This window comes from Mobula birostris, chromosome 22 (genome assembly GCF_030028105.1).
Source record: "Mobula birostris isolate sMobBir1 chromosome 22, sMobBir1.hap1, whole genome shotgun sequence".
Taxonomy (NCBI): Eukaryota; Metazoa; Chordata; class Chondrichthyes; order Myliobatiformes; family Myliobatidae; genus Mobula; species Mobula birostris.
In genome coordinates, this window is record NC_092391.1 from 18375016 (window position 1) to 18519194 (window position 144179).

At 42.4% G+C, this 144179-nt stretch overlaps 1 protein-coding gene across 6 annotated transcripts; it reads right to left on the minus strand.

The window, feature by feature from the left end:
- Positions 1–3961: 3961 nt before the first annotated feature.
- On the minus strand, positions 3962–98658 carry fubp3 (far upstream element (FUSE) binding protein 3). Of its 6 annotated transcripts, XM_072240193.1 has the most exons (21): positions 98508–98586; positions 82213–82385; positions 63049–63154; positions 57424–57454; positions 56517–56566; positions 51686–51757; positions 50431–50488; positions 48990–49155; positions 47390–47488; positions 45225–45323; positions 43706–43808; positions 42965–43065; positions 40248–40392; positions 30281–30444; positions 29218–29291; positions 28301–28380; positions 26048–26164; positions 24795–24911; positions 20787–20855; positions 6554–6693; positions 3962–5622 (listed from the first exon to the last, which is right to left on the minus strand). In XM_072240193.1, exons 2-21 carry the CDS (start codon positions 82240–82242, stop codon positions 5614–5616), a joined length of 1830 nt encoding a protein of 609 aa, XP_072096294.1. In that variant the 5' UTR covers positions 82243–82385; positions 98508–98586; the 3' UTR covers positions 3962–5613. The 6 variants fall into 6 exon arrangements, with proteins under 6 accessions (XP_072096294.1, XP_072096292.1, XP_072096296.1 ...); XM_072240191.1 differs by lacking the exon at positions 82213–82385 and having other exon boundaries at positions 98508–98658; XM_072240195.1 differs by lacking the exons at positions 82213–82385; positions 98508–98586 and adding an exon at positions 78541–78635.
- Positions 98659–144179: the final 45521 nt, after the last annotated feature.

Sequence of the window (144179 nt, forward strand, 5' to 3'; positions counted from 1 at the left end):
AAATGGAAAATACCTCATTGCTTCCTTGGAGAGTAGTTCACTCCTGTAAGCAGATACCCAGAATTGTCTTAAATTCAAATAAATATCCAGTTCCAGCCAAGAATTCCACAACATCCCACAACTCCACTAGGGAAAATAACTGAACGATGCAAGTAATCCAAGCATCTTACACTTATAAATAAGTGGTTTCTGGAGGAGTCACTGGTGACTTATTACCTAGCAATGATAGCAAAAAAAAAATCACAGTAATCCAATATCTTCCCTTCTTCCCTGAAAATGCTGAAAACAAGTGGACTAAAAGGCTCCCTAGACTTTCCCCGAGAACCAGTCTGTTGGCTGGGTACCTACAGACATCATGGACAATCTCCATCACAAACAAGATTCAAGATAAGTCACTGACAGTAATTAAAAGTGAGCAGGCTAGCACATTTCAGGCTTTCCCATTAGACCATTCCATTTTGAAGGTAAGCGGGCTTATTTTTACTGCTGTGTGTCAGCAACACTTGGGTCATTATTTCAGCTACTAAACTTTTGTGGAGTTTATACGCATTTAAAAAAAAACTTTCCTATAGCTAGCTCCCATCACTTTCACTTGAGTTATCTCTTGGAATGGAGATAAACTCAGTAGACCAGCCCCCTTCTCTCCAATACATTGCATACATTTACTTACATAAACTACATGCAACTCACATACAAGTAGTCAAACTCCACTGAATTCAATCAAAACGTCCCCATCTCATCCCTCTTCACTAAAGAGGTCATTCTCAGGTTCCTGTGTACAATTTGACTGTCTCCCTTCCTCAAGTATATAAATGCAAGTATTCCTTTTCTCATTACTGACAAAATTGCACTTTTAGGGTGGGTTTCTGCATAATTAAGTCCATCAGATGTCCAGAAAAATATTGCAGTGTATTGCTGCTTCTTGAGATCGGAACTGGGAAGAATCCACTGAGACACAACTGCCTTGGAACTTCCCCTCTAGCTGGCATCACATCCAAGAAATAAACTAGATTAATAAATGAGATTTTTTCATTATTGAACACCAAACTGAAGTACATGGCCTTGAAAATTCAAATAGAGCATAGCATGTATTGGATCACAGTTGTGCTCCTCATGACAAACCAGAGTCCTTTTCTGGTAAGGAAATGACAGAGTGTATGTGACTATCCTCAGATGGAAAAATGTTTTAACAAGGGCAAAGTGAGAATTCAAGTTTTAAAGATTTGAAATACACAAATGCTTATTTTAAGAAATATCTTCAATATCATATCCCCATTGAGATTACTATCAACTGCTGCTTAAATAACCAACAGACATTCTGATTACTAGAAATAAACAAATTTGAGTAATTATTCCTCAATATCCAGCAGTTTCCACCAATATTGCAATATTTTGCAGTGAGGCTATTGCTCAAGGAATACTATAACATTGGGGTAAATACTAGAACATAGGGGTAAATACTAGAACATAGGACAGCACAGAAACGGGCCCTTCAGCCCACAATGCTGTGCTGAACCAAATAATAATCAAATGGCCAACTGGAACTAATCCCTTATGCCTACACAATGTCCATATCCTTCCATTTTTCTCACATTCATGTGCTTATCTAAACTTGCCCTCAAATTTCTTCTCACCTTCAATGCAAGCCTTCTAAGTATTTGACATTTTGACCACGGAAAAACGATATTGCCTGTCTATCTATTCTTCTCAAACTTGTGGATCTCCCTCAGATCCCCCTCAACCTCTGCCACTCCAGAGAAAACAACCCAAGTTTGTCCAACCTCTTGTTATAGCATCTGCACTCTAACCCAGGCAGAGGTTTCCTGGTAAACCTCTTCTGCACCCTCTCCAAAATTTCAACATCCTTCCTATAAAGGGTTGACCAGAACTGCATGCAGCAATCCAGATGTGGTGTAACTAGAGTTTTATAAAGTGGCCACATAACTTTGACTTTTGAACTCAAAATTGTTTAAGCTGTGCCATTACATTACTTATGCAAATTTATGCTCAACTCTACATACAGTCCAACTCTTTCCCCGCCTATTCTCTGCCTGCTCACAATCTCCCGCCCCATTAGATCCCTTCCCCTCCACCACAGCTGCATACTGACCCTTCCCACAATTTTGAAATAATCGTTTATTTTTGGACTTGCAATAGTGTGAGGAGCAACTCAACTGGGACTAGATCAAAAGTCAGACTATGCATCTTTCTGGAAGACACTAGTTGAGAACATTCAAGTTTTTAAAGCATTCCTTTGCAGAGGGCTCTCCAACATACAGTAGTGCTAAAATGTTTGTGACCCCTGTAGAATTTTCTCTATTTCTACATAACTTAAAATGTGATCAGATCTTCACACAACTCCTAAAACTAGATAAACTAGAACCCAATTAAATAAGCAGCATACATTATATTTGTTCATTTATTTGTTGAGAAAAATTATCTAGTATTATATGTATTTGCTGGAAAAAGTATGTGAACCTCTGGTGTAATGCCTTTTACAAAAGCTATTTGGAGTCAGCTGTTCCAAACAATGAGATGAGATTGGAGGTGTGGGTTGTAGGGGTGCCCTGCCCTATAAGAAAGACACAAAAGTCAGGTTACTGACAAAACCAGCTCTTCAAGAAAGATCTGCTTATGTGCACCATGCCTCGATCAAAACAACTGTGAGGACCTTCGAAGAATTGTAGAGATGCATGAAGCTGGAAAAGGCTACAAAAGCATTTCTAAAGACCCGAGTGTTCATCAGTGCAAAGAGAAATTGTCTACAAATGGAGGAAATTCAGTACTGTTGTAACTCTGCCCAAAAGTGGGCATCCTGCAAAGATCACACCAAGAGTACAACATGCAATGCTGAAGAAGGTGAAAAAGAACCCAGGGGTAACAGCAAAAACCTGCAGAAATCCTTAGAGCTTGCTAAAGTCTTATAGTGGACACATGAACAACAAAAAACAATGAACAAGAATGGTATTCATGGAAGGACACCAGAGAGGAAACCACTGCTCCTCCCCCCCCCAAACAAAAACTGCTGCACATATTAAGTTTGCAAAAGACCACCAGGATGTTCTACAACATTTCTGGGACAACGTTCTGTGTATAGATGAGACAAGTTGAAATTTCTGGCAGAAATGCACATTGCTATGCTTGGAGGAAGAAGGGCACTGCACACCAACACCTCATCATAACTATGAAGCACAGTGGAGGGAGCATCATGGTTTGGGGCTGCTTTGCTGCTTCAGGGGCTGGATAGCTTGCAATCATTGAGGGAACAGTGAATTCAAAATTGCATCAATACATTTTACAGGAGACTATCAGGATAGGAGTCCGTCACCTGAAGCTTAATGGAAGTTGGATAATGCAACAAGACAATGATCTGAAACACATGAGTAAATCAACAGAATGATTTAAAAAGAAGAAATTAGTGTTTTGGAATGGCCAAGTCAATGTCCTGACCTTAATCTTATAGAAATGTTGTGGAAGGACCTGAAGCAAGCAGTTCGTGCAAGGAAGCCCACCATATCCCAAAGTTGAAGCAGTTTTGTAAGGAGGAATGCATAAAATTCCTTCAAGCTGATGTGCAGGACTGATCAAAGTTACCAGAAACATTTGGTTGAAGTTATTGCTGGACAAGGGGGTTATACCAGTTACTGAAAGCAAAGGTTCACATACTTTTTCCAACAAATGCATGCAATAGTGGATCATTTTTCTGAATAAGTAAATGAAGTATAATGCTTTTTGTGTTAATTTATTTAATTGGGTTCTCTTTATCTAGTTTTAGGACTTGCATGAAGATCCGATCACATTTTAAGTCATATTTATACAGAAATAGAGAAAATTCTACAGGGTTCACAAGTTTTTTAGCATGACTGTAGCATCTGACAGATATCTACAAAGGAAGGGATAATGTCATTTGTCAGAGGGGGCTTTTGGCATCCACCAGAAAATTAATTAAGCAAAACCAAAGTCAGGCCAAATTTCCCACAAAGAAATGTTGTGGACATTTTATTATAGAGTGTAAAATGCACGTGTCAGTAAAATAAAAGGGATACATCTCTTTAACATGCTGCACAGAGCTGTTCTTTTTTTTTAAACCTGTTGCACTTCCCAAAGTTAGATATCTCAAGCATTAATAGAAAAAAATCAGTACAATTTAAACGGAATGTCCAGTAAACTTCAGATCATTAAAAACAGAACTGGAGTTCCTGGTTATCTACACTGTTAACTGTACAAAGGCAAATACTACAAGTTAAACAGCTTCAACTTAATAACCATCCCTTTTTAATCAATGTAATTTTTGTTTCACATACGTAATTAATACTAGAATTCATTCACTTGCTAAACATAATCATACATATTAGATCACACCACTTAAGAATAAGAATTAAAAAATAGTCATTAGCATGGCTCGTGGAGACTTTGTCGAGTCCATATCTGAGAGGTGTATACCAAACACAACCAACCATTTTTGGTTTTTATTCATACTAAAAAATAAAACCTGTAGTTCCATTTATTTATCTTTTCAGGCAATTATACAGACAGGCGCAATCTAATTGCAGCACAAATCAAAGAATATGATCAAGTCTTTAACTCATTAGGGGGGCCTCTTTCAGGCCAGGATGTTCTTTTGAAGTGGGGGGAGGGAAAACGGGGTGGAAGGCAGGCTAAAATGTGAGTGGCAGTGCTCTTCCCTTACATCCACGTACAGATGTGCATCCTGCTGCTGTTCAGTTCCATTTATCAATTACAAAATGTGCCTAAATTTGTTTTTTTTTCTTGTTTTTTTTTATATAACATTTTTTAAAATCTCGTCTTTGCCAACAGTCACCTACGTAAAACATGTATTTTGGAAAAAAGCATTAAATTATTATTCACAGTTCTCATTTTAACTCCTTATAAAAAGAAGTATTTGTGCTAACTTCCTTTTTCTTTGTTTCTCCTCCTTCCCCACATAATAGAATTAATGGACCAGTACAAAAATTTACCAGTCCAACACAGTTTTGCATTTAGTGCCCAGTCACATAGGGATGGAGGCACAGTTTCACAAAAGTGAGACATATTATAAATATATATATAATATATATTATATATATATACTGTGGTCGTTAGTACCATTCGGTCAATACTGTACAAAACTCTAGACCGATAACCTGTGACTCATTGCTTTGCCGTCACTGAGTATCAGGAATTGCAGTACCAGCACCAGTATTCCTACCCATCTATCATTGGGATGTATATATTTCAACAATGCACCACCTTTGAGCCCCACATCCACACTACAATTATACTTTCAAAACTTATCTTGTAGTGCAGATAACGTAGGGGAGTAATTTAAAAAATTAAAAACAGAACAAGTAGCCATTTGCATTTTAGCCTGTCCAAATCTGGTATGGGTTTAAGGTTCCCCGAGCGATCAATCCATAACATCTGCACCCCTCGACTTCACTATTACTCCATTAATGGTAAATCTAGAAAGTTATCGTAATAAGTATTTTTTCCTCTAGTGTTCAGAAACAAAAGTATAAGATTTTCTTCAAGGCGTCATAAATCCTTTTTAACCCTTTATTATAAAAGGCTCCACATCCATAATGATTCAAATCTCTTGACAAGGACATCGAATTATTGATCCTGCAACAGAAAGACAATGAAGGTTAATATTATGATTGCCCAGGGCAGTGTGCAACAAGTATTGTGAAGACATCAAAAGATACCCAAATTTCTTCAAAGCATTCACTATTATTTGTTCATGAAATGCTCCTTGATCTCCTACCCAGAGTAACAGAGATATCGCAATCTATTCTAATCCAAGCTCCACACATTAAACATATTCCCCAGTATGAAACACTGATCAGGAGCAGGCTGCTTTTATTTAATCTTTTGCGAAGATTAAACTCTAGTGACTCTGCAGTCAATAACAAACCAACAAGGAATTCAGGTGAAAATTCCAGAGAATGGCCAAGGTGTCTAATATATAAAGGGAAATGGAATACTTTTGTGATGCTTATATAATTAGAAGCTCATGTGGAAGAAAATCTTAATGGACAGAATGGACCATTCCTACAATACATACTTAAAAATTCTGTGAAGCATGTCAATGCTTAGATGTTTAAACAGAATGGCATTAGCCAAACACATGACCAAAATCTCAGAGATGGGTTTTAATAGCATCACAGAGAAATAAAGCAGATAGTATGCCTCGGACTGTCAGTTGTAGGCTTAAATTCAAAGCTTTCAAAAATAGTTTTACTCTGACAAAACTAATATCTACACAAAGTTAAATTAGTGCCTCCAACCTAACATCAGCATAAACAACCAATGCAAGAATATGGAAAGCCAGCTTGCTCTAAAAAAATGATGCTCAAGGGTCAAGTATTGAAGAGTTGCCTCAGCCTCAGACTGCTCCTTCCCCCAGGCAAGAACTGCACTTTGGACCACCTTTCGGTGACCCAGCCAGGATTAAGGACTCAAGGGGGCAAGTGGCAGCTGGCAGTACTCTGTCAGAGCAGACTGCAAAGGGAGCTTTCTCTTCAGCGCCATGGCAATCAGCACCAATGCATACCTGATGACCAGGGGCCTGCCCTTGTTGTGTGGCCTGTCCATAGTACGCCGCTTGCTGTCGGTAGTACTCTGCCCAGGCTGCACTATAATCTGGCTGTGAACTCTGCTGGGGAGTCCCTGGAGCAGTTCCTGTCGCCTGAGCTGGTAAAAAGCAAAACAGAAACAGTATGATTACACATAATCAGAGCACCAAAATGTTAAAAATGGAAGTGAAAATAATTTACAATGAACTGAAGCAATGAAGCAAAGATCATATTTCTATTAGGAATGTGGAATAGAAACTAAAGGGGGAGGGTTATTGCAGGAGAAAGGAAGGTAGGTAAAGGTGCTGTGAGAAATAACCCAGTGAAGGAGAAGAGAAGCTGTCGCTAATTAGCATGCTGCAACTTTCTACTAGAATACTAATCAGCCAATTGCCCCATTAAGCTGGATTTTTTTGCTAGCTAGTCTTCAACTTCGCGTTCTATAACAATTACAATCTTCCAATCATGACGACTTACAATTTCCCTCAACAGTGATACAAAATAACCCCAGGTACTGTTTCCAGAAACTTCCCCATGGGGAGGTACGGTAGCATAGAGGTTAGCTGCAAGATGGGGTTCAATTCTCGCTGTTGTCCTTAAGGAGTTTGCATCTTCTCCCTGTGGTCATGTGCATTTCCTTTAGGTGTTTTGGTTTATTCCAACATTCCAAAGGTGGCATTTACAATTTTCAAAGTAACTTTATTTCACTAATGATTAAGAACTCGAAGTATAATGTATTCAGCATTAAGGATGCCTTCAGACATGTGGGGCCCCACTGGGCACAGAAGGCCTCAAGCTTGCCAGTAAACTGCATACTCTGAAGGATCTCCCATCATGATTGGAAGGCGGGCTGGCAGGTTTTGGGTTACATGAAGCAGTAAAGGGCTACATCATAGTTCATTATCAGTTTGCTCTTCCTACTTAACAACTCAAAAGCTCAAAGTCTGAAGTGTAACCAAAAACTTGGAACAGACCCCACAGCCTCTCTAGTCGAACCGATATGCAAAATTGCTTCCCCCAGGATGCAGAAAAATCAGAAAAGAACAGTCTCGAAGTCTATGAACACAGTTAAGAATAAGCTGCCTGGCACTACTGTATGCATCACTCTCCAACCTAGTTCCCAACGTGAAAAGAGCCTTCTGCATAGACAGCTCCTCCACTGGGGAACAACCTTGCCACTAGGTGTCAAAATGGATCATCATGGTGTTGCTAAGTAGCAAAGAGACAGAGGGCAGACAAGTGCTCATCCGTAATGTGGAATGGCATAAAAGAGGCTCCTAAAATACAGTTCAAGTGGCTACCATCTGCCATTGATGGTTTTGGGGGCTGGACCGAACAGGAATTCTAGCCAAGCAAGGTCAGCCCACTCGACAAGTGAAGCCTCAAGCACTCTCAGTTCTCTGGAATCTTCGTTGTGAGCCTCAGTGTCATTAAGAACACTGTGTGCTGCATATGTTTAGTGTGATAAAAGCAATTTTGCCAACTGTTTGTTCAACATATATCAAATCAAAGTGAACCCAAATAAAGGCACAGAAGCCTGTTCTGACAGCCAAAGAGCTCTGGTTGCAGGCAACTGTTAGAAATGGAACTCCCAGAAAGTTAACGTGCCATTGAGAACAGTGTTTCTGTGAAATCATGGCTAAGCATGAGAGGAGGAAAAACATCACCAGCACACATCTTGGAGGAGGTTCTATAGACGATCTCTATAGTGTCACACTCTGGGTGCAGATGCACCACCAGTGACCAAATACCATCTTCAGTCAGCAGAATCAGAACTACATGATAAGTGTTTCATTGAATGAAAAATACCCTCAGGTACTGCTTCCAAAAACTTACCCGCAATATCCTGCAGGACAACTTGGGTCAACCACACCATGAAATACACAAAATAACCATTACCCTAGTGTTCCACAGGATTAAATAGATTCTTCCTACATCAACCAAGGTGCAAATGTTTTACTCCTATTCTGGCTTCCCTTTTACCCTTCTTATCTGTTCTTCACCTCCCTCTGGTGCCCCTCCTTCTTCCCCTTCTCCATTGGTCCACTCTCCTCTATCAGATTCCTTCAGCTCTTTACAGTTCTTCCACCCATTACCTCCTAGCTTCTCACGCCACCCCCATTCTCCCACCACTCAACTTTGCCTCATCTATCACATCCCAGCTTGTACTCCCTTCCCCTCCCACCTTCTCACTCTGGCCTTTCCCCCCATCCTTTCCAGCCCTAACTCAGGGTATCAGCCCGAAACATTGTCTGCTTATTCCCCTCCATAGATGCTGCCTCACTGGACAAGTTCCTCTAGCATTTTCTGTGTTCTCCAGATTTCCAGCATCTGCAGAGTATCCTGTGATTTTTATTTTAAATATTTACCATTTACTCTAGACACTACTAGATAAACTAGAAAACCCCTTTCACAAACCCATAACCTACAACAGTAATTTTTTAAAAGTGGCTGCAGTGCAAGAAAATGTGGCAGCCAATTTGCATAACACCCCTGCTTCTTCCAAATAGAGGGAGGGATTCTCAGTCTAAATTTTTCTTCATAAGGAAAGCAACTCCAACAATTTACCTGCAACACAAGTACTGGCATTTGATTATGTGCAAATTTGTCAAGTTGGTCTTAAATGCATTTACAACATTAAATTAATATTACTTACTGGTAGCTAAATTAAATATTTAATGATAAACTTTTTCTTGGGTCAACTTCCGAGTTAAAAGGATTGCAATAATGTTGCAAATAAAATGTAAAACCTATTCTTACTTTGATGTGCAAAGAAAATGTATTAGTTATATTCTTGAACAATTTACGGTAAGTCCAGACAAAAAGGAACAGTCTTCTGTACCCTCATTTGGGTTTATCTTGATTTAATATATGTAGAACAGACAGTTGCCAAAATTGTTTTGATCACACTAAACATATGCAGCACACCATATTCTTAAAAATGGCTTGTTGGAAGATACCCTTTAAAATTGAGTGTCTTGGGCTTCAATAAAACCAAAGTGAATCTAAAGAGTAGCAGCATTGGTGAAAACAGGAAGACTGCTGTCACCATTTCTTTCAGAAACTGTAAGAATTATTTTGCAATTGCTAATCTAAGCACAGGATTCCCAACAGTTAAGGTCCTTGCTAGAGCTACAGAGATAGGTTGAGGGCAAGCACTGTATTTCTGGGGGAAAACTTCAAACATATGGCTCCAGTCTTTTGTAAAGTTACATACAAACAATAACATACAGAAGTCCCCAGGTTATAACAGGATTTCATTCCTGAGGATTGCCTGTAACCAGAACCATTCGTAAGGTGTAAATGAAAATAAAATCAGCAAGTGGTAGAAGGCCACAGAACAGCTGTCATGGGTGGCTACCAGCCACCCTACTGACCCTTGAGGGAGCAAGTCTGCTTGGTTCAAACCAGTCCAATTGTTGTAGCTCCGTGAGGAAAAGGTGGTACACAGAGATGCTCCATTCACATCCAGAAGATGCCTGCAGCTATACAACAGCCAGCAAATCCATCCCCATCCATCTAGCCTGTATAGACCACAAGACCATAAGATATGAGCAGAATTAGCCATTTGGCCCTTTGAGTCTGCTCTGCCATTTCATCCTGGCTGATCCATTTTTCCTCTCAGCCCCACAGGTTTCAATGAAATCACCAATCTTCTGAATTCTAGTAAATACAGGCTTACAGCCATCAGATGCTCTTCATATGACAAGCCTTTCAATCCTGGTATCATTTTTGTGAACCTCTCTTGAACCCTCTCCAGTTTCAGCACATCCTTTCAAAGATAAAGGGCCCAAACCTGCTCTCAAATTGAGGCCTCACCAGTGCTTTATAAAGTCTCAACATTACATCCTTGTTTTTATATTCTAGTCCTCTTGAATGAATGCTAACATCTCATTTGTCTTCCTCACCACAGACTCAACCTGCAAATTAACCTTTAGGGAATCCTGCACGAGGACTCCCAAGTCCCTCTGCACCTCAGTTTTTTTAAATCTTCTCTCCATTTAGAAAATAGTCAACCCTTTGCTCTATCAAAGTGCATGACCATACACTTCCTGACACTATTCCATCTACCTCTTTGCCCATTCTCATAATCCAAGTCCTTCTGTAGCCTATTTCCTCAAAACTACCTGCCCTTCTACCCATCTTTGCATCATCTGAAAACTTTGCAACAAAGCTATCAATTCCATCATCCAAATCATTGACATAAAATCAGTCCCAACACAGACCCCTGTGGAATACCAGTAGTCAATGACAGTCAACCAAAAAAGGCTGTGTTTATTTGCACTCTTTGCCTGCTACCAGTCAGCTACTGCTTTATCCATGCTAGAATCTTTCCTGTAATACCATGGGCTCATAACTTAAGCAGTCTCATGTGTGGCAACTTTCTGAAAATCGAAGTACACAACATCAACTGATTCTTCTTTGTGTCTCCTGCTTGTTATTTCTTCAAAGAATTCCAACAGATTTGTCTAGCAAGATTTCTCTTGAGGAAACCATGCTGACTGCAGCCTATTTTAACATGTGCCTTCAGGTACCTGGAAACCACATCCTTAACAATTGACTCCAACATCTTCCCAACCACTGAGGTCAGACTAACTGGCCTATATTTTCATTTCTTCTGCATCTTTCCCTTCTTGAGCGGAGTGACATTTGCAAACTCTTGTGTGCATGCATTTTTAACTCAGGAAGGAGCCATTGTCAGGGAGGGGGACTGACCCAGATTTTTAATAACTTTCATCCTTCCACTAACTCTAAAATGTGCCATAACTGTGGCAACATTCAGTATTTACAGTAATGATCACTGAGCACTAGTAAATAAAATCCCTACTCACTACATGACAACTTTGACTGATAGCAACGCCTGTAAGACCACTGAAACAAGGATATTTAGAACTGTCAATTAGATTTTAGTTAGCATATAATTCCAATCCTACACTCATACTGTAGCAGTTATCTAATTTATTTCATTAGATTTTTGCCTCTTCCTCTTACCCCTGCAGATGTCTTACATATGTGGATGTTAAAATATATCCATGGGTTGACATCAACTTTGATAGACAAGTATTTCCTACAATTAATGCTGTTTCTTTTTTTCTCCAAAATCAAAGGAAGAATAATATTCAAGAGGAAGTGTAGACACTGACCTTTCAGACATTTGCACTGTTTTGATGGTGACTTAACTGAGCTTGGTTTACACATATTGGATCATTTTGGTTCACTTGGCTAAGAGAACATGCAAGTTAATCTAAGGCAGCTCCAAGGAATGCAGGACTTAAAAATTATGCCACCACTTAATGCCACATCCTTGAGAATGGTTTTAAAGAGACTATACTTGTGAATTCAAATGACATACCAGGTGCATTATGTAGAGATTTAAAATCTATTAGATCATTTAAATTAGGGTAGTAAGTCCCATATCTTGAAATAGAGCAATTATCTCAGTCTGGAACGCACGGAAGCTGTTGGTGTTTCACAAAAACAAAGGGTTATGGAGAAATGAAGTGAGTTACCTGGATCTCTGGCAGTCATCACAGATTACACAACTAAGGTGTGGTAAGATTTTAAGATGCCATACTTCTAATGTAGAAAAATATCCCATGGCATAACAAGAGTGATCAGTGCCAAGAAGAGAGTTTGTTGAGTACATGGTTGGAGAACTGGATTTCAAGTCACAGAGGAGTGGTAACAAATATGCAAATAGATTTAGGGCAATAACTCCAGAATGTGGAGCTTGTGTATACCACCTTGCATGTGATATGGAGAATTATACAAAAGACTGGAAGTGAAGAAAGTTGTGAAGGGTAGGATACAGTATGATAAATAGACTGCAAGATGACACGGTGTCAATATTAAAAGGAAATTTACGAAATCTACTGGAAGGATTGGCATTAAATGTACATCATGAAGGATGGCTTTGTGGTAACACTTGACACAGGTGTAAGTGTTTGAATGAGTGGAAGCTTACAGATAATTCTGCTTGTAAAGTTCCACAATGGTGGCAATGTCACAGAGATGCTGTTTTTGAGATGGAGAGGATATGGACTCAGACTCTACGGTGGTAGGATTAGAAAGAGATACAAGCTGATTTCAGCAATCCAGCAGGTGCAGCATGTTCCACAGACTCAAATTTAGGGACAGGAGGATAAGATGAGCTGAAGGGCTTGTTTCTGTGCTGTTGTGCTCCATGACTCCAATTGAAGCTGATATTTTGGGTGCATTTACACTTCCGATTTAATTAACAGACGAAGTACCTAAATACAAACAATCACCCTCTACTAAATGAGCATTACAAATGTGAGATGACCAGCTTCTGAAGTGCCGCTAACCTGATCATCGACACATTTGATGCTTGGGATTTAGCAAATCGAGTTTTCCTCGCTCAGCTGAAAGATTCAAATTGAATGTTACAGGGATGGAATTTGGAATGTGAATGAATTAAAATACTCAAGGACATTCACATACAATTGCTCCCCTCAACCTGCACCAGAATTCGGCTGGCCTTCAATATGCCTACGCAAATTGGAGTGATAAAACTTCAGGATCAGTCTGAAAACTGCCACATCTATTCCAAATACAGAGTCCGATTCAGGACATTGCTCTCCCCCAGTATTCAATGAATACTTTCACTTAGTAATTATAAATACTTCACACTTAAAGAGTTGAGAAATGCAAAACTTCTCCCTGATAAAGGGTCTTTGACCTAAAGCATTAATGGCTGCTCTTTCCAGATGCTGCCCAGTTTGCTGAGTGTTTTGAGCAATTTGTTTTTATTTCAGATACATGGCATGTGTTTTTTTTAAATTTTCATTGTCTCATGCCCTCAGGGTTTCTCAATATGTTTCACAGTTAATCAATTATTTTTGAAGTGCAGTCACTGACAAATTGTCAGTGAGGTGAATGACTTTTTTGGCTGAGTGGTGCTTGCTGAAGGAAGAGGCAGAGTACGAGAAAACTCAATTTTAATGTACTGAGGGTTTCTGCAACATACAAAGATGGCCTTAGTTTTAATACACTAGGGCTAGTTGAGATTATAGCAGAAAGGATTCCGACAACTGATTATGTCGAAAACTTTGTTGGTACCATATTTGCATCTGGTACTGTACTTCAGAAGTTCAGATGTCTCAACATCCTGTAAATGAACACTGTTAGTGCCATTCAATAAGACAACATAAAACCATCACTCGTAACCAAATGCAAAGGGATACAAGGATGATTTACCCCACACTGCTTAAGAGATATGCACTTATTCTTCAAGGGTTCAAATGTGAACAAAGCAGGAATTGAAATAGGTCTTCCAGTGTTTTAGCTGCACTACATCACATGCAAAGAATCAGCTAAAAACTTCCTAAGCTCTGCATTTAAAATTTTCCAGTAATCTATAGCCGCATTTTGTGCAAAGTTAATGGGCAAACACTATTCACATGTTATGTATTGTTTCCCTACTCTCAACACAAGGCCTAAAATATGTGTTTGAATGTTCAGAGACATAAGTATACATTTTACCACCTCAAAGTTATACAAGAAATAATTCAAAATTTTCACGTGTGCTTTGGTGCACGTCAGCATTTACTGCCCTTTTTTTGAGCCACTTTTTAAAACCACAGTAGTCCTTTTGATGGTACTTCTACAATGAAGATAGATAGACCAGGAGTTAAGGACTTAGATTCAGCGATGACAGAGTGGCAATGCATTCCAAGTCAGAATGGAATTCAGCTTGAAAGTGAACCTCCAGGTGGTGCATGTATCCTACTTTGGGTTGAGATCAAGGGTATCGGACATACAGATAGAATGGCCTAGGGAGGTGACTACTGTGGATTTTAGCAGACGGTACACATCAGTTGTAAGCATACCAGTGTCTGATGGATTGTGGGTGGTGTAAACACTTAGTAGTGGATGGGCTACCAATCAAGCTTTCAGCTGAACAGTGTCAAGCTCCTTGAACATTGTTGAAAATGGACTCGGGTGGACAGCATTCCAAGTTCAAGTTCATGCTTCTGACTTGTGCCATGCAGTTGGTGAAAAGGCTGTAGTAACTAAGACATTTGGCAAAGGACACTCAGCTACTGACCTACTGTAATTGTCACACTTATGCATCTAGTCCAGGGGTTCCTAACCTGGGGTCCATGAAGCCCTCAGTTAATGGTAGTGTCCATGGCATAAAAAAAGTTGGGAACCCTTGATCTGGTCCAAAATGTAACCTCTAGCATCTTCATGGTTGGGGATAACAGCAATACTGTTGAATGTTGAAGGTATGCCTTTAAACTATTTTTGTGGGTGATTATTGCCAGTATCTTTGTGTCACTAATCTAATTTGTCCCCTATCAACCCACACCTCAATGTAATCTAGGTCTTGCTGTATGCAGACATGGGCATTCACATCCCTCTGAACATCAACATCTTAAGTTTACATACTAATTAATCAGCTGCCTTTATTTTTCTACCATCCAGATGAACGGTCTCAATGGAAGCCAATGACTGTTCCCCTCCATCAATACTGTCTGACCCACTGAGACACTCCAGCATTGTTATAACATCACATTTGTATACATTACATCCCATCAGCTCTGTACTTACATTTTCACTTATCCAAATATCCCTGAAATCTCTTTGCACCTTCCTCACAGCTCGTAATACCAACTTGCTTACATTAACAAACTCAGATATATAATGCTTAATCCCCTCCTCCACATATTTATGTCCAACTACAGATCCCTGCGGCATGCCAACGATCACAGGTTCCCAATGTGAAAATGGCCTATTTATTCCTCCTTTTTCTGTCTACAAACCAATCTTCAATGCACACAAGTATATTGTGTACTTGCCCTCTCATTTCGTGTCATATTCCAAGCGGCACCCAATTAAAAACCTTTTAAAAGTATAAGTGCGTGTAAATCCTGTTCTTTGATATACCAGATGCTGCTCCTAGCACATCTTTAGCCTTTGGGATTCCTCCAGCTCAGTTAGTGATGATACTATCAGCTAATAATGATGGACATTGAAATCATTGAAGAGTATGTTGCGTCAGTGCAGCACTTCACCCCAGCATTGTTTAACACGGAGCAGCACCAATTCATTATCTAAGAGCAGAAGGTATTCAGAAGTTCTCTTGCCAGTATTCAATCTAACAAGATGAAAGGTCCGGAGTCAATGTTAAGGATTCTCAGAGCTATTATTGCCTACCTGTATATACTGTGCTACCATTTCTGATTGGTCTTTTCTGTTGATGGACCAGATACAAGTAGGGAGGATAATTGAGAAATCAAGCACATGTACTTGTGGTTATTACACTTAATACTTATGTTTCAAATACAAATCCTTGGACGCCATTCACCAGGTTATATCCTGATCTTTGAACTAGTTTTTTGCATCAATATGATGATTTTTTAATACACTTATTCTTAAACTGGACCCTCTTCCTCGACTTATTTTTGCTGCATCTTAATCATTTTAGTTTGTTGTTCTTCAGTTTACTGCAGCAAACAACTTCTAGTAATCTATCCCAACTGGTCTCGTCTAGGGGCTAGTTCACTTGAAAATTATTTGAGAATGTTTGGCTGGGCCATTTAGCAATGAATCCTGGACAAATCGAACAAAATTTCACTTACTCATTAAACAGATACTGATTGATGTTTGCAACAGTGGAAACTTGTTTGATACACATCTGAGCCACTTGGCAGAGATGACCACGTAATAAGCTTTTCAGGGTAATAAAACATGGAGATGATTTTATGCCAGATGTTTCCATTCAGTAAAGTGTCAGTGTGACAACAGATGAAGCGTTCTGGTGATAATGAGGTCATAACCCATGATGATTCATGGGGATTACATTTATGAACATAACAGCCAAGTAGCTGTGCTAACAGCCACAATTCAACAATGCTCCCATTGTAACTGAACATACTACCCTTAAACAGTTACGTGAAGTGAGAGTAGAGTGCAACAGTAAAATACTGTACTATTCATCCTGATTCCAATGATCCACTAATACCATTTACCATAGGTGGGTTTCTAATCTGCATGCCCCATCTTCAAACATAGAAACACATGTTCTACATACTTCTCTCCATGCTGTGAAAAAGTGAGCCAACGAGGGACACTAAGCAGGTCAGATATAAACAGTACCTCACAGCTTTGTACTATAAATTGCTACTCAAGTTGCTTTTTCTCTCACCCAAATAAAGCAGTATTAAATGATGCACTGTTCATTGTTCTTGGGAACTCTGATGCAGCATATGCGATGAAGATGCATGCAATGCATCTCATTCTGGTCCAGATAAGTACTTTCTTGCCCTGTATTCACAATCACTTTGGGATTATATAAAAACACTGGTTATTCTGACCAACGAGTGAATTATGTACAAAGCTTAGACATAGGTTCTTGAAATGACTAGCACAAAACCCCACAAGCATGTTTAAAACTATACAATGAAATGGCTTCAAAATGCAGCACAGAATGACACTGCTGAATCACTGATTTCCAAGGGGATAAAAGTAATTTTACTTGCAATGAAAGGCAGGTGGCAGATTACCACTGCAAGTTGCAGGAAACAAAACTACAGGCAAGTATTAGAACATTTCTGAACAAAGGAATATAACACACAAAATCAGAAAAAGTTAAAAAATCTGTTGAAGTACAACTCAGTAAATGAAACTAATCCATGTTTACTACAGTACAGCTCCAATTATTTGGTACCCTTGGGCCTTTGGTGTACTAAACAAGTCCCCCTCCCCCGCCCAGAATATTGGTTGTTAATACACCAACAGACCCAGTTCACCTGATGCACTATAATATTCCAGTGAACCCGATGAGCTTAAAGGGAGCAGGATATTTCAAATTACAAGTTTTAGATGGTGTGTCAGATTGTGAAGCACGTAAGTACTCCTGACCCAGGGTCTGGTCACTCACTTGGATCATACTCAAGTTACTAGCTCCAGCCGCTCACCTGGCCCACTCCCCAAATCCCTGGGCTTGTACTCCAGGCTAATTAGTGAGCAAGATACTGTAACCATAGGTATTTCTGAATTATCAGATAGCTTTACTCAAAACTGTAGCAATACTACTGTTCTACTCCTCTCACTTTAAATGCCCTTGGTAGTTCTGTATGAAATTGTGTGAAGACACTCTCCAATGTTTTGGGATGAGTTTCACACAAAGCAGAATTACAAGTTTCTATACACATCTTCCAGGGCAAGCAGCACTGTGAGAATGTTTTTAATCCTTCATCTATTGAATAGATCTTCTGCAGTAACAATTTCATTCCTCACTCCCTCAGGTGCCATCTCAGATCGCAACTCTTCAAATAGCAATGTAACAACAGAAGTGATCACTCCTCACAAGGTAAAATGCAGTGCAACACGATGCAGACTGTAAACTCTAGACTCTAGACTGTGCAATGGGTGGGATTATAGAATAAGAATGATGAGTTGGAACTATAGCTGGTTGCTCGTCTCAGCAGCCATGAGGATCAAAAATTGTCAAATCCCAAATTAATTGCTTACAGGTTACAAAATGATAATTAAACAATTGACAGTTTTGCCAAGTTTGCAGACAATAGTAAATAGTAGGGTTTGAAACAGCTTTCGTAACTACCAGGCAACCCCAAATATAGCAAGTTTTTCTAAGTATTCTGAACATGCGATTTTAAACAATATTTAATAAAGCTGGAGATAAAAGCAAATCAATTTTAAAAGAGAATTTTACATAGAGCATGCTTAAAATCTGTGCAATCAATTGAAAATGCCTCAAAAACAGTTTAATTATGTCATATATTCAAACTTGTTTCAAAAAGTCCATAACTCAATTTCACAGAGCAAAGGACAATGGTAGTGGGCACAAACATAATTCTTTCCAGCAAAGTGGCTAGCATTTGGCCTTGGGACACAGCGAAACAACCTTAAATAAGCAACAGACAATATCAGCAGCCAGAAGATGGCACAAGTCACCAGCAGGCGTGGACCCCAGTAGCATTCACAATAAACCCTCAACATGAATAGCTCAGAGTCCTTTCCCCTGTCTTTTGAAGAGCGTAGTGCTGTTTTGACCCTGAAGGTCTTCTATCCCTCAGACCAGCTACAAATGGCATTAAAGTGGGGGAAGGGGGCATTAAAGTGGGGGAAGGGAGCATCGAAACATAAAAGGCTTTGAAGGACAAGGAAAAAAAATCTGAGGGCAAGTGGTTTGGCCATAGTCATAGGACAAGACCCTACATAGGCAGGTTAGGACCAACTACAGGTTCCACCTGCTAGAGGCAACAAAAGATTCTTCATGAGTTTTCTGTTTCAAAACAAAACTCAAATATTTAACATTCAGAACAAGCAAAGCACTAAATGTGTGTAACAATATTTGCAGTAAAGAGGATATAGAAAATTAAAATTACTGTTTAACTGAGGTAACTAAATTCTTAGATTAGGGTCTCATATGGACACTCCCTAAGCAAGTTCTCAGGTATGGAGAACAAAGTCATCATAAAACACATCGCCTTTAACAAATTATGTTTGCCAAGTGATGGAACTACTAAGCCTATAATTTCCTAAAGGTAACGAAATGTGTTCAAATGTTCACGTTCATAATTACAAGAAAGCATTTCAGATAGCAAGTGCTGACCATATGATCTGATGATCTCTGCAGGGGATAACACAGATTTTCACTCTACTGCTCCAAGCTACCCAGATCTGATGAGAATAGCCAGAAAAAGCACTACTGCTGAAGCACACATTTCCAGTAATCAGATATTAATCATTAATGCAAACTTGTTCAGCAAAGTAGACCTTCAATTGCTGCAGCCGACTGGAACTTTCATTAGAACAGAAAACAGATATGACTGCAAAAATCCAGATAAAACTTTCCAATGATCGCCATGCTAGTAAGTAATGGCCTTAAACTCGCAAGTTGGATTGTTAGGAGAGATTGACAATTTCATAACAGAGCCTCAGAACACTTAGTCTAAGCTTGGTGTAAGCAAAATATGGAATTTATTAAAAAAGGCCTGGGGGGGAAAGGAGAACTTACCAATTGTTTAGCTTTTGTAAAGAGCTAGTACAGGTCATATGCACTTTACAAATGCATTCTATGGTGCAAAACTTATTTTCTCAAACTGAATGAACTGAACTACAACTCCATTCTATTGGCAATACTAAACTGGCTATAACAAGTAACACAGAAGGTAGCTAGTAATCACCCCAATCCACCCACTTCAATAAATCTCAACCAGTCACAAGGTATTGAGCTTGTGGACAAGTACGTCAGCCTTCGGATATCAAAGCAATTCCGGAAAAATATTCCCTCGACTTATCTTGCGGCAAGTGGTGATGTTGCCACTGCCTGTGTCACTTTTGGCCACATGACAAATAAAATGCCACTGCTCAATAACCTATACATACAGTCATTCCCTGGTTGGAATAAAATAAATCATTTTCACCCATCACCTCCAAGCTTCTCAATTCATCCCTATGCTCCTTCCCCCTCATGTGGTTTCACCTATCACCTGCCAGCTTGTGCTCCTCTTGCCCTGCTTTTTCTGGCTCGCCGCCCCCCCCCCCCCAACTTGCAGTCCTGATGAAGGGTCTTGGCTTGAAACATCGACTATTTATTCCTCTCCATAGATGCTGGCCGACCTGCTGAGTTCCTCCAGCATTTTGTGTGTTTTGCTCTGGATTTCCAATATTTTGTACAGTCTCGTGATTAAATTTGCATCCAGCAGGGTTTTGGAATTAGCTATCCAAAGTAAATAAAGTATACTGCACAGAAGGTGGATCCATATCCCTCCCACATAATTGATTTATTTCTAGTTGCAGTTCCGTAATAGAGACCCTATGGATTAGACCTGGACTCTCAACTAGAATATCTTGCACTCCTATATCGCTCAGTTTGACTGATGTACCATACTGGAGACCATTTCTGTATAATACCTTTTGCCATCCTCCAAGCAGTAGAATTCAGTGAACAAATCACAATAACCACTTACGTATTCATAATTCACTCCTTATAAAACAGCACGGAAGATATCCGCTTACTCAACTGGAAAAGCAGAAGCTCAACCAAAGCAGGATTATAAATACTTGAAGCAAGAAGGGACAGAGGTGGGGTTGGAAGAGTTAGTAAGAGGTGGGGGAGGAGGGAATTCTCTATTCCACAGTAGCTGCTTTGTGCAAATACTCTTGAGAAGGTAACTCAAAAATATTATAGAATATCAGTCCAAGAAAAGTGCATACCAAGTATTTTGTAGTAATCTTCCCAGGCTTTGGAATAATCCATCTGACCAGTTTGGCCACCATTCTGATCTGTGGGCAGGTTTAAAAAAATTACATTTCACAAATCGATAAAAAGACATTTTTCAGAAAAAGATAAGGGATTCTTTTGCAAAGAAAAAGGAGACCTAGCTTTCAGAATAGCTTCAGACCAAGGATACTTACAGTAAACAGGTGTTTTGTTACTTTGCATAATTAGCAAGTGTTACTAATAACTACACAAGATTCAATTTCAACCAAGTTTGCTCAAAGACAATTCAGAACATAGTCCAAACAGGATTAGATGATTTTTGATTGTTAAGGTTAGGAGGAGCATTTAGGTACTGGGATATAATCTCCCAACGCATCGTCCTAGACAGCTCCATTTTACCATGTGGTTCTGAACTTATTTTAATAATTTCCACACACAGGTTGTTCATAATTTAATACTTGGCCTTGTGGATCTCAGCCTTATCAAACAGGCAGTGAGCCAAGCCCAAGCATTTCCTGGAGTGAAAAAATATATTTACACAGGAACATCAGAAAAGACTTGCAATCTTAGCAGACTTTTTTCTTCTCCATAACTAAACTGTACATCTGCAATTATATTTATGCTATCTATACTTTGGGAGTGGGGTGGAGACGAAGGCAGTTAGTGCATGAAAATGAGAAACAGTAATTCTCTTTCCCAAGGAAAAAAAAAGTTCTATTTGCCAAGGTAAACAGATCAAATTCCAGATGATTGCATCAACAGCTTCATCATGTAGTCAAGACACATACAAAGATCTATTGGAAGACCAGATTTTCTTGACAAATCTTACAAGATTTCGTATTGCTTTCAATGAGCCTTTAGCAGAACTAAATGTTGAAATACAGAAAATATCGCTACATAGCAATTAATGAAAGAAAACTGGGAAGGAACAGTGCTACAGTTTTGAGGGTGTTAAAAAGGAAGGCCCAGACTCAATGCAATTCGAAGCTAATAGCTCAGAAGAATCAGTGGAAACCTCACTTCGATTTCCAGACTTTCAAACCAGTTGGAATTGCAAGGAGCAGCCCATACTTTGAGGTTGGTGAATGGAAAACAATCAAGTTATACAACTGGAGGATAACCAATCAGAAAAGTGACAAAGCATTCCAGATCAGAATATAATTAATGGGTTGTGAGAAAGAAAGACACCAAGGAATTCCCTGAACTGTTACAGTGTTGGAATAATGAGTTTCAAATTACCTTAATTTAGAACTTTTGTAGAAGTTACAAATCCCACTCTCAGTTATGGAACATTCTATTTGCAAGTAAGGCTAACTAGCAATGAAAGATTCAGCAAAACAGCTTCGTAACAAACATTTATGTACAGGTTTTCTCTATGCATCTTAAAATGACTCATTGGCTTTGGGATATTTAAAGCTGCTATAAAAATGCTACATTTCCTTCAAATCTAATCCAGCACCACATATTCATAGCTTCACTGAGCTTTAGTACAAGGTCTGAAAATCAGCCTTCATTTAATGAAGAACATTCAGTTGAAGGGGTTAGCTACTATTATAGACCAAGTAAAGCATACCGAAGAAAAGCTTGTATCTGGCACCACAATGCACAACTCTTACAATAGCAGACACATTTAGTGCAAGGCTGAGAAAAAAGGGTAGCTTTTAAAATGCACATTAATAATGGCTAAATGGTGCTAATGTTAGTTATGCTACAGTACATCAATAAACAATGATCTTGACAGAAATATCTACTTCAGCATTTCTGTGAAAATGTATTTTTAAAAGCAACATTCATAACTGAAGCACAGTGCAGTTAATACTACTTGCTGGTTGAACTTCGCAGTCAAGGCTGCAATGGGATTTTCAGGATGTTATTGAGTTCTTCTGCAATTCTAACTGATGAGAGCCTCTTTGATAAAACTTAAATGGCACAGTTCAGAGTCATGATCAGTGATGTGCAGCTCAATACAATAGTAATTAACAGAGCTTGCTGGAGCAATAGAAACCAAAACTGCTCCAGAAAAGTCTAACAGAGGTTTAAGCAACAGCAACTCATCTTCTGAATAGACACCAAATTCAGCAACCAGCTTTTACAGAACTGCCCTGTTCTGATGAAAGATCAACCTATAACATTAATTCAGTTATATTCTCTCCACAGATGCTGCCAGGCCTGCATTGTATTTCTAGTATTCTTTTGTATTTCAGATTTCCAGTGATTACTGATTTGTGTCTCATGTTTGCAGCATTTCGCGCCAATCACACCCTCCCAAATCTTCATCCATCTTCCTTTCTTTACATTTCCTCCTCCTGATACATCAACTGTGATCAATGTGGTTAAAGTACTCTCATTCAGCAGTGTTACTTGTGTCATTCAGTCACTCCCAGTTTCACTGATTCTTCTTGCTCTCTCCACTAGCACCCCTTGTCCAACACTTAAAGTGCTGTGCAAAAGTCTCAAGCACCCTAGCAATATATACGTGCCTAAGCATTTTGCACAGTACTGTAGTAATTTTATGTATTGTTCCCACAAAAAAAAATAAATTTCATGACATAGTTGAGTGATGATAAATTTGATTCTGATATGGGTCTGTATTGTGGACTGAGAGTGGGAAGGGGACAGGGAGAGGGGAATCATGGCTGGAAATTGGGGAGGGGAGGGAGCAGGATTCTGTAATGATCACTATACCAACTGTGAATTCATACGACCTTGCCTGGTGTCTCAGGGCTGGATGTGTCTTCATCTGCAACCCGCCCCCCAGCACTTCAATGCAAGCTACCCCTCCCGCGGCGCTCCACCTTTGCATTCCAAGCTCCTTTGCTCCCATCAAATTTACAAACTCGCTCTTTGCTCCACATTGTCAAGTACAGCATGGTGTTTACGACTTTTGCACAGTACTGTACATTTTTAAAAATCTTCGATTTCCATCATTTCTTGCTTCTTATGAAAAATATCACTGAGCTGAAACATCCTCTGGCTCTCTACAGATGCTGCTTTTACTTCGAAGCTTCTTCCTTTCTGATTGTCAAGCAACCACCACGAATGACTAATTACAGAAAGTTTTAAGGGCAAGGTACCCTACAAAACTATACAGGAATCCATATAGGGCAACATACAGCATAGAAGTTTTGATAGACACACAATTAACTGTATAATAACTTCTTAGCAATCTGATTTGCGATCAAGTTATAAATAACTGATGGTTTTGCTTGCAATACATTAAGATACCCAACTACATGACATGCTAGAAATGGGCTCCCATCTCCAACATTTTTCAAATGTTTTGATTTAACTGCAGATTCTTTAAGCATATAAATGCACTACAAAAACCTTGCAGAGTGAAACTGGATGTGATCCAAGCCCATTTTGCAAAGGGACACTTTAACCTTAGATACAGAACAAATTCCATTTACCCTGACGTCACAATCCACTTTGCTTCCAATCATGAAGACAGTTTTCCCAACAATACTACTGAAACAGCAACATCAGGAAATACTGGACACTATCAACCCAGCAGAATTTTACCCACTGTTAACAATCCAAATAAATTGTAGGCCAAAAAAGAAAATACTGCAAAACTACAGCTATCCAGGAGCAGTGTTAGCACACTGAGTCGAGAACCCTCCTGATAAATTGTATTCAGGCAACAGAACTAAATAGCGACAGCTAAGGGGCAAAGGAAGAGAAAAACTGGAGAGAGAGATATAAAGATAGAGTTTGAGAAAGTCATTTGGGTTCTTCCATACTAAAGTGTATGAGGCTACCTTTAACTCACAGCACCCTTAGCCAACAGACAAAGAATTTAAAATCAGAAGTTTGATATTGCTTAGAATCAAGTGAGAGAACAGCCTTAGAGAGCATATTCGCTGCCCCTCTCACATTAGTGAGGACAAAGGAGAGCATTAATGTTGATTCTGGAATTGCAGAGGTAGCAAGTGCTGGGCCGCAGGAAGTGGAATGCATATGCTCGCATTGTTGAAATAGTTCTCTTCACAAATACACACCTGAATTTGGTTGCGAGTTCTGCCCCATTGTTGCTTGCTGTTGCTGGCTAGGTTGCTGGTAAAACTGGGAGATGTAGGCTGACCAGGCTGCTGAACCCAAATGCTGTGCAGCTTTACCTAGACACACACAGTGTGACAGTAACTATCACTGACTAATTTTGATAGCTTTAACTTGTGTGGTAGGAATAGTTCATAATGCAGTGGGCATTACTGCTTAGATTTCAATGTCTAAGCTTTAAGGACTAACTCTGAACTATTTGAAAATAAACCCGCCACCCAACCAAAAAGACAAGTGTATCCAAATGAATCAGAGTCCAAGTACCTCCCCCGTTAATGCCTTCTTGGTCGCCTCCAGTGATATTGGATTTGATCCTTCTCTTACTGAATTCTTCTTTACAGGAAAGATCACCGGCAAGGCCAATATTAATCACCTCAATACATCCACCAGTCACAAGATGTTTTAGTAAAAGCTTAAAAAAGCGATGACAGGATAAAATGTTTAGTGAGCCAAGTGACTGGGCTTTCAAATAGCTTTGTCAGAAGTAAATACATGGTTTTGGGAGGAGAGGAAGCAAAGCCTCATTGAAGCCTTCCCATAGCATACATAACAGGCATGTGCTAAATGCTACTACACTGAGTGGAACCCAAGATAGTACAGAGCAAATTCCATTTATCCTGATGTAACAACCCATTTTACTTCCAATCACAGAAAACAGAATTCACAACCATACCACTGAAGTGACATTAGCAGAAAGTATTGGATACCATCAACCCAGGAGATTTTTCCACTGCAGACTAGCACGTAGTAAAAGCAAAACAAAGCAAACCAAAAAAAAACTGGAACTACAGCCATCCTGGAGCAATGTTAGCAGAGAGTCGAGAACCCTCCTGATAAATGGTATTCAATCAACAGGGTGTAATAACGACAACTAAGAAGCGAGGAAGGAGAAAAACTGAGGGAGATATAAAGAATAAGATAGTTTGGGTTGTTCCATACTAAAGTGTATGAGGCTACCTTTAACTCAACACCCTTAGCCAACAGACAAAGAATTTAAAATCAAAAGTTTGATAATGCTTAGAATCAAGTGAGAGAACAGCCTTAGAGAGCATATTCACTGCCCCTCTCACATTAGCGAGGATAAAGGAGAGCATTAATGTTGATTCTGGAATTGCAGAGGTAGCAAGTGCTGGGCCGCAGGAAGTGGAATGCATATGCTCGCATTGTTGAAATAGTTCTCTTCACAAATACACACCTGAATTTGGTTGCGAGTTCTGCCCCATTGTTGCTTGCTGTTGCTGGCTAGGCTGCTGGTAAAACTGGGAGATGTAGGCTGACCAGGCTGCTGAACCCAAATGCTGTGCAGCTTTACCTAGACACACACAGTGTGACAGTAACGATCACTGACTAATTTTGATAGCTTTAACTCGTGTGGTAGGAATAGTTCATAATGCTGTGGCGTTACTGCTTTTGATGTCAAAGTCTTAAAGAAATAATTTTGAACCATTTGAATATAAACCCACCACCCAACCAAAAAGACAAGTGTATCCAAATGAATCAGAGTCCAAGTACCTCCCCTGTTAATGCCTTCTTGGTCGCCACCAGTGATATTAGATTTGATCCTTCTCTTACTGAATTCTTCTTTACAGGAGGATCACCAGCAAGGCCAATATTAATCACCTCAATACATCCACCCAGTCACAAGGTGACTTTGTAAAAGTAACAATAAGTGATGATAGAATAAAATGATTAGTGAGCCAAATGACTGGGCTTTCAAATGGTTTTGTCAAGTGAATGCATGGCTTTGGGAGGAGAGGAAGCAAAGCCTCATTGAAGGCTTCCTGTAACTTCCATAGCATACTGATGGGTAAGAGCTACTACACTGAGTCTAATCCGAGATATTTCATAACTTCTACTGAAAAGGCACCCTCAGCGAGGTTAGATAAAGTGAACAAAGCAGTTAACTGCTTTTGTAATGGAATCAATCAGGGATGGAAGCACGCAAACTGAGGACAGTTTAGAATGCTCCATGTACAACTCCAGAACAGTAGTTAACTAGCGAAAAAAAGCAAACCCAGTCAGGATAGAAGAGATGCTTTCATATTCCTTGTAAGAATCCATACCCACATTACTGAATCCTGCACAGCAGTTGATTCAGTATCTTCAGGCCTCATCCAAAACCTAAGTCTGTCACATTTTGGCTTAAGACTTTTCATCACCCTTTAATCTCTATTTTTGCTTGCTGTATTTCACTAGACTACTGGCACATTAACATGCTGGAGTGATACTTAAACATTAGAGAAAACAATTTGGGGCATACAACTAAGCAAAGTTTAAAATTAGAAAGAAAATCCCGGAGAAACTTTTTTTTATATATGTGTTAAAGACTATTTTTACACCCAAGATTCCCTTAAAAATAGAATGCTCTTCAGTTAATGGGAAATTGACCTCGTTCTCTGCCATAATTCTGTGACTGTAGTGATTAAACCTACTCTTCTGCTCAGTGTTGTGAGAACTGGTCTTTATTTCTTTGTTTTCCCTCTCCACACCTTGTGGTACATCGGATGGCAACCTTGCCATTTCTTTAGCATGTCTGTGTTTTTTTTTAAACAAGACCAAGTTGCCAGCTCGAAGTTCAACCGAGCATGGAAGAAAAGTACGCAAGGAGCTGGTTGGATTCGAACCTGAAACCACTCGCCTCAAAGTCCAGTGTGGCATACACCACCGGCTGGTATCCCTGTCATAAAGGGTTTCCGGAGGATCATAGTGCTAACAAACAAATAAATCCAACCACAATACATTTTAAAATGTGCATTCATTCCCAGAGTATTACACAATTTCAACATTAGCCCTGGTATCTACTGTTTCACTAAGTTATTGAAGACTGATTGCCAAATTTTACAAGGTTACACTGCTGAATGAAGAGTTGATGTTTTCTTGTCCTCCCTCTCCTCTTACGCCATTCACCAAACGCTGGGTTTGTTTGCACAAGGTCAAATTACAATTCTGGATGCTATGCTCTTGGGGGAAGAAAATGATTTTAATAATCTACTTCTCAAAGGAGGAAAATAGGAGAAGAACATCAATATGATTGCAAGAACACAATGAATATGTTTAAACTGTCCTATGGTAGGCAAGTTTACTTTAAATAGTCCAAGGTTTGCCACATATAAACCTGAGGTTGCTGGCTGTTGAATAAAAAATATACTGCAGATGGATTAGAACAAACTGGTAAATAATTATACTAAATCCAACTGAGGTTACTAAAACAGGTTTTGTGGGTACCAGAACTATAGAGCAGAAAGGATGAATGAAACAACACTGATAAGTATTTGAGATTTCTATACATGCCTATGCAGTGTGTTTTTTTAATACTCCAAGGGTGATGAAAAGCCTGTTTTATCAGGCCTGCGGAGCACATGAGAAAGGAAATCAAAATGTGCTCAGCCAATACCACAATGTACAAGAAAAGCAAAGACTTTTTGCTGAAAGCAAACAAGATACTCACTTGGATCCTGCTGCCCTTGCTGCTGCCAGGGTTGGTACGCACTTCCCCATCCCTGTGTCATAAAGGCTTGTGGAGGACCACTATGTTTGGAGAAAGAATAGATTCAACTAAACTTGTATAATTTGTACATTGGCTCTGGTATCTACTACTTAACCTATGGGTTAAATACCGACATATGAAAATGGGGGCAATTAAGTCAACTCCAAACAATACAGGAAACAAAAAGCTAGAAATTCAGCTAACTTTCCATGGCAGGCTTGGCACTGACAATCAAAGTAGGCAAGGCTGCAGCCTTCGACTCTCACCAGTATGGTGCACAACATAGATTTAAAAGGGAAACATTTTGGTGCAAGTATTGTGGGATGAAGATTGGGGGGGGGGGGAGGGAAAGAAGTGGAGTCAAAAGGAGGAGGAAACAAGGAGAAAATTTACTACTTGTTCATGCAGGTGAGTAGTGTTGTGTTAGGTTGTAGGTTTAAAGCTGGGAGAGAGATGGATTACAGTAGCTGGAAAATTAAAGGGGACTCAAAGTAAAAAGATTTTATAGGTTTTGGCTAAAACCCCTGGGAATCTCTGCTTTAGGTTGGATATTTTATAAGTCTTAACAAAGTTGTGAGATACTCCAAAGAATAGATTTTGTATGCGCATGTTATATCAGGCAAGGATTTCTCAGAAGGTAAGCAGCTTCCACTCCTATGACTAATTATGAACTCAAAATCCCAGAATAAGATACTAAGCCTCAGAAATAAATCAAGCCACATATGGTGGGACAGAAGTACACGACTAACACTGGAAATGACCTAACATCTTCCATCCCAAAACAAAAGCTTGTTAGTTCAAGAGCACAAATGTCAACTGATCAGTTCTGTTCATTAAAAGGAAACCGTGCAAGGGTAAAATACTAATACGATTCTTACTTTTGGTGGTGGCCAGGTGGTCCTTGACTGTAAGGGTTCGTGTTAAATCCTCCAGGGCCGCCAGGACCAGGACCCTAAAAGTGTACAAAGAACACTGAAGTGAAAGAGGTTGAAGTTATTTAATACTTTCCACAAATTCACATCTATTGAGCATCCAAATTGTTAGATGAAGGTAAATTTCAAGACCTGTAGGCAGGGGAGTCTCTTTAAGCTCTATCGAATTCAAGGTAAAGTTTCTTCAGGGGATTGCAGCCAGAGCCAAATCCATCATACCACACATGACTCACATACAATGGGAGGAAGAACATGTAACAAGGGATTCACGTTACTGAGACAGATGACCTTTCCTGTAGCCACGTATACAATTCCACAGTGGCACATCACCTCCCTGAAGTCAAGGTCAAAAATGGCATGAAGTGGATGCAAAATAGTCCAGGTGGAATGTGTATTACCAGATGTTGTGGTCATAATCTGTACTCATGAGGTAGATAGGAGGATTAGGCCTTGCATACAATTTAGAGGAATGACAAATTAAAAAAATCAGAATACAAAGCGATAGAGCAGATGAGGAAGGAGGTTTTGCCCACTCATGGGATGTTGGGACTGGTTTTGATGTCCTCCTGCACCTCATTGGTGCACCGGGCAGCAACCTAACCATTTCTTTTACCATTTGTCTGTTTAGCATGATTCTGAGCCCAGCACGGATGGAAAGCATGCAAGGAGCCGGCCGGATTCCAATCTGGGATCACTCGCCCTGAAGTCTGGTGCGGAAGCCACTATACCAGTGGCCGGCGCATTTGATGACGATGGAGCGTGCAAATGTTGGAGGTCATTCTGTGAATCACTGCACCAAAGGTGGATGCAAAGTGCATCAGCAAAATGAGAGACAGCAGAAGAGGAAACATACAAGAATTGACATGGGTCACTTCTGCTGAAGTTAGAAGGGTCCTGACCCTTCAACTTACAAGAACACGAGATAAGGTCCAATTTTTGGATGCAGTTTCTGTGAAGTGAAATGAAAAGGTTGAATGCATTTTAAATGGAAGAACTAAAGAAAGCTCACCCCGTTGATTTTTTCTTCTATTAATTGTCTAGCATGTTCAATTTGTTGTAGAGCTCCACGAATGATGAATATTCGAATATTAGGATCAGAATTTGGTGGTGGGTTTCTCTGTAATTCTACATGTGCTCCCGTTTGTTGGTTAATGCTTTTGATAGTCTCTCCACCTGAAGAACAAAATGGAAATATTAACATGCCTGAACAGATTAACTGCTTGCTGAAAATCATAAAGCTAGTGTATTCTCATGCTCATTAGCTTAAATTTTGTTGTAATTTTAGTCACCTGCAATATACTTAAATACTGACATCCAAATATTGGGAAAGTTTGAGAAAAGTCTCAATATGAACACCAAGCCCTAAAAAGTATTAATTACTCCCTGTGAATTTTTCCTTGTGAATATTTCAAATGATTGAATTGAAATTAGTTTTCAAGAATTCTCAGGAATTCTCTGAAGCCTAGTTTAAAAGAGAGCAGCATAACCCTTTTATTTAAGGAAAGAGGGACAAAAGCAGGAATATATAAACCAGTGATTGCAAAAATCCCTCAAACCTATCATTAGCAACATATCTATTAGATTAGTAAAGAAAATATGACTACATGGTGATAGGAAAAGGGAAACTGTTTTGACAAATCAAGAATGTATTTTGGAACTATCCTGGCAAACTCGAGGACTGGATTATTTCAAAGTCCAAAAAGCTTTTAATAAAGGGAATCATTCTAAAAGTTATTCCACAAAACTTGCCCAGGTAATTGGGGAAATTATAAGCACTGAATGAGTTATTCGTAAAACAGAAAATAAAGTTCAAGAATTTGAGAGTCACTTTCAAGTTAGCAGGTTGTAAATGTGGAATATCACAAGGATATGTTACAGCTATACAAGACCTTGGTCAGACCCCACTTGGAGTACTGTGTTCAGTTCTAGTCACCTCAATACAGGAAGGATGAGGGTACTATAGAGAGAGTGCAGAGGAGATTTACAAGGATGTTGCCTGGATTGGAGGGCGTACCTTATGAGAATAGGTTGAGTGAACTTGGCCTTTTCTCCTTGGAGCGATGGAGGATGAGAGTGACCTGACAGAGGTGTACAAGATGATGAGAGGCATTGATTGTGTGGATAGCCAGAGGCTGCTTCCCAGGGCTGAAATGGCTAACACAAGGGGGGATAGTTTTAAGGTGTTTGAAAATAGGTACTGAGGGAATGTCAGGGGCAAATTTTTCTAAACGGAGTGGTGGGTGCATGGAATGCACTGCCAGCGGCAGTGGAATTAGATACAATAGGGTCTTTTAAGAGCTTTCTAGATAGGCATATGGAGCTTAGAAAAATAGAGGGCTATGCGCTAGGGAAATTCTAGGCAGCTTCTAGAGTAGGTTACACGGTCAGCACAACATTGCGGGACTGTAATGTGCTGTAGATTTCTATGTTCTGTGATAAGTGCTGAGATCTCAGATCTTTGCAATCTATTTCATTAAGGAGAACGGAGTCACAGTAAACCTATTACCAAAGTATACAGTAGGTGACCAAAAAATTTCAAAAACTTTTCAAAAATAATGCAGGTGAAGACAGCAGCATCCTAACAATCTTGAGATTCATTTTCTTGCAGGTGTTTACAGGAAGAAAAGTTAAAGGTAAAGCAAGTGTAGCATATTCCAGCCTGTTTGCAATATAAAGTCTGACAGGAAAACAGCTGCAAGGATAACAGAAGTTATGCACCTTGGAGAAAATAGAAAAGAACTTTTATTAAAATAGTTTAAAATAAGAAATTAAAGTATTCAGAGGGACCTGGATTTCCTTGTACAGAAAGCATGTAATAACCAGATACCATATACAATTAAGTAAAACAATGTTAAATTCTGTACAAAAGGATCAGATCGCAAAAATAATTTTACTGTAATCATGCAAGGCCTTGGCAAGACCACACGTGGAGAACTGCAAGTGTGCATAATCTTACCCAAGCAAGGATAAAGTTACTTTAGAGTGCAAACAGGTCCGTTGAATAAAACCACTTTCATACGAGGAGAAACTGAGTATACATCCTTTTTTAATAACAAAATTCTTAGGGGACCTGGCAGGTTGATTTTGGCTGAGATCTCATGAACAAAAGTCTCACAGGTAGTGAGCCAATTAGGTGTAAGAGGAGAAATTTCATCTACAAGTGACAAATCTTTCGAGGGGTGTAGATGCTCACTTATTCTGCACGTTCAATACAGAGTCTTGGAAATTAGGGGAAAATCAAAGGATACAAAGTGTTGAAATGTGATCAGCTAGTCTTACTCAGCAGAGCAGAGCATTCAGAAGGACTAAATGCCCTGCTGTTGCTTCCTTTGTTCTCTATAAAAAAAACAAACACAGAACTCAAACCACACCAAAAGGTGGGAAGTTCCCATTTTTTGAACTTTAAACATAGGATATGGGCATTGCTAGCATTTCAGGACCATAACCCTAATGCAGTGAGTAAACAAGACTATTTCAAAAATAATTCGTGAAGACAGCAGCACCCTGACTTAATCAAGGCAATTCTTATTCACAGCAAATGCCTTTCCTTTGTTTTATAATTAAGGGTACTAAGATTTCTCAACTGACCAAAACCAAAGAACTTGCTCTTAAGTTGTACACAGTAGTTTATTTACACAGAACCAGTTTTAAAAAGTTACTGCACCACATTAAAATTTTAGGTTCATTTTCCTTCCTTTTCCTTAATCAGAGGGCAAGAAATTGAGATTGAAAAGATAGAGGTGACTAACAATAGCTCTTGGTGGAAACAATTTTCTTTGAAAATATTGACAGCTCACTTAGACCAAAGCAGAAAATACAATATTGCCATAACAAAATGCATCACACACTGCAAAATTCATAACACAGAATAAATGGGAATAAAATGCAAGTTGAGAATATTTTAAATGAGGATAGCATTTATCATGAACAATTAAAGAATGAGCCGTCACTATAGCAAATTTATGTGACCAGAACGAGCTAACATGTTAACAATTCCTGTGACAAAAATCAGGTCAGGACATTTGACTTATACCAACAATTGTAAAGGCCAAGCAAAAAATCTTGATGAACAATGGTGCTAACTTTATTTATGCAGTAGGTTGCAGATTTGACAACACTCTAAAATTCAGTAACACGATACCGGAATATGAAAACTATTAGCAGATTGGAACAAGCTGGAGACACTTAAGTAATACAGAGCATTGAATTGAATCCGGCTACAATCACGACAATTAAACAAAATCAAAGCGTTAAGGTGCAGAGTTTAATTTGGATTGCGCTTCATTTACTATTGCAAAACAAAAGATTAATCTGCACTGAAAACAAAATGCCTACAACAGAATTTAAGTGATCAAAAAACCCTGCTAACAATTACCACAGTGATATTAATGTAAAAGAAATTTATAAGGATTTCTCTCCATGAATTCTTATCCGCCCCCAGTTACAGTGCAGAATGCATCTAAATTGCTCCCCTTTTGTAATGTTGTTAGAAACCAGGAATAGTACCTGTTAAACATATGGAAGCCCGGGAACTTTTACAAAAAAAGGCTATTCCCCTACAAAATCAATTAAAGCATGGCCTTCCTAGATGTAGCCAATTTACGCCTTCCCTTCACAGCTTTATTCATTGAACAATCTGAACTCAAAGCCTTTTCAAACTTGCATGCTGATTAAAATCTAATGTTTATGTCCTAACATCAATTACATCTCTTGTGTGTGCTTGCTCTGGCTGCTTCACTCACTCAATTTCTCGCCCCCACCCCCTCTGCAGTGTCTCTAAAGGGATGCCCTTGGTGGTTAATGCACCCACTGGGGGGAGGTCACTCACAAGACGCTTGGTGGCCAGTCACAGACACGTTCAACAGTCAGTCTATTCTTCCGCCTGACAGGGATGCAATGTGAAACCGACTGCAATGGTACTTGATGAAAATTGTAAAGCAATTAATCAAATCACTAAAAAGACAGCAATGACACTGCCCAGCACTGGGGAATTATCCATCAATTTTTTTTTTATCATGGTAATATGGTGAAGAGAAGTAACGATTTATCTTCCAGCTCCTGCCTTCACGCAACATAGAAAGCACTTGACGTTTCTATTGCCTCGATGCCTTTTCAGGATTCTTTCAGCTGGTCAGAGCCACTGAAAAGGCAATGCCGGACATCAACTTTAGAGACTGGGAGATAGAGTGATCCTGAAAAGACCCATGAAACATTGGTTATGCAGTCGGATTTCAATTGCAGTCTGTCCAAAGGAGGACAAGAGTGGGGGGTAGGGGTTGTTGGAGAGAGGAGAGATTCACACAAGATCATGAACCGAAACCTCAACCACCAACAATTAATGTCACATTAGCTTCAGTATATTGTAAGTCACATTAAGCTAAAGATGTGAACAATGAGGCACTGGGTTTTCAAAGCGTGTGCTTCTTCATCCGCCCCTGTTCTCACAACCACTATATAGTCAAATGAACTGGTCTTTTTTTATGTGGGTTTTGTAGGGTGGAGGGGAGGTAGGGAAAAGAGAACTGATTTTGGGCGATTGGAGTCACGTTTCATCTTAAAAACAGCTCCATTCAGCCATTACTAGTTTAGTTAAAACAGGTCAAGGGTTGTGTCAGAAATTTAAGCCACTTCATTATTCTCTTCATGAAAATGTAAAGGAGTCCTAACAAAGTTTAACTCTCGAAAAGAACAAACAGGCTTCAAAGATTTCACAGACTTTACCCGGGGGGGGGGGGGGAATGTCTTTCATATTTCTAAAACTTTTAGTCACTTTCTTTGCATTTTGCTTCTTTTTAAATTGAAGGCCAAGACTGATGTAAATCACTGACTTCATACATTGGCCACTAATAAAAAATAACATTTTAACACAGCTAGAGCATTTGGCACCTCACAGCAATAAAGAGAGATTTGTTAAAGACAGCATACTGAACATTTCCTGACGTTAAGAGAATAAACAGAACAAACCGAAAAAAAATTACTGGTTGACAACTATTTTCAAATTTCAAATGAGCCAGACTCATTTTCAAATTAGAGCATCAGTTCTGACTACAACTCAACCAGCGAGTTTTTGTAAACCTGCCATTCAGTATACATTATTCACAGTTGTCAACAGATCTCCAGTTTACAAATCCCTAAATTCAGCAAGAATGAGCAAGTCTCATTTAGTCTATTAATTGTTAGAAAAAAAAAGACTCACTTTTAACCAATATGTAGAGGTATTTGGTGGAAAATACAGAACAATTAACTAATTTGGTTTTAAAATCCCTTTTACTTCCCTGCCATGTTGACATAATTTACAAAACATCTACCTTCTGGCTTCTGCCATAAAGAACTTGCTATTTTTGTTACTTCCTTAACCCTTTTGAACACAGTTTAGGATTAAGCAGCAATGCAATTGCACTTCTTTCAACTTAGTAAACTTTATAATGTGCAATCTATTATAATGAAGAAATCTTTATGCACATTAGGTGACAATATGTGAAAACAAATGGTCCTAAAGTGACGTGGGATTCCACTTTAGTTCTCCGTCTGTTTCCCCACTGTGATCTGTTATTTTCCCCAGACTGTTCAAATGAGACCCAAGGAACAGCAGCACCTTGGGTCTTCAGACAGTGGGATGAGAAGTGAATTTGTTTATATATTCACTTGCTGTTTGTTCAAGTGGGTGGTATGATTAGTAAGCTCAGCTAAAAATTGATGGTGCTCAGAGTGGGGTGGGTTGGGGTTGGTAGTGGTCAGGGCCCTTGGCTGCAGAATGACATTGAATTGATAAAGTGGGAATGGTAAATGAAATTTAATACTGAAAAATGTGAGATTAACACCATATAAACTGCTGGAGGAATTCAGCAGGTCTGGCACAGGAAATGGAAAGTTCCACATCAAAATCCTTTGCATTTTAGAAAAGGGCACAAAGATATACATAATGGATGTCAGGGCACAAGGGAATACCAAGGACCTTTGATTTACATGCTCATTGTTCCCTGAATGCAAACAGATCCAATTTGTCAGATTGTCCTTGATCACCTGGGCTCTTACTGTTTGAACAACTGTCCCTTATGTGAACTAAATTTGAGTGAAATCTGCATGGACTGCATCAGTCACAGTAGACTCAAGCACTATTACAGCACTTCCCCAGTTAATGGCAGGGTTCTGCTCCTGACAACTATACATAACCTGAGCTTTGCAAGTTGGATATGTAGCTGTCCAGCAAAATATTTAAATAGGTCAACCAAGTATGAAGTTTAAACCTGAGCATTTAACTCAACTGTTCAGATACTGCCATGAACCACATCCTGAAGAAGATGCTTGCAGCAGCCAGTAAATCCAGCCTGGGATGGACTCCAAATACTCCTTATAATGTGTATGCAGAGCCAGAGCAACAACAGAGTAGTAGGATTATATGTTTTTACTGAGTTATGTAAGTTGAGGTACATGCTGGACAACTTACAACATGGAAGCTTTGAACCGAGCCCACAAAGATGAAAATATGTGGACTTGAGAAACTGGAAAGTGAGTGCTTCCCAAATACTGGAGACTCAATCAATGCACCGCATGATCAATCAATGTTTGCACACTTGCCATATTCTCACAATCGATCTGATACAGTTCAATCTGTTGCAGGTATCAGCTGTAAACAAGTCAGGTGTTTGTCACCTGGCGAGGTCTTGTGCTCTCATTTCAAATGCTTCAGTGAGAGCGCTGATGGTCCACTGATACCCAATGCCTACCTGGTAATCTCATTTTGAGAGTGTGCAGGGTAATATTCATGCTTTGAGAGTCTGCTGTTGGGTGTGCAAACAATGTAATCTGCCCAAGAAAACTGAATTTAATTGGGGTAACAATTTTGGGAATGTTAGTTCATTTCTCCTTCCAGTGGATTTGGGGTGCTATATAAATCCACAACTGGGAAGAAAACAATATTCCAAGGGATCTCAAATACCACAACAATGAACATCTTCAAGAAAGCAGACAACTCTGACTGTTGTAACTAGAAGCTTGCCTCAGTCTGGCAGAGGAACAAGCATCAATGTGTTAAGTGCCTTCTTGCAGTAGTTAAAGAACTGCTCTCTAAATGTTAGTGTACTTTCTGCCTATCTTTGTTTTGCCAGTTCCTGCACATTGCTGGCAGGGCTGTCTATCCTAATTGCCCTTGAAGTGATATTAATGAGAGACCTTCTTGAACCACTACAGCTCTCCTGGTGATGGTGCTCCCTTGGTGTTGGGTGGGAGGTGCTGAATTTAGAAGCAGAGTTAACAAGAATATACAGTGGTTCCAGATAATCAGGCCATTGGTTAATCGGGGCAGCTGCTTATTTGGGACACAATGCCTCTTAATTGCGACAGGCTGCTGCCGAAATCAGTCATGTGCATTTGTGTGGCCATTATAGACACGGCACTGTGCTTAGAATGAACAGTTTTTAAAATAGCGTCAGTTGGGTGTGTGTTTGTGTTCAAAAACCAGTGATTCTTGTCACTGATAATTGGTGAGAAATAAACAGTAAGCCTATTCAGTAACAACAGGAATTCTGCAGATGCTGGAAATTCAAGCAACACACATCAAAGTTGCTGGTGAACGCAGCAGGCCAGGCAGCATCTCTAGGAAGAGGTACAGTCGACGTTTCAGGCTGAGACACTTCGTCAGGACTATCTGAAGGAAGAGTTAGTAAGAGATTTGAAAGTGGGGGGAGGAGGAGGAGATCCGAAATGATAGGAGAAGACAGGAGGGGGAGGGATGGAGCCAAGAGCTGGACAGGTGGTTGGCAAAAGGGATACGAGAGGGTCATGGGACAGGAGATCCGGGGAGAAAGATGGGGGGGGGGGGGGGGAACAGAGGACGGGCAAGAGGTATAGTCAGAGGGACAGAGGGAGAAAAACGAGAGTGAGAGAAAGAATGTATGTATAAAAATAAATAACGGATGGGGTACTAGGGGGAGGTGGGGTACTAGGAGGAGGTGGGGCACTAGCGGAAGTTAGAGAAGTCGATGTTCATGCCATCAGGTCGGAGGCTACCCAGACGGAATATAAGATGTTGTTCCTCCAACCTGAGTGTGGCTTCATCTTTACAGTAGAGGAGGCCATGGATGGACATGTCAGAATGGGAATGGGACGTGGAATTAAAATGTGTAGCCACTGGGAGATCCTGCTTTCTCTGGCGGACAGAGCGTAGGTGTTCAGCAAAGAGGTCTCCCAGTCTGCGTCAGGTCTCGTCAATATATAGAAGGCCACATCGGAAGCACCGGACGTAGTATATCACCCCAGCCGACTCACAGGTGAAGTGTCGCCTCACCTGGAAGGACTGTCTGGGGCCCTGAATGGTGGTAAGGGAGGAAGTGTAGGGGCATGTGTAGCACTTGTTCCGCTTACAAGGATAAGTGCCAGGAGGGAGATCAGTGGGAAGGGATGGGGGGGACGAATGGACAAGGGAGTCGCGTAGGGAGCGATCCCTGCGGAAAGCAGGGGGGGGGAGGGAAAGATGTGCTTAGTGGTGGGATCCTGTTGGAGGTGGCGGAAGTTGCGGAGAATATGTTGGACCCGGAGGCTGGTGGGGTGGTAGGTGGGCTGGTGGGGGCGGCAAGAGGATGGAGTGAGAGCAGATGTGCGTGAAATGGGGGAGATGCGTTTGAGAGCAGAGTTGATAGTGGAGGAAGGGAAGCCTCTTTCTTTAAAAAAAGAGGACATCTCCCTTGTCCTCACTACTTCACTACTTTAGCAAACTAAGAACTATGAAGAATTTGAAGTTTATTGACAATTATCTTGAATGGTGTAATGAAAATGAAGATTGGAGGGCTGCAATAATCAACTGCATTGCATGAAAGCAGTGTGTCTGTGCTATTTTGTTCATTTACAGTCAAAAGGACACAGCAGCATATACCAGATGAATTCCTCCATCGACAACTATTATGAACTAATACAATTTTATAGTACTGTAGAGGTTCTGGTAAGTGTTCTAATTTGTTCTGTACTTCATTTACTCAGTTAAACGGTAGTTTATTATTTTTTTAAAAAATACCCTTCTAACTATTTCCATGAAACTTATGTTAATTGGGGCAGCCACTTAACTGGGCCAAAATGTACTGGTCCTGATGCGTCCCACTTAACCGAAATACACCATTCCAAGTCAGGATATTTTATGTACTGGAGGTAGATGGTGATGTTCCCATGACCTATTATCTTTGCTTTGGTGGTAGAAGTCACAGCTTTGGGAGATGCTGTTGGGGTTAGCATTGACAAGTAAATGCCGAGCATTCTCTAAATGGTACAGACACCAGGCACTGGTGGAAAGAATACATGTTTCAGGGTGACTGATGAGGGAATGCCTTGCTCTGGATGGCACTGAGCTTGAGTGTTGCTGCAGCAGCAACACATTCCTGACTTGTAGATGGCGAGGCTCAGGAGTGTGTTCAGGCTTGGTTCTTGAGAAGAGAAAAGATAGAGTTGAACCTTAAGTCAAAAAAGCTTTCATAACTTTTCTCTAAAGTTCTCAAAGGGCTGGCCAAAGCTATCAGGAAACATAGTAGCATTCCCAAATAGAATTTAAGCATTCAGTCTTTCATTGACTGAAGGTTTCCTCAGTGAGAAGCTTAAAAATTGCAGTATTTCAGCACTGCTCCCAACAACATTACTCCCACAGCTTGAAGGAATGGTATCTTCAATGGCAAGTCTTGACATGGTAGAGGATGAGATGACAAAGAGCTTAAATGGACACTCTGTATAGTTGGGGAAAGTGGTTTACCTCTGTATAGTTGGGGGAAGTAGTTTAAGCTGGTCTGTCCCTGAGCTACTACTGTAAAATCTTAGAGTACACCAAGCTTTCCAACCAACATGTACCGACCATGAACAGATGCCAATGCAAGTCGCTTTACCCACCTTTATCAAAAAGGAGAGAAATGGTTTGCTATCTTTGATTTTCCTATATTCAGAAACTCCCAGTCAATGTAGTGTGAAATGTTAAGTTAATTATATTTAATTGATCATACCTCTTCCAATAACTAAGCCACATTTATCAGCGGGTATTGTGTATGTTATTTCCTGCATGCCACCTGGAGGTCCCACATTCCAGTCACTACGACCCCTACCCCGGCCTCTTCCAGGACCACCAAAGCCGGATTGACCATCTCGCTCCTGAAAGAATAAAGAGTTAAATAAAAAGTGAAGAGCAGAACTACACAGACATTTTCATTCAAATACCAAGTAGAATTTAAATGCGACATGGAGAACAAAAATATGTTCCTCATCTTTAGGGCAGACAGTTAGTTTAATGGCACAAGAGCTGACAGTATACCGACTTTACAAGACACTACTGCCTTTAGTAGTTTTATTTCCTGTAGCAGTCATATGAATTGTGAAAGTACACTCCATCTAATGGAACTAAACTAGTATTACAACATTACACTTCGCAGATGCAATAGTTTGCTAACGTTTTAGTGGGTTCTACTAAGTCTATTAGAATTCACAATTGTTTAATGTAAAAACTTAGACATGATAAAGGCAAAGAAAAAAAGGAAGAGCATTTTTTTAACCAACATTTTTGCCCACTATATTGTACAAATGCTCACGTCTGTAACACTTTACAAGATCTGACAAGGATTCCAGATCATATGAAGAGACATTTGACAGGAAATAATTATGCAATTACAATTCAGTTTCTACTTTCAAGATATGCATCTTGCCCTTTGATGGTATTAGTTGAAATGCAAAATGTTGGAAAATTTAAAAGCAGGTCAGGTTGAAGTACAGGGATGGATGTTTCTAATCTTCTAAACAGAACATAGGTGTTTATACTACTTCCCCACCCTCCAAAGAACAGGCTGATTGGCCAACCACATCAGCATTAACATGAAATATTACATAAAATGCCAGATCCTATTAAATCAGTTTGCCTTGATGTGATTAGATACAAATATGAGCCAAAAAAAAAAAGTGGGGGATGTACCCATGGAACGTAGAAAGAAAGTAGTCCAGGTGAAGAGGGGATAAAATCATTGATGCAAAATTAAACAAAGCTACATAAGAATACATAATCAACTGATAGTCTAAACCAGAGATGGCCAACCTATGGCACATGTGCCAACAGTGGCACACTGGATGATTAGAAGTGGTGCACTGCACCCCAGTGATAATAATAAAAAAGTAAGCCTACTCATGCAAGAAGTATTAACCAAAAACCAATTTGTAGAGAAAAAAATCTGTAACAGGAATTCAAGTAGCTTAGAGCAAGGAATGGATTTTACTGAGAATAAATCTAAAACTTAGCAATTATTTTTAGTGATTTTATTATTTTGTGCACATCTTTTGGCGAATGTTATCTCTGTTTTCAATTTTAAAAAAATATTCAATGAGTCAAACTAGGAATGAAGGACTTTTGTTCTGCAGTCGTTCCATAACTGTTCCAATACACGTTTGATACTTGTTTGATCCTGAGGCGCCAGGCGTCTGTACCAGCGTTGCATCACAGGTTTTTGCCAGTTTACAATTGACACTCGTGCGCTACGGAGTTGTGCTTTGTCCGTACTTTGTGAACATTTGCAGTTTTGTACTTTTTCGAAAATTAAGCCTTGTTTTTACCCATCACAGTGCAAAAGAAGAAAGTGATAGTAAGTGTGAATTCAATGAACAGTGGGAAAATGAGTTCTTGTTTATAGCGGGTCTGTCAGGAAAACCGTTGTGCATTGTTTGTGAAAACACTTTCTCACATAATAGAAGACGTGATCTTAATAGACACTATAAAAACACAACATCAGACTGAAATAGAAGGAAAATTGAAGCTAGTGCTTAGGTCTGAGTTACGGAAAGAATACGTGATTAAGAAAAAAGAAGAAATCAAAAGACAAAATATATTTGTTAAAAGAAGTCTTAAGGTAAGTAATGTTTAACTTGTTTTTATATTAAATAAATATATGTAAAAATACTAAATATGTCTATATTAGCTTATTTTTACAAGAATTGAATGGGGGTACAAAAGTTGTATGGCGCATCTGAACTCGTGAGTGAAAACATTGACGCATGGCATATAAAAGGTTGGCCACCCCTGGTCTAAACTATAACCATTATGGGCAGTTTAAACATTGTAGCTAAAGGTGTTTGAAAATTCTGATTGAACGGTAATATATTATTAAAATACATGTGCTCAATTGCAAAGAAAATATTTCTTAAACCACATGACTTCACTTTTGGATAGAGTATTTTTTTGCCATTAAATAGAATGCCTTCATGTATTCCAGTATGGTGACTTGATGCTGTTTTATTAACATGACTAAAATAGACTTGTCACTAACAAGTAGATTTTGCTAAGGATATTCAATCCTTCACCTGTGAGTAAACTGACCATAAATCTTGCACTGAACCATTTAATGTTCTCAGTATGCCTTAGCAAATTAAACTTTGAGATTAAGACTTTTTAAAAAACATGTCCACCAGCAGCAACATGCCTGAGAAACAAAATCCAATTGCTTCAAAAACCTAGGGACATTGGCAATTTTGTGAGCAGGTCCAGTTCAGATAAATTAGATTCCAACCACTGATCAAGCAAACCACTAGTATACTGGGCTAATTTTGAAAATACTCAACTTCGAAGTATCGAAACTTTTTACATTGTTCATTAATTCCCTACGCGCGCCCCCCAACCCCGGATTGTACTGGAATGATAGAAACTCCAGTCTTGTGTGTACTATCAGTTAGACTATTGTTTCCTCACCTGGGCAGTGTGAATAAGTTCGTTAATCATATGAGCAGCATTTTGACACCTATCTGGAGGTCCCATCACCTGAGCAATTCTGTCTGGCATAACACCATCATCTAGAAAAAGAAACAAGTTAGTGAGAGACATACAATTCCTGGTGTCCTTTCCAAATATAATGGCTAAGCAGTTAAGTGCTTCATGTCAAGAACAATAACATGCTCCAATATTATCCCAGAATGACAGTGCTAACATTTTAGACAATTATATTTCTGTTACTTTCAGCACAGTACAACATCCTTTAAATGGTGATTAACTTGGGCAACTACTGCAAACCCTCACTATCAAATAAAGCAGTGGACAAGTGTAGCACCTCAAATAAATAGCAAAACCTTTTTCCAGCGATGCCTTCACTGGGGCACTTACTGATCTGAAGAATTTTCAGGAATGTTTAGGATTACAGTTGCACCCACTTGACCAATTAACATAACCCATAGTTTTTATGTGGGAGCAAACCATGCGTTCATGGGGAAAACGTACAAATTCTTGACAATGGCAGAATCGTGCCTAGGTTGTAACAGTGTTACGCTACCATACAGACATTACCAGGCAAAGGGAAATTATGGTTAAACAATTTGTGGGCAATCTTTGTATCCTCAACTGCAGACAATTTAACAACTCTACTACGAATAGTAGCACTCAACAGGCCTCTTCAGAAAACTGCCCAACAGCCAACACAAACTGAATCTGTTGCGTTACCTGGCTTAAACTGAATCCTGACACCAGCGTCATTCTGAATCTTTTTTATCATTTCACCATTTCTTCCTATTACGATACCAACAGCAAATCTAGGTACAGCAACCTAAGAAAAAGATAAAAGTCTGAACTCCATTTATACAAGAACACAGTTAAGAGAGAGAGAGAGAGAGTGAGAGTGTGAGTGTGTGTACGTGTACGTATGTGTATATATATCTCTCCGGCAAAGTACAGACTACAATGCAAGTATTTTAATAAAAAAACTTTTAACCAATCAAACCAACGTGTTTGGACTACTGTAAAGACCACTAACAATAATTCAAGCAACCAAATATATATGTTAGCTTTGCATAATATGTAGATTTGTGATTTTGTCACTTTCATCACCACCCTGTAGGATCAGAGTTTTTGGTGAGTTATAGACCTCAAGATGTAGAAGAATTAGACCATTCAGCCCATTGAGTCTGCTGCCATTCCATCATGGCTGATTTATTATTTTCTCAGCCCCGTTCTCCTGACTGCTCCCTGTAACCTTTCAGACCCGGACTAATCAAGAACCTATCAACCTCCTTTTTAAATGTACCCAATGACTTGGTCTCCACAGCCATCTTGTAGCAATGAATTCCACATATTCACCACCCTCTAACTAAAGAAATTACCTCTCCATCTGTTCTAAATGGACATCCCTCTACTCTGAGGCAGCGTCCCCTAGTCCCAGACTCCCCCACTACAGGAAACATCCTCTCCAAATAAATATCTAGGCCTTTCAATATTTCATAGATTTCCATGAGATTCCCCACCATTCTAAAAAAATAAAACTGTAATATATAAATTTTAGTTTAATTAATTTGTCCACCTGACTGTTGGTTATGATTATACTTTTCAATCACAGGACACAAGAACCAGGCCCAATTTGATCCCAATGTCTACTTCTGGCATGGGCTACTGTTTGGGGAATAGAAAGAATTGTGTTAACTTTCAATACCACCTGTCAAGGTGGTGAAATTATGGTGCTGGTGACTATGGGTTAGTTCAGCAACCAGGAGTTACACCTGGACTCTGCTTGTTTGGCTAATTGATCCATGCTACCAAAGCCATTGTGGAGTTAGCTATATTTGCCTCTTAAACATGCAAAATCCCTTAAAATACAATCAAGCCTTCATTCATAGGATCTGGACTTGAAGAAATAAGCACAGCACCATTTTCAGTATACTTAAATTCATATTAGTCAGGATAATCTAAAGTGTTTTTCATTGAATGTTTAACATTAGCCTGGAGAGATGAATTATTTTCACCACTGCTTACACACAGACACCTCCATGGTAACAAATCAGAAATGAATGCAGTGGGTGTACCCTGGCTATTTAAAACTTGAATATATTTTCTGACACGAAAAACTACATCCATGCCACTTACTTTGTATATCCAATAAATAAGTCTTATGGTATAGATCTAATCTAATACAAGGCAAAACTGATGCATAAACTTTGTAACTTCAATTCACAATTAAAGCAGTACTTACATCTATACTATTTCCACCCAATCTGGAACCAAATTCATTCCGCCTGAAATCACCTTGATCTTTATCTCTGATTATTTCCAAGACCATCTCCTTAGCTTGCTGCAGGAATGATATTAGGGCAAGGCAGGGAGGAGGTTAAAAGCCAACATTGTTATTGGAGATAGACAAATCATTTGTGCAAGCATTTTGTATCCTGAAAAATCCACACAGCAAACATTCATTGCAAATTATAAGACAATGCTGTAAAACTGAAATGCATTACGTTAAAGGTGGGAGGAGAAGATGGCAGCGTGCCGCGTGTGCGCAGCTCTCCGGTGAAAAATGATGTCGTATCTGTTAAATAGGGGCCGTGGACAATTCTGATTTGATGGAGAATGGACATGAAAGCACAGAGGAACATCTGGAAAAATTTCTGAAACGCTCGTTCGCTGCTGTCATTACTGCGTGGTCAGGAACCTTTCGGAGAGTAGGCCTCAAAATCCCCGGCCTTGCCTACTTTTGGCAACCGAGAAAGAGGTTGAATCGCTCGGACAGAGATGACGCTCAGTACTCGGTGTCGGAGAGCTGATCAGAGCTCGAAGTTTTCGGATGACTCAGAGTCGGATTGTGGTCGGCATGGCAGGGAGAGTTTTTCTTCCTTCTCCCGTCTGCGTGAGATGTGGGATATTTGAGAAACTTTGAACTTTACTGTGCTCGCGGGCTGTTCTTCATCAAGTTATGGTATTGTGCACTGTTGTAACTATATGTTATAATTATGTGGTTTTGTCAGTTTTTTTAGTATTGGTTTGTTCTGTGTTTTGTGATATCACACCGGAGGAAATAATGTTCTTAATGCATGCATTACTAAATGACAATAAAAGAGAACTACGTGTCTTCGTAATCTATTAATATTAAACAGCACAATTACAGAGCTACAAGTGGAACACACATTTTCTCATCTACATTTTCACTGCTAGCAGTTGACCAGGTGCAGTATTTTCTCTGAAAAGCTAAAAATTACAGATATTGAAAATATGAAGTTAAATTGAAACCCTGGAAAGAATTATGTCAAGCAATATTGTGTTCATTTGAATGAAGAGCATTTTTTATTTGCTCCCTTTAAAGAAAGTTATAGAATCACACAGACTATAGCACTGAAATGGGCCCTTTGGCCCATCTAGTCTGTGTCAAACTTAATTTGCCTAGCCCTCCATATTCTTCCCATCCATGTACCTTTCCACATTTCTCTTAAATGTTGAAATCTCAAAGTTTCTGAACTTTGTTGTCAGGGTTACCTCCAAGCAAAGGATTTCAAAAACAGCAGCATCAACCACAATATGCTGGTGGTGGGAAGACTAAATGTTTCAAGTTGAATTTCTAAGTGTGCAACCAGCAGGCTACATTCTTTTCAGCGAGCACTGCTTCTAGGCTTCTGTCACCCAGGTAAATGTTCTAGTGCAAACCTGACTTAGATATTGAAGATGACCATCAACTTGAAATGTTAACTGCACCTCTCTGCACAAATGCAGTGACTTGCTGAATATTTCTGGCATTTGTTTTCTTAGCTCAACTAACTGCTGAAAATATGTTCCAATACAGAGCCTAGTACGGTTCTGTTAGATTCATAAATACTAACATGTTTCTGATCTTCCAGAGAATTACTGCACTTGCAAGCATGGATATATACACACAATTCCACATAAGTATACTGCAAGTACAAAGACATTTAAAGATATGGGCATTGGAGAACCTAAAGACAGCAAAAATCAGGAAAGTGTACTGCAAAATAATAAAATGCACAGATTAATTTTTTGCATTTGCACTAAATTAATGTTCAACTGTTAGGTGTTCGAGATCCAGCATCCTTGACGTGTTCCAAATTGTCAAAGGGTACTTTGGTATTGTTACAATGAATATTGTTACTTCCAATATCCTAGAACTAGTAGTTTTCAATTTGCACTTTACCAATGGTCAAACAGTCAACAATGATAAGGTAACCAGCAAGTTTAAAAAGGAACTAGAGATTAAACCAAAGTTAGTGTGCTTACGAACTTATGCACAAGAGCTTAAGTATTCACTTAGACACAATTTTAAAGCACAGTATGACAAAGTGCAGTGGGATAAATTGCAAAAAAAATGTACTAATCAGCTTTCTTAATGTTAACTAGATACATAGTTGAACTCACTTGAACTTTGTATGGATCCCCTGTAATCCTCAGTGGTTTATCTGCACCTGTGGGAAGTGGTCCGTCCTGAATCATGATCATTTTTACACCTGTTCTCTCCTGTAAAAAAAAACAAAGATCACACTTCCACATGTAGACAAAACACTCCCAATGGTTTTAATGTCTAAACTTACATACTTTTCTTGTCACTGAAACACTGATGACTTTCTACATTTTTGGTTAGGATGTGAAAAATTCAAGAAAAACAATTTTAAAGAAGTTATCAGACTCAGGATTATAAAAATAAGGGTGGTCACTTATATTTGCCATAGTAGGAGATACAATTGGCAAGAGATCAATAATTAGCAAATTTCATAGAAGGTTAGTGCTGGATAGTGAAGGTTGGCATGTGAATGTCAATGAACCACATCCCGGCAACAAAAGAATTCAGTCCAATACACCAAACAACAATGCACTTGGTTCACATTAGGAAACTTTTAGAAAAATATACCTTAGATCACGTTTTGCATGTTTTTTTTTTTACAATAGCTGATGTTATGGACAGCTTCCAATCAAGAAAAGTTCAATTCATACCATAAGACAAAGGAGTAAAATTGGGTCTTTAGGCCCCCTGAGCCTGCTCTGCCATTCCATCATGGCTGATTTATTATCTCTCTTGACCCATTCTCCTGCCTTCTCCCTCTAACCTTTGATGCCCTATTAATCAAGAAGCTTCTAACCTTCACTTTAAATACTTGTGTTCAAGGAAATACTTGAAACTAAGACTGGAACCAGGTACAGTGTGCAGCTCAATACAATTAGATATTCAGATTAAAAGTGATTCGATTTGGATTTGGCTGTGAAGTAGTAACACTGCACCACTGGACACTCATCCAGACCACCCCAGTTCATTCTTCACTACTCAGTAGGACACTGCAACCCAAGTCTTAATTGATGACACAAGTCTCTCTGAAAGGTCACCCAAAGTGCCAAAGATATCTTTGAATGAACCAGAAACCATAGCCCATCTCAACATTCTTTTCCCCCTGAAATTTCTAAATGCCACAATCTTTATTTGTACCCAAAAACTCCAAATGTAGAAAATATTGAAATGTTATCATTGCTCTGACTTAATATATTCCACTTTTAATCCTTTATGAAAGTATGACAAAAAATGACGGTGTAATTAAAATGAAAAACTAATTGAATGCAAGTGACTGAAGTACTTTTAATATCTGCAACAGTGTAGACTGGATGGCATAACTGAATTTTGAATGACTCAATGTTACCTTTGCCAAACTGCTATGATTGCTTATTAGGGAAACAATTTATTTTTAATTTCTACCAGCCTAACAGAATATAGTTAAACTATATTAAAATAAAATCTGAATTTTGATAAATGTTATTCAAAAGTTTGGTCACAATGCACAATTAACTTTATCTATACTGCACAAATGAATTCAGGTCAACACAACATTGCGTCCCCTGTGCTTCATGTCCAGATAAAGAGAAAATGTCTAGCAACTCAGTAGGAATCCCATAGGATTCTTAAACTGCGAGGCGATATTTTGTTGTAATTGAAGATGTAATGACTCCACAATATTCTCAAGAGTTTTCTTACCTGCAGCTGCTTAATTGTTTCTCCTCCTTTCCCTATGACTAGACCCACTTTGCTAGCTGGAATTTGTATTTCTTGTATAGCACTGTTGGAACCATCAATGTCATTGTGAAAGCCAGGTCCATTCCGACATCGATCCACAATCTGTCCTAAGAGCCTTTTCGCTTCTCTGATTAATAAAACAATAGTTATTGGCCAGTCATGATAGTATATAGATATAACATTTAAAATATCTCACAAAGATTGAATTAAATTACTTTAAACACAATTTGAAGGAAATGTCAAAAATAGACTGATCTAACTCTTGCTGTAATTGTTCAGTTTTGCTGTTACCTAGTTTAATACCATTGAGAAAATAAGTCTTCACGGGATTGTTAGAAAGGCGATTCTAACAAAATCCAATTCACTTCAGGCAGGTACTTGTGAACTCCATTTCAATCTCATTGGGATGGATTTTTAAACATAAAAGGGTTCTACTTTGATTATGTACAGGACAAATGCACAGTCTGATTCTCAGTTTCACTTCTCCTAATTATGTCCCGCTGCTGCCTTACATTTTGAAATGCTATGGTGAAAGAAAAATAAACACAAACCACTTAGCTACACATCTCTACACAACAATTAAAATCTGTATTCGATGTCATCAGGGAATCTGAAATGGAGAACGTTTCTCAGAAACAAGAGCGAAAGATTCCAAGTCACTGGGAAATATGCAGCTGCTTTCCTACTTTTGTGTGCTAGAAATCACACATACGAGTGTGGATTAAAATTCCAACACAAGCATCATGCAATGTTGTTTTTAACCACGGACTAGAAGGTTTCCTATAAAATCAATGTCTTCTTCAAACAACTGTATAGATCCTATTGCTCTTATGTTATGGTTATTAGCAACATGTAACTACTCCATTGAACATTTGCCTGTCTTGTAGTTTTAGCCTACAAAGGAGGTCGACTGAGCTCTCCCAGGAATTGGAAACTTACAACGCATGACTTTGCAGTACCACTATTCACCAACTCTAATTCTGTTTATATTTGGTTAATCATTGTTCAAACAAAATAGCAATGTGCTTTTGCTTGCAAGAGAGCAGATAAATGTTCTAATCCAACAAAAATAAATGCTTCTCTAGTTTAAAGAGAAATTCACATTATCCTGGCTGTTCTACATACAGCTCATCCTGGCATCATTAAGATCTATGTTCGTAAAGTGGATTTTGGCCAATATAATTGGTGACTTTTGTATTTTTTTAATAAGTAAGGTAGCACCCACGGAAGGCCACCGATTTCAGGTACCATGGTGAGGAGCCAAAACATGATTAATTTTAGGACTCTTGTATTTTTGAGAAAGGATGGATAGAAAGAGGGGCATATGCATGAAACTACAAATTAAATACTAGTTAATTATGCCAAACAGTCAGGTGAAGAGAAGACAAAAAAAAAGACTTACTCAATGTTCTCTGGGGAGCCTGTTAACGTGCAGGACCTCTCTGGAAGACCTCCACTATCTTGACAGGTGCAAAACAAAAAGTCAACCCAAAAGAAATTAGGGTGCCTATTACCATAGAATTACTGCAGATCTGCTCAAGATAATTTTTTTGTGAAAAACGACAAACATGTGAAAGATGTGACTTATATTTTTTTAAAATCAGAAAATGAAGTGCTGCATCAAAGATAGCGGAATTATCAAAGCTTTCTGTCTAAGGGGCAAAGTATGGACACAGGCATAAGACTGACTAACAACAGGAAAACTAAGGCATAAATTGGGTTTTTTCTATTCAGCACAACAAGATGCTAGGATCTCTGTTTTACAACCGATACAAATGACTTTAAGGTTAGGTAGGAGAGTCATTTGTGAAGAGGACTCGAGGCTACAAAGGGGTACTAAATGGGCAAAGATCTGGCAAATAAAATACAGAGAAATGCAGAACTGTCCATTTTGGTAGAAGTTAAAAAACACATTTTAAATAAGATTGCACAATTCTGAGATGTAAAGAGATCTAGTACATTAATCATAACAGCTAGTACGCAAGCACAGCAAGTTAGCATTTGTTTCTAGAGGAAATGAAAAAGGAAGGTTAATCTTACTTTAAATTGGGCAATGGCAAACTCAAGTCTGGAGTACCTGACTCATCTGCTTATTTAAGGACAGATGTTAATGCGTTGGACTACCTGGAATGGAAGGTCTGGCTTGAGGAAAGGATGGACAGACTAAAAGAACAGTGATTGGTGCAAAAAGGGGCTCGATGTTCACCTCAGACTCTCTGCCAAAAAGCCTGCTATTCAACTTTGATTGGTCTTGCATCAACTGAAGTTTAAGACAATGACAACTTGGCTGAAATACTAGTTCCTGAAAGGTCTTGATAGGGTGTAAACATAGGATATTTCTTAATGTCAGTGTTTTAAATAAGGGTTCTCCCATTTGTGACTAATGTGAGGTGCTTTTTCTTCCCCACACTTAGAAAAGATTAAAGATCGATAGTCTACGGAGCTCTCTTCCTTAAGGGTGTTGAGGTAGTTTTTCCAGTATATTCAAAGTGGTTCAGCAGAGGGCAAAAGGTTACCAATGGTTAGGCAGGAATGTGAAGTTGAGGTTGCAAACAAACAAGCCATGATCTTTGAGTAACAGAACAGGCTTTAGAAGCTGAATAGGCTATTCTTGGTTCTAATGTGTACATTTGTAATCTAAAGAGCATAGTGCTTACCAGGTGCAATCTGTATTTTGCAGCCAGATTCCATCTGTATTCGTGATATCTGTTCTCCTCCCCTGCCAATTACTACACAGAACAAAAGCAGTAAGTCAATAGGATGCCCAGAACATTAAAGCTAACTTAGAAAACTGCTGCTGTTGTCTATGTAGATACTGTTTTTTGCAGAGTTCAGGAGCAAAAGCCTTCCTTTAATAACAGCTGGTGATGGCAGGCTTCATTAGAACATAGAACATTACAACACAGTACATACAGGCCCCTCAGCCCATGATGTTGTGCCAACCTTTTAACCAACTCAGGTCAACCTAATCCTTCCTTCCTTCCCACTTAGCCCTTCATTTTTCTATCATACACATGCCTATCTATGAGTTTCTTAAAAGCCCCTAATGTATGTGTCTCTACCACCACCCCCGACAGGGCGCCTCACACACCCACCACTGGATTAAAAAAACACTGAGCTCTGACATTCCCCTTATACTTTCTTCAAAGGGCAAGTTAAAGATAATTGATTAATAAAGTTTATGACCACACAAATTCATTAGTTAAGACGAGTGAGGGAGCCATCTACTGCAGTTGGGACTAAATCCAAGATGGGTTATTCTCTGAACGTTCTTTCTTGATGTTTTATTTTTGACATTAGCAGGCCCAAATAACACTAAAATTTATGTCAATTTGCCTTGATATTAACTGCATCTATCAAAGGCAATTGCAGCAAAACATTCTAAGCCAATATCCACTAAATAATACTCCTCCAAACCAGATACTAAATGTAATCAGACACAAGCACAAAGCTTTATACAATTCTCAGCTCCAGATTGTGCAAGCAAAATGGATAGCCAAGGAAACTAAGCAACACACAAAATGTTGGAGGAACTCAGCAGGCCAGGCAGCATCTATGGAAACAAGTACAGTCGACATTTTAGGCTGAAGCTCTTCAGCAGTCATGTAAACCAAGTTGCCAAGTTGATGTTCCTCATTTGTCCCAACCACCCACCAATCCGATTAAAAGATTCTCTTCACACAAATGGACCATCGTTATAATGCTTCTCAAAAATTGACACTGTAGTTATTAGATGTGCATGCTGGTGAAAGACCACTTTTGACTGGCCCCATGTTTCTAACGAGTAAGTACCAGCAACAATCATTGTAAATTAAGTAATCTTCTGGAGAAGAGACCAAGGTCCAACCATACAGTGCCTTGAGAAAAAACTCAGTCCCCAATCTGTTGTGCACACACAGTGCTGCTAGAAAGTTTGTGAAGCCTTCAGAATTTTTTTCTGTCTCTGCAAAAGTGTGACCTAAAATGTGATCAGATCTTCACGCAGGTCCTAAAGAGAACCCAATTAAATAAGACAAAAACATTACACTTTTTCATTTATTTGTTGAGAAAAATAACCCAATATTACATGTATTTCAGTAACTGGTGTAACCCCCTTCTATAGCAATAACTTCACCCAAACATTTATGGTAACTGTTGGATCAGTCCCGCACATCAACTTGGAGGAATTTTAGGCCACTTCTCCTTACAAAACTGCTTCAACTCTGGGATGTTTGTGGGCTTCCTTGCATGAACTGCTTAATTCACATCCTTTCACAACTCTTCTATAGGATTAAGACTTTGCCATTCTAAAACGTGAAATTTTATCTGCTTTAACCATTCTATGGTAGACTGCCTGTGTGTTTAGGGTTGTTGTCTTGCTGCATGACTCACTTTCTCTCAAGCTTCAGTTCATGGAGTGATGCCCTGACATTTTCCAGCAGAACTTGCTAGGACAATTCAGAATTCATAGTTCCATCAATGATGACAAACCATCCTGGTTCCAAGGCAGCAAAGCAGATCCAAACCATGACAATGCCACCACATTTCACAGGTGAGATGAGGTTCTTGTGCTGGAATGCAGTGTTTGCTTTTCACCAAACATATCGCTTCTCATTTAAGTCAAAAAGATTCTGTTTTGGACTCAATCATCCATAGAACATTCTTCCAGTAGCCTTCTGGCTTAACCACATGGTCTTTAGCAAACTTTACATGAACAGCAATGTTCTTCTTGGAGAGTAGTGGTTTTCTCCTTGCAATCCTTCCACGCACACCATTGTTATTCAGTGCTTGCCTGACAGTAGTCTCACGAACACTGACATCAGCAAAAGCAAGAGAGGCCTGTAGCTCCTTAGGTGTTACTGGGAATATTACACGCCTTGATCTTGGAGTGATTTTTGTTGGTCGACCTCTCCTGGGGAGAGTAACAGCGGTTTTTAATTTCTTCCATTTGTAGACTATCTGCCTGACTGTGGATGGGTGGAGCCCAAACTTTTTTAGAAATGGTTTTGTATCCTTTTCCAGCCTGGCGAGCATCAACTTTTTTTTCTGAGGCCCTCAGAAATCTCCTTTGATCAAGGCACGGCACATTTCCAAAACCTGTGTGTTGAAGGTCAAACTGTGATCATGAAGACCCAGGTTTATGTTCTTTAAATAGGGCAGGGCCTCCCACACTCACACCTGATTGTCATCTCATTGACTGAAGCACCTGATTATTTTCCCCTTTAAATAAACTATTAACCCTAGAAGTTCACATACTTTTCCCCCAACAAATACATGTAATATTAGATCATTTTTCTCAATAAAAAAAAGCAGTATAATTTTTGTGTTATTTGTTTAATTGGGATCTCATTATTTAGTACTACGACTTGTGAGAAGATCTGATCACATTTTAGGTCATACATATGCAGAAACAAAAAATTCTAAAAGGTTCACAAACTTTCTATCACCACTGTAAATGAGAATTACATCGAGATTTTGATCAATTTAATTGAGAAATTCTATTTGTGAAGCACATTCTTTTTTCAAACTAGAGGCTAAAAAAAAACAGGGAAAACTGAAAAGCAATGAAAACTAAACATTTAGAAACTGACATGAGAAAACCTGCAGATGCTGGAAATCCAAGCAAACATGCAAAATGCTGGAGAAACTCAGCGGGGCGGGCAGCATCTGCGGAAATGAGTAAACAGTCGACATTTCGTGCCAAGGCCCTTCATAGGATTCAGTCCGTTAAGTTGACAGTTTACTCTTTTCCATGGATGCTGTCTGGCCTGCTGAGTTCCTCCAGCATTTTGTGTGTTGTATTAATTCAAAAACGGAAATGACAGTTCAAAAGTATTTATCCTCCGTTGCTCAGTACTAGTTAACTACCTCCCACAGCCATTAGTCGTTTTGGATAAGTCCCTATTAGCTTTGAACAACGTGATGAAGCAAAATTTGCGTAGTACCCCAAGCAAAAATTGCTCAATCTGTGCCAGAGGGAACGGCAGAGATGTTGAAGGCTTGCCAGAGATGTTCCTTCAGGTTAAGGTCAGGTCTCTGATGGGGCCACTCAAGGACATCAATTTTCTTCATTTGAAGCCACTCCATGGTTGCTCTGGCAGTGCACTTTGGGCTGATGTCCTGCTGAAAGATGAACTTGCTCCCCAGTTTCAGCTTTCTGGCAGAGTCTTGCAGGTTCTTATCCAGGATCTTTCTGTATTTAGCAGCATTCCCATCAATCCTGACCAGATTTCCAGTCCCTGCTGCTGAAAAGCATCCCCATAGCATGATGCTACCTCTACCAGAAGGGCTACACACGTATTGCTTAGTGTTGAGACCAAAAAGTTACACTTTAGTCTCACACAACCACAAAACCTTTTAGCACATCTTTGCAGCATCTTCCAACAGGTGCTTTTGCAAAGTCGTTATGGGCAAAGAATATGTTTTATACAAGGTAGGGTTTTTCCTTCCATTCCCTTGTTGTACAAGACCTTAGATTATGGAGCCGTGAACTTCATCTCCAGTTGCAGCCACTAAATTCTGCATCTTACTCAAGTGACTGTTGCCATCACAGTAGCCTCTTTTACAAGTGTCATTCTTCAGCAACTAAGTTCGAGGGGTGGCCAGACCTTAACAGTGTGGCTGTGGTTTCATATTTTTTTTTCCACTTTTTCCAAGATGGACTGCACTGAGCTCCAAGGTATGTTCAGTGCCTTTGAGATGGTCTTGTACCCTTCCCCAGATTTGTGCTTCTCTATCATTTCCCTGACTTGTCTTGAATAATCTTGTCTTCATTTTTGTTTGGTCTGTTGAAAAGCTTCTATACTTTTTGACCTTACAGAGAGAGAAGGTACTTATTCTTATGAATTCATTGAAAACAGGCGATCTTCCGGTTTTCTACATCAAGTTGGATGAGTTGTAAGATAATATACAGTACTGCACCTGAGAAAAGTTAGCGTGGTAGTTATGTAGGGGATGAATACTATTTCAGCTTCATAATTTTGGTTTTTAATTTTCATGTTTTGGATTTTTTTTTGATTTGACATGATGCACAATGTTTTGTAGATTAGTTCAAAAATCCTACTTCAATACATTTCAGAATTAGAAAATGAGACAGTAAATAGGTGTGGTGCTGAATACTTTTTCAAGGCACTGTATAACCTGGGAAGAATCCGTCTGGAATTTGACATAGTTAAATCATGATAGTGTTGTCATGGTGCAACAATATTTTTTCTAAAGAACAAATCAATGGACTTCAGGTTTCTAATTTCACTCAATTAATTACTGATAACTAGCCTCTATCAATTTGTATTGATATCTGAATAATCCTTTTTAAAAGATGCTTATAACTTCCAACTGCACAGGGACTAAGTTTCAAAAACAAAGACGGAGAACAAGCTAGAAAGGTGGGATCCTTTGCATAATTAATGCTTCACACAAAAAGTCTATTACACTTATTTTAAAATACAATTTACTGCATTTAACTTATTACAACTTAAAACACTTACAGTCCTAAAGTTTCATACTTACTGAATCCAACCATTTTATCAGGCACTTTATATTCTTCTGACATTATAGTCCTGAAAGGAATATTTGACAACATGGAGTTTACAAAAGACAGATTTGAATATTCTTGTTTACGTGTACATTGTTACACTGACATAACTACAGGTATGTTGAGGATATTTCAATAGGTCAATCATAAGGAAACCAACTGCCTAAATTGACGACTACTTATATTAAAAAGTTTGAAGACAGCAATATTGTTTCAACCAACACCAAAGTTAGCTCTGGCAGTCAGGGTGTTGGTAATTTTGGTAGAAAAATATCCACTCCTATAAGCAACCAGGTGGTCTTCTGGTCAGCTGAAAAGTGAGTTGAGCTACAGGAAAATGTGCTTAGCTCTGTATGCCGTATTAAGAATCTTCAGGATTCTAATACAATTGCATTCACTACAAAACAAGTCACCAAAATTATATTCCATTTTGGCTATGATTAGGAGAAGATAGGTAAACTGACAAGTGCAAACCATGGTGTAAATAGGCCCTCAATCCATTCAATTCAAAAACTGTGAGCAAATATCTAGCAATCAAAGACCACATCAAGCAGGAACAATGACTAAATCTTCACTATCCAGTAATAGCATTAACATTTATCAGTAGCCACATGCAAATTAGTACAAATTTTAAAAGCAGTACAAAGCACAAGTCAATACAAAAAAATCATAACCGCAAGGTGTTTAATACAATGGTAAACATATAACATGTATCTCCATGTTAATTATGCATGCACAGTATTGCCACTGCACTAACTCTGCAGTTCCACTTTCTACTAGGATTGTATACAATAAAACACCAAAAAGGTGAATTTGTTAGCATCCTAAAGCTTTATAGACAGAAAAGCCAGCTACATAATAATTACAACAAACTGTGCTTACCTTTGATGCACCATTCCAAGCTGGTTCACTACTGGAAGTAAAAGGAGAATCCAAGTTAGACAGCACAGGTAATTGTCATTCAATCACATGCATGTTAACACACAAAATTAGTACAAAGTAATGCAAGAATGAACCTCCATGAAAATGAGACCATCCACAAGATAATTGCTTTATTACTGGAAGTTGCAAGCTGAGACAGTTCAATGGTAACTATGGTGGGAGCTTACCAAGAACAGAAATCAAGGACCATTACGTGGCTGGCAGCATTTTTAAATACACAGGTTAATACAGGTTGACCTTCACTAATCCGACTACCTGTAATCCAGTTCCTTCGATAATCCGGCACTGATTATGCTTAATGTGATCCTTCTGTAATTTGGCATTTTCACTAATCCAGCATTCCTCAGGTCCCAATGGCGCCAGATTAGTGAAGGTCGACCTGTAATAGGTTTCTTGAATTCTGTTATATAGGTTAAAGATTCACTTGAAATACAGGAAGTATGTTTCAGAAGTTTGCAGATGATTTGCAACCACTTCCCAATGCAACAATGTATTTTAACTTCATACAAATCAGAAATATAGTCACCACTAACCACTTTTTGCTCACCACACAGCAAAAAAAAAACTGTCAATTCAGCCAAATACAAGGCTTTGAAATCTTAAGTTACTTGGGTTCAAAATGCCTTATTTCCACTCTAGGACTGCAGGGCTGAGGGGGCTGTTTGGTTTCTGTAGACTCTACCACAGGTGGGGCAGATGATAGGATGGGAGAAAGCATAGATTAGCAGGGACTCCCAACTTTTTTTTTTAATGCCGTGGCCCCCTCCCATTAACCGAGAGATCCACTGACCCCTGGTTGGGAACTCCTGATTTAGTGTTGTGAATTATTTTCCTTATATCTGCATGGCCTTTCCATACTCTCGCCACTGAGAAGTTTGGTGCTTTCCAGGATATGAACCATCCCCTCTTAAAAGGAGGCTCTGAAATGTTTTCTGAGATTTTCTTGCTGTGATGAAGCTCAAAATAAAGCTAATTTCCGAAGATGGTCAGGTAGATTGTCCAAGCTCATTGCTAAGCATGCTGGCCTGTGTGAGAACACTGACCTCAGCTCCCTTATCCTATGAATAAATTCAGGATATTTTGTAGATAACACATGCATTTGCAGAGCTTTGAGGTCCAGCATCCATGGCTTCTAAGTATACTAGGTGGGAATCAGTATTGTTTGGGTAATGAGCTTTGTGTTTGAATGCTCCCTGAAAGTCTGTGCTGCTGCAATGGAGGCAGCGGAAGGCTTCACTATTGATGTAGTTCTTCATTGAGAAATAGTTTCCAGGATATGAAAAGTTATCTACGTTTTCCAGTTTTATCGTGGATCTTAATTGTCAGAGGGTTACTGTTATGTAGCAGGAACAGGTTGATAGAGCACATTTGTCTCCAGATGCCTAGCTTAAGGCCATCTTCTTGGGCACTTCTATTTATTCATCAACCACAAATTAGATATTCAAATAAGCGTACATCTATGTGAAGTAAATTGAGGAGTGGTACGGGAGTGGAAATGGCTCAAGTTCTTGATTCATCTAAAGATCAATTCTAGTCCAAAAGAAAGCTCAAGAGTACAAGATTTTGTACTGCAGCAAGTGATCTGAATAGAGAACTGATGTGATCAGGTAGCCCTGTACCAAATGTAGATTGTTAACCAATTTCTGAGAACAGTCAATTTTGAGGATTCTTAAGTATCCTTTGTCACACTTGAAACTTTTGTAAGTTCAGTACAAAAAAAAAAGCAAGGCCATGTACTGCTTTTTACACTTTTCTTGGACTTACTGTTCATTGAAGGTCATGTTCATTGTAATTCTTAGACTGAATCACACTGTAATTCTAGGAAGTGCTCTTCATATACTGTGAGGAGCTAGTTAAGGAGCATGCTCATCATGACCTTCTTTATCATAGTCAGGGGAAGATTCAGCAGTGATCAATTCAATTGAACTTTTTTTTAAGGTGGTCATAATATTTAAGCATCAGTTGCCATTAAACCTCAAGATCGCATTAGATCATTTCCATTTTGTTGACATATTTGAAGATACAGCAATATCAGAAGTGAATTCTGCTGAGGCAACATTTGCAGATGCAACAGCTCCATAAATAAAATCAACTGCTGCTATCCTATACTCAACGGGGGGGGGGGGGGGGGACTACAACTCAATGAAAACTAGGTAAACATCCATTTATGATAAATAGCTTAGTAACAACTACAATCCATCTGCTTCCATTCATGAATCTAATCATGCAGTTATATTTACTATAAAGTGTCACAAAAGCACACACAGATTCTATTTTCTTCTTTCCGTGCTAGCATTGATTGATTTATTAGTGGCAAATCAAGAAAGAGGCAATTTACTAATCAGGTAGACATCATTAAAAATTATGGTACAAGCTTGAAAATCAGATGGAAAAAGCTCCATCCACATACACCAAACCATGCTATGCTTAAGTATTACATATAAACCGATGTTTCCACTAAAAACATCAGCAAAACAGCTAGATGAAATAGAAAGCATGGTTATTAAGCATTAATCCAACTGTGTACCTGTAAATAAGGCTCCAAGAATTTTTAAAAAGCAGTACAAGGTTGAAAATATAAAGTAATTTATCTTAAACGAAATAAGGTGAAGGATAAAATCCCACTGTGCAGACATTTTCAATAATGAATTCAGCATTACCTTGAGGAAAGCTGTTAATATAGGGAAATAATGAACCAAGTCAGTGGAGAACATAATCGAGATCAATGGGGTTAACACAGCATCAACCCCAAGATCCAGTCCAACTCCAAACTACTAAGATTTGCCACTGAAGTCTGGCTGAGTCTAAGAAACCTTAACAGAGATCTTCAAAATTTGTAAGCTGTTGGGCTGATTATCTTCAAATATGCCCAGGAACATCTTCCTTTCCTGTGGCCATGAGGTATGCCATCCTTGATATAAGCGATCTGTTGCGGAGTTTTGAGTCATGGCCATTATAAAAGCTTCCCCTTTTTTTAAATATTCCAGTTGACTGAACAGTTTCCAGCACAGGATGCATTTTGACTGAATCATTAGGATTTCAGTGTTGACATAGATAATCGTAGGTGACACTGACCATTCTAAAATAAGGTGAGTATGTTGCACTTTATGTAATGTGCTCTCTCCTTGATCTTCAAAGATATTGGTTAGAAAGGTGTCGCAGTTGCAATGCTATGGCGTGGTGCAAACAATTACTTCCTGTTTTGGAGCTGATTTTCTGTGAACATTGTGTGTGAAGAGATTTATCTTCCATTTCATTGGAATAATAGCTTCATTGTGATAACTGTTTGAATATCCATGGACAAACTAGGATTGGTGCACCAGCATGAATTGGCCTGGTGGGGCAAATCATTTTTACATCATAAAAGCCTCTGCCAGGTACTAAAGGGAGATTCAAGCAACACACATAAAAGTTGCTGGTGAACGCAGCAGGCCAGGCAGCATCTCTAGGAAGAGGTACAGTCGACGTTTCAGGCTGAGACCCTTCGTCAGGACTAACTGAAGGAAGAGTGAGTAAGGGATTTGGAAGTTGGAGGGGGAGGGGGAGATCCAAAATGATAGGAGAAGACAGGAGGGGGAGGGATGGAGCCAAGAGCTGGACAGGTGATAGGCAAAAGAGATACGAGAGGATCATGGGACAGGAGGTCCGGGAAGAAAGACAAGGGGGGGGGGGAGAACCCAGAGGATGGGCAAGAGGTATATTCAGAGAGACAGAGGGAGAAAAAAGGAGAGTGAGAGAAAGAATGTGTGTATAAAAATAAGTAACAGATGGGGTACGAGGGGGAGGTGGGGCATTAGCGGAAGTTAGAGAAATCGATGTTCATGCCATCAGGTTGGAGGCTACCCAGACGGAATATAAGGTGTTGCTCCTCCAACCTGAGTGTGGCTTCATCTTTACAGTAGAGGAGGCCGTGGATAGACATGTCATAATGGGAATGGGATGTGGAATTAAAATGTATGGCCACTGGGAGATCCTGCTTTCTCTGGCGGACAGAGCGTAGATGTTCAGCAAAGCGGTCTCCCAGTCTGCGTCGGGTCTCGATAATATATAAAAGCCACATCGGGAGCACCGGATGCAGTATATCACCCCAGCCGACTCACAGGTGAAGTGTTGCCTCACCTGGAAGGACTGTTTGGGGCCCTGAATGGTGGTAAGGGAGGAAGTGTAAGGGCATGTGTAGCACTTGTTCCGCTTACACGGATAAGTGCCAGGAGGGAGATCAGTGGGGAGGGATGGGGGAGTTGCGTAGGAAGCGATCCCTGCGGAATGCGGGGGGGGGGGGGGAGAGGGAAAGATGTGCTTAGTGGTGGGATCCCGTTGGAGGTGGCGGAAGTTACGGAGAATAATATGTTGGACCCGGAGGCTGGTGGGGTGGTAGGTGAGGACCAGGGGAATCCTATTCCTAGTGGGGTGGCGGGAGGATGGAGTGAGAGCAGATGTACGTGAAATGGGGGAGATGCGTTTAAGAGCAGAGTTGATAGTGGAGGAAGGGAAGCCCCTTTCTTTAAAAAAGGAAAACATCTCCGTCGTCCTAGAATGAAAGGCCTCATCCTGAGAGCAGATGCGGCGGAGACAGAGGAATTGCGAGAAGGGGATGGTGTTTTTGCAAGAGACAGGGTGAGAAGAGGAATAGTCCAGATAGCTGTGTCAGTAGGCTTTTAGTAGACATCAGTGGATAAGCTATATCCAGAGACAGAGACAGAAAGATCTAGAAAAGGGAGGGAGGTGTCAGAAATGGACCAGGTAAACTTGAGGGCAGGGTGAAAGTTGGAGGCAAAGTTAATAAAGTCAACGAGCTCTGCATGCGTGCAGGAAGCAGCGCCAATGCAGTCGTCGATGTAATGAAGGAAAAGTGGGGGACAGATACCAGAATAGGCACGGAACATAGATTGTTCCACAAAGCCAACAAAAAGGCAGGCATAGCTAGGACCCATATGGGTGCCCATAGCTACACCTTTAGTTTGGAGGAAGTGGGAGGAGCCAAAGGAGAAATTATTAAGAGTAAGGACTAATTCCGCTAGATGGAGCAGAGTGGTGGTAGAGGGGAACTGATTAGGTCTGGAATCCAAAAAGCGTAGAGCCACAATAAATTAACAACATATATTTCAAAAGACTGACATTCTGGCTCAAAAGCAGCTACGGTGACCAAGTTGTGACATTCATAATACACACTGAGCAGATTGCAGAAACGTCTTTGTAGATCTGTCATCAGTCTGCAGCAAAGGCTGGAGATGGTCACCAAAACAGCACAACATGGAACACAATGACATGTCATTTGGTCCGTCAACCTGAAGATTTCAAAGCAATATACACCACCACGTGATGCTTTAACTTAACCATCTTAAATATCCATAGGTGCTGTACTACAATTGCATCATATAGGTCTTTATCCCAGACCAATATATTAAAGCATTAACATGATGTCTTATGCTCTATTTCTGGTGAGATTTTCATCTGTTAAATATTACGTAAATACAGTCAGAACAAGAGACCTCCAAAATCAAAAAGACTATGTCAAGCAACAAGAAATGAGTGCTGTCAGGTTTGATCAACACACTTGCTTACCCCCATCGTCCAGTGTCCGTTTCTGAGTCCCATACCCATAGACGGCAGGATCTACCACAGGAGTAGAATTGTTCAGATGTGACCCAGCATCTATTTTTGCAGCAATCTTCAAGGGGGGGGTGGGGGAGAGAGAAAGGAGGTGGTGGGGAAAAATAAACAGATGCATGTTAGCATTTAAAATCAAGTGCAAATTTCCATGCTTTCTTCATACTGCCAGATAACATTAATATTAGATTATATTAATAGAATCTTCAAGATCTATTAAAGACATTTATTCTGAAAAATACGCAACTGATTTAACAGAACAAATTTGTAATAACAAGGAATTACATGGTGCTCACAATGGAAGATGCACGCAAGTAGTGCAGGTAGAACTAGAGAAGTTATTCAAGATGGAGTGCATGAAGCAAGGCAGAGGTGCCGGAGCAGAGGACTCTCCAGTGTGGGGACAGAAAACAGCCTTTGCTATCAACAGAAAATACAGAGGGAAGAGGAATATAGGTATTCAGATTACGTTAATTAGTTTTAAAATTAGGGAATAGGGCAGAATGTGAAAAATTTTAGATAAGAATGTTTAAAATTAGGGAATAGGGCAGAATGTGAAAAATTTTAGATAAGAATGTTTAAGTTGGTGTGATAATGTCATAGATCAGTGTCAAATGATGGTGCATCACTGCCCAACACACTTTTCAACATTTCTCACGTCAGCGCTGCACCTCACCTTCAACAAGGACCCTGCCAAAAGGGAATTCATCTTTAAAACCAATTGAGAAATAGTTCAACCTACATCACCTTCACGCCAGAAGCTAGCACGTCAAGCTGTATTGTGCATTTGATGTGTGTGCCCGTGCACAGAGGCCGATCTCCAAATTCAACATCAACTGAAACTTGACAGGATGGGCCTTCTGCATAACATCCACAAAAGACAGACCCCGGGCCAAACTGATCCCACCATAAAACACCCACTAACAATAAAGACACCAAATGAGATCTTGATTAATATGGATCACCTTCCACATCTCAGCAGACTTGCCATCACCTTTAGTATAACACAACCCTCCTTTTCTTCAAACTGACAAAATGTTGTCAGAAGATCAAGACCTCAAATCCAGCACAAAATGAGCAGTTACTCCTGTCCTCTATGATTCCAAGATTTGACTTCCTATAGAAAGTACTTTAAGCACTGGATAGATACCACCAGCATTGTCACAGCAAAATCCTTCAAATCCATTAGAAAGTGAACCAACATCAAGTTCCTCTCCAGGGAAACACTCCCAGCATTGAGTTCCTAATTACACTTTGGTTATATTAGGCAGATCATACTGTTCCCTTGAGCCAGAAAACGGCAATGCAATTTCAGGTTCTGTCACAGGGAGAGATTACCAGGTGGTAGAAGAAAATATTCAAGGGTCTTTTCAAAGTATCTTCAGGGGGAAAAAGATCTGCAGCATCCTCAGTGATTTCTGGGACTCTCCAGTCCATGCCCGCTCAGTGAAGCGGCTGTATTCCCAATGGCACAAGGCTCTGAGTCTTTATACACAGAAACTCTCATTAATTGGCAGGAACAAACCATCCATCTGCTGGTCCTATCAAATACCTGTCACATCTATGGTAGGATCTGTGGATTCTATATTGACCTCGTTAGCCATCACTTAACCATTTCATTTGCAAACAGGTTTCAAACCTGTTTAATATAAAAACTCAAAACTGCTTATGCAGGTTAGCTTGTAAGCTTTTAGATATCATGGCAAAAAGACAATTTTAAGCAGAATTCCCAGAGTCACAATTCACTACTTTGACAATTAACAATTGAGGACCCATTGTTGTAGAAAGGTGGTGATTTGAGTAAATAATGGAGAGCAGGTGATACTGTCTTGTGTCAACACATCAGGTCTGCAGAAACAAAACAGGAGCCTCACACTAACAAGTGCAGTCTGTAGCCCAAGACAAAGTTGAATAAAAATAGTATGCAATTTAAAACCTTCTAAGACTGAAGTGGGATAAGATCAATTTCATTCCATGACAGAGATTACTATGAATAACTGATGTAAGGTAGACATAGGATTTCACAAAAATTAAATTGAGATAAACCACATAAATTAAAACTTGATTTGATCACAAGAAAATACAAGCTGTGTTGCAATACATGTACACTGAATTAGATTCTACAGACAGCAGTGAAGACAGATTTTAGGTGGATTTTACACAAGAGAACAATCCAAACCAAGTTTGTGAAAGGAATTTTTTTTTGCCATTGTGCTTGAAAACCTATTTGTATCTGGGTATATAATATCTGGAAAATATTAGTGACAGATAATGTTTCACACTCCTTAGGCCTTTTGCTTCCTTCCCATATCTCCTAAAGTACTATTCTGTTGGCTGTGTCCACTTCCATTTTACCTCCAGTCACAAACAGGAGAAAATCTGCAGATGCTGGAAATCTAAGACACACAATGCTGGCCAGCCAGCATCTACGGAAAAATTACAGTACAGCTGACATTTTCGGCTGAGACCTTTCTCACCTCCAGGATGTTTTGCTCATATGCAAGTCTTAAGCTGTTACTATTTTGGTGGGTGACATACTAAGAAAGTGGAGTCCACCACTGTCATAGGAATGCAAAGACTCTCCTTAGGAAATCACTAGCTCACGATCACGTGATCGATTTTTCCAGTCGGAACAACAAAAAGTACAGCACAGAAAAAGGTTATACCAACCACAATGCCAGTTTGACCTACAGCTCCTCCCCTGATCATGCAGGGAACTATTCATAACCCTAACAACTTACACATCAGAAATGAGTGCCTACAGTTCTGCCATAGGTAAACCAATCCCACTGGTCTCCAAATGTTAACTTGTATGTATGGGCTGTATGCAAATTGGGAAGGACCTGAAATCCTGGCTGTCTGTTCACATGGCTGTCTAAATGCCTTTTAAACACTTGCTATTGTATCTGCTTCCACCACATCCCCTGATGACACGTTCTAGTCATCTTCCACTATACAAAAACAACTTGCTTCATAAATCTCTTTAAACTTTACACACCACATTCTAAAACTACACTGTCTAGTAATTGACATTTCCACCCAAGGAAAAATGCAATCTACCCTTTCTGTGCCTCCCAGTTTTATATACTTCTATCAGGTCAGTCCACAACCTCTGACACATATCCAAGTTTCTCTGACCTCTCCTGATAGAGAAACTTCCCTAATCCAGACAACATCATGGTGAACCACGTCTGTACCTTCTCCAAAGACTCCACATCTGCCCTGCAATCAGAAGGGCACCTAAAACTCCAGATGTGGCCTAACCAAAGTTTTAAACAGCTACATCATGACTGGCTTTTATACTCAGCACCCTGGATTGACGAAGGCCAAGATACGGCACATGACCTCTTTGGCACCCTATCTGCTACATTGCCACTTTGAGGCATTCCCAGGATACTGCCATTTACTGTACACTTTCCTCTTAGATTTGACCTCACAAAGTGCAACACTATATACCTGTCCAGATCAACACCTATCTGTTGTTTCTTTATCCACGTTTTCAATTGCTGAAATACAAAATGTGGACAGAAAATTTGCTGAATCCTTTGTCAACTTTCCTTACTGACAATAACTCTGCCAAATTTCATGATGCCTGCAAACTTATTAATCATTCCACCTATACCTTCATCCAAGTCATTCCTCCTCTCCCCCCCGCCCCCGACATATCACAGCATCAATCCTTGGAGATCACTGACCTCCAGTCAGAACACCACCCCTTCTTGGAACACTGAACACGAGGCCCTTTGACTCATGTTCACCAAACTAATTTAATTGGTACTCAGGTGGCCAATTACACTAATCTCCTTTACCTACAGATCCCCTCTGTCCTGCATATTCATGTGCCCAAGAGCCTATTAACTATTGGTTAGGTCCTACTGTATTTACCTCCATTAAATAAAACTTGTCCCAGGCATAAGACCTCTTCCCTGACTGAAGAGAATTCATAGTCCTGATGAAGGGTCAAGCCCAAAACATTGACTCTACTCCTTTCCATAGATGCTGCCTGACCTTCTGAGTTCCTCCAGCATGAGCAGTAGTTAGTGGTAAGCTTGACGTCTGGGAATCTTATAACTATCAGAAGCAAGAGACTAAGATATTAATGAGGAAAGCGCTAGATCTCTGCAAATTATTAAAGTGGAAACTAATAACTTTTTGAAGGATTAGGACTTTGAAGAACTGGCACAGAAGAGAAGCCTGGAACAGATCAGTCACAATCATATTGATTGTAGGGCTGGCTCGGGGACCACATGCCTTCTCCTATTTCTAACATTGAGCAAGATGCACTTTGAGTAAAATGACACCAGAATTGTAGATAGGCTACCCGTAAATAGTTAAAACATTTGCTTGTGTTAGAAGTCCTATTTCATAGGCTTGAGAATTAATATCTCAGCTGATGTTTTTAAACAAGTACTGTTGAGTGTTCATCATTCTTCTGGAGGAGATCAAAGTTCTTCAACTGTTTTTTCAAGAGGACAAAGATCTCAAAAGATTTTTGAAGATCGGGAACACTTTGTGGTATCCTGGCAAATATTTCTGTCAATCAACATTATGAGCAAATTGTCCTGTTATTACCAGTGCTGGATGTGGGAACTTAATTTATGTAAATTGGCACTTCCTACATTATAACAGTAATCACTGAAGTATTTAATAGGGTACTCTGAAGTAGGGAAAGATGCTGTTTAAATGCAAGGAGATAGAAACCCAACTTTACTGTCTATGCAATTTACTTCAATTCCTTATCGGGTGCTAAAACAAAACATAAAATGCACCATACTTGAAACAGGCTTCAATCAAAAGTCACAATAACTAAAAATTCTTGGTTAAGTACCAGTTAAATAAAACATGCTCAGTCACACAAAAAGACCACTGCTGGTATTGTCCAGATGATAGCAACGGTGGTTTAAAGAAAAGTCACAAATACCAGAACTTGCAAAGATCACTACAGCAATAAATTAACTGCTCATTAGTTTTGCTTCAGGTAGGACCATAATTTGGTCAACAGATTTGTTTACATAGCTGCAATTACTTTTCAAATATAATTAGCATTGTTAACTGTTTTGGATCAACTGAGACTTGATATGAAACAGAAATAAATGTTTATTTGTTCAGCAATACACTTGCACTACATTAATTCTTCCCAAAATAACTCCTTGTATAACAAAATAACAAACTTGTAATTACATTGTAATACAATTATGTACTTCTTCACACAATCTGTTTATAAATACAAAATTCATAAAATGCACTACGTGCATTGCTATTGTCCAAGTGAATCCATTGTGAAACTGCACCTTAGTTTAGCTGCAGCAATCTTCCACGAGTCAGGGAGGTTGTGGTTGTTTTTCCGATAAAGTGAATGCATAAGTGACATTTCAGTAACCGCCTTGAGGTTTTCTAGCATTCTGAGTCGTCAAGTTTATTGTCAATTACCTACAAACATGTATACAACATTTATAACCATATAACGTATATAGAAACAAGACAACATTTCTCCAAACCAGGGTGTAAAGCACAGTAGTACACATAACACATTAACTTATGAAGACAAGGACAAAATGTACAGATGTTATAAAGACAGAGGACGTGGATAAACTATTATACTCAGGGACACAGTAGTCATTGTGTCTGAATGTGCCATCTTGAAAATATCATTTTTGCATTATGTTCAGTACTACTCAAAACAGCTACCAGGTGCATCCCTAACATTCTGACTGAAACCAGCATCACCCATGACTGGTCACATGCGTTTCAAGTTTGTGGGATTTTATTGCACAAACTGGCCACACAAATGGGGTGCATTAACATTCAAAAGGTACCTGAATAGGAAAGGTTATAGAGGCATTATGGGCCAAATGTGACAAGTGATCATATTTCATTGCTTAAAAAGCAGTGGTATTTTGTGGGCAATACAAGATGTTTCAAGCATTCACATTTACGCATTACTGAAATTCTAGGTTATCAGGAGTAAACCAGATTTCATAAAGACAAGAAACTAAGGATTCCCAAGTGGATTTCTTAGTCTCTTTGCAGGAATATTTTGTTCAATGAAAAAAAATTAGATTTTATATATGTCCATTCATAATAAGTTGGCACAGTTATAACTGGTCTCTGCCAACTAATGAATTCTGATAATACCTTGGTCCTGCAAGTTAACCTTTAGGAAATCTTGCACGAGGACTCCCGAGTCCCTCTGCACCTCCAATTTCTGAATTTGCTCTCAGCAATGATCAATTTTGGGATGGTATCAGAAAAGCTAAAGGATTTTACTCTTCTTCCTACACCTCCCCCATCAATTATCCTGGGACGCAGGCTCATGTCAAATATGACTTGAACAACATTGGGTGCCACCAAGAATATCAATATGTCTTGTTTAACACTTCAAGACAGCAAATATCGAATGAACTGAATAGCAGAAATCACCAGGAGAACCTCATTCTCACAACTCAATCTCCACAGAGGTTTTGTTTTTGAAAATCCACTAGGGTTGAGCAATCAAGGGCAGCAACCCAAACAATGCAATATCATTTTCTTCAGGTTTATTGGCACAGCAGAACATAGTGTCAGGGCCACAAGTTTAAGCAAATCTTGCCACTCTCCTGCCGACCTCACCCACACAGAATCACTCTGCATTGTAAGTTTACTCATATTTTGCTAGCTGTAAAAGCCAATATGGAACGTTACAGTACAGGAACAGGTCCTTTTCTCATGACATTGTGTCAAACTAATTAAATTAGTAATCAAATGCCTGACTAAACTAATTCCTTCAGTCTACAAAATGTTCATATACTTTCATTTAATGCACATTCATGTGCCTATTAATAACCTCTCGAACACCTCTATGGTATGTCTTCACCACCAACCTTGGCAGCCCATTCCTCTGTAAAAACTTGTCCCAGGTATCTCCTTTGAACTTTTTCTCTCAACTTAAATGCATGCCCTCTGGTATTGGGCGTTTCAAACCTGGGAAAAAGATACAGGCCATCTACTCTATGCTTCTCAATCTTAAGCCTATCAGAACTCCCTCAACCCTCCAGAGGAAATAACCCAAATATGACCTCTGATCTAGACAGCATCCTGGTAAGCATCTTCTGCACCTTTTCCAAAGTCTTAACATTCTTCCTATAATAGGATAAGCAGAAATGAATGCAATCCTCTAAATGTAACCTGACCAATGTTTTATAAAGTTGTAATATAACTCTCCAGATTTTTAAACTCAGTTCCTTGACTAATAAAGACAAGCATGCTATACATTGTGGTCACTTTATTAAGTAAAGGAGTGGAACCCTGTGTGGTCTACTGCTGGTGTAGCCCTCCACTTCAAGGTTCAGCATGTTGTGTGGAGATGCTCTTCTGCACACCAGTTGTATTGCATGGTTGTTTGAGTTACTGTCAATTTCCTGTCAGCATGAACCTATCTGGTTAGTTTCCTCTGACCGCTCTCATTAACAAGGCATTTTTGCCCACAAAACAGCCACGCAATGGATCTTCTTTTTGTTTTTTTTTGCACGATTCTCTGTAAACTCTAGAGACTGTTGTGTGTGAAAATCCCAAGAGATCAGCAGTTAAGATACTCAAACCATCCTGTCTGGCATTAACAACCATTCCACAGTCAGTCATTTCTTCCCCATTTTGATGTTTCATCTCAACAACAGCTGAACCTCTTGGCCATGCCTACATGCTTTTATGCATTGAGTTGCTGCCAGGTGATTGGCTGATTAGATAAAATTGCATTAACAAGGTATACAGGTGTACTTAATAAAGTGGCCACTGAGTATATGCTTTCTTTAGCACCACATTAACCTGCACAGTCATTACAGACTTGGACCCCAAGATGCCTCTGCACAGCACTGTAAGGGTCTTCTTATTAACAGTGTACTGTTCTTCCACATTTGATCTCCCAAAATGTAACACTTCATATTTTCCAAATGCTTATTTACTTGTTTTTAAAAAAGCTACAACTTAAAGCTAATTTTTCTTCATTTTTAAAGTTAATCAAAAACAAACTCAAACTATTCCAAAACAGTATTTTTAAAAAATAACTTGCTTGCCAGTTTGTCAAATCCAAAACCCTACAATCCTTATCGAAACCACTGCGGTCTCTAACATGACATAGTCTTCAAAAGGCAATACCCCATCTTAATGCTGAAGAATCTCAGCACGACTGGGTGCCACCACAGGTCCAATGTGGAGTTCAGTGGCAGAGTCCAATGACAAACTTTGAGCCCTATGTCATTTAATTCCTGGACTATGCTTTGACAGAACATTCCTGGATGTATGGGCCTTACCTCCAATTGCAAAAAATAATCCATTATTCAAATATACAGAATTCCTGATGGTTTGACAGGTGGCTTCCTTTCTGCTCACCAGGGCTCTAATATGCATGTTCTTTATACTGATCAGTTCACTGCATGATAATAATGTACAAGATCGAAAAGTAGTGAACTGAAATTGAATTGGGGCATTAAAAGAGTAATAACATTCAACTATCTGCAAAATCCATTTGTCCAGCCAAACTATGCCAGATTATCGGTTTTATGTCTAAATGCCATTAGATCCCAAAGGCCAACATTCTTCCGAGGAGTAAAGAAGGCTGGGATATTGAAATCTGAAATGCAACAGACAACAACTGTGCATCTATAGCTATCTGGCAGGACTGAAGTTAGATAATGAAGGATGAGATCAAGAAGGAATTTGACAAGAAAGTTAATTATAAAATCAAGGCATTGCTTCAATGAAAGCAAATGTAAAATTAATGAGAACAGAAATAACGGGTGCTGGAATAGATTCTCCCTTGGTAATGCTTTCAAGTGCTTTCACAGCGTGCTACTTAAATCCACAACCACCTGACAGAGGACAGTATTATTATTAAGCCATTGTTGACATTCCCAAGGCATACGAAAAACTAGATATCATATCACAAAAATGGATTAAAGCCTAAACAACTGCATGAAAGCAAGGCTAAGGATAAAACAACTAGCTTCCTTTCGATTCTCCAGTCAAATCATTAACAGCTAGTTTAAATCTTATTGAGATAACCAAAACTATATCATAAAATCTGCACCAAATTCATTTTCCTGAACTTGGGAGATTCCCTACTAATCATAATTACAGTATTACATGGGTTAAAAACACAAGTAAATATCGAAATACTCATGGGTCAAGCAGTATTTGTGGATGGGAAGGGTTGAGGAAAGATCACATGAAAGGTTAACTCAGTTCTTCCAAAATTTTCTATTTTAGTGCAGATGCTATTAATCTATCTCAAAATCCTACTGATGTGGAGGGGACAAAGTTAAAATTAGGAGCACTATGTGTGTATCACCAAATATTTTCCTTTAAATTCTTAACGTTAAGGAGTTATAGATGCCTTAAATGCATTATCAGCTCCAGTGGCTAAATCTAATAACGCCTGCTACTACCTGGATTTATCGACACCTACCCTAAATACTAGAGGTACCAGTCGAATTGATAATCTGTACTATAATTAGTTTCACAAAGCTCAACACATTTTAGACATTTCACTGAATATTGTACAACACATTTCAGGAAAATGTTGGGTTGTTCAAGGGGTTAACTTGAAATCAACAATACTTAGCATATAAAAATGTATAAGGCACATTGAAGTATGAAAATTACTTCAGTTTGGACACACCAAAATCACAATTGCCATCTCCCAACAACCAAGCCATTTAAATTTGGTTCAAGGCAACTAGGCATTTTTGCTTGAGTTTCTATCAGTCACTGAGCCAAATACTCATTCTAACTGTGTGACTCAAAGGAATTTACACAGTAAGGTCACCCTGGAAATTCATCTAATCTTATTAGTCAGATTTAAGATTGTCACTAACACTCTGACAGCATTGCACCAAACAGAATGTTAATGGTCTCTGTGTTCCTGCAAGAACTATAAAACTGAACTTGCATTTTCCAATCATATGCAGAAGAATAAACACCAGTTTTATTTCAGATTTTTTTTAATATATTGGAACATTATACAGTGATGCTTCTTCACATCCAATGAGGCTTTTGGCAAAACAAAAGATATAGTAAATTGTTCTTAGAGCAAAGACAATTCAGATGGAACTAGTTAACAGAAACCAAGGAAGATCATCATGTCACCATGGTCCCTTTGTGACTTTCGTCTTTTCTTCTTACGGTTTTCCTTCAGGCGCAGACTGAACTGAAGCCACAACTTACTCCAATTCACTTCTAAAAATATCAAGTTCAGTATCAAAGAAATATCAATCCAGTTTTGTGGTGGAATAGTGTTCTCAGCTCCATACAATCTATTAGCCACCATACTAGTGGAGAATTACCCTAGGAAGCTGGAAAATTATACCTTGTACTATGTTGAAAGAGTTAAGAGTAACATTTCTATAGAAAGATCAAAGTTTGTTGGACATTTGAATGAGTACCTAAATTTTGAAGGCTATGAAATGTATACGAATACTTTCACCAGTAAAAACAATGCCCACGTGTGGATGTTAGTATCAATACAACAGACCCATCCTCCCAGACACTTGGATCCATGTCAACAAATCAACGTGATCACTGAAATAAGATCTTGTCCTTTACAAGCCCATGTAATTACTGAGAGTGCCACATCAGATTAAAGGATGTCACACCCAGTCAACTTCAATCCTCAATAAGAATTCCAGGACCTGAAGCATATGGATCCTCACGGCCACAACGTCAAGACACGCCTCATGGCCAACTCAAACGTCAAGACACGTCTGAAAGAAGAATGCCATCTTCATGTGTTGTTTTCCATCAAGAGAAATTTGTGACTCGCCTGTGATAAGTGAATGTCTCATGATCCTCTTCATTCATTACGTGACGCGTCTATGATCCACTAGCTCCTTCAATGCACAAGTTACAGGCATCAGCTCACATGCTTCAACACTGGAAGCTACAAATTTTACAAAAGAAAGATTTCATCTTTGACCCTTGGACAAAATGAAACAGGCACATATCACAGGTACGCTAATCCTTCCGTGGCTTCAATGCCAGTACTTGTTAGGTAGAAAGAGGTCCCAAAGCTGTTCCCCATAATCCAGGCATTGGCACTTGTATGGTATGTTAAAAGGCCTTAACAGATTAGATATGACAAAGTTATTTCCCATGATAGGGGATTCTAGCCAAGACGGCACGTCTTCAGGATTGAAGGACGTCCTTTTAGAACTGAGATGTGGTGAAATTACTTCTAGTCAGTGGGTGGTAAATTTGTGGAATTTGTTGCCACGAGCGGCTGTGGAGGCATAGTTATTGGGTGTATTTAAGGCAGAGATAGATAGGTTCTTGATTACCCTAGATAGATATAGATAGGTTCTAGATAGGGTGAAGGCAGGGGAGTGGGGATTACTGGAAGAATAGGATCCGCCCATGATTGAATAGCAGAGCAGACACGATGGGCCAAATAGCCTACTTCTGCTCCTATATCTTATGGTCTTATCATCCAAGTCAGAAAGAGCATCAGTCACACAATGTCAAATATTATTGAACTAATAATTACCCAATTTTGTTATTTCATCCAGCTGGCCCCCCAACAGCAAAAAAAACCTTGAAAATCTCAAGAACCCCATATAGTCAGCACAGATAGACCTTCACAAATACGACAGCCAGCAGGAACAAAACAAAAAATCAGTGCCCAGATTCTCCCAAATTTCACCCTATTATCACCTACACAGAGACCTTTGGTTGGTCTACCAGGACTTGGGGTGATGCAAATAACAAAATTCAGGACAGATTTACCTAGATATGCAAGATTCAAATCCACGTCTAAAGGGAAGTAAACAACTTTACAGGCTTGGTATTCATCAGAAAATGATATAAAAATAACAAATGGCTGGCAGAAGGCCCAGTAACTCAGTGATAACCAGAAGTATGCTGTTTCTTCAGGACTTTTTGGCCTAAACTGACATCCTGCTGAGGGTCAAGAACAGAGGTAAAGCAAGAATGGAAGGGGCAAGATAACTTTACAAGAATCAGCAGTCTGAAGACTTTAGCAATTACCATCAGTGACACAAATATCCTTAAACTGATCCCACAAATCCTGCTTTGCTGCTGTCTCTAGACTTGCAGATCATTAAAATACCATATGCCAACAGAAAAATAAGAAACTCAGAAGCCCGTGAAGTTGTAAAAGTTGTCAGAATGAATCTCCTGTTACAAAAAAATTTCATCAACCACGTCAGAGAAGGACATGCCGGAGACTTGGATCATAATCATTTTGCAATGCAGGCACTACACCAGGACCTCCCCATTTCCACAGTTTATTCATTGCCAGGGTTTTCTTTCCAGAGACCCAAGAGCTGTTCCACACATTACAGTGTGGTTTCCACCCATCTACAGGCAGAATGCACGTCAACTTTACTATGTGTCAGGTCCAAGAACAACACACCAACCACCATGCATAACCACTGTCCTCAAAGACTTTTGACTCATTAGCCAAGAGGGTCAGTAGATCATCCTTCTCAAAGTTGGTTGCCCACAGAAATTCTACCTCTATGTTGCATCTACTAAAACCTCACCACAGACTGGTATCAAGGAAGGATACACAATGGCTTTTGCTGTTATACTGCAATTCAATTCCAACAAAATGGCTTATCTCCATCATACCGAGTAGAACAACAAGTGGAAGCTACAGTACTGTGCAAAAGCTTTAGGCACATGTATAGCTAGGGTGCCCAAGACTTTTGCACAGTACTGTATTTGTCAACATGGAACAGAAAGCGAGTTTGTAAATGTGATGGGAGCAAAGGATGTTGGGAATGGCAAGGGAGAGTGCCGCAGGAGGAGAGTGGCAGAAATGGAGTGCCGGGTGAAGCTGTGCAGACACACCCAGTCCTGAGTCACCAGGCAAGGAAAATTAGATTCCAAACAATTGGTTCATTGATTACAATTGGTTCTGGTGCTTCCCGCTCACTCCCGTCTCCCTTCCCCCTTTCTTAGCCATGATTCCCCACTCCCCGCCTCATTCCTACTCTCAGCCCACAAAACAGACCCACATCAGAATCATGTTTATCATCACTCACACGTCAAAGTTGCTTTTTTGCAGGAGTACACTGCAATACATAAAATTACTACAGTACTGTGGAAACGTCTGAGGCACCCTAGCTATATATGAATGTGCCCAAGGCTTTTGCATAGCACTGTATTTAACTTCCATAAACCCTATCCCAGAACCAAGACCACCCCTCCTAAGCTGACATTTCTGTATGCATACAGAGGGCAATCTGCAAATCACGGTCAGAGGAGCAACTGAAGGTCAGGACAGAATACTCCTTGCAGTTAACATGTGCAATCAGGTCATCTATAAAGTGCTTTTGCTGTACAATGTGTGCCTTTGATAATAAAAGATCCACAACAAAATCCTGGAAACTACAGAGCTACCCATCATCACTTTCAGTGTGCCATTGTAGCACTTTGCCTGTCTGAGGAAAAGTGCTGATGATCAAGAGCTCAAGCCTGACCTGACAGAAAGCACGTGGGTCAGAGTGCAGCAATCCTAGTTTTCGTATTTCTGATACATGAATTAACCAGGCAGGTGCCACCAAGTTCTTGAAAGATACACCTTCATTTCTTAATAAAATTGACAAATACCCCAGCAGGATCAATATCAACAGCCTACTTCAGACCAACTTCCCCAACAACCAATTCCTAAACACACTCATCAGCTCCAACAACTAGGTGACATCTAGACTGACAAACCTGTGTTGGATCCTGATGCTCTTGCAATCTAGGGGTTTTTCAGAAGTTCAGAATGAGGCACAAAGCTTGCTAATTTATTTTATTAAGTGATACAAAAACAAAGAACAGACAGACACCCCAAGAGAACAAGACAGACAAGAGTCTTGTACTCAGACTAGAGATAACAGCATTCCAGTGATAACAATTAACCTATAAAATAACCAGATTCAGGTGGCATGACATCTGCCACAGAAAATTAAGATGGGTAAGTTAAGCTACAAGAAAAATGCAAACTCAGGATTGGATGCAAGTATATATTTATTTTACTTAATTCTATATCTCATGCTACAGAAAGATCTGAGTGTTAAATTTGGGATTCATTCACTTCACTAATTGTTTCAGACAGATTTTCCATTGTTCAGGCTTATGCTTACAATAATAAAATACACCATCAGACAATATAATCAGGGAAAATTATTTGTCAGAACCTAGCACCCAAGGCAAATTAGTAAAACTGGTTAACTGAATAAATTAAAATGACTAATTAATGAGATACAACTTTTCCACAATATATCACAATCTGATCATAGTACATGTAGCAACCAAACAAAATATTAATTATCAGCAGGTGCAACTATACAATCCACAGATTTTGGCAGGTTCCATTCTTGTCAACATGTAGCTTAAACAACTTTAGTGACTGCCACATTTTAAAGATACAACCTAATGAACATGATTCCTTAATACATATAATGACAGAATATTAGAGTCCACAACATATTTAGCTATAAATTAATGGGCTGAATGGCCTAATTCTGCTCTTGTATGTACAGGCAATCCCCGAGTTACGAACGTCCGACTTACAAACAACTCGTACTTACGAACGGCCTGCCATAAAGCCTATTAAAAATTCATTGGCTCGAGGAAGGAGAACGCCGTCTGCCATTTTAAGTCAGATCACGTTGTCGTTAACACTGTGTTATTCGTATTTGGCTTAAATTTTTCTTAGCAAGATTCACCCTGACCCCCCCTTTTCTTGTCAGCACTGCCCCCACTTGTCCCATTTAACCTGCCTCATTGCGGGTGGACTTTAGGACCCAGGGGAGCTCAGGACCCACTGCCTGCAGCTGCTGCTGAATCCGCAGTGTTTCTGTTCCATTGACAGAAAACGGTCACGATTGAAAAGGAAGTGGAAATAATAAAGCGATTAGAAAGAGATGAAACGTCATCGGTCACTGGAAAAGCATTAGGCTACAGTCGGTCAACGATCAGAACAATTTTAAAGGATAAAGTGAGAATAATGGAGCACGTGAAAGGCCCTGCCCCGGTGAAAGCTACAATTATTACTAAGCAACGCAGTGGTTTAATTATTGAAATACATACGTTTCTTAAGTGTTTTATATGCATTGAAAGGTAAAATATATACTATATGCTAAGACAAACGCTCAACTGACGCTAAATAATACCAGATGTACCTGTTCCGACTTACGTACAAATCCGACTTAAAGACGGACTCAGGAACGGAACTCGTTCGTAACCTGGAGACTGCCTGTACCTACAATATTAATATATATAGTCAACCATAAGTATTCAATGTTACACAATACTGTGCTCTCTACAATCAATCACATTGAAAATAGGGAAAATATTACCTTCTAAAATGTAACTAAATTGCATGCAAGATACAAGCTCATTGTCCAACAACTAATGGTACAACATTAAACATTTCAGAATTTTGGACAGAAACGTGATAACTACCTTTGAACAGCCATCACAATATTAAGCGATTGTCTTCAAACAAACAAATGACCAATTTAGCAGCAAAACCATCAGAAAAACATTTTTTCTATTGGGTCTTCACTACTCTAAACAGCTGTCCTACTCATTACTGGAAGCCAGCAGCAATAAACAGGAACAGAACAACCCAGTGAATGTAACTACGTAAATAATGTATCAGCTTACAGGGCACGTGACATATGTCTACAAGCTGAAGCTTTACTAAATTTCAACTGAGCAAAGCACAAAACTATGTCAACAAAATATTTCTGCAGCCTGAAATTAAACAACATTGCTTTCAGTTCATACAGACTTCACCAGGGGAGAAGTACAACAGTGTGCTGGGCCGAAAACAGAGAGCAGGAAAAGATTTTCCAAATGGAGATCTTAGATAACAGTAAATAAAAACAGGTGAAACAATCTAGAAAATGGCTAGAGTTAGCAGAGACAGATAGTAAGCTTCTTAACTGCATTCATGACAATACAATTCCAGCACTTTCTCCACAAATGAAAATATTACTGGATCAACAATTTAACCAGTGTGTTAATTCATTCTGCCAGAGGAGTAAAGGGATCAAAAAGATATTACTTAGGGCAGCAAGCAAATACATTAAATCATTGGCCTTTTGTAAATCAATTAAGAGCGTTTAGAACAGAGATGAAGAGAAATTTCTTGAGCCAGAGACTGGTGAATCTGTGGAATTCTCTGCCAACAAATCATGCAAACAATTGAAGCAAACACAACAGCATTCCGAGCTAAAATTGAGTCCTCAGATCTGAACCCCAGAGCAGCCCAGAGGAGGCCCAAAGCTTCACTATCAGTTCATCGTGTCAGTGGGCAAGGAGCACAGCAGCCGGGCCAGTCTTCATAGACAGAGCGCCATGGAAATCATCACTGTGGAGAACAGGCGAAATCGGCTCACGTCCTGATTGACACCGTCTTTTCAGTCTATCTGGGCCAGCATTTAAATTGGAATCTCCAGCCCCCTGGAGGGAGGAGTGCAGATCGTGGAGAGCAAGCAAAATGGGCTCTCGCCTTCGACTGGGCTGGTGTTTAAATTATCCAAGCATCGGATCGTACCTTGCACTGAGACCCGGGTACCGCAAAGGACTTGGGACCTAGACCTCAATGCCCAGCGATTCACTCCAGGCCCAGCCCGAAGCTGCCCTCAAGCTCTTCAGATCAGCTCGGTACCCAGATTTCCATCTGCAACAATTTTGCAACATGTTATCTCGGCTCATCCTTCGAAATTTGCCTCAATAATTTAACAATTTACTCCAGAAAAGGTATGTTTAGTGACGTTTTTAGTCAGATTTCTTAGCTTTTTGACTACCATAGGCTGTTGCACACGTTGGGAAACACTAACCTAACCGGACTTTTAAGGCAGAGGTTGATTGGTCAGGGCATGAAGGGATGGTGGGAGAAGGCTGGAGATTGGGGCTGACAGGAAAATGGATCAGCCATGGTGAAATGGTGGAGCCGACTCAATGGGCCAAATGACCTAACCCTACTCCTACATCTTATGGAGTTGTCTCTCTTCATGGGCAGGTAACTACTTGACCTCCCCAGGTACTCTGGATGGAATTCAATAGCGCACTATGAGAGAAATCAACGGTGCAGTGTGGTACAGAACAGTGAAAGATTACGTTCACCTTTGAACTATGTGTTTTCCATCTCTCCCATTCTAACTGCAGACACACCAAGCAATTTCTTTTCCCTTCTCTCCAATTATTGTTAAATATATTATAAAAATTTAGCTGAAGCAAGATTATAAAGCGCCAGGAAACTGGAAACAAGCACATTTGAAGGAATAAGTAATAAATCTTTAAGGTACAGATAGAAATAAATCTTAAGCCCCTCAGTATGAAAATGCCACAATCTTGCCTTGTAAAGTAAGCATGCATTATATAAAGACACATGCCATCTTCACCTAACAATTTGCAGAACACATCGTAACCTATTGCTTTATCAGGTACTAAAAATTATTTTCAGACAAATATATTTCTGCTGCTATAGCTCCCAGACTGTGCCAAGGAATCTTTAACGTCATTCAGAATAATATGAACTAGCAATGAAACAAAGGTTCATATCATATTTGAGATACAGGACGTTTGATATTGAAGTACTCATCAAAAATGCACATATTCAATTCTGTACATGAGCTGACCCTGGACTGTAACTGTAACCCCAACCATGCCACTTGTAAATATATAAAAAAAGAAACTAGAACTGTTGTAACTCCTTATCATCACTTTATCAAAAGTATTTTCAGGCAGTTTGAACATAGTAACTTTTCTCCTTATATTTTCAACTATAATAGCCTTGAACGTAAAACTGCATGGTGCTCAGATCAGTACATAAAAGAAACATAACACTTTTGATATGATACTTTACCATAGATACGAAGAGGGCGATAAGGGAAATATTCCAGTCAATAACTTGCATTTATACAGCACCTCTAAACAACAGCTATGAAAACACACAGTAGTGCGTTGCTGAAGTATTATAGGGTGGTACACTTAACCCTGGCAAGTTGGTCCTGTCAGATTGTGGCTGATGTGCCCCTCAATTTAACTTTTACCTTATCATCCACTCATTTACTTAATTTTGTTTTTGATTTTCAGTTCATTTAGCTTCAATATTTTAAGAAAGGCAGATTGCTGACAGATCAGAAACGCCTGAAGAGGGACATGAAGACTAATAGGAAATTTGAAGCTATCCACTAAATATTATAAATGACATTTTCTATAATGCAATAAACATCCACAGGGTTGCAAGTGGCTCACACTTTAAATTTACATTTGATTCACCCAACAGTTTTGTATGGTAGTTTCTGCAGGTTTCATAACCATACATTTATCATTACACATTTAAGATATATTTATCTTCCACCAATGTGAAACAAGTCGAAATAGAAGCATTTCAGTTCAACATCCATCAGGACACCTCAAATTACAATCCTGTAGGTCAGTCAGGACATTTGCTTTTCCCAAAATTCTCACTAGGCGCAAGCACAGCAAAGCAAATAACCTTCCTTGCATAAAAACACTGGGACACACTGCAGCCACAGGAAAAAAAAATGTTTCAATTGGGCAGCTGGTAAACTGAAGAAAATCTTCAGGATCTATTTGGACTCTGACATCATCAGTTACCATCAGCAATCCTCTCAGTATCTAGTTCAGAAATAAAGTTGCCTCTTGAACCCATTTACAGAATTTTGAGAAGTTTTGCCTGGGGCTGACTGTTACACTTACTTGTTGCTTGCTTGCTAATTTTTAAATCTCAAAGTTTTTTGGATCAATTTTAAGGTAATTAGTTCAATGCTTCCTTCAGTAACAACTTTCCACAAGAACAGGAATGATCGCAAACTTTGAAATTAGATGGGTGCTAATGAAAAATAGCAAGAGCAGCCAAATTGCCGATGTAAACATGAGAGGAAATACAGAATGCGTGACACCAAAACACAAATACAAGTGTAGCAATTTCCACTTTAATCCAGAGATTTCATTGTTTAATCAGTAAGCTTCAATGTGGAAAAATTAAAACAGGAAATTTGGATGGGGCAAGGTTCACAGCACTAATAATTAAAAGTACCATCCAAAGGATAAAATGTTTTAGAAATATTCCCACTTTTATGCTCAAAACACACCTACCAGAAATTCACCCTTGTCTCTTCCTGCCATTTGACTTTGTGCTAACCATTCGCCATCATTCCTGGTCTTGGATGGTTTGATGTCCAGGACTGAATTGTTCAGTGGTTCAATGGAAGAACCAGGATTGATACTTTCCTTCAGTCAGTGTAAGCCAGCAGCTGAAGAAAGCCCTCCTAATAAATTATACCAGAGAATATATTTAACTTGATTGGCCTTGGATAGGCTTCAATTTTACAAAAGGACACCATGACCACCTTTAGTACGACAAACTCCACTTTAACCAAATTGTTGAATAAAGCATTAATGAAAGACACTAACTGAGGAACCATGCACAAGATTAAGCTGTTATTTCATCTTCAATAACCAAGATCTAACTGGCCACAGGCAAGTTGACAAGTATTTCTATTCAAGCTTCTGCAAATAACATAAAATGACACACAACACCAACCAATTTTATAGTCTCATTGAAGAGAAATCTTAAAACAATGATATGGAGAATGGTAAATAAAATAATCCTGTAGTGTAAAGATTTTAGACATTCATGCATTGATACACATCTATACTATAAACCACTTAGCTCTGCTGATCTGTACCAACTTACGCCCAAGCTAGCTTCTCATGTGACTTATCAACCACATCCATAGGGATTCCTTACCACCTTAATTTCAAGGTAACATGAATGCAGAAAAGGCTGGGCTTCTTGGCTTGAAGCTGAGTGTCTAGAGCACTCTGGCTCATTCAGTACATGACCAGAAAGTGGGCTGATACTACTGGGAGCAAAAAAGGAAAACATTTGGTTCCACAGCACTAGCATGCCATATTGCAACAAGCAAAAACCACCAACAATAGCCGATTTTCTTTAAGTAATGGAAACAACACACAGTAAATCAAGTCATCATAAATGAGCTAATAATGGTCTTCTGATTTGGCATGATTACCATTTACAGAAAGAAATGTTGCCTCTTTTTCACTACTAAAGACCATGTTTTGGTAAGGTACAAATCCACTGGAATCAATTGACCCTGTCCAAGTAGCAAATATTCAAGAGAACACTGACATGAAGAGCTGGTCATCCCTGGCCCCAGATAATGCACCTCCTCGTTCGTGGTATGAAAACCACCACAATGTATTCCTCTTGCAGGGATCAATGTTTAACAAATGGTGGCGGCTTCACTGTTCCCACCGGTTGCTTCCCTAATCCAAGATCCCTAAAGCCTACATTAACTAAGATGATAAATGTGACAAGACACTGAAGTCTAGGGCTGATGCTAGATGTCATAACACAAAAGCTGATCTAGAAAAGATGGCTTTTTCCTTCTGGTTACTAAAATTTAACTAGACACAATTTTGACAAAGTTCTTTCAGGCATAAATACTTAAGGCAAAATAACATGGTTGCAACCAAATGACTGAATTTGTATGAAATCACAAGTTATGAAAACCCACTAAAGCCACTAGAAGTCATCCAAAAAGATTACAGGCTTGATATAATTCATATTTTTAAAGCTTGTAATATTCCAGGAAGATCAATAGATGTTCAGCCTGAAAGCAGAAAGAAAATATTGCACCTAATTCTGCCTATACTGCCAGACATGAGTACTACAGGCCCAAGGTTGGTTGCAATCCTTTAGTTTAAGTTAACTGAACTTCAAATCTGCTGTAAGACCACAAGACACTGCAGCAGAATTAATCATGCCTGATCCAGTTCCCTCTCAACCCCATTCTCCTGCCTTCTCCCAATAACCTTTTACTCGCTAGCTTGTCAAGAATCTATCAACTTTAAATACACTAAAATATCCAGGCCTCCACAGCCACCTATGGCTGAACTCCATAAATTCACTACCCTTCTGGCTAAAGTAATTCCTCATCTATTCTAAATGGATGTCCCTCTATGCTGAGGTTGTGTCCTCTGGTCCTAGTCTCCACCACTATAAGAAATATCCCTTCCACATCTACACCATCTAGGCCTTTCAGCATTCAACAGGTCTCAATGAAAATACCCCCAATACCCCCTCATTCTTCTAAATTTCAATATGTACAGGCCCAGAGCCAAATACTGATAATCAAACGCGGAATCACTTTTAGGAATCTCCTTTGAACTCCTCTCCAATGTCAGCACAGCCTTTCTTAGATAGGAAGCTCAAAACTGCTCACAATACTTCAAGTAGCAAAAGTAAATGGGAAGTTGGATGATCCGGAAAGCTTTTAAAATCCAACAAAAAGGCAACTAAAAAAGCTGTAAGGTAAAAGATGAAGTACGAGGGTAACTAGCTGATAATATAAAGCCAGATACTAATTTTTTCATATAAATAAAAAGGTGGTGAGAGTTGATATTGGACCACTGCAAAATGATGCTGGAGAGGTAGTAATGGGGGTCAAGGAAATGGCAGATGAACTTAAGTACTTTCCTTCAGTCTTCACAGTGGAAGACACTAGCAGTGTGCCAGAGGTCTGTGAGTGCCAAGGAGCAGGAGTGAGTGCCATTGCTATTACAAAGGAAGGAAGTGTTAGGCAAACTCAAAAGGTCTTAAGGTAGGTAAATAACCTGGACCAGATGGACTGCATCCCAGAGTCCTAAAAGAGGTTGCTGAAGGGATAATGAATGCATTGGTCATAATCTTTCAAGAATCTCTTGATTCTGGCATGGTCCCAGAGGACTGGAAGATTGCAAATGTCACTTCAATCTAAGAAGGGAGGAAGGCAAGAGAGGAAATTACAGGCCAGTTAGCCTAATCTCAGTGGTTGGGGAAGTATTGGCATTCATTATTAAGGATGAGGTTTTGGGGCACTTGGAGACCAATGATAAAATAAGTTAAAGTCAGCATGGTTTCTGTAAAGGGAAATCTTGCCTGACAAATCTGTTAGGCAAGTAACAAGCAGGGGTGGACAAAGGAGAAGCAGTGGATGTCATTTACTTGGATTTTCAGAAGGTGTTTGCTAAATGCCACACGAGGCTACTTGGCTGCTTAACAAGATAAAATCCCATGGCATTGCAGGAAAGATACTGGCATGGATAGAAGAATGGCTGACAGGCAGGAGGCAGCAAGTGGGAATAAAGGGGGCCTTTGCTCAGTGCCTGCCAGGGACCAGTGGGATTGTTACTTTTCACATTGTCCGTCAATGATTTAGATAGTGGAATTGATGACGGTTTGCAGATGATACAAAGATAGGTAGGGGGTAGGTAGTGCTGAGGAAGAAATGCAACTACAGCAGGTCATAGACAAATCGCAAGAATGGGCAAAAAGTGGCAGATGGAATACAGGGTTGGGAAATGTACGATAATGCATTTTGGTAAAAGGAACTTAGGAGTCCTCGTGCTGGACTCCAAGATGGTTAATTCACAGGCTGAGTATGTGGTAAAGATGACAAATGAAATGTTGACATTCAAGGGGAATAGAATATGAAAACAAGGTGGCAATGCTGAAGCTTTATAAAACACTGGTCAGGCTGCACTTGGAGTATTGTCCCCATACCTAAGATGCCCCAATTGTTTGGGGCATCAAGTGAGATCGCGAGAGGACAGGTGTATGGGGTTGAATGGGATCCGGGATCAGCCATTATGAAATGGTGAAGCAGACTCAATGGGCTGAATGGCCCAATTCTGCTTCTATGTCTTAAGGTCTAAGTGAGGCCTCATCAGTGCCTTACAAAACCTCAACATTACATCCTTGTTTTTAATCCTCTTGAAATGAATACTAACATTGCTTTCCACACCACTGACTCAACCTACAAGTTAACCTTTCGGGAATCCTGCACAAGGACTCTCAAGTCCCTTTGCACCTCAGATTTTTGAATTTTCTCCCCATTTAGAAAATGGTCTACATTTTTATGCATTCCACCAAAGTGCATGATCATACACCTCCAGACTCTATTCCACCTGCCACTTATTTGTCCATTCTCCTCACCTAAATCCTTCTACAGCTTGCCTGCTTCCTCAACACTACTTGCCCCTCCACTTGTCTTTGTTTCAGCTGCAAACTTGGCCAAAGAGCCATCAATTCCATCATCCAAAAAACTTACATCCTGTGGCGACCCACTCTCTACGCAGGCCAACCAGCTCACAAAATGGCACGCGCATCGGCAGAGGCCAGCCCCAAAATAGCACTGGGCCGCCTCCTTCACCAGCAAGGGGAGAAAGCCCGCGCGTGGGAAGAGACCTTTGTAATGCACGTCATTTCCGCCCGGAGAAGGCGGGAACGGAACTGCGTAAAAGCCAGTGCCGCGAAGTTTGAATAAACTAGTCTCAAGTGCAACTTACAGACTGCGTGTTGTTATTTCTAGCTTTGTATGTACAACATCACTACATTGGTGACCCCGATGATCCAAACAGGATTTAGACCAAAGATGATCGACTCTTCATCTGTTCATGCAGTTTCGCCAACTGTTCACTGCCAACTTTCTGGACGTTGTGACCAACGCATGTGGCTTGACCAAGCAGAAGCCCAGTTCCAGATTCGGCAGATACCTTCTGATTCCACACGTTACTACTACGGGGTGAGCTCCCTTGACCAGGAGACAGCCGCCCAGGTTGACGATTTCATACAGTCACCCCTGGAAGAAGGCAAATATGCAGCATTCAAAGCACTGCTCATAGGGACCTTTGGCCTCTCACAGCGTGAGCGAGGTGTCCGCTTGCTGCACCTGGACGGTTTGGGAGACAGGCCGCCATCAGCATTAATGAACGAGATGCTGGCCCTGGCTGAAGGACACAAGCCGTGCCTCATGTTTGAGGTGTTCCTAGAGCAACTGCTCAAGGACATACATCTGCTGCTGGCCGACGCAGATTTCAGTGACCCCCGGAAGGTGGCGGCCCGGGCAGACGTGCTGTGGAAAGCCAAGAGGGACAGCAAGGCGTCCGTCAGACAGATTATCAAGCCATGCACCCAACAGCAGGCCAGACCAGGCCCGGCAACGGAGCTCACACAACCCAGAGGCAGGAGTGAGGAGGCCAATGAACAGTGGTGTTTCTACCACCAGCAGTGGGGCACAGAAGCCCACCGTTGTCGCCCGCCCTGCAAGTTCCTGGAAAACACCAGGGCCAGCCACTGCTAATGGCTGCGGCAGCTGGCCACCAGGACAGCCTCTTGTACGTCTGGGACAAACAGTCGGGGCACCGCTTCTTGGTCAACACCAGAGCGGAAATCAGCGTCTTACCCCCGACGGGGTACAACACCCGCAACAGGGAGCCGGGACCCACCCTGAGGGCCACAATCGGCAGCACGATACGGTCCTACGGCACCCGCACAGAGCAGCTGCAGTTCAGTACCAGCCGGTTCACGTGGGACTTTACACTGGCCGCCGTGGCCCAACCACTCCTGGGGGCGGACTTCTTGCAAGCACACAGCCTGCTGGCTGACTTGCAAGGGAAAAGACTGGTCCATGCCAAGAGTTTCCAGACGTTCTCCCTGGGTGAAGCCAAGTTGCCGGCCCCACACCTGGACTCCATCACGCTGTCTGATAACGAATTCACCAGAATCCTGGCGGACTTTCCATCGGTTCTGGCACCGCAGTTCACGGCAGCCATGCCCAGACACAGAGTACAGCACCACATTCCAACCCAGGGATCACCCCTCCACGCCCGCGCACAAAGGCTCCCCCTGGCAAAGAAGGAGTTCAAGAGGATAGAGGAATTGGGGATCATACGGCGGTCCGACAGCCCGTGGGCCCCCCCCCCCGCACATGGTGCCCAAAGCAGCTGGGGGCTGGAGACCATGCGGCGACTACCGCAGACTGAACAAGGCTACAACTCCAGACCGCTACCCCATGCCGCACATACAGGACTTTGCAGCAAATCTGCACGGGGCAAGCATCTTTTCCAAAGTAGACCTCGTCTGGGGATACCATCAAATCCCAGTACACCCTGAAGACATTCCCAAAACAGCACTCATCACCCTGCTCGGCGTGTTCGAATTCCTCCAAAAGCCGTTCGGCCTGAAGAATGCCACACAGACGTTCCAGCAGCTAATGGATGTGGTAGGACGCAACCTGGACTTTGCGTTCATCTATTTGGACGACATCCTCATAGCCAGCAGTAGTCGTCAAGAGCATCTGTCCCACCTCTGCCAGCTCCACTCCCGCCTGAGTGATTTCAGCCTCACGATCAACCCGGCCAAATATCAGTTCAGACTCGACACCATCGACTTCCTGGGCCACAGGATTACCAAAGATGAGGCAACACCTCTGCCCGCCAAGGCAGACACGATCTGCCACTTCGCCCAGCCCAACACAGTCAACGGCCTGCAGAAGTTTGTTGGTATGGTGAACTTCTACCACCGCTCCCTCCCCTCAGCAGCCCATATCATGCGCCTTTTGTTCACCCTGATGTCTGGTAAAGGCAAGGACATTACTTGGGATGAAGAGGCCGCGGCCGCTTTCATTAAAGCCAAGGAAGCCTTGGCAGATGCCGCGATGCTGGTGCACCCCAGAACGGACGTTCCAACTGCCCTCACAGTGGGCGCATCCAACACAGCAGTCGGTGGGGTGCTGGAGCAACTCATCGAGGGGCGCTGGCAACTCCTGGCATTCTTCAGTAGGCATCTACGGCCATCCGAACTCAAGTACAGTGCCTTCGACCGGGAGCTGTTGGCACTATATCTGGCAATTCGGCATTTCAGGTACTTCTTAGAAGGCAGGCCGTTCACCGCGTTCACGGACCACAAACCATTGACCTTTGCGTTCACGAAGGTGTCCGACTCCTGGTCGTCCTGCCAGCAGCGACATCTGTCCTACATCTCCGAGTACACGATGGACATCCAGCATGTCTCGGGAAAGGACAACGTCGTGGCAGACACACTCTCCAGCCATCCAGGCCCTGTCCCAGGGGGTGGACTATGCAGCACTGGCAGAAGCACAGCAGGCAGACGACGAGATACCCAGCTACAGGACCGCAGTCTCGGGTTTGCAGTTGCAAAACTTCCTCGTAAGCCCAGGTGAGAGGACCCTCCTGTGTGACATGGCTACTGGCCAATCTCATCCCCTTGTCCTGGCAGCGGCAAGTTTTTGACTCCATACACGGCTTGGCACACCCATCTATCAGGACAACCATCCGGATGGTCTCCAGCAAGTTCGTGTGGCACGGACTTCGCAAACAGGTCAGCGAATGGGCCAAAATGTGCACGCAGTGCCAAACAGCCAAGGTGCAGCGCCACACCAAAGCCCCACCGCAGCAGTTCGAACCCACCTGCCGGAGGTTCGACCATATTCATGTGGATATCGTGGGGCCCCTGCCAGTGTCGCGAGGAGCACAGTACCTAACTATGGTAGACCAGTTCACAAGATGGCCAGAGGCGGTCCCGCTCACCGACACCACCGTCGATTCCTGCGCCTGAGCGCTGACTGCTACCTGGGTAGCACGCTTCAGGTTACCAGCCCACATTACCTCCAAAAGAGGCGCCCAGTTCACCTCCAGCCTGTGGTCAGCCTGTTGGGAACACAACTACACCACACAACTGCCTACCACCCAAAGTCGAACGGACTAGTGAAACGCTTCCACTGTCACTTGAAGTCGGCTCTCATAGCCCGCCTGAAAGGGCCTAACTTGGTGGATGAGCTTCCCTGGGTCCTGCTTGGAATCCACACAGCACCCAAAGAGGATCTGCATACCTCGTCGGCTGAGTTGGTGTATGGCGCACCCATGGTCGTCCCAGGAGAGTTCATACCAGCCCCAAGGGGGCAAGAGGAAGAACCCACAGCAGTCCTGGACAGATGACGCAAAAGGCTCGGCAACCTGGCCCCCGTACTGTCTTCACAGCACGGACAGATCCCGACCTATGTACCCAAAGACCTGCAGAACTGTAAGTTTGTATTTGTACAAAGGGGCACACATCGGACACCGCTACAGTGGCCGTACGAAGGGCCGTTCAAGGTGATCAGGAATAATGGGTCCACGTACGTTCTGGACATTGGGGGAAAGAGGAGGTTTTCACGGTGGACCGACTCAAACTGGCCCATGTGGACTTGGCGCAGCCGGTCGAGGTTCAGGCACCGCCGTGCAGAGGCAGACTGCCCAAACAGAGACTGGGGGGGGGGGGGGAGAGGAGGGGTGTATCGCCAGTTCTGGGGGGGGGGGGGTTATGTGGCGACCCACTCTCTATGCAGGCGAACCGGCTCACAAAATGGCGTGCGCGTCGGCAGAGAGGTCAGCCCCAAAATGGCGCTGGGCCTTCTTCACCAGCAAGGGGAGAAAGCCCACGCGTGGGAAGAGACTTTTGTAATGCACCTCTGATTCATTTCCGCCTGGAGAGGGCGGGAACGGAACTTCATAAAAGCCAGTGCCGCGAAGTTTGAATAAACTAGTCTCGAGTGCAACTTACAGACTGGGTGTCGTTATTTCTAGCTGTGTGTGTAGCACATCGCTATAATACAACATACCAACCTCTGCGAACACTGCTAGACAGCAGGCAATCAGAAAAGGCTCCATTTATTTCCACTCTCTTCCTCCTGCCAATGAGCCTCTTATTCATACTATTATCTTTCCTGGAATAACACCGTGGGCTCTTATTTTGCTAAGCAGCCTCATGTGGCACTTGCCAACCGCCTTGGAAATCCAAATACACAACATTCTCCTTTGTCTACCCTACTTGTTATTTCTTTAAAGAATTCCAACAGATTGGTCAAGCAAGATTTTCCCTTAAGGAAACCGTGGTGACCTTGGCACATTTTATCATGTGCCTCCAAGTACCCAAAACCTCATTTAACAATTGACTCCAACATCTTCCCAATCACTGAGGTTAGGCTAATTGCCTATAATTTCCTTTCTTCTACCTCCCTCACTTCTTGAAGAGTGGAGTGACATTTGCAATTTTCCAATCCTTTGGAGCCTCGCCAGAATCTAGTGATTCTTGAGAGATCATTACAATTGCCTCCACAATCTCTTCGGCGACCTTCTTTGGAACCCTGAAGTGTAATCCACATGGTCTGGGTGACTTATCCACCTTCAGACCTTTCAACTTCCCAAGCACCTTCTCCTTAGTAATTGCAACTTCACTCACTTCTGGCCCGACACTCCTGGACATCCTGTATATTGCTAGTGTCTTCCACGGTGAAGCCTGGTGCAAAATTCTTATTCAGCTCATCTGACATTTCCTTATCCCACATTACTATCTCTCCAGCATCATTTTTCAGTAGTCCAATATCTACTCTCACCTCTTTTCATGTATCTGAAGCTTTTCATATCCCCTTTGATATTAATTGCTCGCTTACCTTCATATTTAATCTTTTTGTTCCTTATGGACCTTTTTAGTTGCCTTGTTGTTCTTTTAAAAGCTTACCAATCATTTTTGCTCTACTATACACCCTCTCGTTTGCTTTTACGTTGACTTTGATTCCCTCATCAGCCACGGTCGTGTCATTCTGCCTAGAGAATACTTCTTTGGAGTGTACCTATCCTGCATCTTCCAAATTGCTCCCAGAAACTTCAGCCATTAGTGCTCTGCTGTCATCCCTGCTAATGCCCCTTCCAATGAACTTTGGGCAGCTCCTCTCTCATTCACCATAATTCCCTTTCCTTCACTGCATTACTGATACATCTGACTTTAGCTTCTCCCTCTCAAATTGCAGGGTGAATTCTATATTACGATCACCTCCCCAAGGGTTCCTTTACCTTAAGCTCCCTAATCAAATCTGGTTCATTACAAAATACCCAATCACAACGTTGTTTCATTGCCCTGTAACTCATCCCACTGACTGCAATTTTGCCTCATCATCTGCCCATCCTTCCCGACAGTTTCATTATACATTGCCTATGCTTGTATATCAACAGCCCCATCCTCAGCCCTATCACGCAGTCTCTCATCCCCTGCCAAATCAGTTCTAGCAAGCCTGCCTGCAAGGAAATTGATCCCCCTCAGGTTCAGGTGCACCCCTTTTGTACAGGTCATACCTAATAACCCAGTAACTTGAGACCCTGTCCCAGTTCCTCAGCCACGCATTCATCTGCTAAATCATCCTGTTCTTGCCCTCACTGGCACATGGCACAGGCAGCAATCCAGAGATTATTTTAAGTGAAAGGTTTAATTTTGTCATCTGCTTCTCAGTACTCTGCCCTTTCCAAACTCTGCAATTTCAGAAATCTTGTTTTGAACCTCTCACCAAGTAGAAAAAATGCATTTACAAGTACTTTAAAGTGCACAGAGCTAACCACGGTAGCTGCCTTTACATTTTTTTTTCAAATTTTATTTCTAGAAAATTTTTTAACCCTGAGCTTGAGTCACCGTTAGAATTACAGTAAACAAAATTATCCATAAAATAAAAACAAACATGGCAGAAATAAATCTCAATACAATAACAATGTGTGTCTATTTAGACCTCTAATAACAGAAAAGGCTGCCATTCAGCAATATGCTTCACCACTATCCACCCCCCCTAAATACTTGCCCCATTCTTGTGTATAAATGTCCAGTCTATCAAACTGTTCTTTGGCTATTTCTGTGACCCACTCCTGAAATGATGGCCCCCCCAAGTTCCTCCAACCTCTAAGTATAATTTGTCTTCCTACCATTATACTTGTCTGGATCCAATTTTGAGAGTGTTTATCCCCAAGTAGCCCAAGTGTGTCTCCCAAGACAAAAAGTCTAGGGCAGAAAGGGAGCTGAATACCCGAAACTTCACCAATATACTTATGTATCATAATCCAGAGTTCTTGAATTCTGGGACAGGACCAGAGCGCATGTACTAAGTCCCCTTTATCCCCCTCACAGCGCCAGCATTCAGGGGTATGTTTCAACCCTAATCTACGTAACCTTGCTGGAGTCCAGTAGAAACGGTGTACGATCTTAAACTAAATAAGGCGCACCCTCAGGTCTCTTGACATTGTTTTGACATTTTTGCAAATTTTGTCCCATTCTTTTGTCTCAAAAGTCACACTCAGGTCTTTTCCCCCATGCTCTTTTAAGACCCAAAAGAATTTTCTCCCCGGAGATTTGTGTTAAAGCTGAATAATAAGTTGAAGCTTTGTGACCTTTACCATATGCAGCCAGTACAGTAGACAGTATCGTAGCAACTTGTGGGGGTTGCTGTGTAGAACCAAAAGTTGTATGTAGCAAATGATGTAGTTCAAGATATCTCCAAATTTTTTGTGTCATACGGAACTCTCATTTGGAGATAATATGGAAAGACAAATTTGGCCAACAACATATAGTCATGGGGGTATTTGAAACTGGCATTAATCTTATATTTAAACCTCCCAAGGTTTGGTCAGTGCTGAATTAACTAGTTTTAGCCAAGATGTCACAACTAGACCCTGGTCCTACAGAAGCAGCAGCAATTAGATACCCCATAATCACTAACCGATGATCATATCACACGGATATCAGAAAAAGGGGAATTTGGCAGAGTTTGATATGCTGAACAATGCGGTAACATCACAAAGCTATTTAGGCCAACACGCAAACTGTGTCAACTTGATTAGTTTTACAGTAATGCTCAGCATTTAATTTACATCATAATGTAGGTCTGACAGGAATGGGAAAGACAGATAGATTCCCAATACCTGAATCTGAGATGTTTAAAAGTTCAACTCCATTGATGTGACAGTCGACTACCTGCTGGGTGCCTGACCATTGTTGACCTCAATGCTGAATTGCAAATCAAAGTTGTATGATACTTGTATAAGACTGAGTACGCAAAATATAATTCACAAAAATAGTCTTATGGAGTTACCATAGTTACATACAAGGTCAAGCTGTGATTGGACTAAAATATAACTTACTATATACGAGCAACACACATCAAAGTTGCTGATGAACGCAGCAGGCTAGGCAGCAACTCTAGGAAGAGGTACAGTCGATGGTTCGGGCCAAGACCCTTCGTCAGGACTAACTGAAGGAAGAGCTAGTAAGAAATTTGAAAGTGGGAGGGGGAGGGGGAGATCCAAAATGATAGGAGAAGATAGGAGGGGGAGAGATAGAGCCAAGAGCTGGACAGGTGATTGGCAAAAGGGATATGAGAGGATCATGGGACAGGAGGCCCAGGGAGAAGGAAAAGGGGGAGGGGGGAACCCAGAGGATGGGCAAGGGGGATAGTCAGAGGGACAGAGGGAGAAAAAGGAGAGTGACAGAAAGAATGTGTGTATATAAATAAATAAATAACAGATGGGGTACTGGGGGAGGTGGGGCATTAGCGGAAGTTAGAGAAGTCAATGTTCATGCTATCAGGTTGGAGGCTACCCAGACGGAATATAAGGTGCTGTTCCTCCAACCTGAGTGTGGCTTCATCTTTACAGTAGAGGAGGCCGTGGATAGACCTATCAGAATGGGATATGGAATTAACATGTGTGGCCACTATATACGAGTTGGTTGAAAGGAATGTATAACAAGTGCCTTTTAAGTAAAAGTTAAATATATAGCAAATAGAACTTTCTCTCATTTGCACTTCTTGAAATTATGTTAAACCTAATCATGTCAATATTGGTATTGGTTTATTATTGTCATGTGTATCAAGATGAAGTGAAAAGCTTGCCTTGCATATTGTGCACACAGATCATTACACTGTACATTATGGTACAATAAGGTAGAAAAATAACAATACAGAATAAAGTGTAAGAGCTACAGAGAAAATGCAGGACAGCTGGAGAAAGAGCAGGATCATAAGGTAGATTGTGAGGTCAAGAGTCCATCTTATTGTACACGGTCTATTCAAGAGTCTGATAACAGCAGGATAGAAGTTGTCCTTGAGCCTGGTAGCACAAGAATTCCGGCTTTTGTTATCTTCTGCCCAATGGGAGAGGGGAGAAGAGAGTGGGGTCTTTAATGATGCTGGCTGCTTTAACGAGGCAGTAAGATAGAGTCCGTAGAGGGAAGGCTGGTTTTCGTGATGTGCTGTATCCACAACTCTGTAGTTTCTTGTGGCCATATACAAAGAAATTGGTATACCGAGCCGTTACGCATCCTTCTTATGGTGCAATGATTTAAAAAAAAAAGGTAAGGCTGATGTGCACATGCCAAATTACTTTTGCCTCAAGGAAGTAGAGGGTTTGGCGAACTTTCTTGGCTGTACTACAGATTCAGGTCCCTTTCTTGATACGCATATGCAATCATCAAGTCAGCTGGGAAGTGTGGAAATGTCAGAATCAGCAATATCCACCACTTCACTTTATGGATAAGTCTTCTTATAGAAATTGTTTAGATTCTGCCTTATGAGCACATTTTACAAACTCAGCAAATTAAATAACTGTACACCCATCAGAACTAGTATGTGCCATTTAAATAACACATACTATCTGTGCATTTGGGACCAATGTCACTTGCATAAAGTTTCCTATATTCATTAGAATCTGAACATGAAATAAAGCTGTATCAACATGTGAAAATTGATGCTATATAAAGCGCAAATATTACTTACAATACTCTCTCCAACAATAACTCTCCAATTTAACAAGCGGCAAGGACAAGAGAGATGCAATATATACACAAAATATACTGACAGCAACAGACAAATAGTTAATGGCTATTATGAATGTTAATGATTGTCGTAAGGTTGAGAACAGTCAGAGGATATTAGACATTATTTTTGATTACAACCTTCTCTCTGAAGTCTGCATAATTATCCCACTTAATTACTAGAAGAAATATATTTCCTCTCAGAATAAGGCTTGAGATCTTATTAAAGTTTTCTACATTGCAATGACTGATGACTTGTGTGCTCCATAAAATGCAACATTAGTGATCAAAACCAGATGCCAGAGTTTGCAAATATATTTAATAGAGGGTCTCAATAGAACAGATTATCAGGAAAGAATATGAAAAAAAAAACAAGATGCTGGAGGAATTCAGCAGGTTGGGCAGCATTGGTGAAGGAAAATGTACAGTTGACATTTCAGGCCTTCAACCAAAACATTTCCCTCCACATATTCTGCCTAACCCACTGATTTATTCCAGCCTCTTGTTTGTTGCCCTAGATACCAGGATCTAGTCTCTAATGTCCTCAAGGATTACAAGACAACTGTCAGGCAACATTTTTACCAATCAAGTAACAATACACTAAAGGAGAATGGCATCTACACAACAGTTACTTGTTGAACTTGCAGATCATTTATAACACACGACCTCTCTTGTGACTGCAATATAAAAGGTGGTAAATCATATTATGTTACACCATAAATCTTGAAGAAGTCTTGATTTACAAATTTCTTCCCAAGAAGAGAAAAGGGAGGCAAAAAGAGAGACTGGACAAGTTTTTTACAAAACTGAAGTTTCCACATACATCATAGATAAGAGCGAGAGCACATCAAAGTAGGAAAATAATCAAACTTCATATTCGCTGCATAATATTTCCCTTCAAAGCTTTCCTGGTTTACTCCCAGTAATTAATGCCAGATTCAAGCAAAATAAAGTCAGAACCTTCTGATCACTCTCCAGTAATTTGTTAAATGCACTAAAAAAGCTTTCTCTGTGGATTTATTTAACCAATGTTGCTCACTAGGATAATGGATGTTGCTGCTTTGATGAAGTCCATAATAAGTGACCTACTGTTTAATATGGGGTACGGGGCACAAGTTATTGTTGAAAAACATTTCAACAAATTAATAACTTCCACACATACTCTAAGTTGTTAGAGAGTCTATGTGGAAGTTATTGACTTACTCAAATGTATTTTCAATCTGGTCCCTCACCAGGATTTTTAGTTTTGTTTACATTTTTCTTTTCTTATACATTGGGTGATGGGATGGAGATACATCTCTACCAAAGGAAACGCAAGGCTCTCCTTCCCTCCACTAGCCTACAAGTCACCCTCTGGCACCTGCACCGGCTCTCTCCCCCTCACCCCAGGTCAGGGTCACATGAAGCCATGGGAGCAGGAGGTGGACGGTCGTATGAGCAGCTGGTGCACATCACAAGTCCTGGTTATTGACCATTAATGCCAGGCTGACAATCTCTAAAGAGCATTGATTAACGGCCGGGGTCACCCGTCTTGTAAAGGTACTGCCCAGGAGGTAATGGCAAACCTGTAGAGAAATTTGCCAAGAACAACCACGGTCATGCCAACCATGATTGCCCACGTCATACGAAACAGCACACAATGATTCTCACACAATTTGACAACTTCCATGTTACTAATGCTCCTTTTTATACCAGCATCAATAACATTCTTCTGGTTCCCTTCTCAAATTTCCAAAAGTTAGAGCTGGAATTTCAAAGTTTTCAGCAATTTACTGAAATCTAAAATTTGAGAATGTTCTGAACCTTGAAACTTCATATCCTTGCAAAAGAGCACAAAACATTTATCTACAGCGACTTGGCAAATATTTGACTACATGTATCCAGGCTTAGTCTTCCCATTATTTTAAGTTTGCCAAAAAAATGTGCTTTATAAACTAAAGAACCTTTATCTGATAGTCCAATAAGATCATAAGAGAAAGGAGCAAAATTAAGCCATTCAGCCCATCAAGTCAGCTCCATCATCCAATCTTGCAACAGAATATCAGCTCTGAAAATGATAGATATGCGAAGATTACCATTCAGCTTAACTCAATTACCGCATTATTTAAACTCTCAGTCTCGGAGACCCATAGGTGTTCAGCAGACTCGACCCAACCCTTACATAGCTCAGTTTTCAGGTAATATTTTCTCAATTTACACAATTCTTAATGCACAAATTCAACAAGCTTTCAGTGATTCCACAACTGAAAACCAGAGAAAAATCTCAACACTATAGGACATGCAAACACAAACACTGTGAAACACCATTCTCTGGAACGTAAAGGAAGACAAAACATGGGGTGAAGGAGACAAGATGTTAGATACTAATTTGTTGAAATGTGTTTTTAATCTGGTCCCTCGCCAGGATTTGTCGGCATAATGTGCAGCAATAATTGCTTACCTACTACATTCTACAGTATTATAAACTTTAGATACAGACATGCTTGCAAGGGCTATATATATATTGGAGAACTGGAAGACCTGGAACAATCAGCAGGTATGGCACAGCAAATCTAAAACACGATATTAGGTTGTAGATCCTAAAGCAGGTGCCTGATAATGCAGTGCAGCGGGTAGGAAGAAATTGGGGTCCCGGGTGGGTTCAGATTAATCCTAGAGTAAAGCTGCTCTCTGATATCCAACTCAGAACTGGGGCGTGGGGGGTGTCTGGGGATCCAGACAACCAGATGGCTCAGATGATCACGGGACAGCCAAGGGGCCATGTGCCTTACCCCCTCCCGGGGATGGGACGGGGAAGAGGGGGCGGGGGGCTGCAAATGGAGGCGGTTCCGGCCCTCCAGAAGAGGCTGGCCCAGAACCATCGCCTCCACTCCGCACCTCTCCTACAGGCGAGCGAAAGAAGCCGGGCTCTCTCTTTTACCTGCCGCGCCCTCTGCAGCGCGTCGGCGAAAGCTTCCACTTTGGGTCCGGGCGAGTGTCCGGCGTTGAGGCCGAGTGCCGCCGGGGTGAGGATGCTACCATACTCCGCCATTCCCGTCTCTCAGAGAGAGCATACTGGGAAAGGGAAGCGGAAGGTGCGTCACCTCAAATCCGCGCTCGTGCCACCGCAAATCTCGCGAGACCCTCGGGCCGTTACAGCACATAGACCGCTTTGTGATTGCGTCATCTCATCCCCCAAGTCACACACTTCCGGGAAGCTAATTTTTGTCTAACGCGTTTCGGGACACGTGATTTAAAAAGAACTAGTTACTGTATGTAAAAACTTTTGGGATTAACAACCCCAACAAGGCTACAAATTTAAAAATAAACTAATTGATATCTTTGATAATATTGCTGATTTTTCACTAATACAATACATCGATTCGAAGTTAGTAGATGACAATTGCGATCATTTAGTAGACAGTTCGGAACGCTGTAAAAGGAGGAAGGTAGTAAGTCTGGTTTTAGAGAAAGATATACAATAAATAGTGTGATTGGCTGCTGGTTGGCCTATAAAGTAGACGGTCATATTTGAAATTAAGTCAAAGAAGTAGTACAAGAAAGAGGAGAAAATGGATCGAATAATTTTAGAGGTGTATCGCCCGGAAATTCATTTGCGGATTTGTGGAATTGAGTTTGAATCGAGTGTTTGCGCTGGTAATAACAATACACATAACAAATCATATGAACTTCGAAAGCCAACTTCAAGTGTATGTGACAAACCGAGAGATGGAATAAAAGTGCGAGAGTTTGTGTCAGTTCAGGTACCGTTTTCGTTTAGCTGCGCCGCTCTGTTAGAGTCACGTAAACGTAATTATTATTCAGTGTGTACGCGCTGAGTAGACTGGTACTTTAAGCAGACTTTTAACAACGTGAACTGCCTGCGAGCTGGGCCATTTAAAGGGATCGTCAACCAGTTGTAGACTTGTTGCGAAGTAACGAGCAAGGGGGGAATGTGTTGTCAGAACATGAAGTTATTAAACCTTTTCTGGCACCGGAGCCTGGTCCTTGGGACATGGCATTAGGCTCGGGTTATTCTCTTGCTCCTGCGCTTCATTTCGGCCCCTGGGGATTTCTCGATTGGAATTCTGGCATTGGCGACGAGGACTTCAGCTTCCTCTTCCCATCATTTGATGATCATTTTCCCACCACCTCCAGTGGAACCAGGAGCCGAGAAAGCAATATCTGATAGTTAGGACAGTAAATAAATCTTTGGAAATCTCAGCCTCAGGACTGAAATACACAGGTTTTCTTAAACACTGAGGAAACTGTAAGCTGTGTGGTACAAGGGTCGAAGTGAATGAGGCTCGGGTTAGGCTGAACTCATTGAGCAGTCCCAGGGGGTCATTGGTACCTCCTGTACCTAATAAAGAGAGTAAGTTCTTGGTTTTCTGCTGCTGGAGCCCATCCACTTCAGGGTACAATGTGCTGTGCGTTCAGAGATGCTCTTCTGCACACCACTGCTGTAATGCATGGTTATTTGAGCTACTGTCATTTTCCTGTCAGCTTGAACCAGTCTGGCCATTCTCCTCCGACCTCTCTCATTAACAAGGCGCTTTCGGCCGCAGAACTGCCACCCGCTGGATGTTTATTTTGTTTTTCACACCATTCTCTGTAAACTCCTAGAGACTGTTGTGCGTATAAATCCCAGATCAGCAGTTTCTGAGCTAGTCAAACAACAATCGTTCCATGGTCAAAGATTCAAGAATTGAGACTGTTTAATGTCATTTCCTGTACACAAGGGGGAAAAAAACAATTGTTACTCTGCATTCAGTGCAGTACAAACTTACACAAAAGATAAAGAACACAATAATAATAAAAAAGCACAATAAATATAGCTGCATTCGATAGCTTATATACAAAGATTGATTGTATGCCCATAAGGTGACACACCTGACAGGAAATGATGAAGTAGTGGCGGAGTTAGTGGGTGGAGGTGTGAATCGGCCTCATTGCTCGAGGAAAAATCACCTTTCTTCCCCTTTCTGAACAACAGCTGAACCTCTTGACCATGTCTGCATGCTTTTGTGCATTGACTTGCTGCCAGGTGATTGGCTGATTAGGTATTTCCATTCCCTCATAAAGTGGCCACTGAGTGCACATATTCCTGCTTCCGTTTCTTGTGCTTCCAGATAGATGAGCTCAGGATCAGTCTCAATTGTATTTCCAGCCAAAGATAAATAATTTGCGGGCAGAGCTACTCAGAGGGAGTTGAGCCCCTCATCCTTACTGGGACATGGGCCACCAATAGCAGCTCACCAGAGTCCCCTGTCCTGGGCCACTTCAGGTTGTCCCAGGAATAGACCATCTTCTCCTTCCTCGCCCAGGGATGAGGTCTTTGGGAATTCTACTGGGATTTTACAGGATGGGGTCACTAACCCCATGCCCAACCCTCCTCCTTTCGCAGGCGGGCTTGGGACCGTCCGCGGGCACAGCTGCTGAGACCGCAGATGAGAAGCAGCCACCTCTGTGACGTAACACCCGCACACAAAATGCTGGAGGAACGCAGCGGGTCAGGCAGCATCTGTGGAAATGAATAAACAGTCGACGTTTCAGGCCGAGACCCTTCATCAGGGCTGAAAAGGAAGGGGGAAGATGTCAGAATAAAAAAGTTGGGGGGAAGGGAAGGAGGGTAGCTGGATGGTGAAAGGTGAAGCCAGGTGGGTGGGAAAGATCAAGGGCTGGAGAGGAAGGAATCTGATAGGACAGGAGAGTGAGCCATTGGAGAAAGGGAAGGAAGAGAGGACCCGGGGAGAGGTGATAGGCAGGTGAAAAGAGGTAAGTCAAGTCAAGTCACTTTTTATTGTCATTTCGACCATAACTGCTGGTACAGTACACAGTAAAATCAAGACCATGTTTTTCAGGACCATGGTGCTACATGAAACAATACAAAAACTACTCTGAACTATGTAAAACAACACAAAAACTACACTAGACTACAGGCCTGCCCAGGACTGCATAAAGTGCACAGAACAGTGCAGGCATTACAATAAATAATAAACAAGACAATAGGCACAGTAGAGGGCAGTAGGTTGGTGTCAGTCCAGGCTCTGGGTATTGAGGAGTCTGATGGCTTGGGGGTAGAAACTGTTACATAGTCTGGTTGTGAGAGCCCAAATACTTCGGTGCCTTTTGCCAGATGTCAGGAGGGGAGAAGAGTTTGTATGAGGGGTGCGTGGGGCCCTTCATAATGCTGTTTGCTTTACGGATGCAGCGTGTGGTGTAAATGTCTGTAATGGCGGGAAGAGAGACCCTGATGATCTTCTCAGCTGACCTCACTATCTGCTGCAGGGTCTTGTGTTCTGAGATAGTGCAATGTCCAAACCAGGCAGTGATGCAGCTGCTCAGGATGCTCTCAATACAACCTCTGTAGAGTGTGGTGAGGATGGGGGGTGGGAGATGGACTTTTCTCAGCCTTCGCAGAAAGTAGAGATGCTGCTGGGCTTTCTTTGCTATGGAGCTGGTGTTGAGGGACCAGGTGAGGCCAAAGTGGGAAGAGAAGAGGAGGGCAGGGAGAGGGAATTTCTTTTACTGAAAGGACAAATCCACATTCATGCCTTTATAGAGGCTATCCATACAGAATATAAGGTGTTATTCCCCCACCCTGAGGGTGGTCTCATCTTGGCACATGAGGAGGCTATGGACTGACGTGTCACAACGGGAACGGGAATCGGAAATAAAATGTTTGGCCACTGGGATGTTCCACTTTTGGCGGATGGAGCGGAGGTGCTCGATGAAGCGGTCCCACAACTTACAATGAGTCTACCCAGAGGAGGCAGCATTGGGAGCACCAGACACAATAGACGACCCCGGCAGATTCACAGGTGAAACATCTGTTTGGGGCCCTGAATGGAGGTGAGGGAGGAGGTGAATGGGCAGGTGTAGCAGTCTGGCTGCTTGCAGGGGTAAGTGCTGGGTGGTGGGGAGATTGGCGGGGCGGGATGAATAAACCAGGGAATCATGGAGGGCGTGATCCCTGCAGAAAGCGGAGAGAAGGGGGGATGTTCAGGGGTAGAATCCCTCTGGAGATGGCAGAAGTTGCGGAGGATGATGCGTTGGATGCAGAGACTCATGCTGTGGTGAGTAAGGAGGAGAGGAACTCGGTCACTGTTAAGGTGGAGTGAAGATGGGGTGAGCACAGATGTTCTGGAAATGGAGGAGATGCGAGTGAGGACAGCGTCAGTGGTGAAGGAAGGGAAACCCCTTTACTTGAAGAAGGAGGACGAGCCCCATCGTGGGAACAGATGCGATGAAGGCGAAGAAACTGAAAAAAAGGAATAGTGTTTTACAGGAGACAGTTTGGAAAGAGGTATAGTCAAGATAACAGTGGAAGTCGGTAGGTTTATAAAACCGCTTGGAATATCAGTCAGTTTTGAATCGTGGAATGGAAATCCAGCTGTTTCCTTGGAAGAGAGTGAAATAAATTGGAACGATATATTCTCCTGAAGATGTTATACTATGCGAGAATGTAGTTTCACAAATCCCTTATGCACTGTTTGTCAATTAACGGAGGAGGCTGGAGATACTGGAGCTTTAGATGCCACAGCACCAGGTTCAGGAACAATTATTACCCTACAACTGTCAGGCTCCTAAGCCAGAGTGGATAACTTCACTCACCCCAACTCTGAACCCATTCCACAACCAACAGCAACACACATCAAAGTTGCTGGTGAATGCAGCAGGCCAAGCAGCATCTGTAGGAAGAGGTGCAGTCGACGTTTCAGGCCGAGACCCTTCGTCAGGACCACAACCAACAGACTCACTTTCAAGGACTCTACAACTCGTATTCAAATGCTAATTAAATTTTTTTATGTGCCCAATTTGTTTTCTTTTGTCTAGTTTTTCATGTCTAAGACAATTGCACTGCTCCAAAGAGCGCTATATGAGGTCATTTTTACCCTCGGCCATTAAGCTCCATAATGAGTCAATCCATAGCTGGGGAAGTGATGACCCCTCCTGTTTGACTGTTTGTGTTAAGGACTTCTCTTCTAATAATTATATTTGTGCACTTGTAATGCTACTGTGACACAGCCGCATGTGCAGCTCTCCGGTGAAAATTATATTGTATCTGTTAAATAGGGGCCGTGGACAATTCTGATTTGATGGAGAATGGACGTGAAAGCACAGAGGAACATCTGGAGAAATTTCTGAAATGCCCGTTCGCTGCTGTATTTACTGCGTGGTCGGGAATCTTTCAGAGGGTAGGCCTGAAAATCCCCAGCCTTGCCTGCTTTTGGCGACCGAGAAGGAGGTCGAATCGTTCGGACAGAGATGACGCTCAGTACTCGGTGTCGGAGAGCTGATCAGAGCTTGAAGTTTTCGGACGACTCAGAGTCGGACCGTGGTCGGGTATGGCAGGGGGAGTTTTTCTTCCTTCTCCCATCTGCGTGAGATGTGGGACATTTGAGAGACTTTGAACTTTACTGTGCTCACGGACTTCTTCATCAAGTTATGGTATTGGTACACCGTTGTAACTATATGTTATAATTATGTAGTTTTGTCAGTTCTTTTAGTTTTGGTTTGTCCTGTGTTTTGTGATATCACACTGGAGGAAACAATGTATCATTTCTTAATGCATGCATTACTAAATGACAATAAAAGAGGATTACGTGTCTTCATAATCATAAAAAAATCATCATAATTTCCTTTGGGATCAATATTATCTAAATTTTATTATATTCCTTTATTTTCCCATAACTGCCTGCAAAATTGGGGTAGTGGAGGTATAATTTGTCCATCAGTGCTGATCACCCCATCCTTGACTAAGCTGTTCCACCATGAACAAGATCTGTTATGAGTCGACATGATGCTTTCAGATCGGGTCATGCATAGCACATACTTCCGCCGCACCGCTCAGGTGTGTTTCTGGGGCACAGGGGCTAGCGACCCTTGTGCCTGTTCTATGTACTAGTTATGAGCTATCGCTGAGCAGCAGTGAACCATCTGATTGGCTTATCAGAGCTCTCTTTGGGAACTAGTTGACTTGATCAGCATTTCTGATCTGGCTATTGTTCACGATTGCACTTAAATTTAAAAAAAATATGATTCTCGGGCTAGTATATGGTGACATAGTATATACTTCGATAATAACATTTACTTTGAACTTGGCCTTGAAGGTATACCTTTCAATGGTCCACCCACCAGCGATTACTGTCATACCCGTTTTTCCTATACAAATTTCCATATGTGCCCGTTTCTATCAACCTGCTGATCGATCAGGATCTCTCCATAGTGCTGTACGGCCCTCGCTTCGACAGGCAAGTTCTACAAATGGTGATCCTGGCAGTGCCAGCCAGAGTTGGCACACCCGGACTGCTGAAGCAGCAGAAAATGCATCCTGGCCTTCTGGCCATCTGAACCAGGCTGCCCTGGCCTGAGCCGTGAGTGATCTCAAAGCTTTGGAATCATATGATTATTATATGCCAAAGCCCAGGGATAGAAGCAGTGAACTTTAACTGTAAATCAAAGTAGATTTAAAAGGCTAGTGCCCTTTTCGCAGGATAAGATAGCTGAGAGGGCATATTTTAATGAGATAGAAGGAAAATATTAGTCTTAGCCTCAAGTGGTCAGAGTAACCTGACAACTTTGGAATCACTGATTTATTATATGCTAAATCCTAAAGATTAAGCACTGAACTGGAATTGGAAATGAAAGTAAGTTTAAACGGATAATGCCTCGTTGCCATGGCGACAATGGATAGTGGCAGGAATCGAACCCCGATCTTGCAACTGGCATGTTATCAGGCTACACCACGCTGCTGTGCAGCCCCATTCTCTGCCTGGTGTAAATTCTTTGGCAACAAGCAGAAAACCTAGAACATATACAGTAACGGCGGCATCGGCCGTCGGGAAACGGGGAGTGTTGTAGGATGATGAAGTGGTCAACCGAGTACGGTCGAGGTGAACTGGAAAGAAAGGGGTCACCACATTGAAAACCACACAGGATTTCACTCAATTCTGATAAGAACTACCTCAGTATCGTGACACCAGCAGTAACTTAATGTTCTGATCTGAACATGAGGTTGAAAGGTTGATAGGATTTGGAAGTGAGGTCAAAGTCAAGTTTATTGTCATAAGCACAAGTTCATGTGTGCGCAGGGAAAATACTTCTGTCACAGCATCACAGGCACACAGCATCAGACAAGCAGCGGTCACAAGAAAAACATGCATTACACCAAGATTTTACAATTAGAACAAGAAAAACATGAAGTCCATTTCAGTGCAAAATGATCAAAGTGGTCTTATTGAATCAGAATCAGAATCAGGTTTAATATCACTGGCATATGTCGTGAAGTTTGTTAACATTTTTCAGCAGCAGTACAATGCAATACATAATAATAGAGAAAAAACTGAATTTCGGTATAAATATATATATATTTAATAGTTATATTAAATAAATAGTACAAAAAATGGAAATAAAAATGTAGTAAGGTAGTGTTCGTAGGTTCATTGCCATTCAGAAATCGGATGGCAGAGGGGAAGAAGCTGTTCCTGAATCACTGAGTGTGTGCCTTCAGGCTTCTGTACCTCCTTCCTGATGGTAACAGTGAGAACAAGGCATGACCTGGGTGATGGGAGTCCTTAATGATAGACACTGCCTTTTTGAAGCATCATTCCTTGAAGGTGTCCTGGATACTCTGGAGGCTAGTGCCCATGATGGAGCCTGAATTGTAGTGGTTCTTCTTGTGCTGGTTGGTTCAAGAACCAAATAGTTGGAGGGAAGATTCTTGAACCGGGTGCTGAGGGACTTCGGACTTCTGTACCCAACGGCAGCTGCACGGCCCCTGTGGTGGGGAACTCTGGTAATGATGGCACCTTCTTGGGGCAGTGCTTCCGGTAGATGGTACTGATGGTAGGGAGGGGAGTGCTTGTGAGGTACTTGGCCAAATCCTGCAGCTTCTACAATGTTCAGGTATTTAGGAAGTAAAGGGAAACTTTGTGCCAAAGTTGGAATTCTAGAGAAAATAGGCGATGGTGGCCGGACATTTGAACAATGGGGCTGGGAAGAGGCTGCTGGGGCAAAGGCTGAGGAGAGGAAATTATGCTGCTGTTGGGGAAGGGGGAAGTTGGAACATAGGTTGCATGGCCAGCAGCTGAGAGCAAACAGGAGGCTGATTAAATAAAAGAGATTGTGCAGGTGCTGGAAATCCAGAGCAACAAACACAAAATGTTGTGGGGACTCAGCAGTCAGGCAGAATAAGTAAGAATAAACAATATGTTTCGGCCCGAGACCCTTCATCAGGACTAGAAAGGAAGGGGGAAGAAGCCCAAATAAGAAAGTTGAGGGAGGGGGAGGAGTTAACAGGTTGGCAGGTGAAGAAGAAGAAGAATTTACATCCATCCCACAATGTGAGGGGGTAAAAATCTTTACATCATGACTCCATTGCAATGTACAGACATGTGAATTTAAAAGTCTAATGGCTTGTAGAAAGAAGCTGTCCGTAGCCTGTTGGTCGTGGCTTTAATGCTGCGGTACCGTTTGCCAGACGGAAGCAGCTGAAACAGTTTGTCGTCAGCGTGACTGGTGTCCCCAATGATCTTCCAGGCCTTCTTTCTGCACCTGCTGCTGTAAATGTCCTCAATGGAGGGAAGTTCACATCCACAGATGCATTGGTCAGTCCGCGCCTCTCTCTGCAGGGCCCAGCGATCAAGGTTGGTGCGGTTCCCGTACCAGGCGGTTCTACAGCCAGTCAGGAAGTTCTCAATGGTGCCCCTGTAGAAGGTCTTGAGGATCAGGGGGCCCATGCCAAACTTCTTCAGTCATCTGAGGTGGAAGAGATGCTGTTGTGCTTTTTTGCCACGAAGCCGGTGTGTACAGTCCAGGTGAGATCATCGATGATGTGTGCACCGAGGAACGTGAAACTACTTGCCCTCTCAACTGCAGACCCATTGATGTTGATCGGGATGAGCCTGTCTCCGTTCCTCCTGTAGTCCATAATCAGCTCTTTTGTTGTTTGGACATTGAGGTTATCCTGCCACCACTGTGTCAGGGTGTTAACCTCTCCTCTGTAGGCTGCCTCGTCACCACTAGGAATAAGGCCGATCAAAGTCGTATCAAGTGAATCCAAGTGAGGGGGAAGGTAGATGGGTGGGGGAGGGGAGCTGAAGTGAGAAGCTGGGAGGTGATACATGGAAGAGGGATGGAAAGAAAGAAATCTGACAGGAGAGGAGAGTGGACCATGGGAGAAAGGGAAGGAGAAGGGGCACCAGGCAGAGGTGGTGGTTAGGTGAGAAGAAGAGAAGGGGTAAGAAAGGAGCCGGAATGGGGAGTGGAAAAAGAGGGAAGGATGGAGGGGGGAAAATACCAGAAGTCAGAGAAATTAATATTTATGTTGTCAGGTAGGAGGCTACCCAGATGGAATATGAGGTGATGCACCACCAACTTCAGAGTAGCCTCATCGTGACAGTAGAAGAGGCCATGGACCGACATGACAGAATGGGAGTGAGAAGTAGAGTTAGAATGGTTCCCACCGGAAAAGCTCTCCTTTTGTGGTGGTTGGTGTGAAGATGCCCAACAAAATGGTCCAACAATCGACATTGGGTCTACCGTTGTAGAGGAGGCCACACCAAGGTGAGTCGTGCAGGCAGAAAGCATAGAGGAAAAGTGCAAGGTCATGGACAATACAGGGAGGAAAGATCTTAGCAGGTGCTTGGCCTGATGAAAAGGGAAGAAATAGCGGAACCTTATCAAGAATGAAGGCCACAAGCTCTTGGTATTCTTGATGGAGCAGCAGGATTTTAAAATCACAGTTTCTAATGCAGAACATAGGAAAACAGGAGCAGTAGTAGGCCATTCAGCCCCTCAAGCCTTTCCTGTCACCCAAACAATTGTGGCTTATTTGCTCCACTCCTCAACTGTGCCAGTTCACTACAACTTTCAACTCCATTGGTCTTTCAAAAAATTATCAAACTCATGAAATGCTTCCAGTCAGGGACAGCACGGTAGTGTAGTGGGAAGCACAGTGTCTTACAGGGCCAGCAACCTGGTTCAATTCCCGCCACTGCCTGTAAGAAATTTATACAATCCCCCCGTAACCACATGGGTTTCCTCCGGGTGCTCCGGTTTCCTTCCACAGTCCAAAGACATACCAGTTGATAGGTTAATTGGTCAGTGTAAATTGTGCTGTGAATAGGCTAGGGTTAAACCAGGGGTTGCTGGGCAACGCGGCTCAGACAGCCAGTAAGGTCTATTCCATACTGTATCTCAATAAATAAATAAAATTAAAAATCTGACCTCTGCGATGAGGAATTCTGAGCTTCAGCACCCTCTGTGAGAAAAAGATTTTATGCAGCCCAGTTCTAAATGATTGCCCCCTTACCTTGTAACTACGTCTCTGCATTTGGCACTCCCATTAATGAAGAAAAGAAGCTTGGGCTCCCCTTGCATTCCAAAATGCTGGAATAGGGAACAATTTTGACCTGAAGAGAGCAGGCCTCAATAATGCTAATCCAAACAGACAGATCTGGTTAAACTATTTGACTGCAAGAAACAGCCAAGCAAGCCTGCATTTCTCGGATTTAAGGAAGCAGGAATGAGGGGTAGGCCAAGGGGAATGTCCAGTGAAGGAGAGGGGAAGAGTTTTAATGGGGAACAGGTCGTGGAAGCTGGGCTGACAGTGTGATGAGCAGTCAGAAAAATGGTGTGTTGAAAGTAGGAGTTTGAATGTGCAGCGGGAATTGACTGGGGAAGATGTCAGGAGTTGTGGAGTTTCAGGAAAGGCAGTGGTGAGGTAAAAAGGAGGTCAAAGAAGGGCATGTTGAACGTGACATATTGTACCAGCGCGACGTCAGTGGGTGATGGCATACAGATGAGGAAAAGCTACTTTTTCCAATTCGGCGGAGCAAACCATTTAATCCCAGCTGATTCCGGGCCATTTTCAATGTCAACACTCCCAGAAGAGGTCACAAACTATTGATCAATAATGAGAACTTGAAATGTTTACTCTTGCTTTAATCCCAAGGGAAACGAGGCTATTGGTGTGAGTGAGGTGGTTGTTCACACTGATGACTCAGGCACTGGTTGTGAGAGGATCAGTAGATGCTGTCATTCCCTCGAGGTGCTGCTGGAGCATACACCCTTCCAAGCATTGCCGGAACACCTCCACATCACTTCACCCTCGACTTTATACTAAAGGTAGGTTTTCCAATAACACTGGCAAAGTAAATCGCCCAACTGTTACAGAATTCACTTAATTTCATTCCAGTTGGACCAGTATCTAAACTGGGGCTAATTCAGGCTATTATACAGACACCGGAACTTTTCAAGCACCAATCAGACAAAAATACATTCCTAATTTAATAACAATTTACTACAATTGTAACCTTAAGACCATAAAACATAGGAGCAGAATGAGGCCATTCGGCCCATCGAGTCTGCTCCAGCATTTGATCAAGGCTAATTTGTTTTCCCTCTCAACCTAATTCTCCTGCCTTCTCCCCATAACCTTTGACGGCCTTCCTGAACAAGGACTTATCAAGCTCCACTTTAAATATATTCAATATCTTGGCCTCCACAGCCATCCACAGCAATGAATTCCAATGATTCACTACCCTCTCTCTAAAGAAATACCTCCTCATTTCTGTTCGGAAGGGACATGTATTCCGATGCTGTGCCATCTGGTCCTAGACTCTCTCACTATTAGGAACATTCTCACCATGTCCACTCTATCTAAGCTTTTCAATACTTGATAAGTTTCATTGAGATCCCCCCCCCCCGCCCCTCATTCTTCCAAACCTCAGCAAGTACAGGCCCAGAGCCATCAAATAGTCCTTGTATGTTAACCCTTACTTTCCTGGCAGAATTTTAGTAAACCTCCTTAGGACTCTCTCCAACGTCAGCAGAATTCTGTAACCGAATGGGCAGCTGAGCTCATTTGCGTGATACGTTGTTAATGTTGTGCAGTCTGGCGAGGATCTGCCAAGCAGGCCAGAAGGTACAGAAGAAATAAAAAAGGGGGGAGAGGAATGACATGCAAATCACATCAAAGTTGCTGGTGAACGCAGCAGGCCAGGCAGCATCTCTAGGAAGAGGTACAGTCGACGTTTCAGGCCGAGACCCTTTGGCAGGACTAACTGAAAGAAGAGATAGTAAGAGATTTGAAAGTGGGAGGGGGAGGGGGAGATCCAAAATGATAGGGGAAGACAGGAGGGGGAGGGATGGAGCCAAGAGCTGGACAGTTGATTGGCAAAAGGGATATGAGAGGATCATGGGACAGGAGGAAGAAAAGGGGGGGGGGAAGCCCAGAGGATGGGCAAGGGGTATAGTCAGAGGGACAGAGGGAGAAAAAGGAGAGTGAGAGAAAGAATGTGTGTATAAAAATAAATAACAGATGGGGTACGAGGGGGAGGGGGGGCATTAGCGGAAGTCGATGTTCATGCCATCAGGTTGGAGGCTACCCAGACGGAGTATAAGGTGTTGTTCCTCGAACCTGAGTGTGGCTGAGGAACGACATGTTTTTATTTATATTTACTGAAGGGACATGGGTTCCATAGTCTGAGACGGCATTTAATCGTTCATGCCCTGCGGCAGGGTTTTAACCTGAAAAATTGACAATTGCTCACATCCCCCCACTTCCCCCACCACCCCACCCCTGGGAGGCTGCTCAGCCTGCTGACTTCCTCCAGCAGATTGTTTGTTGTGTTTATCTTTATTTGCTTTTCAATTGCTCGTTCCTAGTAGCCCTTGAGAAGGATGTGCTGAGCTGCCTCCTTGGGCCACTGCGGTCCCTGAGGTGTGGGCACGTTGTTCGGCAGATATTGTACATGTGACCATACTGACCCGTGACCAGAGACACCCTGTCACAAAATGTAGGTTCAGCTTTTCCGAAATATTCCAGGGGAATCCCCCAGCTCCTCTTGGTGTAGACTGGCAGCTGGGAATTGCAAGAACATTTACAGCAGGGTGTACCTGGAACTGTTCCCCCAGAGACCTTACTGAAGTGTATGAAATTATGAAAAACACAGAAGCAGAGAGTCACAGTCATTGCCATGGACAGCTGTGGGGGCCAAGTCATTAGGAATATTTAAAGAGGAGGTTGATAAGTTCCTGTTTAGCAGTGGTTGGGCATGTGGCCAAGTGGTTAAGGTGTTCATCTAGTTATCTCAAGGTTGCTAGTTAAGCCTCAGCTGTGGTAGCATGTTTGTGCCCTTGAGCAAGGCACTTAACCACACAGTGCTCTAGTGTCTGTGCGAGGAGAGGCGCCCCACACAGACTTCCAATCTGCGCCTTGTAAGGCATGAAAATGCCCAACGCAGGCCTCTCATGGTCTGAGTCGACGTTCCCTCCCTTAGCAGGGTGTCGAAGGTTATGAGGAGAAGACAGGAGAATGGAGCTGAGAAAGAAAATCAGTCAGCCATGATCGAATGGAAGAGACTTGATGGGCCAAATAAAATTAAATTGATTTTATTACTTACATCTTTCATATACATGAGGAGTAAAAAACTTTATGCTATGTCTCTGTCTAAATGTGCAATGTGCAATTTATAGTAATTTATAAAAAATAGTATGAACAACAGGATAGTCAATATAACAGAAATACAGTTGTCAGCATGAATTAATCAGTTTGATGGCCTGCTGTCCCAGAGCTTGTTGGTCCTGGCTTTTATGCTGCGGTACCATTTCCCGGATGGTAACAGCTGGAACACTTTGTGGTTGGGGTGACTCAGGTCCCCAATGATCCTTCGGGCCCTTTTTACACACCTGCCTTTGTAAATGTCCTGAATAGTGGGAAGTTCACATCTACTGATGCGCTGGGCTGTCCGCACCACTCTCTACAGAATTCCGCGATTGATGATCCCATACCAGGCTGTGATGCAGCCAGTCAGGATGCTCTCAATTGTGCCCCTGTAGAAAGTTCGTAGGGTTTAGGGGCCCATACCAAACTTCTTCAACCGTCTAAGGTGAAAGAGGTGCTGTTGTGCCTTTTTCACCGACAGCCGGTACGTACAAACCACGTGAGATCCTCGGTGATGTTTATGCCGAGGAACTTAAAGCTATTCAACCTCTCAACCCCAGATCCATTGATGTCTATAGGAGTTAGCCTGTCTCCGTTCCTCCTGTAGTCCGCAACCTCAATGTTTTTGCAATTTTGAGGGAGAGGTTGTTTTCTTGACACCTCTATGCCAGGGTGATGACTTCTTCTCTGTAGGCTGCCTCGTTATTATTTGAGATAAGGCCAATCAATGTAGAGGAGTCAGCAAATTTAATTAGCAAATTGGAGCTGAGGGTGGTGACACAATCATGGGTATACAGAGAGTAAAGGAGGGGGCTTAGGACACAGCCCTGAGGGGCACCTGTGTTGAGAGTCAGAGGGGCAGAGGTGAGGGAGCTCACTCTTACCACCTGCCAGTGATCTGACAGGAAATCCAGGATCCAGCTGCACAAGGCAGGGTGAAGGCCGAGGTCTCTGAGCTTCTTGTCGAGCCTGGAGGGAATTATGGTACTAAATACCGAACTGTAGTCCAAGAACAGCATTCTCACATAAGCATCCCTCTTCTCCAGGTGTGTAAGGACAGTGTGTAGATCTGTGGCTATTGTGTCATCTGTTGATCGGTTGTGTTGGTAGGTGAATTGTAGGGGGTCCAGTGTGGGTGGTAGCAAGCTGCAGATGTAATCCTTGACCAGCCTCTCAAAGCATTTGCTTATTATTGAGGTGAGTGCAACAGGACGCCAGTCGTTCAGACATGTTACCTTGGTCTTTTTGGGTACAGGACAAATGGTGGATGTTTTGAAGCAGGAAGGCACTCTATACTGGGAGAGGGAGAGATTAGAAATGTCTGTAACCACACCTGCCAGTTGCACCGCGCACATCCCGAGTACTCACCCTGGGGTGCCACCCGGTCCCGCAGCCTTACGACTGTCCACTCATTGGAAACACCTGCATACCTCAGCCTCAGAGATGTCACCAAGGTGCCAGTCGCATCAGTGGCTCTCCTCAGGGGCTCGGTGTTGGCAACATCGAATCGAGCATAAAAGAGATTTAGCTCATCTGGGAGAGAGGCAGCAATGTTGGAAACACCATTGCGTTTAGCTTTGAAGTCTGTGATGGAGTGCAGACCTTGCCATGAGCTGCATGTATTGCTGGTGAAGAGTTGTGTCTGACTCTTGTCCCTAGATTGTAAATGGCCTAATTCTGAATTACATCTTATGGTCTTATAAACTAATAGTGGCCCATCATTTCACCAATTACTGACATTCCCTTTGTCCGCCCATTGCCCTCTATCACCGTCTCTGTTACTTAGAAGACAAAAAAAGATCACAGATACTGCAAAAAAAGGCCAACAGAACACTAGAAGATCTCAGTAGGTCAAGCAGCGTCTGTGGAGGCAAAAGATGTAGATCAATGTTTCAGCCTGGGACCCTGCATCAGGGTTAAGAGAGAACAGGAACAGAGAGGGAGATCAGTTTAGCCTGGTCTCAAAACATGGACTGTCCTTTTCCCTCCACAGATGCTGCCTGACCCGTTGAATTCCTCCAGCATTTTGTTCGTTGCTCTGTGCTACTCGGACCAACTTGCCCTCTCCCTTCCTCGGTTCTCATAAAGGGTTTTCAATCTGAAACATTAACTGGTTTTCTCCCCCCACAGATGCTGCCTGACTCACTGAGTACTTCTGGCTTTTCAGCTTTTGTTTCAGATTTCAGCATTTGCAGCCTTATCTTATTCGCTGTTCTCTCCAAGCCCGTGAAGGAGTTGACTGCTCGGCAGTGAGATTGTCACAAGTGAAAAGGTATTAACCTGAAATGTTAAATTTGTGTCTCCTTTTGCAGATGCTGCCCGCGGTTCCAACGATTCCTGTTTCATTTCTGATTTCTAGCATTGCCCTTGAATCTAATTCTGCCTTCACCACAGTTCTAACAGCATCAGACATAGAAGCAGAATTAGGCCATTCAGCCCATCGACTCTGCTCTGCCACTCCATCATGGCTGATTTATTAACACTCTCAACCTGTCTTCTCCTCATAACTTTTGACACAACTTACTAATCAAGAACCTATAAACTTGTGCTTTAAGTATACCCAATGACTTTTCCTCCACCACCATCTTATGCCGATGAATTCCACAAATTCACCATCCTCTGGTTAAAGAAATTCCTTCTCATCTCTGTTCTAAGAGTTGAGAGTGCACCAACAGAGATGCCTGCATGGTCCAACAGCAGCCCCTCAATCCTAGCTTTGGATAATTGATGGCGCTCCTTCAAAGGGGTAATATCTGTGCAGAGGTGCCTCTGTGCAAATAGGATTAATGAGAAGGGAAGGAACTTAGAGAGAGAGTGAGCATTAGATATTGGGGTGGTGTAGTAACAAAATAATCATCAGAAGTAAAAGTTACCACCTTGTCTTCTTTTCAGACGATCAAAATGCACGCCTCTCACCTTCCCGCCTCCTTTCAGAGGTATGTTCATCTTACGACCACTGTTGTTCGACTGCTCACTTTGCCCTCACATCTCTGGCCGCAGGAAATACACTGATTGACTTGTAATTGAAAAGGTATTTAGTCACACAGCCATGCTCATTGAGCTGTGGGAGGATAGCTTGCACCTGGCCGCCCCGCACCGACTGAAATCCTACCCCGCAAGCCTTCCCTTCCTCTGATTCTGTCCTTTGTCCGCTGGCACAGGTCACCGAGTCCTGCAGCCACCTGAAGATCTCCCGTTATTTTATCCCACCCTCCCATCGCAGGTTCCCAGAGGAATGAATGTCTATGAGGTCTTGTCACTGCAGCCATGCTCCATTTCAGTCACCTGCCTGACTTTGGCTTCCTGCTGCGTTTTTATGAATGGAAGAATGAAGACAATGGCACTTGGGAGTGCTGTAAGTGGAAATGAATGTCAGCCAGGGAATAAAGCGCTAAAACCCAAGGCCACATACCACTAATAACAAGAAATATATTTCTATCCCAATGCCCAAGCATAATTGTACCTTTGTAAGAAAAAGTAACATTTCCAACAATACAAAGCTCCATCAGAGTTAGAATCAGGTATATTATCATTGACAAATGTTGTGAAATTTGTTGTTTTCTGGCAGCAGTACAGTGCAATACGTAAAAGAAGCCATGAATTGCATTACAAAATAAACAGTATTTTACAAAATTAAAAGAAGTAGCACAAAAATAGTGTTCATGCATTCATTGTCCATTTAGAAATCTGATGGCAGAAGGGAAGAAGCTGTTCTTATACACCGAGTGTGTGTCTCCAGGCTCCTGTACCTCCTCCCTGATGGTAGTAATGAGAAGAGGACATAGAACATAGAACATAAGATATAGGAACAGAAGTAGGCCATTCAGCCCATCGAGTCTGCTCCGCTATTCAATCATGGGCTGATCCGATTCTTCCGGTCTTCCCCACTCCCCTGCCTTCTCCCCATACGCTGGGTGAAGAGTACGTCCCGGGTAAAGGGGGACCTTAATGATGGATTCCGCCTTTTTGGGGCACTGCCTTTTGAAGACGTCCTCGATGGTGGGCAGTCTAGTGCCTATGGTGGAGCTGACTGAGTCTACAACCATCTGTGTCTTTTTCCAATCCCGTGTAGACCATCCAGACCAGTGTGTGTTCCATCTTCTTCCAGCTTTATAAACCATATCTATAACTGCTCTTTCAACATTGCTATTCTTGGTCCTGCCAAGTCAGGACTCACCCATACTAACTCTTGCCATCATGGTAAATTATTGGACTAGTATTCAGAAGCCTTGAAGGGCCCAGGTCCCTGAGGAATAGTTTAAATCCCAGAGAATTCAAGTTTGAATATTTCAATAAATCTGAAATAAAATGCCAAACACTGTAATGAATCATGAAGCTATCAGATTGTCATTTTAAAAAAAAAACATGTCTGGCTTACAAGTAACCTTTAGGGAAAAAAGCTCTCATCCTTACCCAGTCTTGTCCATCCATTAGTATGGTTGACTCTCACTTGCCCTTCAAAATAGCCTGATGAAACATTCAGGGAAGGGGGCAAAAACAGATGTGCAATAAATGCAAGCCTTGCTATCCTTTGAATGAATATATTTGAAATATTGCTTCCATGACAGCCAATTTCCACCAATGGTTTATGGTCCACTTGCTCTCCCTCTCCCAGTTTATACCTAATCCATGCCTTTATCGTCCCCACCACTGTCTTCCAGCAACCTCTTCACATGTTTCACCCGACAGGAGGAATATTCACCAATCCTTCTCAATCTCCACTTAATTCCCCTCCTGTTCCAGACAGCTAAGTGAAAACAATCCTCAATCTGAAATTGTAAGCAACAGATTCAAGCAGCAGTCCAGCATTCAAGCCATTGTTTCAGCTCAGTGCAGAGGTAGCGCTGTAAGACTGAAGGTACCCTTTCTGAAAGGCAAACGGGTGGCTTTTCATGGTGACGTGAGCGTCTTCTGACAAATTGGCAAAGTATGCTGAGCTCTCCCACCTCTCCCACCTAATACGACCAAAGACAAATGGTGTGATCTTACTGTGCACTAGTTCACCACCTAAGATGGAGGGGTAGGACCTATACCCTCCTTCGTCTGTCAGCTAATAGAGCTGACCTCTCACAGAGTGGGTATTAGCTGATTCTCCACTTTCCTGGCCAACAGACATTAAATTCCTCAAGATGCCCATTCTTCATGTCCTGCCATCTGCAGGCCATGGTCAGTCAGTCGTTACAGCTCTCTTCTTTACAGTTTTGCCCAATATCCTTGGACTTTATGTTCACTTGCACTTTTTAAAGATGCCCCAACACTTTCCACATCAGCCCCTCTCCCCAGTCAGCTTTCTCACCCCGCTGCCTGCACCCGCCCTCTCACTTGGCAATGCTCTGCTACATCAGGACATTTCATGAGTGCAGACGACTGTCTTGGAAGCAGTAAGTATTTTACTCAAGAAGAATCGAAGCCACTCAGTGTAGATGACAGAGAATTCTCAGTCATAACATTGTACTTATATAAACCTACTGCAAAGGAAGATGGAATGTCTGTGTAACACACAAGATGCTGGAGGATCTCGGCCAGAAATGTCGACTGTACTCTTTTCCATAGATGCTGCGTGGCCTGCTGAGTTCCTCCAGCATTTTGTGTGTGTTGCTCGGATTTCCAGCATCTGTAGATTTTCTCTTGTTTGTGATTGGAAGGCCTGTGTGGAGGTTCTGAAAGATTAACTCACAGCTAACCTCCCATTATACAACTACGTTCTGAGAGTGACCCTTTCCAATACAAGTGTAAAGAAAAACACCACCTCATCTCCGGGTCCATCAATCTATCTCCTCTGGTTACTGTCCTTCCTGGAAATGTCTACTCATTTACTGTATCAAGCCCCTTCCTTGGAGGAACGTCACCTTGTCGTAGTGAAGAGGTTTGTGAGTTCCTGAGACGCCAAGAGTGACGCTGTCCGGCGCTTAGCCGAGGGTACGGTCACCCATGGCTGTAAGATCAAGGGGGAGCTTGCTGAAAAGGATGACACATTGCTGCAGCAGGGAAGGGGGAGGAAGCAGTGAAGGGGGAAGAAGGGTACAGCAGTGAAGGTCCTCAGTTGTCTTGCACTCCAGACCACTGGACCCTGACCCCGATCTGTCAAGGACCACGTGGTGGCTGCCCATCCGCCAGCCTCTTCACACGCTGGTGTTCTCCGTTGCGGGAATCCATCGTAACATCATGGATAGCAATCCCTTAGGAGAGCATAATGCTCAACTTGAGTGATCCTAGTATCAATAATAATAACTTTATTTATATAATGCATTTTATACATTAAGATGCAGGCTCAAGGTGATTTACGAAGTTAAATCAATGCAGTCATAAAAATACGAGACAACATTTAAAATCATCAACTAAGACAAATATTATATAGAATAAAATGTAATTGAATATACCAAATAGTATAAATGTAATCAAAATCAACAGGCATTAAGTAATCCTATAAGTAGGCAAAATTATAAAAGTAGGTTTTTAGAAGCGTTTTGAAACATTCCATAGTACTATCCCTGACATACCTCAGTTAGTAAAGTATTCCAGATTTTTGGTGCATAAGAGCAAAAGGCCACATCAACAGTTCTTCTATGCTTGATTCTAGGAACACTAAACAAACCTGTGTTCATGGATCTAAGATTATGGCTAGGGATGTAAGGGGATAGACACTCCAAAATTTATGGAGGAACCAGATTATTCAGAACCTTATATACAAGTAATAGTATTTTAATTGTATTACTACTAATACTACTGAGACTGTTATTACTATCAAACCCCTTTAATCTTTCTTTGGATTTTCCCTACTGTGAGCACAATTTCTCACCTCTCCATTGGAGCATAGGAGAGTGAAGCGTTTAAAATTACGAGGGGCGTAGATAGAGTGAAAGCAAACAGCCTTTTTCCCAGGGTTGTGGAACCAAGAACCAGAGGGTGCTGGTTTAAGGTGAGAGGGAGGAGAATTAATCGGATCCTGAGGGACAGTATTTTCACCCAGAAGTTGGTCCGTATGTGGAACGAGCTGTCAGAGGAGGTGCTTGAGATGTGTATGTTAACAATGCTTAAAAGACACCTGGACAGGTACACTGTGTGGATAGGAAAAGTGTGAGAGGTATGCACGATGTAAATGGGATTATTTTAGATGTGCACACAGGAGATTCTGCAGAGGCTGGAAATCCAGGGTAGCATACACAAAATTCTGGCAGAACTCAGCAGGTCAGGAAGTGTCTATGGACAGGAAGGATGAGCATCCGGATTAGCAAGGACTGCTTGGGCTGGAGGGCCTGTTTCTATGCTGCATGACCCTGTGGAACTGAAATGCCTGATCTGGCTCTTACCCAGTTCCAATATTTCATAGTGATCTTTATCCCTAATATCTTCCTTCCCATGTCTACTTTGCTAAGTTGGGTATCTTTGGCATCTAGAGGAATGTGACAACCATTCTCTTGTACCGTGAGGAAAGGACCTGATCTGCTGGAGGAGTGGATCAAGAGGCAAGTGACTGCTCATTTCTCTTGATCTCCCAACACTGAGCTCATCCATCACCACCCTGGAGAATCAGTAAGTACAACACAGATATTCGTAGGACCTTCAGCACAGTTTGTTCATGCTGACCAAGACCATAAGCTATAGGAGCAGAACTCGGCCATTTGGCCCATCGAGTCTGTTCCACCATTTCATCATATCTGATCCATTTCCATCTCAGCCCCAATCTCCTGCCTTTTCCCTGTATCCCCTCATGCCCTGGCCAATCAAGAATCTATCATCCTCTGCCTTAAATATACCCGATGGATTGGCTTCCACATCCACCTGTGGCAACAAATTTCACAGATTCATCACTCTCTAGCTAAAGAAATTCCACCTCAACTCTGTTCTAAAAGGACATCCCTCTATTTTGAGGCTGTGTCCTCTGGTCTTAGACACCCCCACCATAGGAAACATCCTCTCCACATCACACAAGATGCCCACTTAAGCCCAGTTACCCACATTCGACCCATGATATCCCCTAAACCTTTCCTATCTATGTACCTGTCCAAACGTTGAACTGTTATTATTGTACCTGCCTCAGCTGCTTCCTCTGGCAGCTCATTCCACAGAAGGACCACCATCTGTGTGGAAAAGTTCCTTCCAATTCTTTCCCCTCTCACCTTAAACCCAAGCCCTCGAGCTCACCCCTCGGTCTCCTACCTTCCGAGAAATGAAGTCCAAGCTTGCCCAACCTTGCCCTCGAGCCCCGGCAACATTACTTCAAATACTTTCTGCGCTCTTTCCAATTGCAGGGTGACCAAAACTGAACATATCACTTTAATATCCGACGTCTTCCCCCCTCCTTTCCTGTCCTGATGAAGGGTCTCGGCCCAAATAAACATTGACTGTTTCTTTATTCCCAGAGATGCTGCCTGACCTGCTGAGTTCCTCCTGCATTTGTTGAGTGTGTTGCTTTGGATTTCCAGCTTCTGAAGACTTTCTCCTGTTTATATTACTTTAATAATTGAGCGAAATGACCATGGAACAACTTTATTTGACATATACATTTTGATGTATTAGGAATCTGCTGTGGTGTGTTCAACAATTCAACAATTACAAAGAATTACATGATAAATAAAGTTTGAGGTTCAAAATGGAAATGGAATAAAATGTGCATAAAAAGCAGCAAGTACTTACAATGAAAACAGCATTACAAAAAGTGGTTTAAGGTGTTTGCAGGGCAGTGCAGTGACTGGGGTAATAACTGAACACAATTAGGGGCTGCAACATAACATCCCGACTTCTATACTTGGGTGGAACCCAGTGTCCCTTCGCAATAAGTTTGTTTTAGTTAAAGACAGTAGTGATAAAGCCAGGCACCTTGAAGAGGAAAAGGCTATAAGAATATTGCAAAAGATGATATAGGGGCAGGAGACAGAGCAGCACTTAACACCCTTCCCAGAGTCAAAATATTTATAGAATGAACAGGCAGGGAGGACAGCATTAAAGAGTGAAAAACAAGTTGTTCTAACTACACACTAATTGCATTTATATTGCCATTTTTAACTTAGTGGAACACAATGAGATCTTTGACAGGTTATTTGCCTAAATACATGTGATTCCGAGCCCTCGAAGACAATAGAACAGGTACATAAAATCTTGTTTTCAAAAGTTGTCTTTTGGGGAGTGTCTTATGGGAGAATAATGGAGGAGGGAAGTTAAGGAGAAATGGGACAGGCAGGATAAGATTGTTACTGACTTCATCCATCCCTTGACCTCGTTTTAATTTGCTGCCTGGTGCCAGTCTATTTAAGCAGCTGGAGAGTGGAGAATAAATTGACAATTCATTCATTCCGATGTGACTTAAAAATTACCTTGCTAACTTCAATCAATCACCGGTCCTCATGTCACCTTCTCAGCCTGGATGCCTTTTTCGTGGCTGGTTGCAGTCCAGTGAGGTGCTGTCAGGTGCTTTCGGTGCCCGGAGAGCTATACTAATGCAAGTTGTTGTCGTTATCAAAGTTCACCCCCAACACGGCAGCAGAGTGATCATAATGCTGAAATCCGCCCAGGGAGAGCTCGGCAGATAAATACCTCACTCCGTGCCTCATAAACTTAGGTAGTGTAGAGATTTAGTGCGTCACTTTACAGTGCCAGCGACGACCAAGCAAGGCACACCACAGTTGTAATATGTTGTTATTTGAGTTTCTGTCATCTTCCTGTCAGCTTGAACCAGTCTGGCCATTCTCCTCTGACCCCTCTCATTAAGAAGACGTTTTCACCCACAGGACTGCCGCTCACCGGATGCCTTTTTGTTTATCGCAACATTCCCTGCAAACTCTAGACCAGGGGTTCTCAACCTGGGAACCACGGACTCTTACTTCAATGGTATAGGATCCATAGCATTAAAAAGGCTGTGAACTCCTGCTCTAGAGAATGTTGTGCATGAAAATCCCTGGAGATCAGCAGTTTTTTGAGATACTCAAACCGCCCCATCTGGCGCCAACAAGGAAGTCATTTGGATCACATTTCTTCCCCATTCTGACGTTTAGTCAACAGCTGAACCTCTCGGCCATGTCTGCATGTTTTTAAGCATGGAGTTGCTACCACATGATTGGCTGATAGATACTGGCATTAACAAGCAGGTGTACCTAATAAAGTGGCCATTGTGTGTATGAGCATAGAATATTGTATCAAAGCGATGTCCTGTACAGAACAGCGGAGGCCCTTCGGCCCATGATGTTGTACTGATCTTTTAACCTACTCCAAGTTCGATCCAACCCTTCCCTCCATTTTACTTTCATTCAAGTGCCTATCAAAGAGTCTCTTAAAATTCCCCCATGTGCTTATTACTACCTCGGGCAGTGCTCTCCACGTACCCAACATTCTCTGTGTAAGAAATCGACCTCTGACATTCTCTGTGACGTAAAGGTCTTTCCTCTGACGCCCCTGTATGTGTGGGTTTCGGCGTGGAGTTTGTTGACAGGGCCGGGAATGCGCAGAAGAGCCATCGGAGGGATAGGGAGCAGGAGGCCACGACGGAATCCGAGGCTGGTTTGACAATGGAGATTGAGCCTGGAGCAACCTGCACAGATGCGATCTTTCCACCAGGGGTCTCTGCGCCTCAGCCAGGCGCCTCCGGGAGTTTACACCTCGCTTCTCCGGGGTCCTGAGGCTAATGGTGCCGTCCTTCAGTTGTTCCAGATAATCCAGGGGGCAAAGCTTGGCAGTTTGCATCTGCTCTGCTAATCTAAAATTGGATCGCTTCAATTAGTTGGATCTTTAATCTGAGACGAGGAGCATTTTAATTAACATTTTTTTCCCCCTCAAAAGTGGAAAGAAGATTGCATCAGATTTCTGGATCCCAGCAGGTCTCTGTTACATTGCCAGCAGATAAGAGGAGAATTAACTCCTTAACTCTGATCAAAGTGGCTAGTACTAACTGTGAGCTCGTGTTTTTCTTGAGGGGGGACATTTCTAAGTGCTTAGCGTTGCACATCTAAATGAGGTAGGCCGAAGGGCTGAGAGGAAGGTAACCCTATAGGCGCTCTGACCAGCTGTGTGCTGCTTAGCTGCTGTAAAGTCCAGGTGTCTGTGTAATGCATTCTCCCACGGAGGGATGCCCCGAAGCAATATACCAAACCTTTGCTTTCGCAGACTTTAACTCCTTCCTGCCTTCTCGGCATTCTCCCAAAGCACGACCCTGAAGCCCAGAGTGGAGCATTCTGGGATGGGGTGAAGTCCGAATGGGGCCAGAGGGGTACCTAGCTTGGAAAGCACTCGGCCCGTTATGGAGGCAGAAGGGATGGCAGCTACTGGAACCCGGAGCAGCGCATGCAACGCCAGAGAAACTCGACAGTTCAGGAAGCATCTGCGAAGGGAAGTGTTCTATCAGCAGTCTGGGTTGAGATCCTCTCCACACCCGATTGGAGCCAGGAGGGCAGGAAGAATCTCTGACCTGCGGAGTGCATGCCAGGCACACGGATGAAGGGAAAATGGAGGACCATGTTGGAGGGAAGGGCTGGGTTGAGCTTGGAGTAGGCCAAAAGGTTGTGGATCGAAGGGTCTGCACTGTGCTGTAATGTTCAATGCTCCATGTTCTAGTTAGATTGACACAGAAATCAGAGTTCCTCATTATGCCCCTGCCCGTTCTAGATACCCCAGCCTGGGCACGGCCAACAAAAGCAATGTCTGACCATCTCTTATTCCACCAAAGTCCTGGGGGTGTGGACCTACTCCACTAGGTTTCACTTTCCATCCCAGGAACCAATGAGGCTGAGCACCAGCGAACGGCCGTGTTGCAGGATAGAGCGACAGGGTAGTTTCATTCCCTCTTGACGAGCCCTGCGCTCAGGCTAGTTTGGTGACTGAGGGGTCCCAGACAGCTCTAAACCTTCTCCTCCTTTAACCTCGCAATAGAATGAGCCTTTCCCCGTGTGCGTTTCCTCATGAAGGACCACTGGTGCCTTTCACTGCAGCTGAAACAGTGCGCAGCTGTCTTCAACTAGGAAATTCACGACTCTGTCAGGTCCATGGGACTGGCAGATTGATGGTTCAGCAGGGACTAGAAGGGCCGAAGAGCCTGTTTCTGTACTGAAGTTTTCCGTGACTTTAAGGAGAGCTGCACAATCATGATGTGGCCTGACCTGCTGAGTTCCTCCCCCGTTTTGTGTACATTGCTCTGGATTTCTAGCATCTGCACTGTCTCTTGTGTGCATTGCAATCCAGTCCATTTGCTGGTTAATCAGACATTTGTCCAGACGTTCTGGGTGGCGGGGCAGGGGTACGTCTCCACCGAAGGAGGTGTGGGACGCTGCTTCCCTCCACTAGCCCGCAGGTCACCCTGGGGCAAGGTGTAGCACCTGCCTGGCCTCCCCCTGCCCCTGATCAGAATCATGTGAAACCGTGGGCAGCCAGTGCATGTCCCAGGTCTTGGTTGTGCGACTACTGACAGAGGCAGACAGTCTCTGAAGAGTACTGATAATGTGGGGGGGTCACCCATCTTGTGAAGACACCGCCCAGAAGGAGGCGATGGCAAACCACTTCTGTAGAAAAATCTGCCAAGAACAACCATGGTCACGCAAGCATGATTGCCTTTGTCATACGACACGGCACGTTACGACGATGATGACCGAGAAATGATTTTACAGCGGGAACCTGGCTTTTACCCTGACCTGATGCTGTTTACCCCATCCCCTCAATAAATGACGCGACAGAAGTGTGGGGAGAGATCCCCCGTGCACTCTGTGTGTTACCTTTAAACTCTTCTTAATGAGCAGATTTACAGGCTGCTCCAACTCGAGATCGCTTATTGTCATTCATCAGTACACAAGTGTAAAGGAGAATGGAATGATTGTTACTCCAGATCTTATTTTTTGAAAATTTATTCATTTACGGGATGTGGGCATCACCAGCTAAACCAGCATTTATTGCCCATCCCTAGTTGCCCTTGAGAAGGTGGGGATGAGTTGCTTTCTTGAACCTCTGCAGTCCCTGATGTGTAGGGTACACCCACAGTGCTGCTAGGGAGGGAATTCCATGATCTTGACCCCGCGACAATCAAGGAATGACGATGTTTCCTAGTCGGGATGGTGAGTGACTTGGAGGGGGATTTCCAAGTGATGGTGTTCCCAGGTATCTGCTGTTCTCGTCCTTCTAGACGGTAGCGGTTGTGAGTCTGGAAGGTGCTGCCTTAGGAACATTGGTGTGTTGTTGCAGTGCATCTTGTAGCCAGTACACACTGCCGCAACTGTTATTTATGATGCAGCATAAATAAATATAACACAACACATTAGCTTATATACATGGACTGATTGTATGTAGATAAAAGTTTGCTAGGTACAGGAGTGTCTGTAGATAAGGTGACTCTGATAAAGTAGTGGCAGTGGGTGGAGGTGTGGCTCAGCCTGGGGGCTTGGGGGAAGTAACCGTTTCTGAGTCTGTTGATTCTGGTGTGGATGCCTCTTCTCTGATGGGAGTGGGACAAACAGTCCATTTTTGTTGGTTAAAAGAGTCAGAATCAGGTTTGATTATCACCGACAACTGTGGCTTAGGAGGGAGGAGAAGATGGCAGCGTGACGCAGCCGCTCCGAAATGATATCGTATTTGTAAGTAGGCACCATGCACAATCCTGATTTGATGGAGACAGACGTGAGAAGCACAGAGGAACTTCTGGAGAAACTTCTGAAATGCCCGCTTCACTGCCGCTGCTACTGTGTGATCGAGAATCTCCGGAGGGGAAGGCCCCAGATCCTCGGCTTTGTTTATTGCCTGTTGCCGGGGCCGGGGTCGAAGCGCTTGGCAGAGATGGTGCTCGGTGCTCTGTGTCGGAGGGCTGGTCAGAGGCTTGAAGTTTTCGGACGGACTCAAGAGTCGGCTGTGGTCGGGTGCTTCCAGGGTGCTGCATCGGCAAGTTTGCGGCGCTGGAAGCTCATGGCAGGGAGAGTTTTTCTTCCTTCTACCGTCTGCGTGAGATGATGGGACTTTCGAGAGACTTTGAGACTTTTTTTTACCGTGCCCATGGTCTGTTCTTTATCAAATTACGGTATTGCTTTGCACTGTTGTAACTATATGTTATAATTATGTGGTTTTTGTCAGTTTTTTAGTCTTGGTCTGTCTTGCGTTTCTGTGATATCATTCTGGAGGAACATTGTATCATTTCTTAATGCATGCATTACTAAATGACAATAAAAGAGGACTGCGCGTCCTCATAATCTAATCTAAATTAAATGTCATGAAATTTGTTAATTTAGCAGCAGCAGTACAATGCAATACATAATAATAGAAAGAAAAATTGTGAATTACAGTAAATATATAATTAAATTAATTAAGTAGCCCAAAAATAGAAATGGAGTAGTGGGGTAGAGTTCGTGGGTTCAAAGTCCATTCAGAAATCAGACGGCAGAGAGGAAGAAGCTGTTCCTGAATCGCCGAGTGTGTGCCTTTAGGCTTCTGTACCTCCCTCCTGACGGTAACAGTGAGAAAAGGGCATGTTGTCTGTCTAACACTGAAAGTTTCACTGAAACAGTAATATTCAAACTAGATATAGAAGCCAGGGAAAGTGCAAACCTCACAGACACCACACAACTAGTTAGCGTATTGTCCTGACAGCTCAGGCAATAACCTGCTCCTTGTTTAGGGAGAGGACATGAAACCAGGGCCCTTAAACACTTCCAGAAACAAATTTGTGATGTATAACAGAAAGGGGGAAATCTGTCTCCGTGAGGTAAGGGCTGGAGAAATTGAAAGACCTTAATCAGTTTTGACAATTCAGAAATTGAATTGAGCTTGTCAAAACCAGGAAGGGCATTGGGGGAAAAAAATGATTTCATGTCCTGCTGGGCCTGAAGTGTCAGCACAGGCCTCAATTTGCTCTTCTTAGGTCTCAGGTTTCTTTATGTGAGGGCCTGCTGATAGTTTCTTTCTCTCTTTTTTTCATTTTTTTTAACAAAATAGCCCAATTACAGCCATCACCATGGTGATAATCACAGTTGTTTCCCCGTATTTTCTGGCTTGCTTTTTTTTTGGACAACAGCAACTTCATTTCAAACATAAAGCCGTCAGCTTTCAAATCCATAAAGATTATGCCATGTCTCACTGGGCCAGTGAGTAATAGGTAAATTGGTTCTTTCTGTGTGAGCATTAGGGTATCACCCGACAGAGTGATAACTTTGCTTCCTGCTGAAATCGCACCTCGCAATGTTTGTATATTTAAGTGAGGGAGAGAGGGGAATAAAGGGGATTTGTCAAGGTAGTTGCAAAGCCAAGGGTGAAAAAAAATTAGCGAATTTTATGAAAACTCTTAGGCACTAGGTTGCTTTGAAATTCCTGTCCGCCCAATGTACTGGTAGAGGGAAAATGAGTGTGACTCATGGAGTGGCAATAGTGTCCAGTTACATCAGCCGAGGTGTATTTTCTAAACAAAATAATTTTTATTCATAATGAAAAATATGAACAAGGATAATTTGTGCAATGCCTTTTCATAGTCAATACTTTCCGTATTGTTCAATTACATTCCTCCACATCAATAACACTCTGGCTACTCAGGTGACACTCTGAGGTGGTATACCGTCTTTATAATTGAGGGGTTTCCTCACCCAGCCCAGCACCTTCCTCACCGGTAGCTGAGGTACCTAACGTCGATCAAGATCAAAATCAAATTCAAGTTTAGTTACCATGAACGCAGCCTAGCGAAACAGTGTTCCTCTGGGGCCAAGCTGCAAAACATACACAGCGTGTTCAAGATGGTGAGCGCCCATACAGTCACACAAATACATACACAGCCCAAGTCCCTGAGTGACATGTTCACAAATTGATGGTGCAGTTCCTGGCAGTCCGCAAATGAAAGCACGCATGCAATCCAGTTTGTCGTTCCATCGATCGGACTCTGAGGGGGAGGCCAGTCCCCCCCAAACAAGCATGGACGGCACGCTACGCCGGCCCCGGTGTCTCCTCTCCTGTACTGCAGCAGCAGGCAAGCCCACGGCCTAGTCCTCGCTACGACCGAGGCCACGCAGCTCCCACGCCGCCTGTCGTGTCACCAGACAAAGAAAACAGGCCTGTGTCATCTTACATTATCAGTGTCCAACAGGGACTTGATCACAGGAGAAACATCCAAGGTAATCACCCACGATGACACTGCACACCACCTTTGCGCACCATCTCCTATGCCTTCGATGCTCTCCTGTAGCGAGCAACAACATGGTCTGCACCAAGCAGTTTAATGATTGGGTAGATCTGAATAATGTTACTTGGGCAAGTGCGGTAATCAGTAAACCCGTGTAAAACCATGTTCAACTCTCACGGACAACTAGGATATAGAAGCATTTTGAGGATGTCAGAAGGTTGGCATTCATTTCAAGAGGAATAGTGTATAAGAGGAAGGAGGTGTTGATGAGGCCACTGGTGAGACTTCATTTGGAATACTGTCTGCAGTTTTGGGTCCCCTATCCTAGAAGTTATGCTCTGATGTAGGAGAGAGTTCAGAGAAGATTTACGAGGATGATTCCTGGAATGTAGGGGCTAACATATGAGGAGCGTTAGTCGGCTCTTGGACTGTATTCATTAGAGTATAGAAGAATGAGAGGGGCTCTCATAGAAACATTTCGAATGTTGAAAGAGTTGGACAGGGTAGATGTGGAAAGGCTGTTTCCTTTAGTGGGTGAGTTCAGGACAAGAGGCCACAGTCTTAGAATTAGAAGGTACCCATTTAAAACAGAGATGAGGAGAAATTTTTTTAGCCAGAGGGTCGTGGATTTATGGAATTTGTTGCCACATACAGCTGTGGAGGCCTGATCATTGAGGGTGTTTAAGGAGGAGATTGATAGGTATCTAATTAGTCAGGGTATCAAGGGATACGGGGAAAAAGCTGGAAATTGGAACTAGATGGAAGAATAGTTTAGCTCATGGTGGAGTGGCTGGGAGATGCGATGGGCCGAATGGCCTACTTCTGCTCCTTTGTCTTGTGATCTTGTGAATGAGGCCTGACATCAAATTCCCCTTCCAATCCACTGACGGACATGCAGTCAAACAATCAGCCACTATTTCCCTTGTGTTGTCCCTCCGTTCCTGTCTTCCCACTTCCAAATGGTTTTGCCAGTCATTGGCTGTGAAATGGAGCAAGACTTGCTTCTCCAGTTAGTGGGTCTTGAGGTGACTGAACATTCTAACATAAGATGAACTCAGCAGGTCAGGCAGCATCAGTTAGAAACGATGAGTCGACGTTTCGGGCCAGAACCCTTCATCAGGACTGAAGAATGGGTTCTTTCATTCTTCAGACCTGACGAAGGGTTCCGGCCCGAAACATCGACTCATTGTTTCTAACTGATGCTGCCTGACCTGCTGAGTTCATCCAGCGCACTGAAAGTGTTGCTTTGATCACAGCATCTGCAGGTTATTTTGTGTTTACGTTTCTAACATAAGAACTAGGATCAGGAGTCAGCCCCAAGTTCTAGTCTGACTTACTAGTGGAAACAGTTTTCCTGCCTCTATTTTACCTATCCCTTCCCTAATTTAATGCTTTGTCCATATTTTACCTTTCTTTCAGATCCCCTCTCATTCTTCAGAATTCCAGCGAGTATAAGTAAACCATCTTATCTCTGGAATCAACCCCCGCATCATGTCCAAAGTTGATGAGGCTAACGAGGGAAGTGCGGCCTCTACCTCAAGTGGGGAGGAAAAGCCTGTCGGCTTGCGATGGTGTTTTCCCACAAACACAAGGCTTCTCTCCAATACAAGGCTTTCTTTGTGCTCCTGATTCAAAGGCCTCCAGGTTCTCAGTGCCAAGCTGAACATTCCGGAACCACAGGTGCAGGCAGTGGACTTCAAACTGGAAAGGGCTATCGGGGGACGATCCCAAGGAGTTCCGGCGCTAGAGGACTAGCTGTGGACTGCAGCATCAGGCAGGGCCAGCAGAAGTCAGTGAACCTGGGAGGAAGCAACAGGTTACTCCTCCACAGCGCCAAACGTCACTCTGCCATCACTCACGGGAGGGTGCACTGTTGCAGTAAAGGTGATGTGCTCAGTGGCCCCTTTGGCAACCTGTGATGCCAGCAGCCTGAGTTGGCACACCAGGGACATCGAGGTCCCACTGCAGCACCTGGGGAAGGGCATTTTGCTCATTCTGCAGCGACGCTGAGGTGCCGGCATTTGGAGCTGCACCCTGGCGGGGTCCGCGAGGGTGAAAATGGAGCTGGCTGCCACGTCCACTCTGAAAAGCTGGACCTCAAGCAATAGGTAAAACTCCTGCTGGGGGGTCTCGGCCCAAAACGTCGACTGTACTTTTTTTCCATAGATGCTGAGTTCCTCCAGCATTTTGTGTGTGATGCAAAACTCTACCTGGGTTAGAGCTGGTTCTGAGAGAGAGAGAAAGAGAAATGAGAGAGAGAGCGAGAAAGAAAAAGAAAAAAGAGAGGGGGGGAGGGGGGGGAGGTAAGGTGATGACGGAGGTACAGTGTGTCAGGATTTTACGCCTACCATGTGTGCAGGCTGTCAGTGGTGGGTTTCAGGTAAGTGAGTGCAGGTGTGGTGGAATAAAGGTAAGTGAGGCCTGACCCCTGATTGAATGAGTTGAATAGCCAGTGTGTGTTTGGGGTGAGGGCGGCGGTTGGAGAAGGGTTGGCAGGTATAATTGCTGATAGTGACCAGCGAGATCATTTCCCCAGCACAACACTCTTCACGCGGACGTTAACAGCATCTCCTCACACCGCTGCCCGAGAGCCTGAGTGGTCCGCTGACTGTCCTGTTGAGGCGAGAACGTTCTCTCGACTCTCCGTCGTGCTGATCAAGCCGTGCAGAGAAATGCTTGAAAATCTGGTGTCCCTTCTCCACGTTCAGCAGATAATTGAGGAGCGACGTTCCCCACCGGCCCCTGCCAAAAGGCAGTTCTGCTGTTTCCGAACCTGCATTTGCCCAGATTTGCTTCGTATGCTTCTGCCTGAGTGTCTTACTGCCATTAGGTAGGGGCAGTGTTTAATCAGTGCCACCCAGTTAGAACGTGTCCTGACTCACGGCAGAGGGCCCCGTGCTGACATTCGTGTCATAAACAGTGGGGAGATCTCACTGGCCTCTGAAATGAGCCAAGGGCACGACTCTTGTGTGCCACCTGCATATCGCAAACCCAGTTTCAGGATCGGTTAACTCCTGGAGTCGTTTACCAACATCCTGCATTAAAGTACTGACTGCTCTTCAGAAGCTCTTCACGGACCGCAGTGCACTGCGGGATATCTTGAGGTGGATTGAAGGACGTTGTGAGAATGAAAGCCTTAACTTAATTGTTCTGCTCACTGAAGAAACAACAGGCCCGTGTACACAGAGAAAAGAGCTCTTGATGTTCAGGTACTCCCAGCTGTGACCCGGGGGTGGGAGCATTTGGGTGGGGATTGTGGCACTATGAAAATAGGCACAGGATTTTTTTCCACTCTGAAGTGGCAGAAGTGAGTAGAATCTCGCCGATGCCCTCTATCCTCCTGTGTGCACATGCATGAACAGATTCAAGAACAGTTATTACCCCTCAACCATCAGGCTCTTGAACCAGCGCGGATAACTTCACTCACCTCAACTCTGAATTGATTCCACAACCTACAGACTCACCCGTAAGGACACTACAACTCACATTCTCAGCGTTATTTATCTGTCATTTTTTTTTTGCATTTGCACAGATTGTCATCTTTTGCACTTTGATTGTCAGTCTTTATGTGTAGGTCTTCTATTGTATTCCTTTGTTCTACTGTGAATGCCTGCAAGAAAACTGAATCTCAGGGTAGTAGATGGTCACATATATGTACTTTGATAGTAAATGTACTTTGAACTTTGAACGATGAAGGTGATAATTACTGAGGCAAAGCCAGAATTTACAGTCCTTCTCTGGTTACCTTTGTTGGTCATGTCTGTGGAGTGGGAGATTGCGGAGCAAGTTGGGAACAGTTCCTTGTTGGCTTTGCACGCCAGTTTTAAAAAGCGAGCAGGTCTGTCGGGACTTGTCTGCGGAGCGAGTGATTGCTTGCGTTAATAGTAACCAGGGTTAATTAGCAAGGACCAATAAAAAGAAGTGGGGGTTTGAACAGAGCGGCCATTGTGTGAGTGGGCAGTGTTAGAGTGGTCAGGCTTGGGTGAGATCAGGTGCAAGCTGGTACTTAAGTTAGGGAAGTTGGAGGCATGACGAGTGTAGCAGAATGGTGGTTCAGGCAGTGGAATGCCCCTCTTGTGAGGTATGGGATTTCAGGGTACTTAATGGTCTCCCTGATGACTACACCTACAGGAAATGCACCCAACTTCAGCTCCTGACCGACAAGGTCAAGAAACCGGAGCAGGAGCTGGATGCACTCAGAACCATCCTGGAGGCTGACAAGAGGTTTTGTGGCTGCAAAAGATGAGCCAGGATTGTGCTTTGCCTCCCAGGAGCTAGGGTCCAGGATGTCTCAGAACAGCTGCAGAAGATTCTCAAGAGGGAGGGTGAGCAGCCAGAGGCCAAGGTGGGCATTGGCATCAATGACATCGGTAGGAAGGGGCAAGAGGTCCTGCACTGTGAGTATAGGGAGCTAGAGAAAAGGCTGAAGAGCAGGATCTCCAAGGTATAATCTCTGAATTACTCCCACTGTCATGTGCGAGTCAGGGCAGGAATAAGGTGAATGAAAAACTGAAGTGGTGCAGGGGGCAGGGGTTCAGATTTCTGGATCATTGAGGTTGCTTTTGAGGATGATATGACCTGTACAAAAAGTTCAGGTTATACCTGAAACCAAGGGGGACCAATATCCTTGTGAGCAGGTTTGCCAGAGTTGTTGGGGAAGGCCTAAGCTAAGTTGGCGGGGGAATGGGAACCAGAGTGATAGGTCTGAGGGTGCAGCAGTTGGTATACAAGTCAATGCAGAGTATAGTGAGACTCTGAGGAGGGACAGGCAGATGATAGGGCAAAATTGCAGTCAGTGGGATGAGTTGAAGTGTAACGTGGGGGCAAAATTAAGAAGCGTGATGAACACAGGACTGAAAGTGTTATATTTGAATGCACGTGGTACTCAGAGTAAGATAAATGATCTTGTTGTTCAGCTAGAGATTTACAGGTCTGATGTTGTGGACATCACTGAGACGTCACTGAAAGAAGATCATAGAGCATTGTGGAGGCATTGGAGCTGAATATCCAAGGATATCGAAAGGATAGGCAGGTGGACAGAAGGGGTGGGTTGGCTCCGTTGGTTAAAAAAATGAAATCAAATCCTTAGAAAAAGGTGACATAAGATTGGAAGATGTAGAATTCCTGTGGGTAGAGTTAAGAAACTGGAAGGGTAAAAAGACCCTGATGGGAGTTATATACCGGCCCCTGAACAGTAGCCAGGATGAGGGAAATGAATTACAATGGGGAATAGAAAAGGCTTGTCAAAAGGGCAGTGTTATGATAGTCATAGGGGATTTCAATATCCAGGTAGATTGGGAAAATCAGGTTGGTGGCGAATCCCAAGAGAGGGAATTTGTAGAATGTCTACAAGATGGCTTTTTAGATGAGCTTGAGGTTGAGCCGACTAGAGGAAATAGAATTCTGGAATGGGAACCAAATTTAATTATGGAACTTAAGGTACGCTTGGGAGACAGTGATCTTAATATGATGAGTTTGCCTGCATTTTGAGAGGGAGAAAACAAAGTCAGATGTATTTGTATTACAGTGGAGTAAAGGGAATCACAGAGGCATGGAGAAGAGCTTGCCGAAGTTGATTGGAAGGGGACAGCAGTAGAGATGATGGCAAGAAAGCAATGGGTGGAGTGTCTGGGGGCAATTCAGAAGGTACAGGATAGATACACCCCAAAGATGAAGAAGTATTCTAAAGGGAGGATGGGTAACCCTGGCTGACAAGGGAAGTCAAAGATTGCATAAAATCAAAAGAAAGGGCGTATAATACAGCAAAAATGAGTGGGAAGCTTTCTTAAAATCAACAAAAGGCAACTAAATAAACCACTAGGAGAAAAAAGGTGATTTAAACCAAAAATATTAAAGAGGATACCAAATGTTTTTGCAGGTATATAAAGAGTAAAAGTGTGGTGAGGGTGGATATTGGGCCGCCGGAAAATGATGCTGGAGAGAAATGGCAGGCAAACTTAATCAGTATTTTGTGTCAGTCTTCGCTGTAGAAGACAGCAGCAGTATGATAGAAATTTGAGTGTGTCAGAGGACAGAGTGTAGTTGCTATTACTAAGCAGAAGGTGCTTGGGAAGCTGAAAGGTCTGAAGATATATAAGTCACCTGGATTAGATGGACTACACCCCAGGGTTCTGAAAGAGGTAGCTAAAGAGATTGTGGGGGCATTAGTAATGTTCTTTCAGGAATCACTAGTTTTTGGAATGGTTCCAAAGGACTAGAAAATTGCAATGTCACTCCACACTTTAAGAAGGGAGGGAGGCAGAAGGAAGCAAATTGTAGGCCAGTTAGCTTGACTTCAGTGGTTGGAAAGATGTTGGAGTCTATTATTAAGTGTGAGGATTTGGGATACTTGGAGACATATGACAAAATAGGCCAAAGTCAGCATGGTTTTCCAAGGGGAAAATCTTACCTGACAAACCTGTTGGAATTCCTTGAGGAAACAACAGGCAGGATAGACAAGGAAGAGTCAGTGGATGTTGTTTACTTGGATTTTCAGACAGCTTTTGACAAGGTGCCGCACATGAGGCTGCTTAACAAGATCAGAGCCTATGGTATTACAAGAAAGATACTAGCATGGATAGAAGATTGGCTGACCAGCAGAATGCAGAGAGGTATAAAGTGGGCCAATTCTGGTTGGATACCGGTGACTAGTAGTGTTCTGCAGAAGTCAGTATTGGTGTTATGTTTTGTAACTCCAAAAGCTAGTTGAAAGAAAAACATAGGACCAGGGATAAACATGTCTACTTCATTTTAATTTGTTTTATTTTCATGAGGCACGCCCATATGATGTGGTGGTGTAATAACGTATGCCATTCACGTACTTTTACGTATAATTATGTAATGACTTATTTTAACAAGCAAAGAATGCTTAATCAAACAATATATATGCATATTACTCAAATATTACTGAAATACTAACTACACACAATTGGGTCAGCTTCTTTATGCACGTTATATGTCAATGATTTGAATGATAGAGTTGATGGCCTTATGGCCAATTTTGTAGATGATACAAAGATAGGTGGAGGGGCAGGGAGTCTGAAGAAGGACTTGGACAGATTGGGAGAATGGGTAAGGAAGAGGCAGATGGAACATAGAGCAAGGAAGTCTATGATCATGCACTTTAGTAGAAGGAATAAAGATGTAGACTATTTTCTAAATGGGGAGAAATTTCAAAATCTGAGGTGCAAAGGGACTTGAGAGTCCTTGTGCAGGATTCCCTAAAGGTTAACTTACAGATTGGGTCGGTGGTAAGGAAGACAAATCTAGTGTTAGCATTCATTTCAAGAGGACCAGAATACAAAAGCAAATATGTAGTGCTGAGGCTTTATAAAGCATTAGTCAGACCTTACTTGGAGTATTGTGAGCAGTTTTGGGCCCCTTGTCTAAGAAAAACGGTGCTGGTGATAGAGAGGGTCCAGAGGAAGTTCACAAGAATGATTCTGGGAATGAAAGGGTTAAGGTATTAGGAGCATTTGATGGCTCTGGGCCTGTACTCACTGGAGTTTAGAGGCCTGTGGAGGGATCTCAATGAAAACTATTGAATATTGAAAAGCTTAGACAGAGTGGATGTGGAGTGGGGGAGTCCAGGACCAGAGGACACAACCTCAGAATAGAGGGTTATCCATCTAGAACAGAGATAAGAAGGGATTTCTTTAGCCAGAGGGTGGTGAATCTGTGTCACGGGCGGCTATGGAGGCAAAGTCATTGAGTATATTTAAAATAGAGATTGATAGGTTCTTGGTTAGTCAGGGTATCAAAAGTTATGGGGAGAAGGCAGGAGAATGGGGTTGAGAGGGATAATAAATCAGCCATGATGAGATGGGAGCAGATCAATGGGCCGAGTGGCCTAATTCTGCTCCTGTGTGTTACAGTTTTATGAAATGCTCCGGTCCATGTACACCTACTGTAGTCGGTAGCAGTATAGGTGTTTATCTTGCAGCTCTACATATCAGAGCTTGTGCTTGTGGAACAGTGACCAGCCTAGCTATGGCACTGATGGTAGAGGAAATGGACAGGGTACTGACCCAGTGGGCCCTGCCTTGCCCCACTGGTGTTGCCAGGCAACACTAGATGTCCGCTGATTTACAGTTTGGTCAGGCGGTGTGTCTGTCACCTCATCAGCGGTGACCTCCTCTTTGAGGCTGCCTGCAGATTTTGTCCAGTCCAACCTCTCATCAACCTGTCACTGTCTGAATTAAAGCAGCATCTGTAAATATCCGCACTGTGTCATTAAATAATCCACAGGGAAAAGGTCACAGCAGGGTTAATACCAGACATCCTCTGTGAAAGCTCGCTATCCGCCATCGGAACCACAGTCTGATTATCAGTTTCTTCATGGACGAGTCCCTTATAACCACAGTTTCTGTTCATTCCTGTGGGGACTCCAAATGCCTTGTAAAAGTGATCTTGTCCCACTCATCCCTGATCCCTAGGCCTCTGATATCTTCTCTGCTCCCACCGTGGAGTTAGCTTTATTCTGTAAACACGTTCCTTCCTGGTGAGGGAGCCTGGATCGCATTCCACTGCGGGCATTCAGCGCTGCCGCCTCCAGATCAGCAGTGAATAGGTTAATTGTAGTTCTGACATTTCAGGTACAGAGGCACCAATGCGCAAGACTGGGTGAAAAAAAAAAACCGCAGGGGTTTGTAAGCTCAGCCAGCTCCATCATGGGCGCGAGGGCATCTTCGCCAGGCAATGCCTTAAGAAGGTGGCATCCATCGTTAAGTTCCTTCACCGTCCAGGGCGTGCTCTCCTCTCATTACTCCCATCGGGGAGGCTGGAGACACACGCTCAACGTTGCAGGAGCAGTTTCTACCCTTCCACCATCAGAGTTCTGAAAGGTCCATGAACCCATGAACACTATCTTGTTCTCATTTATTTTAGTACATGTTTCTTATACAAGTATTCTCTCTAAATTACAATAAGGAAAGGTATGTCGCATCCAGAGTTTCTCCAGATAGCGATCGATTTCCCTCCACGCCTCTCTGACGTAGTGGGGAACCGCGTACGGGGCAAGTTACAGCAGTGGTTTGCCATTGCCTTCCGCCGGGTGAGTTTCCAAAGGGATCACCAGCTCGTAACCCAGCACGGATGGAAAGCGTGCAGGGGAGCCGGCTGGATTCGAACTCAGGACCTTTCGTCCCGAAGTCCAACGCTGATGCCACTACGCCACCAGTGCAAAACAGAAACAAAGTAATGGCTGATTTATCACCCCTCTCAATCCCTTTCTCCCCACAACCTTTGACACCCTGACTGATCAACCTCTGCTTTCAATAATAAATGAAATAGATGGATATAATCAATATGCATTTGGTTTGTGTGAACTCCTTTCAAAGTGTTTATCCCAACAAGTGCGAAGTAATATGTTTTGTGAGGTCAGATTTGGGTCAAGCATACACCTGAGATTCCCAACCTGGGGTCATAGACCCCTCGGTTAATTCTAAGGGTTCATGGCATAAACACGGCTGGGAACCGCTTGCCTACACTGTGGGCCACTAAAGATTGGCGACAAACAGACAGAGAAACGATTTTCCCTCTCATTTTGCTCTACGGCTGGGCTGACCAACCATTGCTGTGGGCAGGAAGTTTTTACACGGGCTGAAAACTGCGCAACACTTTAAAATTATCACCATGTACAGTCGAAGAGAGTTTCTCCTGCACGGCAACAAAGGGCATGTGCGCGGGAGCATTTCCGTTACTGTGCGGCCGTGCACCCAGGCAGCTTAGAGGGAACCAAATCAGAATCGTAATCAGGTTTAATATCGCCGGCATATGTCTTGAAATTTGTTGTCTTTATGGCAGCAGTACAATGAAATACATAATAATAGAAAAACTCTGCATTACGGTAAATTTATATATATACAAACGTAAAATCAGGCACCCCCAACCTCTTTTGCACCGCGAACCAGCCGACCGGTGGGGGGGGGGGGGGGAGGGGTGTTAATCACGACCGGAATATAGGTGAAACTATAAGTCACTTATAAGTGGCTAATAATACACCCAATTTCGTTTCTAAAGGGGTTTATCTAATGAATTTAATATTAAACACACAGTGCATATTTTCCTCCCATGAATATAGTGATAAGTTAATTATAAGTCACTTATAAGTCAATAGCATCATAAAATTTTAAGTAATGTTTGGATATTAAACACATAGCGTGTATTTTCCTCGTATGAACATATAAAATCATTGCAACACACCAATATCGCTGAATCAGTGGGAGCCCTGGGCTTGTTTTCCTGCAACAAGACGGTCCTATCGAGGGGTGATGGAGACAGTGATACTCGAAGGGCGTTCCCTATGTCCAGTCTATTCCGCAATTTGGTTTTCGTTGCCTTCATTGCAGAAAATCCTGCTTTGCAGAGATATGATGTTGGAAATGGAAGCAATGTTTTCAGTGCTTTCGTGGCTATCTCAGGATATTCAGCCTTGACTTTGATCCAGAATGCCGGCAGAGATATTATGGCAAACATACTTTTCAGCCCGCTGTCATTTGCAAGCTCGAGGAGTTGATCTCTTCCCGCGCTGACATGGATGATTCACTGGGGACATTCACAAATGGGTCACGGATCCATTCCTTTGCACGTCTTAGGTCATTTGCGGTTGGGAAGTAACACTCGAATTCTGCCGACAGCAAAGTCAGGTGATCGCGCACCAGCTGTGAGAAGGACCGTGCAGCCTCAGTCTCTCCCTGAATCCCAGTTAATGTTGGGAACAAGTCAAATATGCCCCTGTCTACTCGCTGTCCCCACAGTTCCAGTTTGGCTTTGAAAGCAGACACTTTATCTGCCAACTTGAAGACAGTTGTCATTCTCCCCTGAAGTGACAAATTGAGTTCATTGAGCAGGTTGGAGATGTCACACAGATAGCCACTAAGCACGATGCTCTCAGAGCAGCAGCATTTGTGGAGGTGGTCGCTCTCAGCACTTGCTTCTGTCCCGCTCGCTCACATTTGTTTCCTCTCAAAAAACTCAACAGGTTTGTCTCTAAGTGCAGGGTGCTTGGACTCAAGGCGCCGAAGCAGTTTTGAGGGCTTCGTTGCCTCATTAGACAGCTTGTCTCCACATATCACACACACGGGGCTTGGAGCGTGCGAGTCACCGGTCGCAATAAAGCCATATTTTATGTACGACTCGTCGTATTTTCTGTTGAAGGAAGCTTTCTTTTTTTTTTGCAGTCTCTACCTCAGTTGTCTCTGCGTTATCATCATCGTTAAGCCTTTTATGTCCCCTACCATCTCTTCCAAAGAAACCCTCAAGTGACGTTTGTTTTTCACTCATACCGACTGATGACATCGCGTGCGTTCAAGTTCAACAGTGGAGGTGACAGGGAATGAGGAAAGGTGCAGCTGACTCATATCGCTTCATACCGCCAAATAATATCATTTCCTCGTGGCCTGGTAGCACATGCTTTACGGCCTGGTGGTTGGGGATCGCTGCATTAAATAAGTAGTGCAAAAATATAAGTAAATAGGTAAAGGTAGTGTTCGCGGGTTCAATGTCCATTCAGAAATTGGATGGCAGAGGGGAAGAAGCTGTTCCTGAATCACTGAGTGTGTACTTTCAGGCTTCCGTATCTCCTCCATGATGGTGGCAATCAGAACAAGGCAAGGTGATGGGGTCCTTAATAATGGATGCTGCAGTTTTGAGGAATCGCTTTGTGAAGATATTCTGGACACTACAGAGGCTAGAGCCCAGTGCAGGCAGACCTAGGAATTCAAGTCTATAGTTCTCCAAAGCTGACAACACATATCATTAGGGTAGTGAAGAAGGGATGTGGCATACAAGTCTTCAAAGGTCGGGGCCGTATATAAGAGTTGCATGTTGTGGTCCATCTTTATAAACACAGATTGTGCCATACTTCGAGTATCACGTGCCGTTCTGATTGGCCCACATGTGTAAACATATGATTATGCTGAGAGAGTGCAAAGGAAATTCATCAGAATGTTGTCTGGACTGGAGGACTTCAGTCATGGACAGAGATTAGAAAGGCCAGGCTTGTTTTTCTTGGAACAAAAGAAAATGAGCAGTGAACTTGTAGAGGAAAACAAGATCTATGTTCTAGACAGGGTAGTTAGTCAAAATTATTTTCCCATTACAGGAGCATCATAACCAAGACGCTGAGAGCTGAGGGTATTTTTAAAGGGGGTCTGAGGATTGAAGATACAATGACTACATTTAAGAGGAATTTAGACAGAAACAAGGCATCAAAGTACATGACCCTAATGTTGACGAATTGAATGAGGTATAGATGGGCAAAGATGCTGGCGTGGTCATAGTGAGACCGTTTCTGTGCTCTAAAACACAGTAAACAAGGAGCCCTTCGGGCCGAGACCCTGCGTCACTCCTGACACAGGGCCTCCGCCCGAAACATCAACTGCTTATTCATTTCCACAGATGCTGCCTGGCCTGCTGAGTTCCTCCAGCATTTCTGTGCATTGCTGAAAGGAGTTTCTTCTGGAGCTGGTTTGGATTTGGAATGCCGTGTCCCATTCACATGTGGATACACAAGCATTGGGAGCAGGCCAGAGGAAACTCAGCAGGCCAATTCCCGGGATGCCACAAGGTGGGAACGGTGGTACCGAGAGTCGCACAGTGAGAGGGACAGAGTGGGAGGGGCGGTGCCGAGTCTCACACAGTGAGAGGGACAGAGTGGGAGGGGCGGTGCCGAGTCTCACACAGTGAGAGGGACAGAGTGGGAGGGGTGGTACCGAGTGTCACACAGTGAGAGGGACAGAGTGGGAGGGGCGGTGCCGAGAGTCACACAGTGAGAGGGACAGAGTGGGAGGGGCGGTGCCGAGAGTCACACAGTGAGAGGGACAGAGTGGGAGGGGCGGTGCCGAGAGTCACACAGTGAGAGGGACAGAGTGGGAGGGGCGGTGCCGAGTCTCACACAGTGAGAGGGACAGAGTGGGAGGGGCGGTGCCGAGAGTCACACAGTGAGAGGGGCAGAGTGGGAGGGGCGGTGCCGAGTCTCACACAGTGAGGGGGACAGAGTGGGAGGGGCGGTACGGAGTGTCACACAGTGAGGGGGACAGAGTGGGAGGGGCGGTATCAAGTGTCACACAGTGAGGGGGACAGAGTGGGAGGGGTGGTACCGAGTGTCACACAGTGAGAGGGACAGAGTGGGAGGGGTGGTACTGAGTGTCACACAGTGAGAGGGACAGAGTGGGAGGGGCGGTGCCGAATCTCACACAGTGAGAGGGACAGAGTGGGAGGGGCGGTACGGAGTGTCACACAGTGAGGGGGACAGAGTGGGAGGGGCGGTACGGAGTGTCACACAGTGAGGGGGACAGAGTGGGAGGGGCGGTACCAAGTGTCACACAGTGAGGGGGACAGAGTGGGAGGGGTGGTACCGAGTGTCACACAGTGAGAGGGACAGAGTGGGAGGGGTGGTACTGAGTGTCACACAGTGAGAGGGACAGAGTGGGAGGGGCGGTGCCGAATCTCACACAGTGAGAGGGACAGAGTGGGAGGGGTGGTACTGAATATCACACAGTGAGGGGGACAGAGTGGGAGGGGTGGTACTGAATATCACACAGTGAGGGGGACAGAGTGGGAGGGGTGGTACTGAATATCACACAGTGAGAGGGACAGAGTGGGAGGGGTGGTACTGAATATCACACAGTGAGGGGGACAGAGTGGGAGGGCGGTACTGAGTGTCACACAGTGAGAGGGACAGAGTGGGAGGGCGGTACTGAGTGTCACACAGTGAGAGGGACAGAGTGGGAGGGGCGGTACCGAGTGTCACACAGTGAGAGGGACAGAGTGGGAGGGGGGTACTGAGTGTCACACACTGAGAGGGACAGAGTGGGAGGGGGGTACTGAGTGTCACACAGTGAGAGGGACAGAGTGGGAGGGGGGTACTGAGTGACACACAGTGAGAGGGACAGAGTGGGAGGGGGGTACTGAGTGACACACAGTGAGAAGGACAGAGTAGGAGGGGTGGTACCGAGTGTCACACTCTGAGAGGGACAGAATAGGAGGGGTGGTACTGAGTGTCACACAGTGAGAGGGACAGAGTGGGAGGGGTAGTACTGAGTGTCACACAGTGAGAGGGACAGAGCGGGAGGTGCGGTACCGAGTGTCACACAGTGAGACGGACAGAGTGGAAGGGATGGTGCCGAGTGTCACACAGTGAGAGGGACAGAGTGGGAGGGGCGGTACTGAAGGAGTTTTACTCTCTGTTGGGTGGTTAGTCGTACCGAGGGAGTGATGCACTGTGGGAGGTGCAGTACCAAGGAGGGGGTGGTGTTGAGGGAGTACTGCAATGCTGGAAGGGTGGTACCAATGGAGGGCCGCCCTCTGCAGCTTTTCCCACTCCTGTGAGATGTGCATTGGTGCCTACCAGCCAGGTGGCGATGCAACCAGTCAGGACGCTCTCCATGCTACTGCCACAGAAATCTGCTGGAGTCTTTGGTGACATCAAAGTATTTAGATTATGAAGACACGCAGTCCCCTTTTATTGTCATTTAGTAATGCATGCATTAAGAAATGATACATTATTTCCTCTGGTATGATATCACAAAGCACAGGACAGACCAAGACTGAAGAAACTGACAATACCACATAATTATAACATATAGTTACAACAGTGCAACAATACCATAACTTGATGAAGAAAGTCCGTGAGCACAGTAAAAGTTCAAAGTCTCTCAAATGTCCCACATCTCACGCAGACGGGAGAAGGAAGAAAAACTCTCCCTGCCGTGCCGACTACAGTCCGACTCTGAGTCATCTGAAAACTTCGAGCTCTGATCAGCTCTCCGACACCGAGTACTGAGCGTCATCTCTGTCCGAATGATTCGACCTCCAAAAGCAGGCAAGGCTGGGGAGTTTGAGGCCTTCCCTCCGAAAGATTCCCGGCCATGCAGTAACGACAGCAGCGAACAGGCGTTTCAGAAATTTCTGGGCAGATGTTCCTCTGTGCTTTCACGTCCATTCTCCATCAAATCAGAACTGTCCACGGCCCCTATTTAACAGATACAATATCATTTTTCACCGGAGAGCTGCGCACGCGCGGCGCGCTGCCATCTTCTCCTCCCGCCAATTTGAGATGTTTCTAAAGAAACAGCTGGAATACAAAGTCCCATCAAAGCGCAGTCGAGCAGCACAAATGCACCAAAACAATAAGGTGTTTCCAGCACCCAGGGACAGCATCCACACCAGCTCACAACCGGGCTGCACTGTACTGGGAGCTCCAGGCCGCGGGCAGTTTGCGCGGCTTAGAGATGGGGGGGGTGGGGGCTGAAGAAGTGGGATGTGTGGTTTCCTCTGGGTGCTCCTGTTCCTTCCCACAACCCAAAGATGCTCCAGTCAGTAGGTTAACTGGTGATTGTAAACTGTCCTGTGATCGGGCTCGGGTGAAATCGCGGGGTGCAGGACGGCGCGGCCCGTTGCCCGGTGGTGCAGGGGTGCTCCGCGCTGTATCTCAAAATAATGAACAAACGGCTCGTGTGGAGTAGCCAGTCAGGGACTAATCTGGTGTCGGAAGTCACACCAGAGTGTGGCGGGCGCAGTGAAACCAAATGTAAAACTTTTCAATGTGATTTATAGGTTGCCAAAACAACCCTACTTTGAAAAGCACAGGACACAGAATGCTGAAGCTGGAGATAAGTACAGGCTTCAGTCTGACTTGCCTCACACTGAGAGCTTGGAAGTCCACGGGTAAGAGGCTGGTTTGACAGGAGGGGACATTTTCGGGGCCTCATCTGTTGTTCTAATGGAGTTTTAATGTCAGGGAACATCCCTCGCCAGTTCAGTCGGTAGTTACCGAGCTATCTAGGTGACAGATGGGCAGCTCCCAGTAACAACTGTAATCCTTTCCTTTCTTTTAAAGTTGCGAAAGGGTTTAACTCCTTCCCGACCGGGCATGCAGCCTGTGGATCTTCCCTTTATTTATTGAGATGCTGCACAGTATAACCCTTCGAGCCACACGCCCCAGCAAACCCCCGATTCAATCCTAACCTAATCACATCACAATTTGTCAATGACCAACTAACCTACCAACCAGTCCGTCTTTGGATTGTGGGGGGAAACCAGAGCACCTGGAGGAAACCCACCCGGTCTTGGGGAAAACATACCAACTCCAT

Bases quoted from the DNA above. Each gene is read 5' to 3' on its own strand.
- fubp3 (XM_072240191.1), bottom strand. From the start codon at position 98,618: ATGGCGGAGTATGGTAGCATCCTCACCCCGGCGGCACTCGGCCTCAAC. The intron at 43,066-43,705 runs GTAACGCAACAG...TTCTTTTTCTAG, and splicing joins CAGGATTCAGTTTAAGCCAG to ATGATGGTGTTATGCCAGAC. The intron at 29,292-30,280 runs GTGAGCTTTCTT...GTACACTTTTAG, and splicing joins TAGAAGAAAAAATCAACGGG to GGTCCTGGTCCTGGCGGCCC.